General features: G+C 42.9%; 6 protein-coding genes across 12 annotated transcripts; 1 reads left to right on the top strand and 5 right to left on the bottom strand.

Moving 5' to 3' along the window:
- The first annotated feature begins 4,892 nt into the window (after nucleotides 1-4,892).
- On the top strand, nucleotides 4,893-18,278 carry mdka (midkine a). Its single transcript, XM_061032766.1, has 5 exons — nucleotides 4,893-5,029; nucleotides 15,030-15,109; nucleotides 16,205-16,372; nucleotides 17,337-17,498; nucleotides 17,654-18,278. Exons 2-5 carry the CDS (start codon nucleotides 15,031-15,033, stop codon nucleotides 17,680-17,682), a joined length of 438 nt encoding a protein of 145 aa, XP_060888749.1. The 5' UTR covers nucleotides 4,893-5,029; nucleotide 15,030; the 3' UTR covers nucleotides 17,683-18,278.
- Nucleotides 18,279-25,124: 6,846 nt separating this feature from the next.
- chrm4a (cholinergic receptor, muscarinic 4a) lies at nucleotides 25,125-61,795 on the bottom strand. The gene is made up of 7 exons (XM_061032584.1): nucleotides 61,299-61,795; nucleotides 42,133-42,725; nucleotides 41,246-41,400; nucleotides 39,662-39,863; nucleotides 39,497-39,586; nucleotides 38,986-39,255; nucleotides 25,125-37,910 (listed from the first exon to the last, which is right to left on the bottom strand). The coding sequence occupies exons 1-7, from the start codon at nucleotides 61,351-61,353 to the stop codon at nucleotides 37,665-37,667; spliced, it is 1,611 nt and encodes a 536-aa protein (XP_060888567.1). The 5' UTR covers nucleotides 61,354-61,795; the 3' UTR covers nucleotides 25,125-37,664.
- Nucleotides 61,796-64,338: 2,543 nt separating this feature from the next.
- gucy1b2 (guanylate cyclase 1, soluble, beta 2) lies at nucleotides 64,339-71,273 on the bottom strand. The gene is made up of 15 exons (XM_061032988.1): nucleotides 71,090-71,273; nucleotides 70,910-71,004; nucleotides 68,957-69,117; nucleotides 68,782-68,881; nucleotides 68,446-68,664; nucleotides 67,853-67,956; nucleotides 67,645-67,746; nucleotides 67,425-67,512; nucleotides 67,155-67,351; nucleotides 66,766-66,889; nucleotides 66,538-66,686; nucleotides 66,149-66,295; nucleotides 65,903-66,057; nucleotides 65,546-65,727; nucleotides 64,339-65,376 (listed from the first exon to the last, which is right to left on the bottom strand). Exons 1-15 carry the CDS (start codon nucleotides 71,185-71,187, stop codon nucleotides 65,204-65,206), a joined length of 2,094 nt encoding a protein of 697 aa, XP_060888971.1. The 5' UTR covers nucleotides 71,188-71,273; the 3' UTR covers nucleotides 64,339-65,203.
- A 1,055-nt stretch (nucleotides 71,274-72,328) lies between these two features.
- Nucleotides 72,329-84,886, bottom strand: LOC132959490 (protein SON). Of its 2 annotated transcripts, none has more exons than XM_061032527.1 (20): nucleotides 84,775-84,886; nucleotides 82,534-82,737; nucleotides 81,610-81,644; nucleotides 81,107-81,297; nucleotides 80,787-80,983; nucleotides 80,306-80,523; nucleotides 79,582-79,852; nucleotides 79,204-79,397; nucleotides 78,960-79,112; nucleotides 78,551-78,726; nucleotides 78,331-78,465; nucleotides 78,147-78,239; nucleotides 77,710-77,925; nucleotides 77,365-77,475; nucleotides 77,150-77,266; nucleotides 76,664-76,811; nucleotides 76,118-76,186; nucleotides 75,801-75,916; nucleotides 75,600-75,701; nucleotides 72,329-74,851 (listed from the first exon to the last, which is right to left on the bottom strand). In XM_061032527.1, exons 1-20 carry the CDS (start codon nucleotides 84,855-84,857, stop codon nucleotides 74,774-74,776), a joined length of 2,907 nt encoding a protein of 968 aa, XP_060888510.1. In that variant the 5' UTR covers nucleotides 84,858-84,886; the 3' UTR covers nucleotides 72,329-74,773. The 2 variants fall into 2 exon arrangements, with proteins under 2 accessions (XP_060888510.1, XP_060888511.1); XM_061032528.1 differs by having other exon boundaries at nucleotides 81,610-81,641.
- Nucleotides 84,887-86,152: 1,266 nt separating this feature from the next.
- Nucleotides 86,153-104,801, bottom strand: LOC132959493 (voltage-dependent L-type calcium channel subunit beta-4-like). Of its 6 annotated transcripts, none has more exons than XM_061032541.1 (14): nucleotides 104,545-104,801; nucleotides 102,442-102,525; nucleotides 97,935-98,105; nucleotides 97,293-97,415; nucleotides 96,630-96,757; nucleotides 95,009-95,085; nucleotides 94,538-94,557; nucleotides 94,208-94,288; nucleotides 93,512-93,570; nucleotides 92,514-92,623; nucleotides 92,155-92,306; nucleotides 90,773-90,868; nucleotides 90,343-90,528; nucleotides 86,153-90,132 (listed from the first exon to the last, which is right to left on the bottom strand). In XM_061032541.1, exons 1-14 carry the CDS (start codon nucleotides 104,605-104,607, stop codon nucleotides 89,878-89,880), a joined length of 1,605 nt encoding a protein of 534 aa, XP_060888524.1. In that variant the 5' UTR covers nucleotides 104,608-104,801; the 3' UTR covers nucleotides 86,153-89,877. The 6 variants fall into 6 exon arrangements, with proteins under 6 accessions (XP_060888524.1, XP_060888519.1, XP_060888520.1 ...); XM_061032536.1 differs by having other exon boundaries at nucleotides 86,153-90,129; nucleotides 104,545-104,736; XM_061032537.1 differs by lacking the exon at nucleotides 95,009-95,085 and having other exon boundaries at nucleotides 94,538-94,559; nucleotides 96,633-96,757; nucleotides 104,545-104,732.
- A 2,166-nt stretch (nucleotides 104,802-106,967) lies between these two features.
- LOC132959588 (semaphorin-5B-like) lies at nucleotides 106,968-122,556 on the bottom strand. Its single transcript, XM_061032714.1, has 22 exons — nucleotides 122,402-122,556; nucleotides 116,033-116,221; nucleotides 115,821-115,920; nucleotides 115,639-115,684; nucleotides 115,203-115,265; nucleotides 115,013-115,111; nucleotides 114,493-114,706; nucleotides 114,124-114,409; nucleotides 113,906-114,041; nucleotides 113,625-113,832; nucleotides 113,330-113,537; nucleotides 112,743-112,860; nucleotides 111,959-112,143; nucleotides 111,700-111,843; nucleotides 111,380-111,527; nucleotides 111,075-111,300; nucleotides 110,769-110,990; nucleotides 110,510-110,680; nucleotides 110,268-110,417; nucleotides 109,938-109,973; nucleotides 109,413-109,624; nucleotides 106,968-109,326 (listed from the first exon to the last, which is right to left on the bottom strand). Exons 2-22 carry the CDS (start codon nucleotides 116,175-116,177, stop codon nucleotides 109,165-109,167), a joined length of 3,279 nt encoding a protein of 1,092 aa, XP_060888697.1. The 5' UTR covers nucleotides 116,178-116,221; nucleotides 122,402-122,556; the 3' UTR covers nucleotides 106,968-109,164.
- Between the last annotated feature and the right edge of the window lie 5,544 nt (nucleotides 122,557-128,100).

Raw genomic sequence — 128,100 nt, 5'->3', positions numbered from 1 at the left:
CTCTTTCTCTCAGGCCTCCACCAACTGGTTTACTTTTGCATTATATTCATGACTGATTTACATAAGTATGGTATTTGATAGTAAATTAACTTCTTTTAAACCTTGTTTCATGTGTGATACCGTCACGACTCTAAAATGAAGTATGTGATGATGTTACAATTCTCTTAGCAGAATATACATATATTATTTAAATGATCACTTTGTTTACTTCAGAATCTTTGCAGTAAGTAAATTAGTGAATCATAGCTTCAAGCCTATTTGTACAAAGCCTGATCTGCTCATCAATACCTTCGGAATTAAACCCAAATACTTGAATGATAAAAGTAAGACTTGTCACTGAGAGTTAGGGTAAACGAGTTAAGCATAGTGTTGTACTTTGTCAAAGAGGGACGAGGCGATACAAAAGTTAAAAATCTTTTATTGATTACAAGAAGTTTTCAGATCATGTGAGACTTCATAGGATACTTTAGCAGTTAGTTACATGAGATTTAAACACAGCTGAAGTTCAATGAGTCACATGAGGTCTGAGTACCTGATACAGTCTGTTGGATTAGAGCTTCAAAGCTACCAGGAGAGACCTTTCACTGATGCAGCCCCCCCCCCCCCCAACAACACAACTTCTCACATAGCATTTATCTTATAACAGTTCCAGGGACCAAATGTTCCTCTGAGGACAATTTGTAAAGTCAGAATCTGTAAATGTATCCAACTTTCACATTTCACAAAATCACCTCCACAAACAACTGACACCAAAGCTTGAAACTCGACACCGACAGATAAAACTCATCGTTCATGTTCTCACGCCGTACCAGCTGAATGTCGACCACGACCCCAGAGGTCACACTGTCTCAATCACATCAGGACGGAGCGTTCACACCTGTCAACACAAAAAGAAAAACTTACAAGGGTTACAGTCGTATCTCATCCCCAACCAACACAAGACATCTGGAGATCATCACTTCATTCATGATCAGAGGGTGAAAACAGATTTAACAGACACGCCCGCTGTCAGAGAATCAGATCTACACGTCACACAATCATCCCAACGGTCAGAGATAAATGACCATCAGCCGTCGTGCATCACCCTGACATTTCTAAATCCCTCTCAGGACTCAAACATCTCGTCTACATTCACCTGTAGTCGTACAGTTTACACCTGGCTTCAAATAACTTATTTTTTCACAGTAAATCTAAAAATATGGATCAACTCACCGCCAGAAGACATCTCTGTGACGGAGGGAGAGGCGGAGCTACGGAAACCCAGGAGGTACAGAAGCTGCAAAAAACACAGATCATTCTCAGAAAGACACAAATACTCCCCACACTTCAATCATATTCTCACACTACAGAAGAAAGAGACGCTTTGAACTCTGGGACACCAACGTCCTTTTGAACATCAGGTAAAGAGTCACATGCTACACCATCACCGTGTCCTTCACCTGTCGAGCCAGCAAACGCCATCTCTGACCCGGCTCTGCTCTCAGACACCCGGGGGGGGGGGGGACGAAGACGCTCACTGCCTCGGATGAGCCCTGCAGCGAAAAAGAGGGAGAAGCAGAGGTGAGAGGAAGAAACAGGATTTTCTACATGGAGCTTTTACCTGTTACATTGTTTTACTGCAGCCGCACAGTAAATATCTGTAACTCTCTTTAACAGAACAAATGTATTTTCTTGATTGTAACACACCCTTCTATTATTCTCCATTTCTCTTCGTCCGTTTTTTATTCCCATGAAAGTAAATAAAGTTAGTTTGAACATAAACTGAAGTGACCACCTACAGCTCTTTCTTTCCACGGGGATTTGACTTCAAATTAATTATATTCTGTAAAGTGAACTTTTAATAACTGACCAAATGTTGACGTGATTATTTTTGGGACTGTGGATTTTTCCTACACCGATGTGAAACATTAAAAAACGGTTTTATATTTGAAGAAGTGAGAAAAGCTGCAGGAGTTTATGTTTTCTGCAGAGCGGGGCGACGCCAGCGTTCAGACTTCTGCTCTGAACTCGGAGCTCATTTGTGGATTCCTGGATGCTGCTTTGACGGAGACTAAAATATTATTTCAGAGAGTGATTGAATGGGGAAGTTTGTGGAGGTTAAAAACTTTGTTCGGGTCATTATTAGAATATAAACCGGGCGGCACAGCGGCTGCAGAAATAATTGGCAAACAGACAAAACGGTTTGTTCTGTCGCCCTGTGGATTTAAGCTTCAGAGCCGTGTTTTCACTTCTCCATGTGTTTGCATGTTCTGCAGCAGGTTACATCTCGTCTTTCTCAAATGAAGCTCCGGCTGGCTGGATGTTATTTTCTGCTTTTTAAGAAATGTGTCAAAATAATACAACAATTACTGTGATGACATTTTAATTGGCTCAAGACGTAAACTAGCACTTCTCCAGCTTCCAGACTATGTTCCACATTTGGTCCGCTTGTGGGACTTGAACCAGCGACCCTACTGTTACCTAACCAAAGACCCTACACACTGAGCTACTGTGCCCCCAAATATGATCAGGTGAACACAAGCAGCAAAAAAAATGCATCGAGTGTCCACTAGAGGCTGGCTGAAGGAACACTGCAGGTCACAAATAAAGAAGCCGTTTTTACAGCATAAATCAACATGTTTACAGGCTGGTTAGGCGCATAGCTGACATGATTGACAGGTGGGCGGGATGTAACGGTTTCCCGCCTCAGCTTGAGGTTGAATGTGATGTTTGCTTCTTTATTTATCACAAAGTTAAATCACCATTAATTGAGTTGTTGCCTCATGATGAGTCAGTCCCAGCAGAGGAATCAATCAGACCTTTCTGAACAGCGTTAATTTGTCATCATTAATACATAATTATCCAGATTTTAAAGGTTTTTCCTCGCTCATTCTTCCCATAAAGACACAGACCTTTCACCAGCTGTGTTTATAGGGTTAGGGTTTGACTAAACAGGACGACGTTTATTGAGAATCAATCAAAGACAGACCGAGCTTTAGAGTCGACTTATCGTCAGAAAACAGAGCAGGCCTCATTAAAGTCCACGGAAAACACTGATCGATACGTTTGATCTGAAGAGAGACCTTCAAATATCACCCTGTGTGTGTGTGTGTGTGTGTGTGTGTGTGTGTGAGGATACAGCAGCCTGTCAGCGATCAATAAGAAAATCTGTTTCTGTTCTTGGAGAGCGATATTTAAAACGATTCTGCTCAGAGTCTCTCCAAACACGGCTCCTCTCATAGAACAAAACCATCGTCACTAAGGTCGTAGGTATTCACACATTCTTCCTTTAAACACATCCAAACGCTCGCCTTCCTACCAAATAATAGAAAACTATCCAAAGAAACTGCGAGCGTAAAGGAGTCTCCAGTTACATCTGACTGTAGATATGTCCACATTTTACCAAAATACATGCAAACACTCTTTGGCTGCAGTTTCCTCTCAGAGCAGAAAATGTGGATCAATGGAGCTTAATCTCATTCACACTGTGACACTCGGAGATCAACGCACATTTGACACACTTAGCTCATGTGTAATGTGTCTTCAGAGGCCGAGCGAGATGCACAGAAAAGAAAGGAGGAGGAGATTTGATGCACGCCGCCGCCGCTGCTGCTGCTGTGAAACCTGTCTTCATTCTGTCGTTGACGCTGATTCCTCATGAATAATGAAAGCTGCAGATCGGAGGTTGTTTCTGTATCTTTGATCAGGAGGGTGACACCCTGCCACTGCCAGACGCCATTATGCTCATTTATAAAGCTTAATCGAGCTGTTTTATCAACAGAGCAGCAGAAGAACATCTACAGTAACAAATACTAAAGCTGGGAAATATATCGAGTTTTTAAGACATATCGATATATTTTCAAACAAGATATAGGGTAAGACAATATCGTTAATATGGATATAGTTTATGTTGCATTAAAATAACATTATAGAGGTGCCAGGTCACCTTTTTCTCATCTCACTGATAATGTCTGTCCCTCTTCACCCTGCTCCTCCTCTCTCTCTCTTTTATTGTATTTAAGGAACTTTTTTATTTTATAATATTACTTTTTAAATTCACAATCAGGTAGTTTATTTTCCCATGTGTTTTCACTGTAAATAAAATACATATCGAGTATCGCCTTTCAGCTAATCAACATCAAGATATGACTTTTGGTCCATATCGCCCAGCCCTAACAAGTACCACTTCTCCTGATGGCGTGCAGCGAGGTTAAGGTTGAAGCCTGTTGCAGCGTCGGTTTCTGACTCTCTTCCTGACGACGTCATGGTCTCAATCTCTAATTTCAAATCTTCTTTAACCCAGCATGATGTTCATCTATGGTCCCATTTAGAGTCAAACAGACTTTTTGAAGTGTCCTCCTCTGCAGACGAGGATCTCTTCTGTGTCTCTGCGGCCGTTTGAGTTTGAGGACATTTTGGAAATATAGTGCGAGCAGTTGCAGCTCTGACCTCAAAGAAACTCTCCCATCATGCCTCTTGGCCTGTTTTAAATACCATCAAAGCTTCTCTGACACATTACAGCTTCAAAAACTGTTATTCTCTCTGCTGTTTTTCCTGCTGTGTTTTCTGCCTCTGCTCCCCCTTGATGTAGATCGACTTCCAAATTATGGGTATAAGATGAAAGCCGAGGCGTGAATAGATTCAGTCTGCAGCGATAAGACGGAATACACAACGATCAAAGAGACAACAAAAGCTGAAAAGGGGATTCTCCTCGCCGCGGTGCGAGTGTGTTTTTAAGCGTTTGCTGATGTGGATCTTTAAATCGACAGAAAGTGAAGTTGTAGACGGGAGTTTGTGGAAAATGTTACCACTGTCTGACCTGCTGTACATGATTCACTGTGTGTGTGTTGGTGTGTGTGTGTGTGTGTGTGTTTGAGGGCGAGGGGTGAACGGGGCTAATGTGACCAGAATGAACTGGTTTGGGAGACAAAAGCAGGGGGTGAGGGGTGAGGGGAGGTGCATGAGGGAGACACACAGGAAACAAGAGAAACACAGACAGAGAGAGAGAACTTTTCTCCTCAGAGACTCTCTGCAACACACCGGTAAACACGTAAGTAACTTTAAAGTTTCACATACGAGTCTTTGCATGACATTTTCTGAAGTGTGATTTCTGATTAACGACAAAGAAACTCCGTCAACGAGCGAGTTTGTCTTTCTCTACTCTGTGTTTATTATTGTGAAGCATGAAACTACAAGTTCTGCTCGTAGCTTTGAATCGACCCCTGAATGATGAAGAGTCATTAACTCCTCTAAATGTTTTCATTCAGATCCAGAAATTGAGGATTTCTGAGTAAAATCATCAAAACGTGCATCTCTAAAATAAATCTAATTGATCTCTGATAATTCTCTTTTAAAATGCATTTCCACACAAACTTTTTAAACTGTCTTTTTAAATGAATCGATTGTTGCTTGGGAGTTTTTTCAGCTGCACCCGGACCATTAAAGTCTTTTAATTTTAGGTTTATGATGTAAAGACATAAGTTGATTTTGACTTTCTACTGGAGTTCATATTTATCCAACTACTCGTCTTCTTTGAGGAAAACGTTGCCATGTGCAGTACTCTAAAAGTGGAGGATGATCATCATGGGACCAGTGAAGACGCACAGCCTTACTTAAAACGGCCAACGACAAACTCACAGTATAAACTCCGTCATCGGTGACGCACAAGAGGTAGAGAGCGAGCAGGGAGACAGGGAGGCGTGTGATTGGTTCATCAGATTGGTACCTCGTGGCAGACATTGGTGGAAGTGTTTAGAGGCTTACAAACTGATACAGATGATGGATTCTCTTTGTTTTATTTTTTAGAGAACATGAGTTATTAATTTCTGTCAGGACCTAAAGACAATTTACACCAGAATCTTTAAAAAAAGTGGATCTGGAGGAAATGACCAACTCTGCCTTTTAATTTAGAATCAGGTATAAAAACTGCCCGTTAGACCGTTTAAAAAAAAAAGATGCTTCCCTTTCTCTAACTGAAGGATTTCTGTGTTTTTCTCTCTGAGCATGCAGAGTACAGTTCTAAAAATAAACACACGATATTAAAAAAAATAAATCTAATTTCACATTTAAGTCCAACTATATGAGCTGTAAACTCTTCTTCTGCTGTTTCTCTAACCCTTTGTGTTCGCTGCTGATAATCTGCCCACCGGGTTTTATTAGTCTTTATGTAATTGTCCCATTTCCTGTGCCAGAATCGGAGCACTCTCCCCACAACTCTAACTCCAAAATACTGCAGCTAAAGCTCTTTTTTTTACATGATGTATGCTGTGTGTGTGTGTGTGTGTGTGTGTGTGTGTGTGTGTGTGTGTGTGTGTGTGTGTGTGTGTGTGTGTGTTGTGTTTTTACTGTAGAGGAGAGGCGTGGACGTTTATGGATGCAGAGGCAGCAGTTTAGCTACTTTAGCATATTTTTACGGTTAGAAGTGGACGTTTTTGCTTCCTGCTGATAAAAAAAAAAAAGGCTTCGTTGTGTTTTGCTTTTAGTATTTGGGGCATTTCCAGTTTGTGTGTGTGTGTTTGTGTGTTTGTGTGTGTGTGAGAAGGAGAGGGAAAGCCGGAGGTAGAAAGGGCAGACATACAAGCGCACGGTTGGGAGAATTAAAGATAATTATTATTAGCTTAGTTCTGCTGACACAGGCGGGCGAGCTGCAGCTACAAAGTGGAGCAGAGAGGAAGACAGATGCAGCTCAATAAAAGTTAATTGTTCAAACTGTTACGGCTCCCAAAGTGAGTGTTTACGAGCCAAGTCTGCTGTAATTTACGCTCGTGTTCACGGTAATAAATCCTCAGGTAGAGGACTCACCTCAGAGGGATGCATGTCTCGGGGTTACATCTACAGGTTTTTGTTCAAGTAAAAATCAGTTTATTCAGATTTAGGGGAGTAGAATTTATCAAATCTAAAACTTTTCCTACTTAAAACCACTATGTTGTCATCCGTTGGTTTGCGGACTCCTGTTCTGAAGCTTTTGGAGAAAGAGGTGACCATATATGGGCAAGAGGGTAGAACTGGGCGGGATTAGCATCTAATCTGCAGCCGACCTTAACTCTGGTCATTTTTGACTGGAAAAAAACTACAATTTTTTTCATCAAAATCTGGAGAAAGTGAGTCCTCAGAGTGAATCTGAATACAACAAATGAAACACTGAACAAGAATTATTTCTATTGCAACCACTGACTTTAAATATTAATGGACGAAGCCTGAGTGGCGTCCTGCAGGGGGCGCCGGAGGCTCATCGGCAGCCGCCACCATGTTGGAAATGCTGCAGTCAACCTAAAGACAAGCTGAGAGCTGGAGCTGAGGCAGGTTTTAAGTCTCTTGGCTTTGCACCCCAACCACCTGTCAATCACTCCTCCTGGTCTCTGTGACTCTTAACGGGACCATAATCCACTAAAAGAACATCATACTGTGTAGAACCGAGGGAATAAATCAACTGACGAGCAGACTTATTTAAAAATCTAAAAAACACCTTAATGCCACCAGCGGAGTCGCCCTCTGCTGGCCATTAGAAGGAGTGCAGGATAGTTCCACATTAAGACTGATGGTTGAACTTTTAGCCGTGATAACAGACAAATGTTTATCACACAGATGTTTCACATTAATAAAAAACCTTGCAGGAAATCAAAGTACGCAATCCCTCTGTTTACTGGAAGGCTTTCAGTGTGAACCAGCTGCAGGAAGCGTTGAGTCACGGCTGTCTGAGTGGAGAACGATGAAGTCTGAGCTTGTGGTCGGTGAATTCATTAGTTCTGGAAGTGACACAGGACGGTCTGCACACAGTGGGGTTTAAACCTCAGTTAATTTGAACTACTGTGGTCTCACTGTAAACTCTGAGCACCTTTAAGGAGGGCCTGACTAATTCCAGATGTTGATGCTCGCTCTGACTCAGCAGGAAACACACAAAGGGGATGATTCTCTCAACATCGTGTAACAGGTTGGGGAAGGTTGGGTAAATATTCAATCAGAAAATTCAGTCAAACGTCAAAATTAAGCAAAATGTATTGAAGTAGAACCTAGCCTTTTGGTCCTCCGTCCACGTTTTATCTGGTTATGAATTGCTTCAGTTGAGTGGTTAGACATTCTACCAAATGGCATATCGACTCCTGAACTTCATTTTTGTAGCTATAAAATTGTTTAGATGGACACGAGGAAGCTAACTGGAAAACATCCATAAAAGTGATATGACTTAATGATCAGAACGTCATGTCTTCTCTCTGTCTCTGTGGTCTGTCTGCGGCGAAGTTAGTGGGTCAAACAGGGACGTATAAAAAGTCATTTCCGCACGGCTGCTTTCCGAAATCCCTAATTACAGAGTCAACAGCATCACGCACACGCACACAGATTCGCCAGCTCTCCAGCCCTTATCCCCGACCTCCTTTTTAATAATTTTGTCAGAATCCAAACCCCAAACTCTGGTGGCTGTGGATGAAATTAGTCCCTTTCACAGCACACTTATTCAGATCAAAAAAAGAACATGGTGCAGAAATTCTTCCTGTCAGCATTTTCATTATGCCCTGACTGTGCGCGCGCGTGTGTGCGGGTGTGTGTGTGCGGGTGTGTGTGTGTGTGTTTCGACTCTTGGTGGTGTCAGATCAGAGCTCGGTCTGTGCTAAATGTCGGCTCTGCAGACATTAAAATTAAAGGTTATTTGTGTTAATCCTGGCTGTTTGCTGCAGACACCTCTACATTTAATTTGGCGGTATGAAGCTGGACAGGGCTTTAAATTCTCTAACGTTGAGGTCAAAATCAATGGCCTAAAATTCTTTACACAAAACAGACAGGATCAGGCCTTCGTGCTACGCTAACCCTTGAAAATATCGTGCATAACACAAACTTTCCAATGATGCATTCAGACTGAACAGAAAGCTCTTTTTGGCCTTGCTTTCTCTGAAAACTTTCAACGACTGTCGAGGGTTTTATGTCTGATTAATTTGTGGTCAAAAGAGGAAAAAAAAAAAGTTCTGCAGCCAGCCAGCCGGAATTTAAATCACAAAGACAAGAAAACGATGTATTTAATACACAAGGACAGAAAAATGCAAAAGAGAGAAAGCTTCATTCATCAAGTCCCTGGAAGTCTACAGGCTAATCAATGAGAGGTCTTACAAACAAACTTTTATATTTCATGTGAATTCAATTTGATGACAACCTTTCAGTTCAAAGTTGTATTTATATTTTCCTGTTCCCAGTAACTCACATGGGGTTTCCCAGTTTACAGTAAGTATTCAGAGTCACAGAAACGTTTTCCACTGGTTATTTCCTCGTTTAATTTCGGTCACTGAGGAGGAAAGGAAGCACTCATTCGTTCTCTTTCTAAGACAAACTCAGTCCAGCGGAAATAACGTCTCATATCAACCTGACCCCGAAGAAATCTTTCCTTTGTCTGCTTTCATGTTTGTAAGGAAGTCAGAGAGCGTGGTTTCAGGATTGTTTTTACTCTTGTTTTTTTTTCTCTTATGGACCTCTCGGCACTGACAGAGATAATCAGAGCAGAGAGAAGACAGTCACTTCAGGGAGTTTTCAGTTTTCTCTCTCGGTTGACCAGGTTTTTTTTCTCTCTCTCTGTTAGCGCAAAAATTCACATTCCCACAGCGTCTACAATAGATTGTTTTTTTACATCTTTAAAAATCTCTCTCTCATTATATCTTTTATCCTCTGACTATACACAAGATGATTGATATCAAAGCGACTCCAAGTGTTGAGTTTGTCTCTGAGGCGATCAACAAAGTTTGAAAAAAAAAAAAAACATCTTCAAGAATTAAAAAGGAGTTTAAGACTCTAAAACTCTGCAAATGTTTTGCACAGGGGCTTTGTGGGTGTCAACAGATTCTGATTTAAATCTACAGACAACAGTCTGATATGTGAAATGACCAAACTAAGGAAACAGATCAATCAATTAATTGAGTCTTCACGATGCAAGTTTCCTCTGCAGTTTAACTATGACAGGGAAAGCAAAGTCATTCATATTTCAGAATTCCCACCGCTTTAAGGAGGCTTACAAGAAATAAGAAAAAGGACTTCTAAAGAATCCTAAAACTAGGGATGTTCCCAGCCGACTAACTCCATAGTCAGTTAAACGGAAATCTAGTTATTCAAAATTGTCTGGGGGTACCCGATGTAATTTCCAGATGTGGCTAACGTTAGCCGTTTTAGCACCGCCAGCCTTCAGTCCTTCCTGCAGGTAAACGTGCTGATTTTGATCATGCATCACTCAGTTAAACATTCCAGTTTAATGTGACACAACCTACAAAAAACTTTAACTCCATTTTCCAGATCAACATACAGCCAATGTTTACATCTGGGTAGTAGAGCACAGAGAGCAGGCCCATTAACCGGAGCTACAGGCAGTCTATGGCTACAGCCCCCACTAGTGGTAGTTGGCTGAACTAAGATGAGCATAACATTTGACCAGCGCCAAATACACAAATACACAAATACACACACATACCTCCCTAAAACTGCATGAAAAATAACAAAAACCTACAAAAAAAAAACCCAGAAGAAGAAGTCTTTACACTCTATTATCTTAAGGTGGCCCTGGGCTTCATTGTCTTCATGGCTGTCTATATTTAGGTCACAGTCCAAAACGACTCCAATGCTTCTAGCTTGATTTGCAGACTTTCAGCGTGAGGGAATCAAGGTGTGCAAAGTTTTGATTAGCCCGAGCACCTTGCTGCCAAACACAAAGACAAGCACCAGACGCAGGATAAAAACTAAGCCAGAGCTGGCACAACAATATGCAACAATATTTTCAGAGTTAAACCTGTTATACAAGCTAATCCTCTGCAGCAGAGGGTCCTCTGGGAACTCACTAACAAGTCCGGAGAGTGTAGCGAGGGTGGGGGTTGTAACTGGGTTCTAGCCCAGTCCTTTATAAATCATCCCATCAGGTTGTGGACAAACATTTCAGCAATGAGCAATCCTGATTTCTTAAAGGGGGCTTTCACAAAATCAACAATATTTCTCTTTATGTCATGAAAGGTAACCGTTACCACACTGAGAGGTCAGATTAAGACTTCTGTTTTTTAAGGGTGGCTGGGAAAGAACTGATAAATGTTTAAGCAACTACATGTAGAATGTAATTATCTGTAAGGGCGCACAATAAATCACATTCTCATGGTTATTGGATCAGAGCATTCACAGCGAACACGTCGGAAAATTCAGAATTTATGGTAATAAATAAGAAGAACGGATGAAGCGGAAGCGACATATCGGCTAACCTGAGATTCATAAAATGCTTTTCTGACAAATATTGAGGATGGCAGATAAACATATTTTGTGTGCTTTCTTTCATATTTGTCTGTCTCTGAAATCAAAGCTCCAAATCTGATAGATTAGTCGTTTAAGAAAAGTGAGCTACTGGAAGTCGACTATTACCTACAGATAGTAAACACATTTTAAGTTCTTACCTGACGGGGAAGCAGGCGAGGTAGTCGAAGGATTAGTTGTCCACTTTGTGAGGCAGCTGGGGGTAAATCAACGCACGACCTGGATTCACGTCCTGTGTGGAACAAAAAGTCAACCTTCTGTTATTATTTTAACCCTCGTCTTGTTTCCTTAAACTTAACCAATTACTTCTCCTGCCTCGATCTAATGAAGCAGACTGTTTCTCATTAAAGACTTATTAGACAGAGGTGAAAAGGTGCCTTGAAACAGATGCTGAACTGCAGTAACCAACAACCAGGAGACCAGAACCGTTTGGACTCTGATAGAAATGTGTTGAAAAAATCCTGCAAGACATGATAGGAACGCTTTGTTTGAGGATACGTTGATTTTTTTCAGTTCACGGCCTGTGTGGAGTTAGAGACGCTCTTCCTGCTTTTAGGATGCGAGTTATTGAATGAAGCAACATATCCACATGTTCAGAATCTCATTGGCTACCAGAAACCTCAGTCATCGGCACAGTCGCGTTCAATTGGCCTGGTATAGATAACCCAGAACAGGGGAAGGCACCACTCAGGTTCTCATTGGCTATTGCTGGCTGGTCATAATTGATCACATTAGGTGTCAATCATGAGGTCAGAGGGCGGTTCCTGTTTTGAAGTGTTGAAATTGAGAATATTCAAGTATAAAAAGGAATCATTACAGACAATTAGGAGGGACATCGGGAGAAGCGGTGGTACATTTGAATCAATCCGAGGTCAGGGTTACGACCAGGTTTACCAAATGCATAGACACGTTTGTGAAAATAGAAACAAACATTAGCAGGAATAAAATCATGCAGAACGGAGAGATGACCTGCCATCCAACAAGTCTCTTCTCTCTCTCTGCTTTTGTTGAATTGCACAAACACACTTGCACCCACGCACGTTCATACAGAGAAGCCCCGCGGTGTTGCTCGCAGTGTGTGTGTGTTTCTCGGTCACTGACTTCACTGAAAATGAGATTGTGTATTATGGATAAAAGGCTTATGTCAGACTGTTCTTTCTTTCTTTTCTCTGTCTTTACTTTTCATGTGGGCGGCATCTCCATCTCATCAGTCTCATCCAAGTTAGTTTACTTTAAACTTGACTTATAATGAACCTGTGCATCTCTTCTGTTTCTACTTTACATTCTTTCAGACGTTTCTCTCCCTTGTGGGTGTTTAAATCCAGGGTTTGTTGTGTTTTTTGCATCCGAACAAAGTATTGATTTTCGACAGCTCTGCTCGCAGAATGATAAAAACTGTGAGATTTGTGGTGCATTTTCAACTCTTTCCAGCGGCTGACATAAAAAATTCAACATGCACGTAATTGGTCGTATTAATCAGGACGCACTGCCCTCATTGTGCGCTGCTCTCTAACATGGTGTGTGCTCTGTAACATGTTTCCTCTGCTAACGCTGCAGCCCGCAGAGCTAACTATGAGCCACCAGGGACACGGTTATAAAAGGCCCACCAGGAAAATACTGTATATTTAATGAAACGAGGTGCACACATGAAGAAATTGGGTTTTCACAGTTGATGATTTCACAGCTGAATGCACTCTTTGTTGGCCTTCTTTTCCGTTCAGATTTGAGGTAAAACCTGCATTTGTTGTATCAAACTTCCAGCCAAAAACACAATTAGCATAAAGGCAGAAAAGTTTTAATAAGAACAAACCAGCTCAGCTGATTCCGGTAGACACTAAGCCTTAAACTGCTGGCGAGGTGAAAGCAAATGTTCCACTCCAGTCTATGGAAGCTTTACGTTATCTACACTGAAGCAGAGGGAAACTGTGGGGCAGCTTTCAGGTCAGAAATAAATAAAACTGTTCTTTATTATCTGTAGTTATTATTGCATCTCTTGTCCACTTGCTCGTGTCTCTGTTGTGGTTCAGTGGTGAAAAACAGAGCGGCCATGTTGGGTTTAACTTGGGCTACTGAAGTTCCTTCAAGTTTCCGAGTTGCTGTTCCAACTTCAGGCCCACCTGACAAGCAACTCCTAATATCCGACTTCTGGAATCGAATGAAACGCATCATTTGGTGACCTGACACTTCTATCACCTGATGTCGCTGACGCCCAGCCACCACCATCGGCACCATAAGCACATTGAAAAGATAAAAAATTTAATTCTACTATGTACTAGAGGAAACTAAAACACGGGATTTGCATGTATCATTAAAAAAGGGACACCAGGGATGAGGATCATTAATCCCTGTATGTGGTCTCTGGAGACCTGGTTCAGCTGCCCTTCATTCAGCTTCTCACTGAGAGCGACTTCAGCAGGCTGTAATTAACCTCTAACCTGAGAGAGCCTCACTGTTGACTCTTTCCGGACACGACCACGATGACCTCACCTTCCACCCCTGAGGCCTCGGTGGTGGAAACAGAAGCCACATTAGGGAGCTTTAAGTTTCATCATTAGTACCTTCTTCTGCACTTAAAAATAAGTTACAACAGCTCACTTTGCAGACCTAATTTTGTCTAATCAGTTACATCATTGAAAAAACTCCTCCTGAGTATCTGATCTAGACCAAGGTCTCTATAATTTGAGCTTTACAGGCATAAATATATCTCTTCTTTTTTACACCCCGTTGCTGCTTCAGTTGATCCTGGAGAAGCTCGGAGGGGTTCTCTCATGGGAAGCTTTTTCAGCTGAGTCCCTGGACAGGTTATTAGAGCAGCAGTGCATAATTGCGGGCTGGTTGGCGTGTGAAACATTCACTCCAGCAGCTCTGCTCGCTCGTTTATTATGCTTTAAAAAAAAATACTTTTAAGAAAGGCTGATAATGTTTTGAGCTTTATGGTTCTTCTCATATAGTGCGTGTGTTGTTTAGAATTATACTCGAGTTTGGGATTGTGTGGGAAACTATTTTCTTTGAATCACAATTTTTAAGTTGTTGACTTGAGTATCAGTACCTCAGTATCAGATACACTTTTAATTCCTATTTTTTAATCTTAAAAGTTGGTTGAGTCCTGAGTATAAAATGCTGACAAATTGCATGCACCCTGACATGTTGATGGTCTATAATAGGCCTTTCATACTTACAGAAAACTCCTAAATAAGTCCTGATATTTCCCGGAGGAGCTGCATGTGTGGAGACTTCACCCGGAGTTCCTCCTCCAGCCTCCTCGTGTTTATTCTGCAGAAAGTCAGAGAGAGCTGATGTGAGAACACAGCAGGATATAATCAGGAGAATTCACCTGGAGCGTTTATTCCCTGTGATCGCTGCACGACCACAGACTGTCTGCACGCCACCTCTACCATCTCCATGCTCTAATGAACCTGCTGCTGCATGTTTCCTGTTCTCCTGATATAATCTGGATAGTTTCACAAACGACTTTATTTAATTCAATTTTAAACTGTATTTTCTTCTACTTTGTTCCTGAAACGTTCATGCAAATAAATAAACCCTTTGAATTAAAAATGAATGGATGTTTTAACCAAGGTCAGTTTGGTTTGTTCCAATAACGAGATAAACATTTAGAATGATGATGATGTGATTTTATCCACATTTCTGAACTGGATGTCTTTACAGCAGATAATGATTTCCCATTAAATCCCTCATGGTGAGGGTCAACACTTAATGGTTCACTAATTGTGGTCCTGTATGTGCAACACTTTAATGTTGATGTGTGTGTGTGTGTGTTTGTGCAGGATGCGGGCTGCTCTTCTTCTGCCGCTGCTGTTTTTAGTCGCTGTGTCTGTCGCTGCAGCCGGAGGGAAAAACAAGAAAGGTGAGAATTTCTGCTCTCTCCTGTCCGTCACGCTCTCTCACTTTATGAGTTTGACCTGTCGAGTCCTATCGAGTCAACTTCATATATATATCCCCAAATCAAAACAAAGCCGATTTCATCACACACACACATATTTATTTATATATATAAAAGTAAATGAGACCATTTCTCTCTGGTATCAGGGGCGTGTCCAGACTTTTATGACTTGGGGGGGCCCAAACTGGGGGCGCTGACTTATGCCTAAAGTGTGACATTGCCAGTTAGTTCATTGCAAGTAAGACAGAGTGCATCACTCTCCTAACACCTGTCGTATGAAATACACATTGATATGTAAAGAAAAATACTTTCAGCCCCTTTCCCCCTGAAAAACACATCCCAAGTCCTGCTTCTGATAGACCAGACAATGAATAAATGCCAGAATAACTCACTTGTGGTTGCATTAATAAAAACTAGAGCTGATAAATTATATTTTTTTATTAATCGGCATTAATCCTATTTTCAATCAAGTTATTGAAATTCGATCATTTTGCTTTTCAAAACAGTTTTTGTCAGGCTTTTATTTTGAAATGTTGCCCTAGCTTAAGCTTAGATTACTTTACTTGCTGTGTGCTTTTATTTTGAAAAAGAGCCTCTTGTAGATGGAAGGTTAGGACATGAAGTAAAGCACAGAAACAGGAAGTGGTCCTTCCTGTTTCAGCAGTGTCCTTCTTTTACATCACTGAGACTACAGGGAGACACTGAGGACGACTATCTACGGTGAGCCTGAAGGGACAAAATAGCAGGAGAGTAATCGAGTTTAACTAGTTCATGCTGAGAGCCATAATAAAAACATTAAATGATTGATGGTTCATACGGTAACTCACAATGTTTGCACCTGGCCTTTAATAAGTGCAGCTCAGTTGAATATCACTGAACACCCGAGTGGTTAAAAGCGCTTTTTTGACACCCACAGCTCCCAGTAAGCACCTGTCACCTGCAGACTGGTCCAACTGGGCGGCTCAGGCTTCTCTTTGAAAGTGATATTTCATGTCTATAAAATATTGAAACTATGCGTGTCTGAAATAACTGTGAAATAAATATTTATTCCATCCACAGAGAAAAACAAACCCTCCCCGACCGGGTCAGGATGCACCGACTGGCGCTATGGCAACTGTGTCCCTAGCAACGGGGACTGTGGAGCCGGGTTTAGAGAGGGGTCGTGTGACCAGCAGACCAAGAAGATGAAATGTAAAGTGCCGTGCAACTGGAAAAAGGAATTTGGAGGTAACATGCCAGCACACACACCTCTACAGCTCCACTGAACGATAAAATGATAAGATTTAATGAATCTGAAAGTCGACTCTGCGCTCAGTGTAAACCTTTGCTCTTGTTTTCATCACACATCTCACTGACACTGAATGACTCCACAGTCTGAGAGGAGGAGAAAACAACAACAAACACCTGCAATATGTGATGCAACCCTGTGAAGTAGCCCTGCATTAATAATCTCTGCGGAGCTGGAGGGGAGCAAATTATTTTGTCTGGTTTTTGTGGTGGAATTTAAATATTTTATTCCCAAAATTGCAGACTGTACTCAGCTTGCAGCTTGAACTTAAAATAGTCAGTTTTTTAAGCATCACGCTTTGGGGTTTACTTTGGATTTTATCACATTTTTCTCTTTTACCAGAGCATTAAACCCTCTGCAGGTCGAGGTTATCTGTTGGAACTTAAACCGATTCATTCTGCACTACTCTGTGTTTTTTTTTCTTTTACTGTTTGGTGTTTTATGTTAGCGCTATGCAATCATGCAGTAAGCGCCCGTCAATGTCACTTCTCCCTCACCAACAAATCAAAATCAAGAAGGGGCGGGACTTCAGCTGGCGGTGGAAACGCTAGTCTGACTCGTCTTTTCAAAGGAACAGGTGTAAAGCTGACACTCCTGCACACTGTCCAAAGTTGCACAAAAAAAAGGCTGCAAAAGTTTTTTGTGCAATTGAGTCGGCGTGCAGGAGTTTGTCTGCAATTTCTGGTGATTAAAACCAAGAAATGATCCAACATTGTGTGTCTAGGACTTCTATTTTTCTTTAGTGGTATTGAAACAGGTGTCGGTATTGCTCAAAGTTTTAAAATCTGTTATCTTGACAACAATACGTCCTTCACTCTGATCAAAATAAACTGACTTACACAAGTTAAATCCTGATTTTAAAGTTTCTCCTGTTTGTCTCCTCCTCTTCTCTCTCTGGTTTAGCTGACTGTAAGTATCGGTTTGTGAGCTGGGGAGAGTGTGATCAACAGACTGACCTGCGGACCAGAACAGGGACCCTGAAGAAGGCTCTGTTTAACGCCGAGTGTCAGCAGACCATCACCGTCTCCAAGCCGTGCCCTGGAAAAACCAAATCAAAAAACAAAGGTTAGACCGACCATTACTTCCTCTTCATCAGTGGAGAGGAACCATCAGTGATGCGTGCTGCATTTCAGCAGCTGTGTTTTTGGATGTGCTCCTTTTTTAAATCAGATTAATTAATGCAGAGTGATATTCATGCGTCTGTTTTCTCTTCCTTTCAGGAAAGAAGAGAAAAGGCAAGGGGAACTAGAGGAGCGAAGAAGCTCGAGGGACGAACACAACCAGCTGTTCAATGACTGTTCAGCGACCCCGACGTTTACTTTCATAGCATTTCTCTTCATGCATTATTATTCAGGCTTCCTCAACCACAGAGAAATGGATCTGTGCAACAATATCATTCAAAATATTCTCTTTAAGGCTTTCTGTGTCGTATCACTGCCAAATCTTTTGTTGAATAAATGCATCCGGGCATCGCCTCCACCACTTGGAAGGAGCTTTTTTTAAACTCCCAAGATTTCCGTTTGCTTTTGGACTGGATCTTTTAGATAATCTTGGACGTGTCGGGTGCATCCACACACAAATGGTTTCTTTTAAAGTTTGGTTCCTGGTTCGATAACTCCAGCCAAGGATCAACACTTTTACGAGCTCAAACTAACATAGCTTCTTGTAGATCCATTTGCAGTTTGAATTCTAGTTTCATGAATTCACTTTACTTTCTTTTTAAACTGAATATTGTTCAATATTCTCTCACTTTAGACTTTTTTCTTTCACTCTTTAGAAGGTTTTACTGCAAAAGTATTTCTCCTTTTTTTTCTTTTGTTTATCAAAATAAAGGCTTGAGTTGGACTTTGTCTCCTTTTTGTCTCATTTCAGACGTCTCAGCATTCAACATTTTCACTGATATTAAACCCCTCAGGTGTTTTTTATATTAAACTTTCCTGTGACTGAACGAGTTCATCCCAAGCAGGGCTGGGAATCTTTGGGGTTCTCAAGATTAGATTTCGATTCTTGGGGTCACGATGCAATTCAGAATCTATTGATTCAAAATGATTCATGATTTAAATTCTATTTTTGAGTTAGTATGTACTTCAGGATCTACTCCAGTCATCTGTGATGATACATTTCTTGTTGCTCTATTTGGCATCCTACTGGGTGAAAGGGCTAGCGTTAAACCTGCTAAGTGTTTACAGTGACACTGAGGTTATGAATCGATTTAAAATCTCAGAAGATAAGAATCTCGATTTTAACATAAATCGATTTTTTCCCCCACCTCTTATCCCAAGTTCCTGTCAAAGGCAGGGTAGGTAATTTCCTCCAGATCCACTTTTGAAGATTTTGGTTGAAATTGTCTTTAGGTCCTGACAGACATTAATAACTCATGTTCTCTGAATAAGGAACAAAGAGAATCCGTCATCTGTATCAGTTTGTAAACCTGTAAAAACTTCAACCAATGTCTGCCACGAGGTACCAATCTGATGAACCAATCAGACGCCTCCCTGTCTCCCTGCTCGCTCTCACTCTTCTATTGTTTGTTTTCAGATTCAGAACGAACAGATTTCTGACTCCTTGTTCAGCGACTGTCACACCTGACAGGAGAGAGGTGTGTTTAAACTTTGACTGGGTGTGATCTGGTGTCATGTCACTTTGATCTTATTTTAATGACCTGATTTGGCTGTCAGAGTATAACACACACATCACACACACACATTCAGTCAGACTCCCTCTCATTCACACACACCTCGTGTGTCACTCCGCCTTTGATGTGGGTTAGAGAAGAGCGCCTCCATCAATAAATAAACAGCTTACCGCTGCAATGATTTATTTCTGCTATCTTCATTTCATCTCTGACTCACATGCTGCCGAGCTCCCAAACATGAGCCTCATTCTGATGTTTGTGAAGTCTGCTGTTCTATGTGTTTGTATTTGACAAACTTTTAAAAAGCTGTTTTTAGTGCGAGGATTCATCGAGCTCGCTCACAGAAGATGTTTAAATGTCACTGTGTTTGATCGTCTGTCGGCAAGTTGTTGTTTTCTCTTCATATTGAAGCTTTTCTGTCCCAACAGTTATCTTTGATGCATCTTCAAACAACCCATTCTCCGTCTGTCTGGATACGGCCTTCATATAGTTTAGGAATCGATCTATACAGCTGACGTAGTGTTTGCCATAAATACGAGGACATCTTGTCAGAATTGGTGCCATATTTGTTTTTAATGGAGAATAACAATGAACCTTACTTTTCAATATGTAGATATCAAACATTAAGGTGCAGAAACAAGATATTCTTTAGGTTGAGGCAGATAAATCCTTATAAAAATACACATTAGCAGACAGATTCATCGGCCAGTCGATAATATCGACCGATATTAACATATCTAGGGACTATCGGTATCGGCTAATTCTATCGCAGATGTGCGCAGAATTGTGTCATAATTTTGTCTATTTTTCTGAGCAGTAGGAGCATCATCCATCCATCAAAGAAGGACTCTCTGTATTTCTGTATGTATGCACTCTTTGAAGGATTGACTGTACTTTCCATATCTAGAGAGCGGCTCATTCCCTCTCCTTCTCACTTGGCGAGTGTATTGCTGAGGACTCGGGGGAGAAGCAGTGTTGAGTGTGAAGTCGATCAGATGAGCGGTTCTTGAGAACGCCGCAAGTAGGACTCTTGGGGGACGAAAAGTATTCCCTGCAACGGGGTATTAATGAATCCCAAAGAATGCATTTTAAGGCTCGTTTAATTTAAAATTGTCGAGGTTTAAGTTCACTGAATGGTCAACCGGAGCTTTACCAGTAAGCTTATTCCTTTGGCCTTTTTAGGAAGCTGTTTCTAAAGCCTTGGTTTGGAGGTAACCATAGCGACTGACCTCTATCAGAAAACCTACAGGGGAGATGTTGGGCAACACCAGAGATATGACACACAACAACCAAAGCTCCCAAACTCCTAAAATGTTTGGCCAAACACTAAACAGAAATATGGTGTACACCGATAAATTTAATGCAATCCAGTATGGGGTTGCCATGACACCAGATCTTTAAACTTTGATACGATACTGAAACATATTTCAACACTATGGCAACAAAAACTGTGAGTTATTGGTACCCAGTATTGAGAAACCTCAGTATAAACTCTGTCATCGGTGACGCGCTTTGAGTGTGGGGTAAAGAGCGAGCAGGGAGACAGGGAGGCGTCTGATTGGTTCATCAGATTGGTACCTCGTGGCAGACATTGGTGGAAGTTTTTACATTCTTACAAACTGATACAGATGATGGATTTTCTTTGTTTTCTTTTTCAGAGAACATGAGTTATTCATTTCTGTCAGGACCTAAAGACAATTTCAAACAACATCTTAAAAAGTGGATCTGGAGGAAATGACCAACCCTGACTTTAATCAAATAATTCTGCTCCTACATTTTCTGTTCTTGTTGGCCACAGAGGTGATACTTCTACTTTATATTTATCATATGAATCATATCATCTTTGGGGATGTTGGTGTACTAAAGTGAATACTGAAAGGCCTTCCTAATATTTTGCCATATCCATTTTATGGTAGAGCTGTGGAGGGTCATAATGTCATGACTGATCGGTTTATGTTAATTATTCCTTATTAAGATTTCTTACAATATCTTAAAACGTTTTCAAAATTAAAACGAAACGAAGCTCCATTTCCTTGAAGTTATAAACAGAAAGAGTCACTTCATTCTTAGAAGAAAAGTGAAAGTGGCGATGGCCGACAAGAAAACTTAAAGCTCTGATTAAGGAGGAAAACCGCCCTTCAAAGCTGCAGGAAGTAATGATGATGTAAACAGCGCAAGGAAAGATCAAAACCAAAATAAAGGCCTTCGAGGACGCCCACAGGGGAAAAAGAAGGACAGAGAGAAAGCCTGGCAGGGTGTACAGACCCGTACCAAACAGAAACCCAGAGGACAATTTATCTCGCTTACTAATGAGCAGGACGCTGTCAACGGTTTAGAAAGCAATTACCCAAAAAGGGTTTGAGATTGGAGCAAATGGGAGAAACTCAGAGTACAGAAGGCCACTGAAGAATACGCTGCAGTAGATATAAACTGGCGGTGTGTTTAAAGGCGCTACCCCGAGCTGATGCGAGGATCCCCCAGCGAGACCAGCCGTCCAAGTTCAACAGTTTTAGTGCAACATTTAAAAATATCTTCGGAGGGAATTTCACCGGCTCAAACTTTAAGATTTAAACTATGAAGACTAAATTGCATATTTCACTTCACTTCATTATTTGAATTGATGAGAAGATGGTACACGTGGGCGATGATTTAGAGCTCCTTCCGGACCCAGAGTGGTGATTATGTGTTTTTTTTTATCTGGCAGCAGAAGCAGAGTCTACTATTATCACCCAAAACAAGCTGAACTGTTATGCTGATCATTTCTCAGAGCTGGAAAGTGTTACACATCTCTGTGAAGCCTTTTTTTTCTCTCCTCCAAATCTGATAAGCTTTCAAACTGGATGTTTTGCTCAGGGATGATATCCAACGAGGCGCAGCGATCGACTGCCTCAGGGTGCGGACCCTCAGGGGAATCTGAAGCCTCCGTTTTCACTGTGTGTCAGCGCGTTGGCAGTAATGTGATTAATGCAGATAAAACATGCACCATTAAAGCACATCATCAACTGAAGTGATGAGGCCCTAAGTTTTCACTAGAGAGGGAATATTTGAGGCGCCATTTTTCCATCTGGTTGTCCACTCAGTCGGCATTGCAGGGGGGACACACACACACACCAACATTTAAGGCATTTACACTAGAGCTGTGCATCTTCACTGGTCTCACGATTCAATTCAATTCCCTACACGATGCATCACGATTCATCATCAATTTTCTATATTACTGCACATGCTTACTGTTTCAGAAACGGAGACAAACATTCAAAAATATGAACTCCTTTTGTATAATTTAAAAATTGATAAATATCATTATCAATATCTTTACATTGTAAGTCAAAATTCATTATATTATATATTATAGTTCATCTTCATATCACATCATGTAGCTCTAAATAAGACGCCTGCTGCTTTTGAAGTGGATAAAAGAAGTCGTCTCAAATAGTAATTATTGAATCTGTCAACCTCCGCTGTACTTCTTTTCCTGCTTTGTTCTACATTCAACTATTTGAGCCTCTCAGTTTAAGTTGACTGTCGAGTTCTGCAACACGACGCTCCAGTAAAACCAGCGCCAGTGCTCAACATGTCTGGATGATATACAATGAGCGACATATTCTTCTCAGCCGTCCTTGGTCAGAGCCCTAAACCTAGCCGGCTGAGTTTGAGATGTCAGCAATTCAACACTAAAGGCTTTTGATTGCACTCTAACCTTGGAGCCACTGTGGCTAAAAGAGCGCCTTTTGTTGACTGAGTGCTCCTCTTCTGTTCACTTTTCTCTGCGAAGCAAAGACACACTTCACTTTCCTCTTTTTGAAACATCTGAAAGTGCTCTTCTACGGACTGACCTCTCATCAACCTCTCGTGTCAAAGCTACATGTCGACGTTTGTGCTTCTTTCTCGCACATTTCAGAACGACTGCTACAAAGGTCTCAAATCAACAACAACACATTTACGCTGACTTGCTTCAAATTGGATGCAGTTATGAACTTGGCGTTTCCAACTAATGGATGATAGTCGTGCGGGCCAACCAGGCGAGTTCAAGGCTGCCCTGGTATATTTGTACATGATCGCCATCGCAGGCTCGCACAAGTAAAGAGTGTGTGTCTAAGAGAGAGAGGGAGAGATTGGAGGTGCGATACTTCTTTTAGTGTTTATCTGTAGCGTCCTGCACTCTTAGATTAGGATTGACCTTTGCCATACGCGTCATCATCAATATGCCTTCACACACGCGGGTCAGCTGATGTGATCGCCAAGATGAGCTCGGGTTGAGTTTTATCACAATCTACCACCAAACGACCGAGATCACGGAAATTTGGAGATCGGGAAATTTGCCTGACTTTGAAGTACCTTGAAAAGTTGCATAAGGCCCCGTCTCGACATAGCGTTTTCCCGGGCAGAAAAGCACTGGCTGTGCGCCCGGGAGCGTTTGCATAAAGCGTTTGTGCGCTGAACCTGCATTAGAAAGGTCTTTCATTTGAAACGTTTTTTTTTATAAATCGAAGAGTTAATGTTTGCAGCTTCGGGTTCCCTTCATGATGACTCCAAAGAGTTGATAAAAAAATATTTTTATTGAAGTTATGTTGTTACAGTCGTTAAAACGTACAAATGTAAGTAATACCCGTAATCCAATTTAACAAATGAGTTGCTTATTCATACACTGGCGTTAGTTTAATTGGCTTAAGGTCGAATTTAATTGGTTTAAGTGTGTGTCTGTTTTTGTGTGACCACACACACACACACTCTCGGTTTTGTCTCCTTAGTGAGGATTTTTTATCCTCATAACGAGACACAGCGTTTTCAGCTTACTGAGATGATGATAATCACAACTTCACCATGGCAACACACCGCCTCTCTACTTCTGAGTGTGTGTGCGAGTGTGTGTGTGTGTGTGTCTGCTAAATAACAGTGACTTCCATTGTTATGTGTTATATTGCAATCGAGTGTGATACACAGGCATCATGTTTCTCTCAATCTGTTCCTCCCAGACTGAGTTAGAGGTTACAGACAATGAAGAAGTGCTGAAAAACACCATCTGCTGTAAAAACTACACTCAATTTTTATGCAGTGCCTGCAAGTTCAATATGTGACTGCAGGTTTCAAAAAGAACGCTGTGCTGTAAAAATGTATGTAATTAAAGCTGGGTTCTGCAGATTGGATTCATTTCTCCGATTTCTGACTCCTAACGACCTGCTCCTCCCAATCTAGGTCAGCTCTGATCTTCTGATCTCTGCGCTCCGTCTCATTGCAATCGACACTGGAGTAAATGACGACTGGTTGTTTTTTTTTTTTTTTTAAATCTGTGTTTCCATGGCTACGGTGTGACGTTGCGATTACAGTACTGGTCGAGATGGGAGAGGCAATCCCTGACTTTGGTGTTTTAGGTTCCATGTCAAGAAAAATGTGTGCACACTGTGAGCTCACATTTAAAGTCAATTTAATTCAGGTTTTTATTGAAGCTGTGACCTATTTTTTTTTCATATATTCGTTTTTATTCAATGGGTACGATGGGTAAATTTTTTCTGTGTTATTGTATAATTCAAATTAACAAAGTCACACCATTAAAAGGGAACATTTCTGTTTTTTGTCAGTGGAGTCTGGAGACTTCAAAAGCCTCGTTCACTCCAGCACAAATCCCCGAAAAAGTTTGGGTGAGCTGCATGCGAGAACGCAGCAGGATATAATCAGGAGAATTCACCTGGAGCGATTGGGAGGGGGTGGTGACGTTTATTCCCTGTGATCGCTACACGACCATAGACTGTCTGCACGCATGTGTGAAAGCGGCTAAAGAGAGCAATGCAACAAAAACGTCCGCCTTCGGACACTTAGAAAACAATCTGATCCTTTCAGGGACAAAAACAAAAACAAGAAGTTTGACATCAACACCCAAAGAAAGGTTGCAGGACGTGTGAATAAAGCTGCAGAGCGAGGCGGTCTACTGGAGCAAACTACAGCTGAGGTATGTAAACAAAACAAAAAAAAGACCCCAGGTTACAAACATAGGGATTAACCCTTTAACACCTTGATGCACCTGCAGGTACTTCAGGACAACACATACTAAACAAACATTTGTCAGCAGTGTTTTTATTTGCAGTACAGTTTTCTATCAACACAAGTTGTTTCTGATATATCTTTAATACATTTCATTTTAAAAAGTAACACTAGCTTCATTATGCACCCGCTGATGATTTATGTCGTTTCTAAAAATGTTAGTTTTTAACATGACGATGAAGAAGAGGTGGAAGTACAAACAGCCGTAATACAGACCAAACAAATCATCAGAGGGATTTCTCCCACTGGAACCAAAGTGAAGAAGGGAATGATTATGACGGCACTCGATGTTTTAAAGAGTAAATCAACACTTTTAAGCTGCTTTGTGGTCGATGTGGGAGATAAGTCATCACTGGAGGACACTCGGTTTAGTACTCAAGTACGCTTAGAGTTGAGATATTTTCACCAAACTGGAGAGGACTTTCATGTTGTTGTTGTCTTCTTCTACTCCTACATGAAGAGTTTTTTGAATTAATGAATCATGTACTCGCCTCTCTACAAGCTGGGACAATGAATGACCTTCCCCATAAGCATCAGATTCTGAAGCGCAGATTCCACAGGATCCATCTGCGCCGCGCCTGCACCCTCTCTCGCCAATGCTCGGGTATGCCCTTTACGCACTCCACAGTCAGTCTCAGAGTGCGTCAGACAAAGCTGAACAGAGCAGATCGATACAGACAGAAGTAAGACATAGAGCATTCTGTCAATTTCAAAATAAAACACAGACTCCTGATTGTATACGTCAAAACAAATCAATCTCGGAAAGGCAAAGTAACCTGTTGTTTGCACGTTGTGATCTGATGCTAATAGCTGAGCTTCGGAAACCCAGTGGGGTAGAGCGCACACGGATCCTGAGGAATCTGCAGGTTACGACTTTTGTTCGATACAGATTTCATACAATAAATCCCCGCTACATTAAGCATTGATTTACTCCTTAAAAAGTTGCTCTGTCAGTGTCATGAGCACCAAAATAAACCCGGGTATGGCATTGCATCTTTCATTTACAGGACGTAGAGCTCATAGAAGTTGTTGCCAACATAAAGGAAACCTTACTAAGACATTATAAGGGGGCTGTTTCCTTCAGATAAGCTTTTATTTTTACATATTTTCAGCTCCCAATATGAAACATTTGTCATCTTAAAGAGGGGGCGGGGGGATAATGAATGAATCAGCTCCTCTTCACTGGTGTGGAAATGACATGTCACTTATCTGATGTCATGAAGCTGAACTTTTTATAGCAATACTTTGACAAAAATAAATACAATACACAATGTCTTTAGATCACGGTAAAGTACATGCTCTGTACATCAGGAGGTAAATAGACTTTATATACTTTAAAGAACACAAGGAACATGTCTTCTCTCTTTGGAATAGTTCAGTAAGTAAGCTCAAAGATTTAGTTATTTACAGTGAAATGGGAACTAGAAACAAGTTACTACAGGAGTATTTTACACCGACTTGTATGTGTGTACATCTTTACAAAACCAAAATGATTCATCCCGATGAATGTTTCTCCAGGCGTCGGTTTGTTACTCCGCAGTTTTCAACACGTGTCATAAAACAGAAAATGTGAATTTGATGCGATCACGGATGTTTCATCAGATTCTGTTTCATCAGACAAAATACATTCTCTGTGAAGTCTTCAGATTAGAAGTTAAAAAACGTCTCATCAGCTATCGTCGGATCAAACTCAAACAGGGCATTGATGTAGCGCTTACTTTAGCACCATCTGATCATCAGAGACAGCAGCCAAGTCCCAATTTCCCTCACTCTACCAATGAGGGTAGTGGTCATCCAGCTCTCCCAATTGGTCTCAAAATGGAGTGTGTTTGAAATCAGACTTCAAACTAATTGTTGGAGTCACTGACACAGAAGAACAGTTCAGGAAACAAAGCCCAGATCTTTGCAAATACTCTTGCAACAACCTTTTAAAATATCCTATTTTGATGCTCGTGCACAAGAAGATAGAAGTAGATCTGGAAAAATTGCTATTTGAGATGTCAAAGGACGTTCATCATGGCGGAGGAAAAATCAGTTCAATCATTTTTATGAATCTGAATCGATTTTAAAAATCGTACCTCCTATCATCCTTAATAAATACTTAACAGCAGCTGGTTTGAGCACGACAAACGTGCTGCTGGCTGTGTCTGCCGTGCACCTTTTCCACCTTCCTGGGTTCACCTATTATTCATGTTAAAGTACTTTCAAAGTTAAGCAGAAGCTGCATTATTTTGAACACATTTTATTGTACTTTGTAAATGTCAAATAATAATTTTGCAGCTTCTTAGCGCACAGCAGACTGGAGTGGATCCTGAAATAACAAAAAGGTGTCTGTAATCGTTTTTTTAAATCGAGATTTGAATCGATACACACCCCTAGAGACTTCTGAATGACTGTACAGTTACATGACTTGCTTCCTTTACCTTGGCAGATCATCTCAACCCCTCCTATCAGTTCTGATATGAAGGGACATAAACCAGCTCAGGATAACTGAGCCACATTTGGGGGATTGGGATTAGGCCACTGAACGGAGGGCAACAACACTGAGCACTGCATGGCTTATTAGCAACTGCACACACAAATATGAGGCCACAGTACTCTCTTCTCCGTCGGCTGACTTGCAGCGAGTCCTAACAGCATGTGACACAAGCGTGCAATAGTGACAAAATCAGCTTGATTCTCCTGTTTACAACTGAAGTGTGAGATTTTATGTTTGCGAGCTGGCTGTAAGGACCCTCCATTTTATAAACCCGATGACCTGTTTCTATTTTCACATCTGTCACTCGCATAGACACGGATGAGGAACGAGAGAGCTCGATAAGGATTTAGGTGATATTCTTTCGCTTTCCTCTCTCAACCGAGCTCGTTAGTTTGTTTTTGCAAAGATACAGACGGCGGTGCATTAATAGTATCCAAATCTGTGACTGAAATGCAGAGCTTTGACTTTCAATCCAAGGCCGAGGCCAAACTTTCAATCCAAAGAACAACACCTCCGCTTCTCCACCTTCAAAATAAAAGCACTACATACCATACTGTTAACAAAGGTAAATTCACCAAGCAAGGGAGGAAACATTTTATAGATGCAGTGTGGACAGCGAGCGTCTGCTGCTGCTCAAAGTGGCAGATGTCTAACGCTTGCCTGCTGATGGGACGAGCTGTTAAGACTGTAAATCATGTGAATCTTATATAGAGTAGAATTAGATAGAATTCTGCACATGGTCGGTCAAATTGGTGTACGTACAGCCAGGACAAAATGTTTTTAAAGGACTGAAAAATACATTTCATTAAGCTTCTGTTGATACTATTCAGGGCTTCTGCATTTTCAGGACCAAGGACAGCGACCATACCTGCAGTGGTGACTCCGTTTGTTCAATAAAAGTCTGAATGTGCAAAACATTTTCCTCATTTATGAGTTCCTGGTCTCAAGTCTCCTTCGATACAGCAAGATGTTCATTTTTGTACACTATGTTCCCACTTACAGCCAAATATGATGAAGCAGGAGAAGCTTTACCAAAGGGTCACTTCAGGCACACAAAAAACAGCCAATTTAAAACTTTAAGCTTCAAAACTTGAGTCCACAACCAATCAATGTTATAGTAAGTGCATAAACAACTCAGGCTTTTGTTGTTAACAGGAAAAGGAAACCTGGTGTTGTGCTCTTCTTACAGGGTCAACTGATTTCAACACAAAGCTGCAGGATTGCGTCCAGAAATTACACCACAGGGAGTTAAGTTTTTGGGCCACGGGACAAAGAGAGGTCGAGTTATTGAGTCGATGATTACTCAGAAGTCGTTATTTAAACCATTTAGGTTCCCTACACAGACACAGCTACGAGCAAGAACTCCAGCCAGAGGTGCATGATGGGAAACCAATCAATGCAGAGCTGGCGAGTGCTCTCTGGAAGTGGGAGGCAATTTGTCTGTCCCATTTTTTAAAGGTATTGAAGAAACCTCAATCACACTTGTTAGACCTCCTGTACGCCCACCTCCTTAAGGCACGTCACGCCCCCTGTGGGTCAGACTCTTCCCTGATCTGTCTCCGCCTCACTCCTCTGCTCGCTCGCTCGCTCTCCGGGGACTCGCAGAGAGAAACGCTATCAGAGAACTAAAAACTCCTCCACTGAGAAGAATCCAAGTTACAGCAGCAAATCAGAAACACTCCCAGCTTTCTGTGAATGGATTTCAACCTCACACAGAATGAAGAGTGGACATGCAGAAGTTGTTTTTACACACATTAGTGAGTAGAACATTACAATTTGACATATTTTGTGACCTTACTATCTGATCAGACATTAAGGAAACATGCTATGTTGAAGTGCTGGCTTCTCTGACAACAATGCAGCAGCCAGTATGTCCTCCTTCTAACTTTAGATTCTGCTCCTGAATGCTCTGGATTTGTTTGGACCAGAGAAGGTAGGCGCTTTTAAGACACCCCCCCACACGGCTGTTTTGGACGCCCCTCGGTTTGCCAGATATGAGAGCAGTTATCAGGTCAACAGGTGTTGCAGCGATGGAAGCGGGCAAGAGAAGTGGTTCAGATAGAAGTGATTGTACCCGACCTAAAAAGCCTCTGCATGTTTCTAATAAGCTCCACGAGCAGAAACGTGCTCAAACTAGGATCAATATTGGAGATGCTTTTTGAAAAATGGAGAGAGGTTAGAACACAGAAAGGTTTACAGACCCATGCAGAGCTGGATAAACACTGAAGCTTCAGAGTCCACCACATGGTGACCTGTGTGAGCATCCACTCTAGAGAGGAGGGGGCGGGGGGGGGGGGGGGGGGAGAGACAGCTCTCTACAATGGTTTTTGACTGCAGTACCCATTTTAAACACTAGGTGTCAGAGTTACATATTGCTCGCCTGCAGTTGTACTTGCTGCAGCGTCTTTCACTCATTCTAAACGCAGCTTGTCCAATTTCATTTTTCATGTTCAGTGAAGCCTTTAATGCTGTCAGCATGTAAAGCAGTCAGGCACTCCGTCCAGTTTCACTAAATCTGCTGTCAGACGTTTATCCCGCACATCCTGTCACTTTAATCTGTCAAGTTACCGACCAATCATCTTCACTGTCAATCACTTCCTGCAGCTTGTGGGCGACATTTGTCTTTCCCTTTTCTTCCACCCTATTCTCCGGATTGTGTTTTTGTCCGTCTCGTCTCGATGAAAGCTTCATTGTTGAACGTGAGAACACAAACAAAGAGCTTTAAGAGAAATACTGTCGCAAACTGAAGCCTCAAGGATTGAATCACGAGTCTATGGCGGAGCAAAACTTTTTAAAAGGTTTTAAAAGTTTGAACACAAAAGAAAGAGAGGTCAGGCAGAGACTTAGAAATGTGAGCGGGCTTTTATGGAGAGCAGTGATAGAGACTGCTTTTTATTCCGCCTTTCTTTGTGGTATTTTTTAAACAGTTATGAAGTCAAAGATCAGGGCCTGACGTTATCATTCAGACGCTGAAGATGTGAACATTTCGGCAAAGTTGAACCTTGAGCTGCCCCGCTGATATACAACTTTCATTATCTCAAAACGTACTCTTTTTTTTCGACACATAATTCAAATTGTTATGAAATTTCAAAGGTACAAATCTGCACTGGGTTAGGTAATCCTAACTGTGTATTTTGAAAAGGCTCGATAATAATGTTCCATACATCACAAAGAGATGAACTTATCAGGGGAAATAAAAACACAGAAGTGAAAATGAGCTGAGGAGGGATAAAGCCGAGGACAATAATGACTAAACGAAGAGAAACTGCAGGGGAGAGAGAACACGCTGAATTATCAGAAGCTGTTTAAATGTTCCTGCAGAGTCTCCGCCGAGAACAGCCAGAGACAATAAAGAGAAATGTTTTCACTTCATTATGTCTCTTTGGAATTCATTTTGTACATGTTGTGACAGTCATGCAATTATATTCTAAATTACAGTCATTTGTCAAAGTCATGCGCCGTTGTTTTCAAACTTAGGCTGAATAAAAGGAGTCGGATTTAACCCTGACAGTAAGAAGTATATTACAGATCAAATAAAGACAAGTAGGATAAATGTCTCTCAAATCTTTTTCTTGAAGGTCACATATGATACAAAACACACTTCACCATGTTCCTCTAACTCTAACACGTGTCTCTAATCTGTCTACAAACCCCCCAATGATGAGAAAAGTCCATCCTCTCCGTCTTCTGCCTGCTCCACTTTTCAGAAAATGTGTGCTCAAACAGGCCGTTTGGAGATTATCCCTTCATGACATCACAAAGGGCAGTAACCCCTCCCCCAGGTGGGTGACACTCCCACAGCTGCTCCCGGATTCTGCCTTCTCACCATAAACAATAGGGCATGGAGCGAGAAAGCCGATTGCTCACTATGACCCCAAAATAAAATTTAAACAACACAACAAAGACCCCTTTAACCTTAGACGTCTGACAGACGAGGAATCTAGATGAAGAGTCCCAAAGAGTAAACTAAAAGAGACCTGAGACCTAATGTAAGATAAGCCTGAACATTTTAACAACATAAATGAGTCAGAGATGATGCCCCAAACATTTAGGGACTGACCTCGAGAACTACAGCCTGGCTTTAGTTACAAATTCAATAAAACAGGTCGAGATTTCTAGCTGGAAACTGTTGAAATATTTTCTTGAACTTTCACTCCCTCACGCTGAGTAAGCATTGCCAGACTTCAAAGAAGGATGACTATGAACTGGGCCAAGTCAGACTTATTGCACTAATTACTGTAGCATGTGCACACTCACTGAGGGCTGCTGCAGCCGGAGTCCTACATTTTAGTCACTCCTCCTCTGTCCCGATGTGGAAGAACATGATGTCACCGTTTCCTTTTCCCCCTCTCTCAAGCAGTAGGTGCTTGACTGAGTTTTGACGAGCTGCTGAGCCTCACTAAGCCGACGCGGTGACATTATAAGCAGACAGGAACCCAGCCCGAGTGCTGCTGAGCCACCAGAGATATTTCGGCACTTTGGCCGACTGGGAGACGTTTCACTCCTCAGACAGGCCCGGTTAGTCCTGTCCTGAAAATGTAAAATTATGACCTGATATTCCCTCATCATTTACACAAACGACAGAGTAACTACCAGCAGACATTAATCGAACCGATTCTGCTACGAGGGTACAAAAACCATCTAATGAATCATTGTTAAATATGAGAAAGAGAACCGAACACACTGAATCTTTCAGCTAATAAGATTCTTTTTTAGCCTTTCTGTCTAAATCTGTCAGACTAAACCTCCAGCTCCAGCATTAGGGATGGAAGAACAGCACTAAATGAAGAATTCTCCTCCCACCATGGCCGACTTTTCATCCACAAGCTCATTATATCTTTTCCTTAATTCCCTTTTCTGCATGCCGTCTCCCCTCTCCGTCTGCGATTTCCTCCCATCCAGATGTTGTGCACTCCCTCTACCTGTTCTCCGTCCTCTCTCTCTCTCTCTCTCCTCCTCTGAACATGCATGTTGTTAAATCGTACAGCTGTTAAACAGGTGCGGTTTCCAGGACAGACACATTAACAGTGTGAGGCACGGGTGGAGCAGGGATTTTAAAAGAGCGGGTGTTCTAATACTAGTATATTACCACCCTCTATCAAATCAGACATGACTCATAGATGGCTCTATTTTAATCCAAAATGTTGTGCTTTGTAAATTGTACTGTGTCTCTCTTTTTATTTCCTCCTTTGAAAAGGACGTTTTTAATCTCAATGGGACCAACCTGGTCAAATAAAAAAATAATAATAAAAAAAAAATGAACACATTCTGTTTCATTTAATGTCCAATAACTAATGTTAGCTGACACATCACACAACAAGACAAAGTTACAAAAGATAATTAGACACTAATTTTATGAACATCCATTGTGAGTAACCCAGTTAGCTCTAAAAACCAGATTCAAAACTGCTCTTTGTGATGCTTTTATTTTGCTCTCCTCAGAGTCTTTATTTCAGGTCTTCAAATATAATGTGCTTTTACTTTGAAAAACTGCAAAAGGGGACTTCCGCTACATCGTAAAGTTACAGTTAAAATAACAACCAAGAGGAGAAAATGTTACACTTACGTTATTTTGTGAGATGGATTTATCTTAAAAACATCTTTTTGCCTAACAGCTGAGTAATTTAAGCACATAGAAGCAGATTGTTTTCAGCTAACTTACAGTATCAAAGCAGCTCTCTTCTTCACGGCCCTCCTCGTCGTCGTAATTAGCCGCCATGTTTGTTCGTCCTCGTCAACTTTCCTTTTTTATTTTTCACTTCTAACCGACAACAAAATGTAACACTCCTCAACAGCCGACGGATAACCACGAATGTCACTGTCGTATTTCACTAAACTTTTAGACATTTCTAGCCTAAAAACTACAACAGTGACAGTATTTACTTTGTCCGTCCAAAGCGAAGTTCACGTCCTCAACGGTTGCGTCATCAGAACGTCATCACGCAAATAAAAAAAAAAAAAAAAAAAAAAAAAAATTAAAACATTTTTACTTTTTATTTTTATGAATGTATAATTTCAGACAAATCACTGCCTTTATATGTTTACATAAAAAATGTTATAAACTAATTTTATCAACCAATAATTACTGGCTGTAAGGGTTCTTCATTGTATATATTTTTATTATATTATATAACATTTAATTATATTACACTATATTGTTCATATTGCACTATATTATATTATATTATATAACTGCACTCTGCATTACTGCCTCTCTTCTCTGCTGTTTACATTACTTGCTGCTATTTATCATACCAAGTCACTTTAATCATCACTTGTCACTTTATCTTGTCATTCTCTGCAAATACTGTCTCAATTCTCAATTCCCTGCATAGTTAACTTAATCATTCATTTTGTACTTGTTTATACCCCCTATTTTTATTTTTATTTATCTTATCTATTCTGTTTAATGTGTATTTTGTATTTCGAGCTACTTGTCTGTGCTGCTGCAACGCCCGAATTTCCCCTCTGGAGATCAATAAAGTATTATCCTATCCTGTCCTATCTTGGGGGAATTCAGCCGTTTTGATGATTTCAGTTGAACTGAAAAGTTAGGCTGAGAGCATTTCCAGCATGGAGACCACCATCGATGGGACTCCAGCGCCCCCCTGCAGGAACAGATGGGGGACGACACTCAGGCTTCAAACATTCTTATTTACAGGCTATGAGTAAAACGAACTGTTTTTTAAGGCCTCTTGCTGTGACCCCACCCCACTTTACAGACTCCAAGAACAAATTAAATTAGATTCATGCATTAAAAGTTTATTTTCAAAGATAACAAAGCATCTCAATGTTTTATTCCTTAATCTCAACGTGACAAACTGTACAAAGACAACTCATTTAATTTCATTCATCATCCTTCACCTGACAAAGATCAGTCATCCTAACGTGTTTTGTCCTTGAGCTGGTCCTTCAAAAAGGCCTTCCCTCTTTTAGTTTCACTCAGAATTGTTACATCATCGTGGTGTTTATTGTTTGAGCTGTTTGAGCATGAAGGTTGTAGTAATTTTCTTAGGACTGCTATGGGGATAAACCTTTAATATCTTTTGAATATGGAAATAAAAACTTGAGAATAAACAAAACTTTAAGTTCACAAACCAACGGCAGCAAATGTAAAGTATCGTTGACTCAGGCCTATATCAACCCTGAATCTGAACTTATCGTTTGTGTAATACGCCGGAACTCAGCGATACGTTTGTAAATCTTATTTAAAGAGTTTGGGCGTTTAGCTTTAAATCACGACATCACCTTTATCTGCCTGTTTTCTTTATTGGGTACACATCATATTTTGTACATTATGATTTCTTTCTTATATTTTTTTCTATATATAAAATGTTTAAATATTTCTTACTTACATCTTAAAGTTTAAAAGTTGTTCTTTATATTTATATTCTGTAAAGTATTTCTGATTCTGATCGACGACAAAGAGCTTAAAAGTGAAATGATATTTCATTTTGTCATTTTGTTGCATGCAAATGGTTTAAAAAAAGCAGCAACGCACGACACTAACACACCTGATTATTAACTTAAAGTGATCACAAGCGAATGCAAGGTATCTAAATTATTCTTCTACGGTGTTCCTCAGGGTGTCTTACCTCTGAGGCCCCGTGTCCACCTCGTGCTTTTTCTGCTTTCATTTGAAAATGAAATAAAACTGTATCAAGATTTCCAAAACCCTGTCGAGTTATCGATCCCTTTCGAGATGCCGTACACCTAAATGGAAATGTTCCGGCTGCAGGTTTTTCCTCGAGCTCCCAAAAGGTCAGTCGTTTTTTTTTTTTTTAAACTACTTTAAAGTTCACCTGCATCAAGTTTTGTGGTTCTTTGAAATGAATTCTCTATGATCCATTAAGCAAGACTGGGCTCCATGGTGGCATGCAGTTATTATGATGTGCATTGATATGATGTTTAAGGTTTGATGGCCTGCTGTGACGCTCAGCTGTAAGTCGTCTGCTCTTATCTTGAAATTAAAGTGAAAGTTTGTTGTAAAGTTTTCTATACAGTCTCACATGAGGAAGTTGTAGACATGGCTGCAGAAACACAACACATGCCTTTAACAAGTAGAGACACCGGTTTCCAAGGTTACGGTAAGGTTAGACGTAAACTTTCTGCACTAATAAAAGAGAATTCTCCGATGTTGATTTCTCTCCTCTTTAGAGAGAATCTTTCCACCTCAATCTGTCACCATTTTCTCATCTTCAGCGCCATCATCCCACGATCACTCACTTGTCAAAATAATATTCTGTCTCTTCCCTCCTCAGAGTTCTGATTTTGCCCGTTTCAACCCGTTGCCTCCCTCGCTTTCCTCCCTCTCTTTGTGACTGTATTTCCACACTGGCACGAGAGCAGTTTCTCGGACTGTCTTTTGAAATGTGGCGTTGTCCAGGACACGACGAGCTGTTAACATAACACAGCGAGGAGCCGTTAGCCCACACAGTGTCAGGGACACAGGACTGTTAGAAGGTGGAGAACAACACCGTTATTATACATCATGTCTTTATGAGGATGAAAGCCAGCCAGCCAACGGACAAACACACTCTCATCCCGACTTTGCCAATGGTCATACAATATGAGATAGAAGAGGATAATAAGTGACTCCATACACCGGGTTGTAGCTATTGTCTTTGAATAAACACCTTTCTGGGTGGAATTGATTGCATTTTGTTTGCAAATTTTGGGGTTGGTCCAAGTTCTGTCTGCCTTTGGAGAATAATCAAGCTTTCACCGATCAACAGGTGTTTCTTTCTATCCATCTGGTATCTCATTTATAGATCCATTCCTGAAAACAAATCCAAAAGTTGGTTCCAAAGTGTTGCACATGGGCTGATCGGGACGCCCAACTGGTGTTAACGGGTGTAGGTGAATTCATTACGAGCCCAAAGATGGAGACTTTGGACCCATCAAGTATCCATAAATGGTTAACCACTTCCTAGCCCATGTTTACTGTATGTTTCTAATATGCCAATGTGGGCCCCAAAAGCAGCCCACTCTGAGCCCAGTTGCAGCCCACCTAACCCAGGTAAGCCCAAGTGGGTGCCACTCTGGCCGTGATATATTATAATGACCACGCCTTCCAATCGACCATCCAACCATGACGCCTGAGCTCAAAAAACCAATGCCAATACGTGCATCGATGTGGATTTTATAGAATCCAGTTGGGTGCAAATGCTGTGAGGGCAGTTTTGAAAGACACATTGCCCATGACGCAGTTCACAATAAAGCCAATAGGCGGCAGTAAAAGCCAAACTACGTGATGCAAGGCACGTTCCAAATCGAATTAAAAAACATTTAAGAGAAACTCCCCCATCGCCAGCAAAACTGACGGCAACAACTAAAGGAACATTTTGGATTTCTGCAAACGATTTCTGCAAACGATTTCTGCAAACGTTGAAACGAAGACGTTGGACACGAGTCGTGGAATGTGCAAGCTTTGGAAAAACAAGTTAAGCTGCTGCAGCAACAAGACCAGCCTCCGTCTACACATGACAAGTCGCTAACAACAACAGCTGGATTGAGCTGATGCACCCGTCCAGTGAACCATCCATCCATCCAATCATCCATTGGCCACCAATATTCATCCATTTATCTATCAAATAAGACGACCTCTTAAGCCTTGCATGCTGCAGTGTTGTCACCCTGTTTTAGATGTTGCCATCAGCTCTGTCACCCCATCAATCCATACCTTCACATTTCTGTTGATTCCCTTCATTTCTCCTTTATCTACTATTACTACCAACCTCAGTTTCCATTAATCTCATTTCAAACCCCTTTAGGTATTTCCCCCCATTCCTGTGAAGCCGTGTTTCCGCTCAGTTTGTGATTTTTTTTTCAGTTTTAGGGCAGGTTAAGGAATCCCTGGTTCACATTTCCATGTCTCTCTGAGTGTATCTGTACCGACAGGGCGTTCATTTGTTTCAGATGTCTCTTCTCTTTACAAAGGAATCCTTCGACTTGATTTATCCGTCATCCGTTTTTCTCCTCCAGCTCATTTTCTCTTCCTCCGTCCCACATGTTGTGTAGTGGTTCGCCCCGTCCCCTTCCATCCCACCCTCATTCCTCTTCCTCCTCCTCCTCCATCTCATCTGGTTCCTATGTTCTTATACTGGCACAGCAGCAGGTTCTTGAATGTCTTTTTGAACGTGGCGTTGCACAGTGCGTAGCAGGCAGGGTTGATGGTAGAGTTGACGTAACACAGCCAGTATCCGATGGCCCACACGGTGTCGGGGACGCAGGACTGGCAGAAGGTGGAGATCAGCACCATGACGTTGTACGGCGTCCAGGTGATGATGAAGGCCAGCAGGATGGCGAAGATTGTCTTGGTCACCTGTAGAGAAGGACAAAAAGAGAGGAAGAGTGAACAGAACAAAAGAAAATTGATGCGCTGATAATCTTCTACTCTCCAGGTGGATGTAGATCGTTTTAAATTCTTTTCACTGTGGTATAAAAATCAATTTGCTGCGACAGACCAAAACATGTTATTGATGCAACATGTTGTGTACGAGCAGATTGATGGGAAAAGACTGAAGCAAACACAATGTTCACTCTTACCATTGTTTCAGACGTTTTCAGGCTGATTCTGACATCAACCAAAAAAAAAAAAAAAACGCAGAGCCTACAAAGGGATTAAGAAAGCCTTAAAGGAAATGAGAACATGCATCCTAACACCCCCTCAAAAGTATCCGTATTCACTGGAATAACTGGGACACAAGAAGCACGCGAACTGGAAGCGCGCTGGATCGATGTGGAAATCCATCAGGCTCTCTTAAACCCGAGTCTGGAGTTCTCCCATTGCAATCAGAAAATACAGGATGAATTCCTGAATTCTACTTTTCCAAACAAAAAACCCTTCAAACTTCACATTTCCTCCCTCGCTGAGGATGTTTTTGGATGTTGAGTCCGCCTTGTTGTGAATTTTGAAGAGTGACGGACCCAAATTAGACTCATGTCTGTCATGTTAAAAAGCTCAGAGGAACGTTTCCAAATACCATCTGTCACTCTCAACGATAATTAAGTGAAGTGACTGCAGCACAAAAGCCACTCATCTCTGAAAAAACAGCTGCTGCGTATCGTTCACACGCTGCTGGAACTGAGTGATCCCACCTGCACGCCAGCAACATATGCTGCCACGCAAAAACAATCATTTAATGTACACCAAAAACTAAATTACAAACTTTAAACGAAGATAAAAAACCAGGATAAATCATCATTTCACCCCCTTATTTAAAGAGCCTTTGTGCTCCTCTACGGCTAAACAAACAGCTTTTATTTCAAGTCATGTACGTCCGCCCATCAGCAGCGTGTGTGTGTGTGTGTGTGTGTGTGTGTGTGTGTGTGTGTGTGTGTGTGTGTGTGTGTGTGTGTGTGTGTGTGTGTGTGTGTGGCAGTGTTACATAACATACTTTCTTCTCTCTGGCAGCCATTTGTCTTTTCCTCTTCACTTGGCTCCTGGCGATGCTCGCAAACTTCCTCGCCACAGTCCGAGGGCGGCTGATGGGGATGGAATGGCGCTCGATGCCGTCCACAGGCGGTACGATCTCTATGGCGGTGATGCACTCGTCCCCGCTGTGCTTGGTTACGATCTTTATCTTTGACCACCTCGAGCCGGGGCCCATCTTTGCGTCAGCAGAGATGGAGGCTGAGGATGGATCCGGGTTTGGATTTATTGCCGCCTGAAATGAAAAGCCAGAGCGTTTTAGAAGTTGAACTTTTACCGCCACTTTGACCAGTTCAAGGCCGAGAGCGGACCGTTATTTAACAAATGTATTTCAGTGAAGTCGGTAATTGTGACCACAGAGAGAGGATTTTTGAGCACAGTTTTTGCAAAAAGGCTTGAGATTTTTAAACATTAGCGCCGATTACTTCAACGATGGATAAACAACACAGAACAACTTCTTTATCATGAACTCTGACCTCAGAGATGACCTCGTTGTTCGGGTTCTCCTTTGGTTCTGTCGGGGCGATGAAAGCTGTGGACGAATCGTTGGAGCTCTCCTTCTCCTCCTGGATCGATAAACAGATTTAACATGAAGAAACAATATGATAACAAACAGCTGCTGTCTCTGGATGAGTCAGTACCTGTGTGAGTCCAGGACTGGGCTGAGCAGGCGCCTGGTTCTGCTCCGGTTTGGGTTCCTCCACTCGGCCGTTCTTCACGGCGTCGAGCGCGGTGGTGGTGGAGTCCAGGCTGAGCTTGGGGGTGGAGCGAGGGCTGGCCTGAGGACTGGTCTCGTTGTTGTTGTTCTGCTTCAACAGGTGACTCTTAAGCAGACTGGGAGTTCTGGGAGGAAAAAACCATTATAATTATTTTTGGACTTTTTGCATTTATTAGAGAGGACAGGAAATGTTTGGAGAAGAGAGAGAGGGGATGTATTATTATTTTGTCATATTTAAAGATACGTCTGAAGTTTTCTGTCAATTTATTTCTGACATTTTCTTCTTCTGTTGTTGATTTTGGGGTCTTACTTCTCTGGTTTCATTTGATTATATTCGCTTAATTAATCTTGTTATCATAAATCTGTATTGAGGCAATTAAAAAAAAAAATCAGCATCGACTTTTAAGTCACAATCCTGTTGATTTTAAGTGTAATATATAAATAAATTACATTTATGAATCATTTATTGCTCACATTATGGAAATGAATTGTGCTGCAAATTGAGTACATGCATAATTCATGGGTGACATGCTATTTAAAGACCCTGTTACTAAAGGAGCAATATGTAACTCTGACACCTAGTGGTTAAAATATGTATGTCAAAATTCTAAACATTATAGAGAGCTGTCCCCCCCCCCTCCTCTCTAGAGTGGATGCTCACACATGTCACCATGTGGTGGACTCTGAAGCTTCAGTGTTTATCCAGCTCTGCATGGGTCTGTAAACCTTTCTGTGTTCTAACCTCTCTCCATTTTTCAAAAAGCATCTCCAATATTGATCCTAGTTTGAGCACGTTTCTGCTCGTGGAGCTTATTAGAAACATGCAGAGGCTTTTTAGGTCGGGTACAATCACTTCTATCTGAACCACTTCTCTTGACCCGCTTCCATCACTGCAACACCTGTTGACCTGATAACTGCTCTCATATCTGGAAAACCGAGGGGCGTCCAAAAAGGCCGTGTGGGGGTGTCTTAAAAGCGCCTACCTTCTCTGGTCCAAACAAATCCAGAGCATTCAGGAGCAGAATCTAAAGTTAGAAGGAGGACATACTGGCTGCTGCATTGTTGTCAGAGAAGCCAGCACTTCAGCATGTTTCCTTAATGTCTGATCAGATAGTAAGATACCTTTATCATTTCACTCACTACACATCCTACTGACATAGCAAAATATTTATCTGTCATTTTTCAGAAGACAGACAGCAGAGAAGTCTAATATTCTGTAGAAGAGCTTTAAGGAAGTTTAATATTTTCTGCTGTCATGAAACTGGGTCATCTCTGTAATCCTTCATAACGAACCAAACTCAGGCTTCGCACGGCTGTTGTTCCCTGTCAGGGACATTTTCTGTTTTTAACATTCAGGAGGCCGTAAAAAGAGACATGACTGAATCATAATGACAAGAATAAAAAACGACATCTTAAATTATTAAGTTGGGTCGTTCTTATTCTTTGTCTCATTTGTATATTCCTAAAATGTCTTAATCTATAAGTCTGAGTCCTGTGCTGCTCTTACTTGATGCCCTTCTTCTTCTCCTTCTCCGGTTTGTGTTTGGAGACTCTGCTCCTGGAGGCCAGGGAGATGTGGATGTACAGGACGGTCATGATGATGACGGGAAGGTAAAACGCAGCGATGGCCGTCCCGAATGTCACCGCGGGGTTAGAGAGGAACTGGAGAAAGAAGCAGAGAGACAGACGCTTTGACATCATCCACAGAGATGGTTTACAGAAATATGATTCTCAGTTTAAGGATTTTTTTTGTGTGCAGTCGGATGCAAAACACCTGACATCAAACCTGTGTTTGTAAAGTTTGTATTTTTTTATTCTTTATTGTTTAGCCGAGGTTAGTAGTGTTGTTGTGTTGCACAACGTTATACTACGGAAGCCCAAAGTGGACATGCATGCATACATTTGATTTACTGTTTCCTCGTGATGGGAGAGTGATTTTTATAGTTGTTTTCTCGAGAGCTGGACTTACTTCTCTCACGAGATAACAAATCTTGCTTCCTCGTGATAACAGGATATCATTCTCCTGATCTGGAAACAACTGTGATAGGTCAGGCCTCGACATGCCATGCTGTCATTGGCCGACTAATGAGGTCAAGCCAAGACTATTTCTACGGGTCTGTGCTTTTTCTCCTCTGAGGTCATGAGATAAACAATTGGATTTTTATCAGGAAGTTTTCCTGCCAGCTCCCGGGTGACATTTCTGCAAGAAGTCGGGGGGGGGAGCCGATGTGTGAACACTGCGGTGTTTACATTTACATCCTCCGACCCGTGCGACCTTCATGCGCGTGATAAAGCTGCTTCACACTCTCCACAGCTTATCTTTACCTTTTCAGGAGTGCCCGTGTGAAACCCGCTCTACACAGAATCAGGAAAGACAGAGAGACGATACTGTACCTGAATGTAACACTCTCCAGGTGGCACCGTCCGCTCCCCAACGATGAACTGCCAGAACAAGATGGCGGGCGCCCACAGGATGAAGGACAGGATCCACGCAGCTGCGATCATCAAACCCGCCATCTTCGTCGTCCTCCTCGCCGGGTACGTCAGCGGTTTTGTGACGCAGAAATACCGATCGAAGCTGATGATCAATAAATTCATAACCGAGGCGTTGGAGACCACGTAATCCAACGCTAACCACAGGTCGCAGACCACGGGGCCGAGCGGCCAGTACCCCACGATGATGTAGACGGTGTACAGGTTCATGCTGAAAGCGCCGATGATCAGATCCGCACACGCCAACGAAAACAAAAAGTAATTGTTGACAGTCTGAAGGTGGCGGTTCACTTTGATCGACAGCATGACCAAAATGTTTCCTGTCACTGTCACAAAGCTCAGGGACCCCGTCACCAAGGCGATAAAAAACATCTCCAGAGCCTTATAAGGACTTCCTGCACCGGCGCCATCGTTAGCGGAGCAGGATGTCTCGTTGGTGGAGACGTTGCAGGTCGTGTTGGAGAACAGGTCAGCTGATTGGTTCACCGATGACCCTGAAGGAAAAAAAAGAGAAATTAATGTTAAGTTGAAGCTCCGGTTTCAATTTGGAGAGGCTGTTTGGAGATTTTCCCTTCATGACATCACAAAGGGCAGTAGCCCCTCCCCCAGGTGGGTGACACTCCCACAGCTAGGTGTTTGTTCTGCCCTCTGAGTCTGCCTTCTCACCGTAAACAATAGGACATGGAGCGAGAAAGCACCGAGTACACCCGAGCCCTTCCAGAGAGGGGGCGTGGTCAGACACAGCTCATTTACATATTTAAAGGTACAGACACAGAAACAGCCTGTTCTGAGCAGGGCTGAAATAGAGGGGTTTATAGGCATGATCAAATACAGGATCAGAGTGGATTTAGAACAAGAAACTTCACACACATGTTTTGAGGAGCTCTGAGACTTATTTAAACTGAAGAAGAGGAGGAGGATATGTGACCTTTGAGTCTGTTGCCATAGTTGTCAAGATGCTAATTTGCTCCGGGTGTTGACACTTCTGATCTTTGTTGGTTTATTGTCATGGTAACAAGTTCAAGAGTATGCAGCTAAAAAAAGCTTTACTTTTGTTTTTCAACATCTGCTGTAAAAATATAAAAACCTTCTTCTCACGCCAGCACAGATTTATTCTCCCTGCAGCGGTTCTTAGAAATGTTATATATTAAAAAACATGTTTCATACCTAAAAAGACGAAACAAAGTCGAGTGCCAGAGTGCATCAGTGAACTTTAACTCCCACCTTTCCAATGATGCCTCTTTGATCTGCATGTTTCAGCCTGTTAGCTGCTTCAGAGTCTGAATAAAGGTCAAACGCTGCTCGAGTGACACCAGATTATTATTTTTTTTTAAGATTTATTTTTGGGCTTTTTGTGACTTTAATGGAGAGATAGGACAGTGGATAGAGTCAGAGATCAGGGAATGACATGCAGGAAAGAGGCCACAGGTGGGATGTGAACCCGGGCCGCCCGCTTGAGACGACAGCCTCCATACATGGGGCGTGCGCACTAACCACTGCGCCACCAGCTCCTCTTTCTCCTCTTTTTCTTTAGTTCCTCTTTAAAACTTCTGCTCCCCCTCTGGAACCACCTGTAGGATCTCAGTCTACAGTATGATCCCCATGAGGTGCAGACGTGTGTGTGTGTGTGCGTGTGTGTGTGTGTGTGTTTGATTGACAGCAGCTGGCAGGCCGGGCTTCGTGTGGGAACAGGAGACAAAGTAAACAAGCGTGTAGCGTAGTTAGAGAGCGGTGTGCAGACAGCAGCTTGTTAGCAGACGTGTTGAAGAGTTTGGACGACAGCAGAAGAGAAAGCTGCAGGAGAGTTTGTGTGCAGCTTCATGCAAACTGAACAAATGATGGAGTTATTTATACTAATACACCACCATGTCTGCCTGAGTTAAATGACTGTAGAAACTATTTACAGAAATCAGACGTGGCAGGGAGATATTTTTTTTTCATTTGGTTTTGCAAAATAAACACACTGATCATAAACAACTTTTTAAATATTGATCCAAAGTTTCTTCTAAAAGATCAAATCTGAAAATCCGCTGCATGAAGTCTGGAACAATTTCCCAGAAAGCTCGGCTTGTGCTCTTTTATTACATTTATTCTAAACGCAGTCAGCTCGCCTTTAAAACATGATCTCCTCCTAAATATTATGAAAAATGAAATTGAATCTCCAAAGCGTCCCGATGCGGAGTTAATCAAACACATCAGGATGTGCCTTTATTTCTGGCTCCGCTTCAAAGCTTCATGAATATTCTCAAACTAAAGCATGCCCTCCAACCAATCTGTGGATGCATTCAGGCCGCGCTCTGAATATACGGCTTATTGTTTGTTTGTTTTCTACGACATGCTGAGTCAACACGCTTTCTCCGTTCATGTTCAGACTCATTTAGCAGAGACACCGGACGCCTCTGATAACGCTGAAGTTAGATTAAAAAAGCAGGAGCGCTGCAGGATGGAGAGCGGGAGAGGAGGGGGGGATTATGGGAGGTTCATTTTTTAAACATTAAAGCACAACTCCAATCATTCTCGACCTTTGCACATTATTTCTTTTACACGTCTTCTCTCCGTACGCTGATGAGCTTTCTGGGAAATTGTTCAGGGCTTCGTGCAGATTGTTTGATCTTTTAGAGTTTTTGCTGCATCAGAGCAAAGTTTAACTCAACTAAGATTCAAAGTGCAACGGGTTGAGTCCGTGCATCGTGGTTAACGGTGTTCTGAATAGCGTTGGAGACAGGTAGCTCGCCAGAAGTGTCCAACCATACGTGTCTGGAGTTACCGCAAAGCTCGCAGTTTATTATGGACTACCTTCGACCTTACAGAGCCCGTGTGTGCGGCAAAAAGAGAGTAGGAGCTCAGTTACAGACGTAAAACAAGGCGCCGTCTAGTGACGTCGCTCTCCTAGTAACTTAGCAACACAGGAGCCCTCTCCAGGCTGACGTTTCATGCCGCAATATCAAATGTTGAAATCAAGTTCAGACTGGACATGAGGCCGAATGAACACCAGAAACAGAATCTCAAGTCTGCAAACTCCAGACCAGACCCACTCGCAGCAACCAGCTGGAGAAGGTCAAAGGTCACGGGGAGAGAGTCAGAAGAAGACAGATGGAAGATCGGGAGAGGGAGTCACACCTGACACCTCGGAGAGCATCTCTCCCTCACACACAAACATGTGAAATCAACATCTATTCATGCCGAAATATCTGAAAATACTTTTTTTTAGTACGACTAAACTCAGAGTTTTGATAACAGCCGCTGTGCAAAGTAAACGAGCTGAAGTTTACATGCCAGAACGTGCACGATACTTTCAGTGTGATTGATTAATTAGACAACAAGAGGACCAAGCTGCTAATGAACACAACTCAGTTACAGCTTAAACGTTACTGATGATGAACGCAGCAGCCATGTTGGAGTTTAACTCGGGCTACTGAAGGTTCTCCGAGTTTCAGAGACTTCAGGCGGGCGCTCCTGATGACAAATCAGACCGGCAACTTGGAATTTCTGACTTCCAAGATCGAATGGAAACGCACCATTATATCCACTGCAGCACAGTAGGTGTTGTTACTGCACCTTAACGCTGGTCGCCATGGCGATTAAAATACAAAAGAAGTAGAAGAAGACTAAAAGTTCATTTTTATGCTGCCAAACACAATTAAGACAAACGTGGGAACAAAAAGAGATACAGTGTGCAGTGAAGTTCTGGTACATTAAAGCATGAAGTCAACAACAGTGAAACTCAATTAAAAATCTAATCAACGTCTTTCAGAAGACTTTTGTTGCTGTTGAAACACTGAGATGCTTTGTTCCCTCTCAGGGCCAAATGACACCACTTAGACTTTAATTAACTTGGTAAATTGAACAATTTCATAACTCTGTGTTGTGAATTGTCACTGAACAGGTGGAGATGCAGGTAGACGAGGTCGAAAACAACAGATTTAAGATGATTCATGTGAACTTTTTTGAGCTGCAAACATTTTGTTAAAGGATGAAACTTGAAGAACAGGAAGGTAAAGCTCCTGAATTAAGATTAGGGAGGTATTGTGGTCTTAAATTAAAGACACCAACCTTGAATGTCAGTAGGAAATAGATAATCAGGAGAGATATCACCCGTAAGCTCCAGAGTTCACCTCAACTTCCTCCTTAACTGGATTTATGAAAGTAGGTCATCGTGTTACTTCCTCGTCTTTTTATTGAACCTTTTCATAACAAAACAAAACAGAAAACGCGTCCTCAAAAATAATGTTTGTCAAATCTTAACATCAAATCTCCTTAAAGGTCCAGTCAGTGAGATGTAGTACACATTTTAAACACTAGGTGTCAGTTACATATTGCTCCTTTCAGACCTGACAATGTGACTAACAACAGATTTCCAGCATGCTACTTCTTATATGATCTTTAATTTATGCTTACACGCTACACAGAATACATACACGCTCTAAATACTGCAGCATTCTAGTTGCATGCACATGCATTTTATTTCAAGTAGACGCTGACGAGTACACGGTCTTAAAAACATGATGCAAACACACACACATCTCTCCTGCATTAATTAAGAACTGCTGAAGCATCGAGAGAGCGAGAGGAGAGGAGTGTGTTTAAACATGTATGTAATGTGCATGGTCTGAATCATGTATGTGGATCCTGCCTGTGCTCTGTGACTATGATATATACGGTGGCCTGCACCTGATAACTGCTCTCATATCTGGCAAACTGAGGGGCGTCCAAAACGGCCGTGTGTGGAGGAAGCCAGCACTTCAACACAGCATGTTTTATAATGATGTTGTTCAGATTTGAGGGATGTTAAATATTTAAAAATACTTCAAGAAATGAGCTGAATTACTCCATGTAGTGAGTGGTAAACCATTTCTTTTACAAAGTTATGAGTTCAAAGTTGAAAGATTAATTTGAACAAGCTCTAATAAGGTATAAAATATTCTCTTTCTATGCTTCCTGATCGTCTGTGACATGTTGAACATTTTCGAACGATTTTCTGGGTCTTTCCAAAAATAAAAGCGATTTTAAAAGAAGATTCTTTCTGGAGGACACACCCCGAAGAATCAGCTTTGATCTTTCTATGAAATATACAACAGAGGCAGATGAGACGCACATTACGGCTGATTGCATCACCATCAGCTCGGATTCACACAAACACACTGCTGCAACATTTATACGACTCTCACATGCCCAACGTACGCTCACACCATCAACACACACGCTACTGAAATATTCATCTCCAACACACTTTAGATGTAATCATACAGACGCACTCTCATCTTTCTGTCCTGATATACATAAAGAATCTGAATCTACTCTGAATAATGCAGCATGACGCGCTCTCAAAGTGAAGGTGTCAAAGAAGAAACTAAAGAACAGAGTGATGCATTCAAAGCATCCTGTAAAACACAGCGTCAGGTTTAATACGTTTTTTTTTTTTAATCCAGAAAAATAAAAGAGATTTGATTTATTTTGAGAAGAGTTTGGGGGAATTTGCTGCACACTGAACTTTTTCTTACTGGATTGAAACGTTAATGCATTTAAAATATTCTTCTATTATTCATATTGATTTCATTTAAAGCTCCTGTGAGGAGATGTTTACTGGTTGTGAAGTCATGTGATCAGTCCCATTAAATACAACTGGTCGATGCCTCTAGACGTATTTTCTGACTTTTAGAAGAGGAACTACCCACTAGGGAGAACTACACACTATTTGTGTAAAACCTACTAAATATATACGAGGTCTTCCTTTGATACCTGGATGCTTTTATATAAAATATACATGACATCTGTTGAGTTATTTTTAATATGCATGCTCTATAATTTGTCTTTTTCTCGTTTGTTTCTTTATCTCTTCCCCAGAGGAGGAATAGGCGGACATCATGACGACCTTCCTCTTTTACCTCAGAGCTTAAGACAAAGTCTACATTATTTATATATTTTTTTTAAACGTGGCTTAAGACGAGAAAGAAATACAAAGTGGTCCCCAGGGGGAGGAAGCAGGTCCTGCAGCTTTCCAGCAAACAAGCCCCAGTGGGGCCGCTGCTGCAGAGCGAGGCCACATTAAACCCACAGGTCCTGTCGCCCGCAGCATCATCCTAATGATCGGCCTGTGTGGGTTTGTTTAAGGTTTCACAAAGGTAGAAAAAACCTCCAAGAATCAAAAACACATTATAATTCTGTAAGAGGAATAATAACAGATAATTTACACCAAGAGAGCAAAAAAACAAAAGTATACAGCTACAAAGAATGGTGGAAGAAGAAAAACACGGCTTCTTTGGACTGTATTTCTTTAATTTTTCTAGCAATGGTCTTTCATAAGAACAAGAGATCTGATAATGCTGCAGCAAAGTCAGACGGAGCAGGAAACACGAGCGTCTGACCTTCAGACAACAACAAGCAAACACCTCACCGGATTATTCAAAGCTGCAGAGAAAGCTGCAACATGAATGTGATTATAAGAGAAGCATGACGCAGAAAAGCAAAACCTCACTGAACAGCTCTAATAAAATGAGTCTGTCATGATGTTTGAAGCGGCACAGCGAGGGGTCGACTTAAAACGAGCAGTTGATTGTCAGGTGCCAAAACGTGCTATTATATGTTTGAGGGTGTTCTTTCAGGGGTGCAAAAGGAATACAAGTTTAACAAATGACAAGTGACACTGATTCATTATTGCTGATTGACATTTGCAGACCTGAAACTGTGGACACTTTTTTAATTCTGGATGACGCAGGTGTAAAAAACAGAGGAAAAGGAAGACATTTAATTTAAATTGAATATATGAGAAGAGTGTCATCTGCATAGAAAAAATCGACTTCCAATAAAAGATTAACCTGATGTGACACAAACACTTGACTCAGCCAAATGAGGGAGGGAAGATGACCGCAAGCTAGTCAATCATGTTGTACCGAAACAATACACCAATGTACCAAATGATGCCGGTGTTGTGACAATTTACGCTACCTTTCCAAAAGGGCTCCCAACAATAATTCCCTAACAGTCTGTGATGCACGCATAGCTTCTGTTTTCATACAATAAAACCCAGACATACAGGGAACCATAATAAATGTCCATTTGAGGTCAGAACTCCTTATTTAGACATTTCAAAGGAAGCTTAATTATCCAACAAAGGATCGATGTCTGGCTGCAACACTGGGTGGGAAAAAATACTCATGAGAACAGAAATGAAAGATGATCAGATGGTTTGAAGTCATCTGCAGTTCTCCGTATGAAATATTCAGATGTGACATGCTGACTTGCACAAAATTCCGTGTGAGTGTATTTGCACCTTTGCATGAATCTCCATGTTTTCTATGATATTTTAATCTTGCTTTTTGGGTATTCATGTTTCCAGCTGCAGTTTTGGACTCCTCATGTGTGTTTTTTTTTAGAGCGCCCTTGACTGTTTTGACACCTATAATCCCTAAAAGTGCTGCTGCAACCAGCGCTCAGCACTGCAGACTCTCTGACACCAAGGAGTCAGAGCCAGTGCAGAATCACACCGAGGGTTTAAGTCGAGTCATTTATGGTCACTGTATCCCCCAAGGAGCCAATTTAGTAAAAACCAGAAAACAAAGAGGAAGCTGACCCCCCTGTGCATTCACATCATGTTACTGCATGTTGCTATCTTTAAATCTTAGTAACTCCTGAGCTGTTGCTAGGGTTAGGGTTATTTGTTTTATGATTAACCTCCTATAAAGCATCATCATGTGATCATCTGCATCCTGGTGAATACAAATTGTGCAAAACATCAGAGAAAAATCTGCCCAAGAGAGACGAGTGGAGACTCTAATAAAAAACTTTGAAGAGCCGCCCTGCTCGATCAACCTCTATTTATAGATTCTATAAAAATAAAGACTCCGTTCTCAGGGGGGGAGGGGGTCTGAGTTTTCTGCATGTGAAGTGTTTCTATTTGTAGTGCGAGTTGTGTCAACCAATCACGTATCAGCAGGAAAAACAGGCGGAACTCAACCCACGAGACATCGAGGCTCCGATCAGCGGGAATCTGGCGGCGATTTGTTTCTCTCTATGAAAAGATGTCTGCATGCAAGAGCAGCTAACGATCAGCTCCACATTTCAGTCTGTGTCACGATCAGCGATTACATTTCCTGACTTCTTTGAATGCATCAGAAATGAGCGAACCGACTTCCGCTCAACAACAAACATTTTAAAAGTCGTGCAAACTTCAGACCCGTTGATGAGAGTAAATCAAACGAAAATCTGTTTCAGTTTCAGGTTCATACCGATGTAATCCATGGAGAAGCTTCCATGTGATTTATATTCTAGTGTTTAACTGAAACTCTGCAGATAAACGCTGCAAATCCAGTTATTGCACAAAATGCACCGCCGTTGTTTGTGTCTTTTTGGACTTTTGCACCTGTTTTTGATTTCGTATTTTTGCACATTTCTCCTCATTCAAATGGTTTTGGATGTTGATGATCAGCTGTTCCTGTTGGTCACTGTCGTTACTTGTGCTTTGACGGATGCTTATCCTCCGAGGGGGGGGGGGGGTGGGGGATTTCATGGACCAAGCAACGGCAGCATGTACGTCTGCAACGCAAACACCGCCTGGAAAAGGAAGTCGTTTTACGTTAATTAAATTAGGAAGAAATTGGCATCTGTTCCTGACGACGATGATAGAAAATGATTGCCGATGATTGCCGATGGGCTCCAAGATAGCTAGTTGCTAAACTTCATTAGAAGATGAACAAGTTAAAAAAACATCATGAGACTAACAGGTTACAGATTTCAGAGCGACTTCCAGCGACGCTCTCTTCAGATCTTTAAATATGAATTCACACTTGAATCTTCTCTCGTTTGGATAACCTCTCTCTAAACACGCCTCAGCCAATCATCGGGAAACCCTATAAAGTTAGTCCAAAATGCAGCTGACTAGAACCAGCCGTCATTCCCACATCTCCCCCGTTCTTCTTTATCTTCCATTTAAATTCAGAATCAACTTCAAAGTCCTGTCACTCACAAACAAATCACAGCATGACCTCGCGCCCAGCTACATCTCTGACCTCCTCGTTCCATATTCCCCCACCTTCTCCTCTCAACAGATCGCGCTCTAACTCTAAAGCTAGCGGTTGGCCCCCGACTCTCTGGAATTAGCTCCCACAGTCCATCAGATCTGCAGGATCTTTGGGTCCATTTGAAATGGAACCTGTACAGACGAGCCTTGGTGTTACTACCGAACCCTTCCCTGTGCTTTGTTTGTTTTTGTGTTTGCCTGATCTGAACTTTGCCCTGCTTCACACGCGTTTTTATTCCTCTCCTTTTTACTCAAGAAGATGTGTTCAGAGTCTGCAATACTTTTGTTGCCTCTGATAAAAGCGCTGACCTCAGTTTGCCCTGTGGACACACACTGCTTCTTAAACGTCCGCACGAGTCAAGTGTGGATGTCAGACTTCTTTATACACCTTAACTTTTGCTCTTTTCTTTCATCCGTCCACCTAGAGCGCTGATTCAAGATTTATTATCAGCCATTACAAGCGGACGTTCCGATAAAAGAAAAAGATTGGCGTTTCATCTTCTGTTCTGGCCCTTCTTTTGCTCGCTTGTTGTTTCACATTTTGTATTTTAAAAGAGTGTGTGTTTGTGTTTTTCCCGTGTGTGCGTGTGTGTGTGTAAAAGAGAGAGAGAGATAGATAGGGGGGAGAGCACATCACAGCGTTACAAATCCATACTTCACAGAGCAGAGCCAGCAGCACAGTGTGTGTGTGTGTGTGTGTGTGTGTGTGTGTGTGTGTGTGTGTGTGTGCGCATGCAGAGTGTGTGTGTGCATGCAGAGTGTGTGTGTGTGTGTGTGCATGCAGTGTGTGTGTGTGTGTGTGTGTGTGTGTGTGTGTGCAGCAACATTAGTTATTCTTTTTGACACATGGGCTGTAATGGAGCTCCTCTCTCTTTCTAACATCGCTCTGTTTCTGCAGCTTCACACATCTGTCCTAACATCTTTCTCTCGCTCCTTTTTTTTAAGTCCAGATCCATTAGAGGGCATCACACAAAACATTTTGGCGCCTTCGCTTTAAAGCAGCGACACACAAAACACAAAACAAAATCCCTCGAGCGATGGGTTTCCCCTCCATGTCTGAACGCTGATTTGAATACAGTATACAGGCTCCATCGCAGGCTTTGCTTTGGGCTCCGTTGGGAGACAAAACAAAGGATCTGCAGAAGCCTTTTGCAATCTATCCAAGAGTTGTTGCAACATCTCAGAGTCTCAGCACAGACGGACCAACAAACTGATGCTGAACGCGCTTATTTGCAAGTTCTAGTTGGTAGACAACAGAGATGGTACGGGCCCGACAGCACCTCCTCTCCTGTGTGCGACTGACCTCGGTTTTGGAGCGTCTGTGTGAGCGCGTCATGGTGAACGTATTCTCCAGGTCAGATACCGTTCACCTGTGCTGCCTGCTGCTACACAGCTGCAGTGAAGTAATTAACCAATCGGAGGGCAGCCCCTGCCGACACACTCCTTTTGAAGAAGTTTGGACAGCCAGCAGTCGGGGCTTTTCAGCTTGCCACTGTGCCTCTCGCTGTCTTTCGTCCTGATGACTTCTGTGTCTTCACTCGTTTAATTCAGGTCAGGTATTAGTTTGGTTTAGTAAACTCTGGGTTAGGGGTGCTGCTCCTTTCATTTGGTTTGCGTTAGTAACTGTTTTTTTTTTTTGGTAATTCCTTTTCACTAAGTAGAAAGTCGGTTTTTAAGACACCTACTTCGAGTCCTTCTGTGTAACAGCGTTTCCTAACAGCACGCTGCATTGTGCATGATCAAGAACAAAAACCACCTGCTCAGACTTGAGAAATCACAGGTCAAGCAGGAAATAATCCCAAGAAATGGAGAAAGGTGGAATTGAATTAAAAAAGTATCATGAAATGAATAATAAAGGATTAAAACAGCTAAAAGGTTGGAGCTAAAAAGGTCAAGGGGTTTAAAAAAGAAAAAAAGAACTCCAGAGGCTGACGCTGCAAAATGTTTTAAGATAACAGATTTAATATTCCAAAATAAAAGCATGCAAAATCCTGCAAACTGGGGCAGAGATAATGTTCACTTTAACAGCTTGGAGAAAGAGAGACATCCTCCTTTTTGTTTGGATACCAGCGGAAACTTGGACCGCTGATATCATCCACGGTATATTGTCCTTTTTAAAAACAGCAGTTACAGCCTGCAGACTTTTTCCTCCACTCCATCTTTGTCACTTTTTCAGTCAATTACAAACAGTTCAGTTGCATTCCTCCTTTGTTCCCTCTTTGTTTATTTATTAGTTTATTTTCTGGTCCGCCTCTGACCTCACATTGTCGTCACATTGTGCCTCCTGATGGAGATGGTTTGGGTCGTTGCAGGTCGATTGCCGTGGTCAGCCACAAAGGGAGTGACACACACTGGAATCAGCGTGTTTTATCAGCAATGTCAACAGTGAAGGCCCAACCTTTATCATCAACAGACAGCGTCATTATTAATCAAACAATCAGGCCTGGACTCATCTCACATGATCACAGGTCAAACCCATTCTGCAACAGCTTTCTTTGTCGCTCACCTGAATCACTTTGACATTCCTTCACACCTGCATGCACCTTGATTTCCTGTTAAACCGGCTGCATGATAAGGAACAGCGACTCCACAAACAAAGGAAACCACTTCAACAAGAATCAAGATCTGCAGCTGAGTTTCCTGCATGCAGCAGGGAAGGACGAACCTATTCATATTCATCCATTGGAACCATGAAACAATCGTTTATTGTTCCACCTTCTTCTTAAACACATCAACAATCAGATAACCAACGATTCTATTAAGCGGCGGCGACATACAGCCCATTGTCACAAAAGAAACCTTAAGAAACCTTCTGGTGTGCTTTCTGCAGATGTCTCAAAGCTCCACCACACCGTCTGAGATCAATGCTCCTGCACGGAGGAGAACTTGGCTCGCATGTTCGGGTACACACAAATTGGTGCTGACAGAGCACGCACACAAACGCAGAGGAGATCACAAGCTGGACAACGCACACGCAGAGGATGCTGCAGCTGAAAGTCTCTGCTGGCAAGAGCCAGAGAGACACATTTCTTCTTCTGCTGCCAGGTTTCATATCACAGCCTTTGTTCGTGCTCGACCCGCCTGCCTGCGCCTGATGACCTTTAGCTTGTTTTGTGTTTCTGCCTGCTTGTCTGAACCAGCTTTTTGTCTCATGTCACCTTCACAACTGGCTTCTCTTTGCCTCCCAGGTGAGTCTGGTGACTGATAATGGAGGCCAGTTTCTCCAGCATCTCTTAACCAAAACCAGCCTGAAAGCCTCAACATACACTCGAGAGATCTTTTCAACATAATCATGTTTAAACTGATCTGAGATCAAAACTCTAAAAGTTAAAGCATTCATTCTTTCTGCGGCGGCAAGTTCAGTGAAGATGCACGAGCTGCAAACTAGGGATGCAATAATTCTCAATATGATATTGAAACGTTCAGTACAGCATCCACAGTTCAGTCTGCGCTCATGAATTGGTTCTGTTTGTGAGCGTGTGTGTCCAACCCTAAAGTTGGGGAACACTACACGCATGACGAGCGGTTGGAGATCAGTGAACAAAAAGCCGAGGTACGTATCGAGCCGGCCGACCGTGTTGTCTTGTCCCGATACCAAACACATTTCAAAAGAGAAAAACAGTTTAACCTTAGCGTAGAAAAAATAACCTTCTGCCTTGTAGTCTTTAAAATGGGCTTTTGGATCGATGAAATGTTAACCCTCGTGTCCAGCGGGTAAAGGAAATATTGTGTGTTTCAGAGAGTCGACCGTAGTGACTGTTTGGAGAGTTTGTTGTGTTCTTATTCTTCCTCACTGTCCTGTTTAAAATGTATAACTGTACGAGGGTTATTTCTGCAGGATCCCTGTTTAATAAAAGTCTGTTGTTTAATCTTTTAAAGATCCCTCCTCCTCTGTATTAAATCTGCTAACAAGCCCCCGTGTTTCTAAATTAATCATGTGCAAAGAGTTAATAAAATATTAGCCATGTTAGCACAATCACACTCCTCTTCCTCTTGCTCCTCGGCTTCGGCTTAAATCCTCGTCTGCCTCTGAAACCCCCCCTTAAATCCTCGCTCGCCCCTCTGCAACCCCCACCTCTCTCCCTCACTCTCCGTCTTTACACCCCGCTCTGATGCCAGCTCACAGCCAACGCCAGCAGCAACATCTGGGCCGACACACACACACACACACACACATTAACACACACATTAAAGCGCACAGTAAATACAACATGGCAACAGTGGTACCCTGAAAAAGTAGGCCATGAGAGGAGGGGATGGACGTAGAGGAAGACGGCAGAACTACAGGTTGTTAAAGACGATGGTGGATCATCAACATGATATCCTGGAATATAAATGACCATTATTCTGCTTTATTTCTGTATTTCTGTACGATTTTCACTGAAATACGAAGTTACCCTCACAATGTTTCTACAAGCGTGGAGTTCTGATCCAGAAGCAAAACTTCTGGGAGGTTTAGTACTCATGCAGCAGTTTTATCCTACACTCTGTCCTCTGACTGGGTTTTACTGTTCTGGTTTGTTTTGGTTGACTCTGGACGTTTCTGGGCGGAGAAGTGGTGAGTTTCCTGTTGGACAGGCAGGAGACAAACACCGGCGGTTAGCTTGTGTTAGCGTGCGGTAGCTTGTAGTGTAGGTACAAGCAGTAAACGTACACACTACGTCCTGCAGGGGGCGGAGCTTCTGATTGTTGTGTTTACAGGCTGCAGTGAAAAAAGCTACTGACTATTTTCTTATAATTTCTCTGAGGATATTTTTTCACTCTAATGAATGAATACATGTGTGTTTCTTGTAAATTAACAGTAATAGGTGCTAATTAAAGATAATCTCTGTCTTTGTTTTTCAACTCGACCGTACCTTCTGGTTTTTCAGAGATATTTTTGAGCCCCCACGCTGCAAGAAAAAAAATGTGTTTTTGAACTCACAAAATTGAATTTGCAACACAAACAGCTAAGTCTTTCCCAGACTGTCTCCATTATGTCCTTCTCTTTGTTCTTTAAGAAGCTTCTGTCCTCACAGGAATTTATTTACTGCAGAAATAGTCATTTCACTTTCAACACAGCAACAAATCCCCGCTGATGCCGCAGCTAGAAACGTCTAGAGAAGTCTGCCTGTAGCACAAAAAGCTGAAGATAAACGGTGTTCATTTTTAACTAAACGTCCCATTTATTTATATTTGTCTGTGTCTGAGGAGTAACGGAAACTTGCTGAAACATACGTTTTATAAATTGTTTTAATTTCCAGTTTTTCTCGTTCTTTCTTTCAGCTCGCTCAAAGCAGCACAACAGTTTTCTTTGGACTATTCCTTTGCTTCAATCGGTTGAGTCGCCCCCTGCTGGACATTAGAAATAACGCAGGTTGGGGCGCAGGTGGCCGAGGGGTTAGTTTGCTTTCCCCATGTACAGACGCTTTAGTCCTTGAAGCCGGCAGCCCGGGTTCAAATCTGACCTGTGGCTACTTCCCCCTGTCACTCTCTCTCCTCGATTTCCGACTCTATCCACTTTCCTATCTCTCCAATAAAGACCCAAAAATAAACCTTCAAAATAAAACGCAGGTTTAGCAACAAACATGAGGTCTGCAGAAATCTAAAGAGACACCAAACCAACCAAAGCGTTAGTTTGGTTTCTTCGTCAAAGTTTCTTTATCATGTCAGTCATTTCTTTCCAAAAGAGGAGAACTAACAAACAACATTCAGCAAGCACTGCAAAACAATCCATTTTTTCTCATTGTGTTTCTCCTTTTCCGGAACAAAAGACGAAAGATTTGTGCCAAGAGATTTTCCTTTTTGGAGCCAGAAACTCTGTCTGTAATTATCATCCAGCCGGCTGCAGACTGATAACAGTGATCTGTACCGCTCCGTCTCCAGCGTGTTGAACTCTACGCGGATATTCTGCTGCTGACCGCCCTGCACGACTGTAGGAGTCTGAACCTCTGGGAATAGGAAGGAAAACAAACTCCTGGTTGCCTTTGGCCTTTTCTCACTGCTGCATAACGAGGAGGGCAAGTACAGGACAACGTGACGAGAAACTGAACGCTCCATTCTGCGCTGGGTGACGACTGTCTGCAGAGAGAGCGGAGCAGGAACGACTAACTCAGAGCGCTGACAGATACACAATTCAGGATTTAAGCTGAAATTGTAACAAGAACAGAGAGCGACAGAGAGAGAGAGAGAGAGAGAGAGAGAGAGACATCAAACACCTGGGACTTATTTCAGTCCTCCTGCATGGACATTTAACATAATCCTCTGTGTTGATGTCAGACGTCTCAGAGACACTCAGAGGTGTTTCAGAATCAAAGCCAGGAGTTTCTGATGTAAATAGTAGAATGCATGATGTATCAAAGTCTAGAGTTTCCTCAAGCATCAGTAGAGTCTTTAAACGTTCAGAGCTGTTAGAAAACCTCGTTAAGAAACATCAGAAGCCTGAAACAGTTTGTTTGAGTCACAATGAGAGGAAATCATCTGATTTACTTTCTTCAGTTAATCAATTCAATCCACAACATCAGACGCTTCTTTAATCAGGAACATCAGATTCTAAGAAACTCGGACGTGAAATTTAAACCGGGGGGGCGGGCAGAGAGAGCAGGACAAGGAGAAGTCCCCCACCATGTCTCCTGTTATTTTTCATACACAGCAGAGAAAACCGAGGCAAGCGGCGACGAGTTTAAAGTTGAGAAACTCGGTTCAACGTGGAGAGCGTCATCGCCCCCGCCCACTCAACTCACTCGACTCAGCACGACTTCATGACGACGTTTTATAAAGAGGGCTCCTCAGTCACATATGAAGACCGCCCCGATGACGTCGGGACATTTTCAGGAGTGCAGAGCACGGGTGAAGGAGCCATAACGCCTGATTACAGATTGTAGTTTTAGAACAGCGTCGTTCTGCTAGCAGTATGCCTTTGTTGTTACACACTACATCTGGGTTGGACGGCTTTGCCCCCTCATTCTGGCTCTGTGACAAACACACTTCACAAGAGGCGTAGCGTGATCGACACAGGCCATGTTTGCTAACGTCTGTCAGACAAAACAAAGGAGACCTGGCTGAAACACCTGTGGCGGTAAAAACTACAAAAATAATTAATCCAAACACAGCAAAGCCAAAATAAAACCCAATATCATGAAACTTTGATCACAATATTTAAATGTAGATGGAGCTTTTAGATACTTCCTGTTCTGTACACAAGATGCATAAATGTGTGTGTGTGTGTGTGTGTGTGTGTGTGTGTGTGTGTGTGTGTGTGTGTGTATGACCTCTTCATTTGTACTTCTGAACCGAAGCCCTCCGCCCTGTACATGAAAAACTGACCCTACCCGAGCCAAGAAGCTGTTTTCACAAGTTGTTCAAGAAAGAACAGACATTACATACATTCATTTAATCTACACACACACACACACACACGCACACACACACACACACACACACACACACACACACACTCTTACACGTGCCAACTCATCCGGTAGATACATAAGAAATGAGCTCCACACACACTGCTGCCTCCTGATATGCAAAAACACACATTTTCCTTCTTACAGTATTTGCATGTCATCATGTGTACACCCCCCCATATAAAAGTCTTTATCCACTACAGTATGCACCCCCCCCCCTCCCCATATAAAACTCTTTATCCACTACAGTATGCACACACACAGAAACAAACCCGCCTCCCCTCCACAGGAATCTGCTCCCTGCAGGAGCGAGGATGTAAATAGGATAGAATTAGAGAGTGAGCGGGAGGACGAGAGGAAACACGAGAGATGAAGAGGGGAACAGAAGAGCCGCTGATGGAGGGGAGGAGACGGGGGAGGAATCAGGGAACAGGGAGAACGAGGGGGGATGTTACATCAACCCCCTGATGTTTTATGTAGAGCTGCCAATCATCTCATCACACGGAGGGCTGCTCTTTTTCCTTCCCGACAAACACAAAAAAAATACATCCGTTTAATTCACAGCCGAGTAAAACCTCAATCACTCAATTTCTGTACACTGAAGTCAATCTGTAAAATAAACTCTGAAGCAAACACGGGCAGGAAGGACGTGCAAAATGCACCTTTTTAAAAGGTACACTCTGCTACGTCCATATATGGTCGAAGGAGGTAAACGCCCCGGGCAGCACTTAGCCTGGCGCCAAATGTGGGCCAACTATTCATGAACAAAATCGCCACTAGCCGCGGGCTCGCTAAGCTACACAATCTATAAGCACAAAGAACCTCTGAAGGAAGTGTCAATCAAGCATCACCTGCAGCAGAGTCCCGCCCTCCAGCTCTCATCGGCCAATGGCAGTGAGGAACTCTTTTGACAGGTGCAGGGTCAGACTTTACAAGCTCAAGTCCATAGGTTTCCAATATGATGACCGCCATCAATTGGCTTCATAACTCCTCTTCAGAAACCAATGATGACATCAGTAAGACAACGTCCATGTTATATACGGTCTACAGTTGTCAACAGGAGGGACCTTATTTAGTGAATACACATTCATCTCTCTATCTTAGATGATCGCAGTGGTAGCTGTCAATCACAAGTAGCTCCGCCCTAACTCCTCCCTCTCTCTCTGACTCTAAATGGGACCATCATTTACTAAATAATCACGCTGTGTTGAAGAAGACTTGAAACTACAGATTGGAACAATAAACTTGTTAGGAAAATGTTTATTGATGGAATAAATCAACTGAGAAGAAGAAGGAACATTTTCTAGTCAAACTATTCTGTCTTTGTAGCCCCCTGCTGGTCAGAAGGCAGAATGCAGGTATGAAGCATCCCCACATTAATTCACATCCACTTCTTCTTCTCCTCCTCAGTCTATGTTTGGCCCTGACTGTGACATAATCCATACAGCAGCCAATCAATACGACCTCTGACAAACTTTGAACTGCAGAGGTGTGACACGGGTTCCTTCAGTTTACAGGAGGTTGTTTTGTTTCCCCCTCTCTCTCTCTCTCTCTCTCTCTCTGCTCGGAGGCAGATTTAGGATTTGCACACAGTCCAGATTATTCATTCAAAATGAGAATGTAAACACTTGTGTCTCTCGTGTTTTCCCCTTTTTCCCCAGCCTTGTCGCTCTGATACTCCATGAAAAGATGAGAGGGAGAAGAGATGAAAAGCGTGAGGAGAAAAGAGCAGGCTTTAGACGGGGAGGAGTTCATTCTGCATTTTTTTTAACTCTCTGAAAACCTAATTTGTCTTTTGTCCTTCTGCTTTTTTTGGTCATCTCCTCCTTCAGCACCTCCTGAGTCTCTTCCTTTCTTTATTTCTTTTTCTCTCTGTCTCCTCATCCTCATTTTTCCAGCTCCTGCCCCAAGCTAAAAGCTGCTGCTGCTCTCCTTGTTTGGAGACATTCCCGTACATCGAGAAAAATAAGGCAAATTCTGACTGATCTTTGCTTCAATAATTCACCTTTTTAACGTCAAATTAAGATTTATCTGCTGATGTGAGGACCCTTCATGTCTTATAAAGGTGTAGGAAAAGACAGTTTTCATTAAGGTAAAGATTATATATGAACTACAGCTGCCTGTGTTTAATTAAACACTTTAAAGCAACAACATCTGCAGCCTGTGTGTTTTGATCTGCTGTGGAAATGTTAAATCATTTGGTTAAAATTCTCTAATTTTAGATGTTTTTTGTGCCTTTTAGTAAAAGAAATTTGCAGAAACGTTTATATGTATGACATATACTGATTCATATCAGTATATTGTATATTTAACCTTTCTTCACATTAATCAAATAAATGTTGGAGATATTGTTGATTTGCTGAAATGTTACAAGAGAGCGTTTTGATGCCTTTAGGTGTATTGAATGAAATTCTCTCTATGGCGACATTTTTATGATAAATCTTATGGATATTAAATAATTACAACAAACATATCTCACAAGAGAACAATCTGAAGTCATCAGGACAGTTTTTTTGTGTTTTTGTACAAGGAAAAATCCAAATCATCATTTTTTTTTAACGTCTATTACGCGTCCGTCACTCTCCGCGTTAATTGCAGATTCTTAATAATGAGATTAAGTTTTCTTCTCATTTAACGACATGAACATTTATCTTTGGACTCACCGTTGAAGTTCCAGAGGGGCTGCAGCCCCCCGGCTCCGTTACTGTCGTTACTCATGTTGCATGGCGGAGGACTCTTCTCCTTTATTTCCAAGTTTTCCTCCAGCTGTCGCGCCAAAAGAAAATCCCCTCCTGTCGTCTTCTTCTTTTTAACTTCTTCTTTTTAACTTCTTCTTTATCCCCTTTAATGTTTCTTTATGTGTTCGTTTATGATCCGCGGAGCTCCGGAGGATCTCACTCTGCTCCTCTGCGCCTCAGTCGGACTGATGGATCGTCTTTGCGCTCAGGGTTTGTTTGATTTCCGTCTCTGCGTTTGGATGTTTGTTTCAGTCAGCACGCGACTCTGTCATTTAAAAAAAAACAACAACAAACAAACAAAGAGCATCAATTAACTGAAACTGATCGGTTCTTAATTAGGCATCAAATCAAAGCGACTAATCGGCTCGCTCGGATCACATCGCGCGCGGTTTCTCCGGAGCGCGTTCATTCAGAGAGAGAGAGAGAGAGAGAGAGAGAGAGAGAGAGAGAGAGAGAGAGGACATGTGATGTCATTTTCTTCAGCCAATCCCTAATGACTTAATCTTTTACTTTTAACAGACTACATGTCATTAAAACAGTAAATTAACACTTTATTTATACCATGTACAATATTCTGCTCCGGCTTAAAATCACAAAATGACTAATCAGTGAGATGTGTAGAGAGTGAAATGATAAAGGTATCTTACTATCTGATCAGACATTAAGGAAACATGTTGAAGTGCTGGCTTCTCTGACAACAATGCAGCAGCCAGTATGTCCTCCTTCTAACTTTAGATTCTGCTCCTGAATGCTCTGGATTTGTTTGGAGCAGAGAAGGTAGGCGCTTTTAAGACACACCCCCCACACGGCCGTTTTGGACACCCCTCGGTTTGCCAGATATGAGAGCAGTTATCAGGTCAACAGGTGTTGCAGCGATGGAAGCGGGCAAGAGAAGTGGTTCAGATAGAAGTGATTGTACCCGACCTAAAAAGCCTCTGCATGTTTCTAATAAGCTCCACGAGCAGAAACGTGCTCAAACTAGGATCAATATTGGAGATGCTTTTGAAAAATGGAGAGAGGTTAGAACACAGAAAGGTTTACAGACCCATGCAGAGCTGGCTAAACACTGACTAACAAACAACCTGTCCTTTTATTTATTCTCACGCTTTCTACTTCTTGCTCTGCCCCGTGATGACATGTTGCCATTTTACAAAGACACATAAAGTAGACTCTTGTGTACTGTTCCCGTCACTTCAAAGCCGAGTGTTAATTAATCCAATTAGAGGAGGAGGGGGAGAGAGAAGGAGTGCAGAGCGGCAGAGGAGAGGAACGGTGGGAGACGAGGTTTTCACATCGCTTCATGTTCATAAATACTTTTAAAGCAGAGCCGGACACAAGTTTAAAGCCGGACATTCAAATATTAAAGCGAAAGCACTCTACTTACGCCGAGGTAAACAAAGCGAGAGCCTGAAAAGTGCTCTGTGCAGAGTGTGAACTGTAGTAGTGTTATGAAGCAGCTTTGTGTGTGTGTGTGTGTGTGTGTGTGGGTTTGGATTGTGTAAACGTTTCAGAGACCTGAAAGATAGAAGGAGCAGAGGGCGTTTTGGTGAGTAAACCCTGAAGGTAAAAATAACTTTTGGTGTGTTTACAAGGAAACGTAACATCGAACCTTCACAGGGTAGAGCCCGGTTTATATAAATCTGGTTTCTGTTTTTACATGTTTTAGGAAATAGATGAAAAAAAGGGACTTCAGCTCAGCCTGCAGCAGTGAATCAGGCTGTCAAGGCTGCAGTATACTCCTCCACTTTTTGTCCCTGACAGGCTCAGATTGTTATTTTAGTGTCTGATAACATAACAGGAAGTAGTTTCACCTCTCAGAACAGGGAGGTTGTTGCTCAACTGCTCTTCAAGATTTTGTTCTTTTAAGATGTATTTTTGGTGCTTCATGGTGTGCATGCATGTTCTCCCCGTGCATGTGTGGGTTCTCCTCTTCTTCCTCCCACAGTCCAGAGACATGCTCCTTAGGTTCATTACTGACTCTAAAATTGCCTGTGATTGCATGTGAGTCTCTGTCTCTAAATGTCAGCCCTGTGATTGAACAGTCCATGGTGTAACCCCGCCTCTTTCCCGATGACAGCTGGGAGCAGCTCCAGCCCCCTGCGACCCCGAACGGGATAAATAATGGATGTATGATTTTTTGGTCTTTATTGCCTTTATTAGATCGGAGAGAGGATAGAGGAGGGAGGGAGAGAGAGAGAGAGAGAGAGAGTGGGGAATGAAATGCAGGAAGTAAGCCGCAGGTCAGACTTGAACCTGGGTCTTACATGGGGCACGATCTAACCACTAGGCCATCTGCACCCCCATTACAAGTTTTTTTTAGAACAAAGTAACACAAAAAACAAAAAACTAACCAAGGCAGCTGTAGAGCAGCAACTCCTGTGTTCCCCTGCGTCCCAGATATGAATAAAGACAATGCGCTGGTTACCTCACACAGGAATCGATCAGAAGGTTGGGATAAAAGCCGTAACTGTTCCCAAAATCCTCTTCACACTTTTAGTAAAAAATCGTCATGACGCTCGTGGTGCCACCCAGGGAAATCTACAGAGACAAACATCAGACGGAGAAGAAGAAAAGGTCACTTACAAACCATTTTAACGTGTTTTTTCTGAACATTTTCTGGCTTTGGGCTCAAATTGAAGTTGTAAATATACTCAAAAATCTTTTTATTTCTTACTGGTTATCATCCATGGAGTTTTATTTACAACCTTTATTGCATCCCCTTTTATAACGTTTTACATGATACGAATAAAACAAGTACAAGCTTTATGGGATTACAGCGAGGTATTGACTTGTGTTGTGCCATAAAGGAGTCATAATGTGTGTTAGCGAGAGTGTTTGAGCCGACAACCTTACATAAGAAACTCTCCGCTCTGCTCACCTCACCTCTGACACACACACACACACACACACACACACACACACACACACACACACACACACACACACACACACACACACACACACACACACAGCAGCAGCAGCATGTGTCATTATGGGCTGAAGTGGGCTGATTTTGGCTCGGCCATTATCTTCTTACACAACCCACTACAGTGAAGAGAGTCTGTGTGTGTGTGTGTGTGTGTGTGTGTGTGTGTGTGTGTGTGTGTGTGCGTGCTCACATTACTCATGTGCTTATGTGCCATTTGAAGTCATTTCTAAAATTGCACGCTAATAAAGCAGCGCGCTCTCTCCCCGTCAGGCCTCTGCCCTCTCTTTGTCAGCAGCTTTATCGTGAAGTGTGGAAGTCTGAAAACGCACAACTGATGCAATTAGGATCGCTTTGAAACACAACACACACACACACACACACACCGACACTAAACATCTAACAAACCTCGACGTCAGGCTGATGTGATCTCTTATTGTCTTTATGTAAACGTGGATTAAAACGTCTGCATTTGTTCAAAGTCATGTGAGGACAAAATTATTCTGAGGATAAAATAGCCACAAAATCAATTTTCATATTACAGTCGAGTCTTTGGTGGTTTGTAGTGCAACCGAACCACCACAAGGGGGCGCTACAACCTCATAAATCTATTAACTGGAATAGAAAACACTGGCAGGCTGCAGAGTCAAAGTTGAACATTTCAAATTATCGTCTTAAAAGAAGATTTTATCACATTTATATTTATTTATTGATGTGAATCTGGACTTTTTTGTGTCTTTATTTTGATGGGACACTACAGCAGGAAACCAGAAAGAGAGAGAGAGAGAGTGTGTGGAAAGGAGCCACAGATTGAGTTGCCCCTGTTTTTAATCACATTTCTCAGTTTTCTCACTTTTTGTCTTCTTCTCTCGCTCGTGTCTCTGCAGGCCGAGTTGTTCCGCAGTCAGAGTAACATACACAGTTTGATGCTGGAGTTGTGTGCAGGTGTTTTGCGGCTTTGCTCGATGTGCTCGTGGGTCTGATACGGAGGGGTGATGTCCCAGGAGAAGCGGTCCGGGGTGACGACTCCACCTGAGGCTGCGTGTTTCTGCTCGCTCTCAGAGCTCACGTCGAGCTCTAAAGGAAGGAGACATGTTAGAGAGTTATGATTTAATAAACCAATGTGCCTGCACTTTCAATTCTCTCATCTATCGGCTTTCAAACTTTGATTTATTTTAGTTTAACTTTGGCTTTATCATGACAAGTTATAAGTTCTACTTCCTGTTACTTGAGGTGTCTTCTTTACCTTGGTCGATCTGTCCGAGGTTCTCCTCCCGGTACAAACATGTCTCTCCACCCTCTCTTCCCATGATGCTCTCCTCTGACATCAGCAGGTTCCCCAACAGAAAGTAGGTGGTCATCTTGCCTTTACCTTTGACCTCGATGTGCCCGCGCTCCTTTATGTCGAACCCTGCGTCCTGTAACTCGCTGAGGAGCGGAAACAGAACAGAAATGTTGTAATTCATTATAATACCCGTGTGTCTCCCAGTCTAATCTCCGGGAGTGATTCCAACACTTGTTTCAGGTTTAAGTTATTCAGACCTCTGAATATGTAAAAGCAGAGCCATGATGTGCACGTTTCAGACTGTTTTAAATGCGTCACCTGTAAGTTGTGGAGCTCAGGTGGATGTGATCGGGGAGTCCATGACTCTCCATCCTGGACGCGGTGTTGACGGTGTCTCCAAACAGGCAGTAACGAGGCATCTTCTCCCCCACCACCCCCGCCAACACGGGCCCGGTGTGCAGACCCACACGGATCTGAAACACACACACACACACACACACACACTGTCAGCACACACAGGATTTAATGTGCTAAATAAGTATCCAGACTAAGAAGGCGTCTCACCTGTATGGGTCTTCCTGTCACAGGGTTGGTGACCTCTCTGGCTGAGATCCTCATTCCCAGAGCAAAGTTAGCCACTCTGTGAGCGTGGGTCACAGTGGGAACGGGGACGCCTCCCACCACCATGTACGCATCACCGATAGTCTCCACCTTCAGGAAACAAACGGGAACCATCAGAGGGTTCAGTCACTTCTGTTTGGGATCTGACACCCGGACTTTCTCGGACAAGAAGAGGAGCTAAAGAATCCCACATCAGGGTCGCCGGATCGCCATGCATTTGTGGAAAAAGTAAACAAAAGCAAGAGGTGCAACATTTTCCACAACAACAGAGCATCCCCTGAAACCCCTCGTCTTCTTTTCATCCTGCAGAGGTGTCACACGGGGAAGAATACCTTGTAGATGTCGTGAACGTTGGTGAGTCGGTCGAACTTGGAGTACATGCAGTTGAGCATGTGGACGATGTGGATCGGCTCGCAGGCGGCGCAGATGTTTGTGAAGGTCACAACGTCACTGAAGAGGATTGTGCACACCTCAAACTCCCCTGAAAGAGACGGAGACGTGAATAAAGCTGAAGACAGGTAGAGTGTGTGTGTGTGTAGAGAGAGAACAAACAGACCGACCCGCCTTCACGCTCTTCCCGTCTTTCAGCTGATTGGCGATGTGTCGAGGCAGCATGGCGTACAGCAGAGTCTCCGTCTTCTCTTTCTCGGCCTCCAGGTGACGAGACAGAATCCTCAGCTCCTCCTGCAGTCAAACAAACGATGCGTTCATTTTCCTGAAATGCTTCCAGTGAAAAGACTGCTTTACCACTCTTAGATCTTCGAGTTGTCGAGCTAAACAAAATGCCACTCTTTGACTCTTTGCAGCGAGACCTGGTACTGGAGTGTTCCCTTTTCAGATAGCTTAGCAGATATTTAGTAAGTAAATGTTGATTAAATCAAATGCAATCATGTCCATTGAGCTGTTTTTTTTTTTTTATTTTGCGCCGGATCAAGGCTTCTTTTCCTACTTTCTTCCTCTCCAGCTGGTTGCTGAGCTCCATCTCAGCCAGGCGCTGCTGGTTCAGGAGGACCAGGTCTCTGGTGACGTCGTGCTGGGCGAGGTCGGACAGGTGGAGACCCACGTCCTGAAGCTCCTGGAGGCTCCGCAGCTTCGGAGAACAGAGGTAGAGCATGCAGCCGAGAGACTCCATCCACACCATCTGACCTGAAGATGAAGTGAGCGCAGGTTAATGACGGAGTTCAGATGATTTAAAGATGTGTCGTTAAGCAGCACCCACCTCTGAGTTTGAGCATGGTGTGTTTGAGGCTCTTTAACACAAACTGACTGTTGATGAACTTCCTGATGCTCTCGATGGTAAAAGTCACCTGGAGGACAGACACAGGCGCTGCTTTAAGATTCATGTTTTCTCACCTGTGTTTCCCCGCCGTTACACTTTACTCGGTATCACAAGAGCGACTGAATATCTTTGATCTGTGGCTCTGTGCTCGTGTTTTTACCTGTGGGTGTATCAGGGTGAAATACAGATCCAGCGTAGCATCTCTCGCCTGGAGACCTGGAACAAACTTCTGGATGTTCACACCTGTCTGCCTCACCTTCAGCTGGTACACAGACGAGCACAGAGAAGAGACAGGGAAAGACAATGAGGTGTAGCGGAAACAAAGGCAAAAGAAAATTTGAATTTTATGCCAAAAATGTTTGAAGTACATGTCGATCAAAGACGATGTGAAAGGGGAAAGCATCGCAGAAAGCTTTTTCCTCCATCCACAGTTTGTTCGGGTAACACGGACGGAAGGTGCACTGGAGACTACCTGTGAAGGAAATCAAACACACGCACACACACTCTGTAAGTGTAACAGAGGCTACACATTTAAGGTCACATATTCTCCTCCTCTTCAACCAGTTTAAATAAGTCTCAGAACTCATGGACTCTTATCATCATTGAGGGGTTTGTAGACAGACTAGAGACACATATTAGAGTTAGAGGAACATGGTGAAGAGGATTTTATACAATTTGTGACCTTTAAAAACATTTATGATATTTCATTTGTGCTTTGGCTTCAGATTAGCTTACGTTTAAATAAAAAGTAAAACACTTTAAAAAGGGAATACTGATATTTTACATATTTTGAAATCCTCCAGTAGATTTCTTCAGCTTGTAGCCGCAAACAGTTTTCTGCAGTGGTGGACAAACTACACGACTCCATGACTTGAATCAAAGTATAGATCCTCCTGGGCAAATATGGCCAGGAAGATCTGTACTTTTGACACCGCTTATGGCTGCCATTCAGTGTGCTTACCATCAGTTATCTCTCTACAGCTGTTCTTATTCGTCGTGATGCACGCTGTCGTTTCTGCGCTGGATTCAGAGCGACTTAAACACAAGGGATTGATTTCCTGGTTGACCAGAAACACGACGTGCTCCTTCTTCCCCGTCCGCTCGTCTTCCTCCGACTGGTTGAGAATCTCCATGGTCACTTTGGTGTGGAAAAAGTCTCTGGCCACCGCCTCTATGATACCTGGAATGGGAAAAAAGTTATACCTATACTGACTTCTTAGTTTGCAACATACAAAATCAGGATTGATGCAGTGGATTGGTGAGGTATTTAAGGCGATCATTACACTTGTTTTTTCACCTGGTACAATATGGTAGAGGCCCTTTCTGTCGGAGTAGTAGTGAAGCAGCATCTTCCCATCGTCCCTCATCTCCACTCTGAAAGACGGTGCGTTCATTTCCTTAAAAAAAAAACAGGAGGGGAGGTTGAGATTTTGTAAAACAGTTCAAAGACATACAGACACACGTGATCACACCTGATAGGACAGAGCCAGGTAACTGTGCAGAGCGTCCAGATTCCCAATGAACTCAACCAGGTTCCCTCCCAGAGTCCTCAGCATGGTGTCATAGCCCGCTTGTTTACAGAACAGGAAGAAATGTCCTCCAAAAAGCTTCAGGAACACGTCGGCAGAAACGTCTGGAACATCAAAAACACACAGAGGAAAAAAATCAGTCAGAGAACTTTAAAGACATTATATCTAAACATTAAAGAGTCTGTGTCGCAGCTGGTGATGAAGTCAAGACCACAGTGACCCAGACCGAGACATACCTGAGACCAGAGTGATCCAAGACTAAGACAAGACCCAGACATTTAGGGATCAAGAGGCAAGAACAAGACCAAGACCAAGACCAAGACCAAGACCATGACCATGACAGAGACAAGACCAAGACAAAGGTGGGGCAAGACCGAGTCAAGACCAAGACCAAGACATTTAAGGATGGAGACCGAGTCATGACGACGTGCTGACGAGACATGGCAAGACAGAGACAAGACCAAGACCAAGGCAGGGCGAGACCGGGTCAAGACCAAGACTAAGGCAGGACGAGACCAGGACAAGACCAAGACCAAGACCAAGACCAAGGCATGGCGAGACCAAGTCAAGATCAAGATCAAGACCAAGGCAGGACGAGACCAGGACAAGACCAAGACCAAGACATTTAGGGATCAAGACAGAGTCAAGATCAAGATCAAGACCAAGACCAAGACCAAGACCAAGACATGGCGAGACCGAGTCAAGATCAAGATCAAGACCAAGGCAGGACGAGACCGGGTCAAGATCAAGACCAAGACCAAGGCAGGGCGAGACCGAGACAAGACCAAGACCAAGACCAAGACCAAGACCAAGACCAAGACCAAGACATGGCGAGACCGAGTCAAGATCAAGATCAAGACCAAGGCATGGCGAGACCGAGTCAAGATCAAGATCAAGACCAAGACAAGACCAAGACCAAGACCAAGACCAAGACCAAGATCAAGACCAAGGCAGGGCGAGACCGGGTCAAGACCAAGACTAAGGCAGGACGAGACCAGGACAAGACCAAGACCAAGACCAAGACCAAGACCAAGACATGGCGAGACCGAGTCAAGATCAAGATCAAGACCAAGGCAGGACGATACCGGGTCAAGACCAAGACCAAGGCAGGGCGAGACCGGGTCAAGACCAAGACCAAGACCAAGACCAAGAAGATTGAAGTTATTTGTTCTTTTAGAAAGAGGCGTTTTCTTTCTAATCACAGTCATGACTTGGAAAAATAGCCGATCAGTGGTGGTCTTGATTTTTAGGATTCCTAATTATTGAACATAAAACCCCGGTTTAAAAACACCTGAATCCTCCTGTAACACATCGCTCGTAATGCAGTTCTCCAGCCGCCCTGTGCTCACGTGTTTGTTTCCTGCAGCTTCTGCAAACATTCAATTGCAGTTTATCCCCAAAGGTGAGAACAGAATAGATAATCAGGCCTTTGGGAACCCCTCTGCACCCTATCGACCCACGCTGAATAAACAGTCCCTGTTATGTTTTATACATGTGTGCCCCGGGGCCCCAGAGTCTATATGTGTTTGGGTGTTTGCCAGCACAGAACATGTTTTAGTAAATAATTAACACCTTGTTTACAAAGCTTGTTGTAGCCCCTGCTCGGTTAAATGTTCAACCTGTGCATTCTGATCATACTGAGTTTCTTAAACACGGCGTCCACAGGCTGTAAGAAATAAATGTTTATATTTTATAATAAATAAATAACTAAACTAAAACCATTAACCCGAGCAGGAAAGGCCCCTCCCCTCCTGCTCAGACATGACCCCATATCCATCGTGCTACGCTGGATAACTCACAAAAGATAACTCACAATGAATTATTCAAAGTAGCATGAAATGTGCTCAGAGAATGTGAGGTTTCATACGTTAAGACGGAGAAATCCTGAACTCTTACCGAGCAGCGAACAGGCCTCCTGCACCAGGCTGACCGTCAGCACGTCGTCATAAACCGTGTACGTCATGAAGGCGTCCTGGACTCCTGGTAGAGAGCTGTGTTAAGAAACGATGACGTAAAGAGTAAGTACACAAAGGTCATCAACACCTTCTTATTGTTTATCTGTACAAGTCCAGGAACCTCAGTTTGTCCCACGTGTCCTGTCCAAACTTCTCCATCACCAGAGACTGGAGGCAGCTGTTGATGAACCCGTACTGAAAACAAAACAACAAGGACATTTCTTTTTTTTTTAAGATTTATTTTTTGGGCTTTTTGTGCCTGTAATTGAGAGTTTACAGTGGATAGAGTTGGAAATCAGAAAGAGAGAGAGAGAGTAGGGAATGACATGCAGGAAAGGTGCCACAGGTTGGATTTGATCCTGGAGAAGCTGGAGTCTTTAACTGTTTTTAAATCTAAAAATGAAAGACCTGGAAGCAGATTCTACAGGACGTCGATGTTTATAATTCGACTGCTTGAACGACACTCTCAAATTTGACTCTTAGGTTTGTAACTTTGTGTTTATGCTGCGGACTCCTCGGATGAAGAGGTTCTCAATCTCACTCAAACCAACCTGATTAGATAAATAAATTAAGCAACCTCCTGGAACAATCCAAAGATTTTTGTGTTTTTATTGTTCATTTAAACCGGTGCTTCTCAACTGGTTGCAGAGCTCTTTTAATTGAGCGTCTAGAAACAAAAAATGTAAAAAAAAAGTTTCTGATACGCTTTAAAAAATGTGTTCTGTCACATGAGGTCCAAACTGCACGCTTTGTCTTTAAATAAATCAGACCGGTTGAACATTTTCCCCCCCAAAAAAGTGTCCTGATTTCTCGTTAATGAGGCGGTGGTGAGTCCTCAAGTTAGACCAGTTTAGAACCAGCGATTTAAACCCATAAAATGTTATGTAAGAAAAAAGGTTTCAGGCTCAAATTGCAGCTTTTTTTTTTATCTTTAGTAGAAATAAAAAGAGGGGTAAGAGTAATTAGTCATCTCTGGGTTCCTTAGTTTCTGGCTGAATATGAAGTTCACTCACCATGTCTGTGTTCGATCTTCTCCCGCCGTCTTCTTCTCCAACGCTGATGCAAATAAATGAAAGACTTTATACTGCCTCCTCTGCACTCTTCATTTCTACAGAGAATCAAATTCCCGAGCTGTCTCACACCTCTGTCCACCTGCCTCTAACACCTCACTGCTGCTAGAAGAGGACACACACATCAGAGATACGTACACACACGTCCTGTGAGAGTTAACACACTCAGTTTATTAAACCAGAGATTCTCTTCATAGTGTTGTGTGTGAGCTCAAAGATCCGTCAAACCTGCGGACGCACATGAAAAACTCCTGATCAGGTTCAGTTTCTTGTTTGCTTTGAGTCTTGGATTCGTTGAAAATAATCAAAAAAGAACATTTTATTCATGAAGGGAATCTGCTGCGAGGTCAGATTGACAGGTTTATGTTCTTAGATAAGGAATGATCGCAGTAACAGCCTCATATATCATCACAATATCAAATAATCACTTTAAAAACAGGGCTTCAGTACATCATTTCTGCAGGATTTTTACAAAACGACTGGAAAAACCTGCAGTATCTTTTCCAATACTGAACATTTTCATACTAAGTGACGATCAATTCCATTTTCCTTCAACACAGGCGAGTAAATGAAGAGTGAGTGAAGTACTTGCCAACCACAGCAGACACCGTGCTTCACTGCTCGGCTGTTTCAAACACATCTGGCGGTATTTGCAGAGGGGAGGGCGGTGGGTTCATTGCAACAGCGACTCCTGTAGGCTGCTTTGGGTACTTGTTTTCTGAGGCCCGGTGAAGCAGCTGCAGCTACTCTTCTTCTGCACTAGAGGGCAGTAATGGCTGGCGGGTCTCATAAAGGGAGGGGACACTTCCAGAAAGCTTAAAGAGGGAATCTCACATATTTTAGGTCTGAAGGAATTAAGAGGACAGCAGCTAATCAAGGCGTGATATCTGCAAATTAATTCTTCAGAGAAAAGGCAACTCGTCAATTTATGTCCACTATAAGTTGTTGTTTTTGCAACTGACCGGCTCAGAATGTTATTCTAAAGGGGTCTGACAACATTACAGAAGTAACCCAACAGAGACGGAATAAAATGCATTTTTTTTAGAACAGAGAACAGTCGATAAATCAATCTCTTTAAAGCCGACAAACTCGTTTGAAAAAACAGATTTTACATCGCAGAACACGGCCCTGCTGGTCCACAGCTGCCTCAACCAATTGGTTTTATGTGTTTGTGTGTTGGGACAAGCTGGCTTAGAACAAACACTTTAATACAACTAAACAACGGCAGCGGGTAGACCAGAAACTCCCGTGTTCTGCACGCCGTAAAAACACTGTTTTCTAAGGGCCGTTTTCTCTGAATTAAAATCAATTTTTTTTAGGTTTATTTTCTGGCTTTTTATGCCTTTAAGTAGAGTTAGGACTGTGGATAGATTCAGATATCAGAGTGAGAGAGCTGGAAGGGAGTTACAGGTCGGATTCAAACCCTGGGCTGCACATTTGGAGGACTACAGCCTCCGTTCATGGGGTGCACACTACGCTACCGGAGCCTGAAGTCTGGTCACTTTGCAGAAAGACTTTTACTCTGGGTTTAAAAGCTTTATCTCTACTTTTTAAAGATTTATTCTCTGGGGCGTTATTTGACAGGACAGGGACTAGAGAAGGAAATCAGGTGGAGAGAGAGAGAGAGAGGGAGGGAGAGAGAGAGGGAGGAAGGGAGGGAGAGAGAGAGAGAGAGAGAGGGAGAAAGGGGGAGAGAGAGAGAGGGAGAGAGAGAGGGAGAAAGGGGGAGAGAGAGAGAGGGAGAGAGAGAGAGGGAGAGAGAGAGAGAGGGAGGGAGGGAGGGAGAGAGAGACAGAGAGAGAGAGAGAGGAAGGGAGGGAGAGAGAGAGAGGGAGGGAGAGAGAGAGAGAGGGGGCGAGAGAGGAGGAGAGGGAGGGAGAGAGAGAGGGAGAGCGAGAGAGAGAGAGAGAGAGAGTAGGGAAAGGAGACACAAGTTGGATTTGAAGATTTGAACCCGGGCCGCCTGCTTTGAGGATTAAAGCCTCCGTACACGGGGCGCGATCTAACCACAAAGCCGTCTGCGCCCCAGAAAAAGCTTGACCTCTTTTGCAAAATGTTGGCGACCATGAATAGAATTTAAAAAGTCGTTCATTCCACACATTCGCACCTTCAACATTTCTGAGCCTGGTCGTGCTTTTGACACATTTCAGGTAATGTATGTAAATATTACATCGAGGTTTGTGCACCTTTCAGTCATTTGGACCCTTAAATAACGCCACGTTTTAAAGATAACAACATTCCCCTTTGAGTCACATTCACGAGGCATTATCACAGAGAAACATAACGTGTGTTTTTCTATTTTACATAACATAAATAAAATCTTTATTTCTGTGTACACATGTTAATGAGGTTAGTTCCATAAAGTCGAGCGGCCTCTTTTTACGAGAAACACTTTGTTAAAACGAGGCCACAAATGTAACGTCAGAATAAACACATCCAGCGCAGAGACACTGATAGAGCTCAGAATAAATGCTACCATATCTTACATACATACATACTTACAAACATGCCATCAAGCGTTCACATGGTGGAGACTCTTTCCCAGTCACCACAACCCACACGACCTGTCATGGAGGTAAAAACTCAACGTGATTCTGTGAGTATAAAATCTGTACTTTCAGGATACTGCGTGTAAACTTGACTGCTTATTGAACTCGTTTCTGTCAAGAGTCTTCAGTGAGAAAATGTCAAACAGCTGAACTCGTGTTCAGAGAATCCGTCAGTCACTCGGTGGTTTATGTAGAAAATAAAGGTCCAGTAGAAGCAGCAGTGAAAACAGGGCCCGTGTAAAGTCCGGGTCCATCGACAGGAACCTGAAAACAACACAACAAGCTGTAAAATATGTTTTTTCACACTGCACCCGTTCAATATTTAATCCTCTGCTCATTGAATTTCAGTTTCTTCTTGCAAACAGTTTGACATCTGGTGCTTTTATTTTGAAATTGGACAAAAGGATGTGTGGTGCTTTGTATGACGAGCTGCTGACTCTAATCCCAACACTCAGAAGCTCGTCAATAAACGGCTCGCGGTGAGCGGGAAATGTTTTTTTACTCCTGTGTTGACACAAAGCTCAAAAGCTCATCTGGCTCCTTTTCGATGCGAACTAGTATCAGCTCTACTCTGCTCCCCTGAATGTCTGAGCTCCTCATCTTATCTCTAAGGCCGAGCCCAGACACCCTCTGGAGGAAACTCATTTTGGCCGCTTAGGTCTGCAATCTGGTTCTTTCAGTCGCTACCTAAAGCTCACGACCACAGGTGAAGGTTGAACAAAAATGGAGAGCTTTTCCTTCAGGCAGGTACAAGCAGTCCATCAATTCTCAAATAATCTCGCTCACATGTCGATGGCTGCGTCTGCATATGGTAACTTGGGGTCCAGTATGTTGCAGCATTATATACTGGTATAATGGTTGCACCGGTATGCAGGACGCAGCCAATTCTTTAGATGATGAAATGTTTAAATTTGACTTCTTGGATTAAAAAAAGTTGACCTGACCTTGACCCTGATATTGATGATAATTAAGGATTCCTTCTGTGTTGCATGTGTTATTTTTCTAATGGTACCTCTCCAAGAGCCTGCAGGGCGACGGTAGCAGCCATGGCCTTGGCGTGTTTCTTGTTGGGACTGGCTGTCTGAGGCTGATAGTCCACGCCGTTCACCGTGACCTGGAGACAGCAGGACACGCAGATGAACGCTTTAAATCACATCAAACAGAGAGAGAGAATAAAGATCTCCTCCAGACACACAGACTCAAACGGACTCACCTTGAAGAGGAAGTTTTTGCGGTGATCCGGTCCGCTGTGATGAACCATGACGAAGTCCGGCTGCATGATCCGCCTCTTGTTACACAACTCGATGAGGGCGGACACCGGGTGCTTCCCTGTGCACAGATTAAAGGGGCAGACTCTGGTGACGGTTCACATGGCTCATAAACTTTAGGAATCAGGATTCAGACACAATCTCTAGTTTTTACTCTGACATCGTATGACGCCTCATTATCTCCAACCCCGAGGATTTCTGTTCTTACATTCTGGCTTCATTAAGGAGTGATAGTGACTTTGTGTGCGGTTGTATTTGTTACCCATTAGATCCTTGGTCACCACCAGTCCTCCCGTCTGCTTCTGAGGCTTCTCCCCTTCAGCAACCAGTCCTGAAACACAGAAACATCACTCATTATTCTGCAGCTGTGGTGGTTTTTCTGTCTCCTTGATCTCTTGACAAAAACCTGAAATTGAGTTTCTTTACTGGACATCTTAGAGAACATCTATGATGAACTGGACCACTGGACCCGACCTGACTCGGTGCATTCAGTGCTTGGTTCTGTGTGTGATTAAATGAAATGCTTTTCTGTTGGTGTCCTGTAAGCCTGATGGAGTCAGACACCTTGGTCAGAGTTATTTTTAAAAACCAGCAGGTCCAAAATATTCACAGCAAGGATCAAAGAGATCAATTTAAAATCCATATTTCTCACAGTGAGAGGATGAAAGATTAGATTTGCTTTAACTCTAAAACTATCCCGTTCATGAATGATTCCTGAGTTAGCCTTCACTCTCCTCTCTGTTTTCATCACATCTTCTAAAGCCTCATTTTAACATCTCTGTTGATTCAACGCCGTGCGGTTACACACCTTTGCGGTCGACCTTGAAGTCGATGATGATCGGCTCTACGGTGCCTTCCCGGTTCCTCCCGAGACCTTCTCCGGTCCTCCAGCCCATCTTCCTCATCAGGAACTCCCCGACTCCTCCGGATACTGGAGCAGCTCTGAGGAACTGATCCTGACGGAGACACAAACACGGTTTGTTTACATTCACAGTCCAGTGGAACTACGGTTACAGCTCGATAAAGACATTTCATTGGCTCTCCTTGTCCTTGTCCCAGTATGGATTATTTTGAGTCATGTTAGTCAGATACAGCCAGAACTCAATACTAAAGGCTGTCAGCGCTGTGTACCTGTGCATGAACTGTACCGTGCACTCCCACTACTCAAAGGAACTGGACTTTGAGGGGTCACTCCTAAACGATAAATCAACTTTTTCTATCTGCATGTAAAAATACTGACTGACATAAACACTGTATGTTTACTTTTATTGTTAATGTTTGTTGTGTGTGTTACCTTCTTGAGCCAGGCCTGAGGCCCGCTGTTGGACAGCTCCTCTGAGGTGAGGACCTGAGCTCCAGTGGAACCCGTGAAGAGACCGGGAACAGTGTTGGACTGAGCCCACGCGTCCACCTGCAGGAACGAGACAGAAAAGACACTCAAGTCTGTCAATCAACAGTCTGGAAACATGTGGCCTTTAAATATCAATCTTAATAATCAATGTATCTTACCTGCTCCTGGGCTCGGCTGAGCATGCAGATGGCGTTGACGTCATACGGGTTCTCAGCCAATCGTCTCTGGGCTTTGATCCTCTCAGTTACAGCCTGAGAAATATCCACCGGCTGCAGAAATAAAGAGAAAGAAGGAGAGAGAGAGAGAGAGAGAGAGAGAGAGAGAGAGAGAGAGAGAGAGAGAGAGAGAGAGAGGACCGAGGTGACGAGAGGATCAGGATAGCGAGGAGAAATCCCTCTCTACGGGGATAAATAAAAGTAAACAAACTTTCCAAAACGAGTTTAGGTTTCGTTAAAGAGCTCACATATTTAGTCTAAATTTAGTTTTAAACACGTTGTACTGACCTGCACTTGCGGGTCGGGGAAAACGCTGTCGTTGTCAGACACAGGCGCCGGCTGCTGCTCCTCAACCTCTGGTAACCCTGTCCCCGTTTCTCCCGGTGATGAAGTGGCCGTTGCTATGGAAACAGCGGTCATCGCCTTCCTGGAGGCCGCAGCAGCTTTCTCTGCAGTTTTATCCACAGGAACCCACTCGCCGTACGCACCCAGTGTCTCCCCCTCCTGGACAGAAGGACACACTGCAGTCAGTAAATATTCTCAAAGCAAAAAAAAAAACTGAAATGGGGGAGCTCAGTTGGTTCAAGTCCTAGCTTGACAGATGCCAGATCACTTTCTGAGCACTGCCAACTTTCTTAACATCCCCTGATAGAAACTAAAGAAATCCACTACGAAGGCAGAACATATGTATCGATGCATCAAGTTAAACATTTAGAGGCTCTGACCTTTTTCCGATGTTGGCATCCCGACGACACAGGAAACTCTTTAGCCATCCCGGCATCACTTCTCGCTCCAGCGGCCGGACGAACTGTCGTGTTCTGGAGGGAAAAAGAGGATTTGATTGTTCTTAAACGAGTTGTAGAAGTAACAAACAACAAGCTGCTTATGTAAAGTGTGAGTAGTCGTTACATTGATGCTGAAGCTGATAGCTTTTTGTTCCCGTAGAGCCGATGCTCCAAAGGGTTTCCCGTCATCCTCTTCGTCTGAGACATGAGGCAACGCCACCGGGAGCTCTCCTTTGCTGTCCACGATCATCTTACATTTCTACAAACACACAAAAGAACATGAAGTGTTCAAGTCAAACAACACTGATGACTTCACATCACGACTTTAACGACTGAACTCTTACATCAGTGAACTCCTTGATGCTGATGCTGTTGGCCTGCTTGGCCACTTTGCGTTTGACTTCCTCCAGAGCGGACATGTTGGTCTGGGACGGGGCGGGGGGAGGTTTGTTGGTGATGGAGGGCAGCGGGAGGAGGGAGGACAGAGCGCCCATGTTAGACAAAGCAGCTGTCATGGTGGCTGAAGGGAAGATGGAGACAGGACACAGAATAAACTCAAAAGTTAAAGAAAGAAAGTGTAGGTTTGAGCGGCTCTATGCGTCAGCAACAAAATCAGCTTGATTCTGTTGTTTCCTGTTGGAGTGCCGTTTCTATTTTCCTCTCATCTCGCGTAGATGGACGAGGAACAATAAAGTAAGAATCTGAGCTGAAAAAGTTCTTTTTAAAGAAAGGGAATAAGAGTTAACGTCCTACCAGCGGTCATGCTGGCCATCGCAGCGTTCATGGCCATGTTGGGCAGAGCCAGAGGCAGCATGCTGGACCTCAGACTGGCGGGGATCGGCATGCCTGCTTTGGCACACATGGCGGCCGCGTTGGCTTTGGCAATTTCCAACAACTGCTCCTTATCTGAAGAAATCAGAAAGAACGAGCAGGATTATTAAACAAACAGATTCACAGTCAGAGTGAAACATGTAAAAGTGATTTGATATCTTCTCACCGAGATCGCTGACGCGGTGCGGGCTGTCGCTCGTGCTGCAGTGTTTCCTGTTGGGGGATCTATTTTTTCTGAGGATGAGTACAGGGGAGTGACTCGGCTCTCGTTTCCAGCGGTCCCTCTGGCTGTACGCCGTCCTCCTCTGACCTCGAGACGCCGACCGAGAGCGAGATCTCCGAGACCTCCGACCCCCCGACCTGAAAACACAATGTTCAGTTTAATGAATTTACCTAAAACCTAATCTGTAATAAAGTCAAATCAATGAGCGAATCTATCGGTGTGTTTGGTAGATGTGCGCTCTCTTTCACATCATGACCTCTATTTAACCTCTATGTGTAAAAACCACCTGTAGTGGTTAATTAATCACATGGGGGTCTCTACCTGGACCGTGATCTCCTCTTCTTTGACGGACTCCTCGATCTGGATCCTCTCCTGTGGCTCCGACTCGGCGACTTGGATTTTTTCTGCTTCTTTGACGACTTTGATTCCTTTTTCTTCTGAGGGGACTTTGACGGTTTCCTCTTCTTCTTCTCTGGTGATTTAGCCGCAGCTCTGCATTCAGGTGTTTTGTTCTGAGGGGAGCGGGACTCGGCGGTGTGCTCAGGTTCAGTCGATACGGTCTGGGTCAGCGTGGACTGGGATGCAGCAGAGCCTGGAGATTGAGCATTAGACAAACAACTAAAAACACCAGCTTTGAGTTTGACATGGACACAATCAGCTGACTCTTTCTGCACGGGATAGAAATCTTCAGATTCTCAAAACCTCTAAGAGCAAACAGTCTCCCTGTAGATCATCCTCGTCAGTGTCTCCCTGTAGTCTCAGTGATGTAAAAGAACGACCTCACTGCATCTTTGAATGTCTCATTTCACTTTAACAAACTCTCAGACAGCTCAGTAATATCCACCTTATGACATCACACATTGACCTTTGTTACCGCTCCTTTGAGCTGTTTGATGTCACTTTGGGATCACTAACCACTTCCTGTTTCTGTGCTTTACTTCCTGTCCTAACCTTCCCTCTACTAGAAGCTCTTTATTAAATTTCAAAATAAAAGCAGGGATACAATAAAACATTTCTTAAGCCATTAAACTAGTGAAACACTCACCTTGTTCTTGTGTTGTGCCGTCCTCTCTCTCTTCTTTTTCCTCCGCAGCCGGCTGACTCTGTAACGAGCTCAGCAGCTCGGTGCTCGACTCCGCCCCCTCCTCTGGTTTGATGTTTCCTCGAGGAGAGCTGCAGGTCGCCTGAGGCAGCTCGAGGTCTTTTGTAGGATCGTGTGTGGACTGTTTGGATTCATCTAAAGCTTCCTTCTTCAGAGGGGACCTGACAGCAGGAACATGGTCAAAACATTTTTTAAAATACAATGAGAAGAGGCAGGTTGCCGTGCCAACACTCGTTTGAGTAATCTGCACACTACATCAAAGTGTGAGTGATTGGAAGGATGTTTTCTACACAGTATTATTATTATTTTGAAGGGTTATAAGTATAGTTTCACCTTCCAGAAATCGACCAAAGCATCAAAAAATAATTACAACTTGCGTTCCTTTGAAGAATAAATCGACCATTAGTAAGTTTTTCCGTCGTACCTGGATCGTGATCTGTGTCGCTTTGAGCTCGATAAAGAGCGAGAGCGAGATCTTCGTCGGTTCAGTCCGGAGGGAGAACGAGACTTCCTCCTCTCTGAGCGGGAATGTGAGTGAGAACGGGAATGTGACCGGGAACGAGAACGACGACGACGACTACTCCTCCTCTCCTCATCTCCTCGTCCTTTACTGGAGCTGTCCTGTTTGGACACGAGAAGAAGAAGGAAACGACTGATTTGTGACTCATCTGAGGACGATAAAGAAATGTTTACATATTCCAAACAACACGTGTTGACTTTTCCCCGTGTTGTTGGTGTTCTGACCTGTTTAGGGATGATATCAGGCAGCTCCTCTCTTCTCCGAGGTGATGCTTTTTGACCACGTTTACTCTCCCTCTGCTTCGACTCCGAGTCTGAATCAGACGAGTTCTCTTCATCTTTCCGCCTCCTCTTCTTCTTCTTCCTCTTTCCTGAGTGACGTTTGTGGCTCCTGGACTTCCTCTCGCTCTCCTCACCTGAACAGAGACATCTTTTATTTTTTTAACAACTTAAATTCTGTCACAAAGGTTAGACGACCCCGTCATGAGGATGTGGGTACAAGACACGATCTTTAGGAGGCAGAAATACGGGGAATATCATTGGCTAGTTGAAAAGTGATGTCAACAGCGGCCTTCTGAAAAGTTGAAAGATTTTCAAGTAGAAGCACTCGGACAAAGGATACTGGGCGCCTCGGGCAGCTGCCTGATGCTCCAAACGTTCTCTCTTCAATTGGAATAATTTAAAAAAGAATCTGACACACACCCTTACAAAATAACTGACAGGCTTACCTCGCTCCTTACCGCCATCTGTTGGAGTTCCTCTTCTATGAGCAAACACAAAACCTGAGTTAGGCACATTTAGAATCGGACAAAAAAGACAGAAAGATTTTAAAATAATCCTAATCATCAAATTGAGCCTATGAACAGTACAGGGCAAGACAATTTAAGAAGTTACAGCATTATGTTAAGAGTGTGCACAGGCTCGTGTTCTGCTTTAGGGTGTGTGTGTGTGTGTGTGTGTGTGTGTGTGTGTGTGTGTGTGTGTGGTCTTCAGCTGCTGTGTGGTGTGTAAATATCGCTTACCTCTATGTGCACTGTGACTCGGTGATGCTTTATTCAACCTGCTGCAGTGTCTTTGTGCTCTGCTGGTTTATGGCAGGAAGGCAATGCTGTTGTATGCACCTTCTGTAAAAGGGGAATTCAGGATAGAGACCTTTTTGTTGAAAAGTAAGACGTGTTTTTGAAACAAGAAGCAGTCGTTACAGCCCTACGCTCCTGTAAAAGTCACCACACTCCATAGACAGAAACGGTTTCTATGTTTGGGTATTGTCGTCTGCTGCTTCCTCGTTCACTCTCGAGGTGCGTGCTTCACGAGCAGCCTGGTTCTGCGAGGTAAAATTACCGTTTTTGTCGGTGGAGTTTGGTCCTTTAAGAGACGGGTGTAACAGCTGTGTCTGGTTTCAAAAAATCATCTCACTTTCAGCAATCTACTCAAGAATTTCCAAAAACGTCTGAAACTATTGGCTGTTTTTAAAAAGTCGGGGTCTTAGGTTTTAACATACCCATATTCCCCTCTGATAGAAAATGCATTCAACAGCATTCATCCATACAGCCTTACTACCATCAACCATTAATAGGCATTAATTATTAGGACGTGTAACAAAAGCATGATGATAAAGTTATGAGAGCATTTTATTGAATACTGAGTGTCACCTCGTTTTGTTGTCCCTCTCTGCGCCCGACTCGGAGCTGCTCTCCTTCTCTCTGTTCCTCTTCTTCTTCTTGCTTTTGTGCTTTTTGTGCTTCTTGTGTTTTTTGTGTGAACTGCTGCATCTTAGTTCATCCTCTTTGTCTCCCTCTGACGTCGCTTTCTCTGCTGCGACTGTTTCACTGCCGTCGACCGCTCCTTCAGCAGCCCTGACAGGAAAAAACAGAGAGAAAAGAGAAGCGATATGATGATTTATCACCGGTGTCCTGTCCACTGACACAGTCCTGTCCTGAGAAGGGGAATATTATTTCAACAAATCAACTGGATTTAACCAGAAACACATTCTGGTGCATTGCCCAGAGAGTCATTGGCAGTGCTTAGGAAGTGAACTGGCACCTCTCCAGATACCAGAACAATTTCCAGATTTGCATGCCAGCAGGACTTGAATCTGCGACCCCAGAGTCCCTACATACTCAGCTACTGTCGCCCCTATATATGGATCCTTTACTCTATATTTCTGGAGAAGAGGGTATCAATAAATGATTATCTCCCATGATCCCAGTGCAGACCTTTACACCCTGATGTCACAGGGAGTATGTTTTTAATGTGTGTAGCAAAATGTTATCCATGTTTGATCAGACTGTTGTGGCAAGTGCCATTTTCTTTGCAGCCGTCTGTTGGGCTTGTGACTCTAAAAAGCTTAACAAGCTGATTAGGAGCCCTCCTAATCAGCTTGTTAAGCTGATTAGGAGGTGGAGATGGGGAGAAGGATGGTGATGGGGAGAAGGATGATACAGAAACTGTTGAACATTATGGACAATAACATGCATCCCTTACACAATCTCGTGTGTGAACAAAAGAGTGTTTTTAGTGGGAGGCTACGGCAGGAGGACAGATTTAAAAATACTTTTTTACCTACTGCAATTGCACTTTATAAGGACTCCCCTTTCAGTAAGGACAGAAGACATTTAAACTTTTAAACTTTAGCCTGAGCTGCATATATCATATATCAAACTGTATTTTGCACACTTGACTGCTTTTTATTTTATTTATCATAATTATTTATTTATCTATCATACTATGCACTGGCAGAGCTAGTATTTTGTACTGTTATCTATGAGTAACAGCTACTTATGCACATGGACCATCCATACCACTTTTTTATCCTAGCTATGTATAGTGGGCTCATGTTTTTTGTATGGGTGGGATATGTATGTATATATGTGTTGTGTTGTGTGTATGTATATATGTGTTGTGTTGTTTGTATGTATATATGTGTTGTGTTGTGTGTATGTATATATGTGTTGTGTTGTTTGTATGTATATATGTGTTGTGTTGTGTTGTGTTGTTTGTATGCTGGCTGCTGCAACACCTAAATTTCCCTGCTGGGATGAATAAAATTATCTTATCTTATCTTATCATTTATTATCTGATAGGAGACATTCACCTGTCGAGACTTGCTACCCTCACATTATATTTCTTTGTCATCCATAGAAATATTTTACACGAGTGTGATAAATTAATTAGTTAATAATAATAATAATAATAATGACAATGATAATAATAATAATAATGATAATAATAATAATGATAATAATGATAATAATAATTATGATAATAATAATAATAATAATGATAATAATAATAAAATGATAATAATAATAACAATAATAATGATGATAATAATAATAATAATGATAATAATGATGATAATAATAATAATAATGATAATAATAATAATGATAATAATACATGAGACTCTTTTCTGAACACTCAAATACTCTTATTATAGAATAAAGAAAGACAGAAAGTTAATATCTTGTGCGCACAATTAACTTTTTGGGACTTCAGGGGCTCCGTAATAAACATAATAAACAGAAAACATTTATTATACTGCTGGAAAAATAAATAAATCTTATGTACAGACTGTGTGGAGAGAGGGGGTGGACCTGGCTCCCGTACTATTAGAGACGGTTTATGAACACTTTAATGACATTTTAAGAGATTTAACGGACTTCAAACAATATAACCTTTATTTTCAACACCCATGACGTCATTAAAATAACCTTTAGAGCAGATTTAAATCGTTAAATGTTAAAACGCTAACGTTAGCTTCGGTGTTAGCCGGAGCGAACACCGGCAGATAAAGCTTTAAAAAACTACACTATTTAATATGTTTTAAACACTAACTGCATCGTTATGTTTCACTAACACTAAAACGGAGCAAATACAAAACATTCACGTACGTTTTGTCTTCATTCTGGTCCTCAATTTCTCTTATTTTATTCAAAATAAAATCTTGGAAAATTTGCTCCAAGTTGGCCGCCATATTTCTGTGTGCACTCAGTAATTGGTCCGTGTAGGAACTGTTTCGCGCCGGTGATTCGTTCCAGGTCGATAAACGTGCCTCTGTTTTCAGACCTTCAGACACGGAGGTTAAGTAGGGAATTATTTTTATTATGTGTCATAAATATGTAAGGAAGGTACGGAGCCCCTAAAGTCCGAAAAACAACACATCGCGACAAATATGGCTACTAATTGGAACAATATCCATCTACAATAAAACACACCTGGAATCTATAAAGAACTAATTAACAAAATAACAAAAACTTTAAGTTATGGTTTGATTTATCATCACATCGTTTTGACTTCAATAAAGAAGAAGCAGCAGTTCCAGGTTGTATAATTCCTTACAACTATTTAATTCAGATCATGCTCATAATATGGAGCAGGAAACATGAAATAATTAAATAAATAGTGGAATAAATAGATGTGTTTTTAGATAGAATGAATGAACATTTTAAATAATTATTTAAACATTTATTTAATTATTTATGTATTTCATAAATTATTTATTTATTTATTTATATATTACCAATTTTAAATAATTAATGACACATTTAAATAATTATTTAATAACACATGCATTTAATTAATTAAATAATTATATATTTATTTATATATTTGTTGATTTATTTCCAATATTAAATAATTGATGACACATTTAATGATTTAATTAATTATATATTTATATATTTCATTTTGGCACTTTTAGTCCACTATACATAACGCTTTGGAGCTTCAAATTCTGTAGAACAGTGACCCCTGGTGGTTCAGGTTGGAACTGCTCCTCAATACTGCAACAGAAGCTCTAAAAACTCCTCAATGATTTCAGTGTTTTTATCTTTTATGTGCACAAAAAGAAGCTCAAAAAGCCTGCATGTTATATGTTAAGTATTTAATGATCATAATGCTTCAGTAAAGGGACACATTCAAGTGCAATGACACAAATAATGTGGAAAATATAAACGATTAAAGGGACGTATACATGAATAATTTAAATGATTTGTCGGCATGTCCTCTGTGTTTTACGTCATCAGTATTTTTGTTGCAGAAATGTTGTGACACATTATTGATGATAAATATTAAATTAAAAAAAAAAGCAGTCTGTTGTAACGGCTGTGTACCAAATTAAATACTACATCTGTTAATTACATTTCTACGTATTGATAACAAATCAGAGAATCAAAACACCCCAAAAATAAACCTAAATGTTCAAAATGTAAGTGTTTTTATGCACATATTTTCCTGTAAACCAAAAAGAAGAACACGGCTGTAGACACCTTTAGAACGGCTCTTTTATTCTGAAAAAGAAAAGATTTAAGTCACTTGTAGCTCTGCCTTAAACACAATCACTTCCAGTTTTGTGTATTTTTCCTTTATTTCCTTCTTATGAATTAGAATGGTATATTACGCATGCAATACCGCATTAACCGCTTAGGTTTTCATCGTCCACAGGAGAGAAAAATAAGAACACAAAAATCCTTTAAAAGTCCGCATGGAGCTGCTTGGAAAAGGGCGGATGTCGAAGCCACAGCAATGAAGCGATGTACACAGTTTGCGGTTGCATAGTACAGTACGTGAAGAAGTTCCTCATTTTGAAACAGCATGCCGTTTTTTGTATTGCACATTACTGAAACTCTGGATGCTGGACCTCGCAGTCGCTCCCACGTGGGTCGTCTCATTTTAGCAACATGTTTACAGCAAAGAGCATCTCTCAAAGACAATATGTACAGATATTTGTTATAAAAATAATCGCCAGCAAATCATCTATCACTTCTCTACAGGAATAAATATGTTGTTTTGCTTCTTTTTGTTTTACATCTAAACAAATCAAAATGCTCCCTAGAAGTTCTGTTTTTTTTTTTTGTGGGTTTTAACTCGTGGTAAATAAAATGAGGAGGAACAAACGTGAAAGAAAGCAGGACGTTTTTTAGAGTCTGTGAGTGAGCGAGTGTGGACTTGTTTTGTTTGTTTTTGTATCCACAGCTCTGGAAATCCCGTCTGATTGTCTCAAGCAGCCCAGCTCAACATCGGTTGGCTTGATTTTGAATGGAAAAAATGGCTCCCTGTTCAATCAACCAATGGGATTCATGCTATATGGGGGGGCGGGATGAGACGCATGAGCGTGCTTGTAAACAGTAACATCATGCCCTTTAACACTTCATCTGTTAAACTTTGCAGTCTTAAAGTTACAGTCCATGAAACAACAGATCAAAACAAAGAGAGAAAGCGGGAATAAATCAGATTCTTCTGGATAATCTGTGCACGTTCACATCGATTCACATTAAAGGAACATTTCCTCAAACACACACAAAGTTTGAGCTTCTTCTTTTGTGCTGTACGACTTTTTCTTCACCATTTATCCCCCTTTACGTCTGCACAAAAACAAAGTGATCGCCTCTTTATTTTCTACGCAGTTCATCAGAAGCTGCTTTGAAAAACATTTGCTTGGAGTTTGAAGTCAGGTCTGCGTTTAGATGTCGTCACAGGATGGTTATAGTTTGGTCTTTTAACAAATGTAGGTCAATTTAAGACGTTTTGAAAGCGTGTCAGGCTGTGAAACTCTCTGGGACGGTCAGATATTTATGTCTACTCCCGACAGATTCAAACACATAATCTGAAACACAGCGTGAAGTTTAAGATGGTCCAGTTTAAAAAGCTCCTCCTGACCGCTTGTTGCTTCTTCTTTAACGTTAATTTGTGTGATTTTTATTTAGAGACAGGACATCAGATAGATTCAGAAACCAGGGAGAGGAGCAGCAGGTTGGATTCAAACCAAGGCCGCCACTTTGAGGACTACAGCCTCCGTACACGGGGCGCACGCACTAACCGCTAGGCCACCGGCGCCCCCTAGTTGTTCCTTCAAAGCAGCAGCTCTCAACTTCTTTAGCTCCAGTTTTGATTCACAAGTTTGTTATTAAAATCCTCGATATTTAGAAAGCCTGCTGCAGAGCGTCTAAAGAAATGGATCCTCTATTGAACCCGCAGCAGTCACCGTCGTTTTTTTTACACAATTTTTGCTGTTAGGATGGAAGAAGAGGAAGAAGAAGAAGGGTTTAAACGTTATCCACATGTCTGACATCAGGAAGACAATCACTCGAGGACATTTCCCCCCCTGCAGCGTGTTCTCTGTGTTATAAGATCACGACTTCAATCTTTGAGTTTTGAGACAACTTGCAGAACGCTCGACTAAAAAAAGATTTCTGTCAACTATATCAGAGTTTAAAAAGTTGAACATGTCAGGCTAAAACAAGTCGGGTTCAGAGTTTATGTTTAGAAAAAGGGAGTGAACAAAGACCTCTAATCTGAGCTGTGACGCGTGGAAGACCGCTATCATCGACGATTTGAGAAGAAATCAGTGATCGCTCTTTTCCAATAAATGTTCTAATAACCTTTTTTTAAATCCAGCTCATAGGACGGAACTGTTTGTACTCTGGAGATTATTAAGTTTAATCACGACATGAAAGAATGTGCCTTTCCTGTACTTGAAGGCTGCATCACATTTAAAGTCAGAGCCTATCTAAATAACGAGCCGTTCAAAAATATTTAAAAACCAAGCAGCTTCCTGTTTCCATTAAGAAGCTCTGTTTGGGTTGGTTGAGCTTGATTGGTGAGGGGGCGTGGCCTTTAGTCCTGTTAGACAGACGCTTCTTTGAACCTTCTGACATCAATCTGAATTTAAAAAGCGCTAATCATCCACTTTCCACTCATGCAATCGACTGGCTTCAGAGCGTTGAGTTACAAACCTCAGGGAACCGTCTGTCGTTCAGGCCGTCGTTTCCTTCTCTCTCTTTTTCTTTTTTTTTTAAACAAAGACGCCCTACAGCTCTACCAACATCCACTCGGGTACAGTTTTCATTTAAACGTTCGGAGGGAGCATGCTCTGCAGTCAGGACAACATGCCGGCAGCTACACAGAGGATGAACGACGTGATGCAACCGATGCTGCCATGTCACATTTTGAATGCTTTAAAAAACACGGGAAGGAACTCTGATTAGGCATGACCCATACGCATCGACGTCTTAACCTTTGTTTTAACGCTGTACAACCTTCATTTCAAAGCTAATAAACACGCAGCTGTGTGGTTTTCTTTTTTTTTTTTTTTTAGTCTAACAAACTAAAAATCTGTTCACGCTGGCAGGGCAGAGAAATCAGGACACACGCCATCTCAGAATGTAGTCGTCTAGTTTATCTCCTCCTCCAGACTCTCTAAGTGCCAGCTGTCCACAACAGAAGCAGTATTGCCTTCTCCGATCCCAGCGCCATCGCGTTCAGCTCACGTTCATGACGGCGAGGGTCAAATTAAATCCTAAAGCGATGCTACAGAAAAGCTGGCCGTGCTCAAAAAGAAGTGACTTTAAAAATAAAGTAAGAGATTTGGGGAATGTGAAGCACCAGTTTTCAAATCTAGCAGCCGGATTTCTTCTGCACACAAACCCTTTTCACGACCTCTCCGTATCTACACCTCGTCGTCGGAGAATCCAGGATGCTAGGTACAAAATATCAATGATGCAGATTGATCATCTATCAGCATGCAATAAGCTAAATGGTGAGAGGATTTGTACATGGCCCGGGCAGCCTGCAGCAGTCTGTGTGCAGTGGATTTCCCTCTGAACATGGTGCGATGCTCCAGGCGCAAAAAAAGCCCGTCGTGCATCATCACCGTCTGTATGCTAGCCAGAATTAGCTCTAGCAGCTAGCACAGTCTGCACTGCATGTCTGCTGAACCGTCAACGCTTTACATCCCAAAAGGTCCCAGAAACAAAAACTAGAGGATCAGCGTTAGTAAGTGTTGGCATCCTGAACTTTTTCGAATACTCACGCTGTTGTTTGGTGGATTCCTGGTGGCTTAATTCAAACTAAAACATGATTTTCTTTGACCTTTAAAGATAAAAACAGCAACAAATCAGAAACAGGTACAATTTGGGACCTTCTTGGCTCTGTTGCAGCGTTTATTCAGGGTGGAATCGGGGCCCGTTTTAGCCCCGGTGGTGACAGAGTCGGGCTCAGAGCCGGTGCCGGGAGTCATGGCTGTAGCTGCCCGGTGAGCTGCGGTTGCGATGTGGCTTGTATGAATCCTGATAGGGGTCCTGGTAGGGGTCCTGCTGCTCTCGGCTGTGCTGCGAGCCAGAAGACATGCGGTTGCGTCCCTTGTGCGCCCGCTCGTTGTGGTAGTTCTCGTCTGAAGTCATCAGATTGCGGCGTTCGTTGGGAGTGGAGTGGTCCCCCGTGTGGTTGCTCTGTCGCATTCTTTGGCTCTGCTAAACACAAACAAAAGCAACAATGAGCGTGAGAAAGGACTTCCTGTCCACTCATTGATTATTCTGCCATGTTGAATTAAACCTTCTCGTTCTTACCCTCATTACGCCCTAAAACACGGTGAAACCACACTCAGGGATAAACAGGAGTTATAACATTTCATCTATACACTGAAAGGTCAAAAATAGATTGTGGAAAAGGCGGCCGTGTACCTGCAGTCCAGAGATGCTGGTGGGGTACGGGGTGAGTGTGGTGGGGCCCAGGTTGCGTCCCAGCAGGGGGTTTAGGGGCGTGGCCATCGAGGTGTGAGTCGCCTTCCAGTAGGCCTCGAGGTATTCGGCGAGATGCTCGCAGGCGTCCTCCAGCTGGTTCTCGTCCAGGATGATGTCGAACATTTCCTGTTAGCAGATGGTCGAGGGAGGAGAGCGAGAGAGGAGAAGAAATGAGCGTTTCAATCACACGGCGTGTCAGGACGAGGAAAGATGTTATCCTGGATTTTACTGACGGTGCAAATATATAATATGAAAACTACAGAAGCCCTAAGCGGACAAACATCCATACATTTCATTTCTAAGATTTTCCAGTGAAACAAGGAGCTTCACTAACAGTCACTCAAACCAGTTTATAATGAAGAAGACTTACTGGAGGACACTGGGCCAGTTTGTCAGCCGCCACCAGCTGCACATTCAGGTGTTTGCTCTGAGACTTCCCTCTGGACTTCACTAACCTCTGCAGCACCTGGAGGACATGATGGGAACAGAAACGATGATGAGAGTTCATAAAGAGAAACGGGAGACATTCATTTCTTAGTGACAGAACCGAGAACATTATTGTGTCTCGTCAGATTTTGTAAAGAAAGAAATCATAATTTATCATTTACAGCTTTGCAAACTGAAGTGAAATGTGCTTTTTGTTGCAAACAAGTCAAACTAGTCTCCATGGTTACGATCCACCTGTAGCTGCCAATGAGACGCTGAGTCTTACACATTAATCAGGATCAAGATGTGTCTCTAGTCTGTCTACAAACCCCCCAATGATGAGAAAAGTCCATCCTCTCCGTCTTCTGCCTGCTCCACTTTTCAGAAAATGTGTGCTCAAACAGGCCGTTTGGAGATTTTCCCTTCATGACATCACAAAGGGCAGTAGCCCCTCCCCCAGGTGGGTGACACTCCCACAGCTAGGTGTTTGTTCTGCCCTCTGAGTCTGCCTTCTCACCGTAAACAATAGGACATGGAGCGAGAAAGCACCGAGTACACCCAAGCCCCTTCCAGAGAGGGGGCGTGGTCAGACACAGCTCATTTACATATTTAAAGGTACAGACACAGAAACAGCCTGTTCTGAGCAGGGCTGGAATAGAGGGGTTTATAGGCATGATCAAATACAGGATCAGAGTGGACTGCCCCCCCTTGCCTGAACCAAATTGAGTATTATTAGAAGATGTTGAAATCCCGTCTCACAGGATTCCCTTTTTGGGAGTATGCTTAGTCTTCTTGATGCATGCTCAGGGGGTTTGGTATAAAACAAGTGTGAAAGCCACCTAACGAGGGAAGTGACTGACTTCAGACCGATCTTGTTTTGTTTATCAATCTGCAGCGGCAATAAGGAAGTCTTTAGTTCAAGCCCTCGGGCCTCCACTCTCAGTCTGATGCTCGCTGTGTTCTCAGTGTAAAGAGAAGAAGTGCAGCATCCATTCTCTTCCATGCAAAGGTGCCATCGTGAACTCCAGATCGACTCTTAATTATAAACACTTTGCATGATCGTGGGTGGCTTTAAGGTTCTGTATTTCATGCTGGTTTTGTTATTGTGGTAAATATGAAGAAACCTTGCACAGACACACAGTTACCTTTAACATGTCTTGGTGTTTGTTTGTCTCCTCCAAGCTGTGGACATTACATCCCAGGATTATAAATTAAAAAAGGTTTAAACAACAACACGCCACAGATCTTTAAAGAGAATGAGCTGCTTTCTCCAGGCTCTCGTCACTCAGAGAATATCTTTGTCATTTCCCTTCAAACTTTGAGTACCTTTGGCGAGGAGACTTTGACGTGAACGATGATGGGGGCCAGGGAGGTTTTGAGGAGCTGGGCCGGGTGGTTGATGGTGTCGGCGTCCAGGACCACGAGCTGCAGGGAGCGGGCCAACTCGAAGATCCTCTCGATCTCACTCTGCACCTCAGCTAACGAGACACAAAACAAGATAAGAAGATAATTAAGACAAACAATCAAATCAGAAATTATTATTTAAAGCAGCCTCTTCAATCTTTCTCATGCAGTCGTTTCCGGTCATTCAAAGAGATTTGTTCAACCAAATCCTGATCCAGGACTAGTATTTTAGGTATCATATGCACACATTGCACATGTACAAATAATAGATTTCTTCTCACCTAAGCTGGAGCGAGTGTTGGACCTCTCGATGATGGCTCTCTTACTCGGGTTGTTGAGAACAGACCTCTTTGCTAAAGAAATATCTGCGGTGACTCGTGTGATCGATATCCTGCAAAATGACGAGAAAATAATAAACATTTCTTAATTTAACGGATGAGTTCGATCACCTGTGAAGTGCAGAGATCATCTGTTTGGATCAGGATAATAACAACTCTATAAAGCAGGCTTCTGCCTTTGAGGATTTATTGGAAATGTATCTTGTCCTTCTGCTGCAGTCAAACCACTTTTCTTGATTAATAAATAAGAAGTGTGAACTGAGGAGACACAGTCCTTACTCAGAATCAGAAAAAAACATGTGAGATGCGTTCATTCTCCCCAAACATGCAGCATCCAGAATCTTAATTCCTTCTGATTTAAAGGTCACATGTGATGCTAAATCCTCTTCACCATGTTCCTCTAACTCTAATATGTGTCTCTAGTCTGTCTACAAACCCCTCAATGATGAGAAAAGTCCATAGTATCCGTCTTTTGCCTGCTCCACTTTTCAGAAAATGTGTGCTCAAACAGGCCGTTTGGAGATTTTCCCTTCATGACATCACAAAGGGCAGTAGCCCCTCCCCCAGGTGGGTGACACTCCCACAGCTAGGTGTTTGTTCTGCCCTCTGAGTCTGCCTTCTCACCGTAAACAATAGGACATGGAGCGCGAAAGACAGAGTACACCCAAGCACCTTCCAGAGAGGGGGCATGGTCAGATACAGCTCATTTACATATTTAAAGGTACAGACACAGAAACAGCCTGTTCTGAGCAGGGCTGAAATAGAGGGGTTTATAGACATGATCAAATACAGGATCAGAGTGGATTTAGAACAAGAAACTTCACACACATGTTTTGAGGAGCTCTGAGACTTATTTAAACTGAAGAAGAGGAGGATATGTGACCTTTAATAATGACACCATTTCCAAACAATCTATGAATGGAGGCCGTATCGTGTCTTACCTGCCATCAAATCTGTGCTTGAGGAAGTCAAACAGAGCTTTCTGCATCATGTCTGTAACCTGTAGAGAAGAAAACATTTTTTACAAAAGGTGATTATTTTGCTGTTTTACTCAATAATTGAATTTTTCTTCTTTATATAGAAGAAGAAAATATCGTGGAGATGTTGCTCTTGCAGTCAACATCTTTATACTCTTTTCTTTAACCTTAATTTAACCAGGGTCGTCTCATCAAGGTCAGATCATCTTTCTGTAAAAGGAGGCCGGGTGTAGCACCACAGTTAGCGATCATTCTCGAGCCGTTTTCACACCTGAACTCACAAGTATTTATTAAGGATTAAAGGAGGACTGCCTCTGAAATCCTCCTGACCTGGTTGTTCACACATGCACCTCACAGCGGGAGACTATCCCTGTCAGATGGGAAGGGAGATCGTAGAGGTCGTGTAATCATTCATAGTAATTCATGGGAATTAAAGAGACTGTGAAGAAGAGGAAAAGCACAAATCTGCAAATCACACAACAATTTTTACTGGAACCCGTGGAGGCTAAATAAGAAGGAATGGCTCAGGTCGTCACATCCTGTCTCCAAGGCCCAGCTTCCCCGAGACTCCTCAGCCCCAGCAGCCAGTGTCTCACGTTTTAGCCCTTTAACGGGTAATAATCTCTGTTTTTTATCCTGATCATTTTCTTGTCAGCTCACCTCGTATCCCTTGAGCGAGGGTCCGACCAGCACTACGGGCCTCATGGAGGGAACCACGTCATACGGGGGGATGTGCTCCGTCTGTTCACACAAACATAATCAATCAACGGCGGGAAACTCGTCACCATAGTACCTCCACAAACACACAAAACAGTCAGAATGTTCTAAATATTCTGTGGTTAAATGAGAAACATGATTCAATGAGAATTTTAAAGGGTGACTAAACCCCAGAGTTTTGGCTGAAGTGGGGGCTCGCTTGTTGTTTTCTGAAGGTAGCACTGAAGTTTGATGGATGTTCAATGTGTGAGTTTTTTACCGTCACCAACTTACCACTTTCTGTTTCTGTTTTCCTGCAGGAGAGAGAGAACACAGTGAGAGAGCCGTCAGAAGCTGCTGCCAGAGGCAACGTCACCAAAACATCTTAAAGACACTCAAACATGCTTCATAAGAAAAACAAAACACATCAGAAACGTCAGAAAATGAAACCTATCAGGATAACCGAGATATAAAAAGAAAAGTGCTTCTATTGTCCTAAAGTTATATTCACAAAGTCACATGAGTGCAGTTCAGGGGGGGGGGTCATAGTCTTCACTGTTGTAAGCCCCAGTCTCAGAGCGCCTGCAGTCCTCAACTGGAGGAAGAGGAGGATCATGGGAAAATGTACCAACAACTCTACGCAGTAAACTTAAGCTCTAAGCAGAGACATGGGAAGGTTTGAGAGGCTTATTCTGTCTACGTTAGTCGGCTCTCTAAGCTGACAGCTGGACACGAGAAGCCCCGCCCCCTGTCCGATGCGCTCACCTGCGGAGGAAATGAGCGGGCGGATAGAGGCCGAGACCTCATCCTCTACACTGGAAGAAGAGTTCCCTCCAGACTTACTGAAAGAGACAAGAGGGGATAAAGAAAGACACAAACACACCTGGGTATTAATGTGGAAAAACAACGGAAAAAGATTCAAACTGACAAACTTAAAAATCATTTCTCTCTGTGGGGGAAGAAGATGCAAAAGGTCGGAGAACAACACAGATTCAAAATTCTTCTAAATCATGAAAGAGCATCAGAAAAGACAAGAATACAAATACAATCAAAGAAGGGATACTTATTTTTTATTTTGCATTTAGAGGATGAAGTAAAAATGACAAAAATAATGGTTTGCATGTAGGAATTGGGTTAGGTGCACTTTGGCGCCCCCTGAAGGTTTGTGAGTGCAACTGCAGCGTTGTAAAGCAGGGGGAGGAGTTAGTGCTGTTAACTCCTCCCCCGACACATCGACAATATGCATTTAGTTGACAATCAGAGGCTGGAGAAGCCGGCTGAGACGTTAGCATGTGGAGTACTCTGAGAGCGTGAATCTCTTCAGTGAGAGCGTGAATCTCGTCTCCTGGTACAGTATAGATGCAGTCCTCGTTAACAGGGTTTAAATGTCGCTCCTTGTTTGTGAGTCTGGGTGACAAAAAGTCGAAGAAGCCAAGACAGTAAGCGGAGCTCGGAGACTCCTGTCTGCTCAGATTAGTATTAAACTTTACACTGAGGCTGGAGGACGAGCATGTGAGCTACTGTACAAACTCTGCATGGCTGAACCTTCAGGACACGTTACAACCACAACGAGGATCCAGTACGAGGAGGAGAGGAGGGATAACTACGGCCACTGGAAGCGTTTGACTGGAACAGACGACGAGCACAGTCAGAAGCAGATTCTGGTCCAAATATTAGCCCTTTTAAAAACGGAATAAATGCTGCTTTATGTAGCGTGTCTGATTTATGATCTTATTTCTAATTAGGAGCTGTGAGGAGGGACGCCAGCTGTGTTTTTGGCCACATAATTGAGCCTTCACAGAGCGTGTCCAACTTAAAATGTGTAAGCGTGTGAAGTTGACTGATGAATACACAAACTGGAGAAGGCAGAAACACCTGACGGTACTCTGATCTTTATAGAAGCTGCACTCATGACTGCAAAGTAGCAAAGGGAAAATCCTGATCAAGGCAGGGTGGTTTAAATGCTTGATTGTTTTACTGCACAATAAATAAAATATCTGATCTGTTAGCTGTCAGAGAATAGTGGAAATGTCACAAATTAATGATTCTTGCTTTAGATTTTCTTCAGCTTGCACCTCTAATGTCTAACTTTAGCTTGCTAACACAACAATGCAGGACACAGGTGATAGCAGCTCGAGCCAAGGATGATAATTTCCGATGTCATGTTATTCTTCAATGACATGCACTCGGTACATAGCTTGCTTTTATCGCTATTTCTGCTGCTATATTGTGCACAGTTGTCAGTTTACCACAGCCCCAGTTATTTTAAAGAATAATGTACGGGCTTGTCTGGGGAAGGTTACTTAGTTTGAAATGAAACCATATGGATGTGGATGCTGTCTTAGTTTAGGAGAGAAAGTGTTGGATGTGCTTTTCCGGGACTTACCCTTGGACTCGTCCTCTTTTCTGCTCCTGCTGGAGCCGGATGTTCTCGAGCTTCAGAGGACTCGGGATGAAGCCGATTTCACAGCCCTCCTTCACTAACCGACCTATCCACCAGTCGTTGTTGAACTTCTGCAGGTCAGATCATAAAGAATGCGCAAAAACACAAAAAAAGGGAAATACTGTCATCAGTAGGTTCACAGATTTGATTAAAAACATTTGCAGACCTACAGCAGGAAATCATTGTTACACAATCCTGTTAAAATGCATCTAAAATAAAACCATAAAGGCAAGAGCATTTATTCTTTTTCAACACCTTCTATGTGTCTTAAAGGTCACATAATATTCAAAATCCACTTCACCATGTTTCTCTAACTCTAATATGTGACCCTAGTCTGTCTACAAACCCCCCAATGATGAGGAAAGTCCATCCTCTCCCTCTTTTGCCTGCTCCACTTTTCAGAAAATGTGTACTCAAACAGGCCGTTTGGAGGATCAGAGTGGATTTAGAACAAGAAACTTCCCAGACATGTTTTGGGGAGCTCTGAGACTTATTTAAACTGGTGTTTGAAGAGGAGGAGGATATGTGACCTTAGATAGATTGATAAAATAGGTTTTGAAGAACATTTCGATTGCAATTTTCTTTTGCAGAAAAATGCACATATACCTCTTTAATGTGGAGGAAATCCTTGGCGTCGAAGGAGATGGCTGTAGCTGGAACTGGAACATCCTCATCCAGAGCGCCGCAGTAGCTGACGTTTGTCCTCACAGCGAAGGCCACAGGTTTAGTCTGCAGGACATAAACACAAACCACATAAGAAAAAGAGATTACGCATCTTTTTAAAATACCTATCTTCTCATTCTTTAATCTACGTTTTTAGCCCTCCGAGAATTGTCTCATATGTTGCTCTGTGTTCACTTAAGAATCTCGTTACTTTCCTTATTTATTTAGAAACGTTTCAACCGATATATTCACCACCCACACAGGTAGTACAAGTGGACTTGGGCCAAATGGTAAAACAGAATCCTAAAATTGAGTATCATCAGCGTAAAAAGACTGACTAGGTTAAGTGCATTCAAATATCAAATAGGTATAATTTGAAAATAAAAATGGGCCAAGAATGCTTCCCTGAGGGACTCCACCTTCCCATCTATATCTGTATAAAAGTCTCTGATACACAAGTACTCAGGCATAATGGGAAAAAAAACTTTCTTGTAGTGAAATATGACAGAAAATCAGTACAGTCATCATAACAGTGTTTGTGTCTATAAATGTAGCCACAGTTTCATTTGGCTCAGTAGCGGCTACCTTGGCTCTCTCCAGTTGAATGGTGGCCTGCTGCTCCCTCTCCTGGCGGCTCTGTCCCGGTCCTTGGCTCTGGCTTGGGCTCTGGCTCTGGACCTGCGCCTGCACGTCCCGCTCCTCCTCCAGAGAGACATCTGAGTCTGATGGTCTGCTAGTGTAGGAATCAGCTGAGCCCTGCAAACAGAAAAAAAACACACACAGCAAGTCACTGGAGCTGTCTAGACTGGATTCAAACTCACAATGTCAAGTTGACTATTTAGAGATCTTGTGGGGACAATTTGGTCATCACTGAAGTCTGACATAAATGTTTTAAGCGCTTCAGCTCTGATAGGATTTTTAAGATGCCGCTGTAAAACAAAGTAGATGCAGCTGAAGGAGAAATACTGTTAAATACGTGATACCTAAATTCCTTTCCCTGCATAAATCGACACCATTTTTCGCCAATTAAGAGGGAAAGTGGATCCTGAAAATATTTTTTGCTGTCATGTGTTTTCTTTGTGGGGATAAGCCATCCAGTTTTCTTGGATTGTATCCACAGCAGCACCTCCAACATGCTGGACTTGCACATTTAAAATTCCAGTAATTCACCATTTTTTTCTGCAGAGACATGACTGGACAAAGCGCTTTCTTCTGCTACCGTCGTAATGATGATTCAATTAAAGGAGACCATTAAGTCTCAAGAAGATCAATCAGGACAGTCATCAGAGCTAAGCACTTTTTTTTTTTACAAGCTAGCAGAGAGTGAGGCCTGACTTCAGCAAACTCCTCGGCTGTTCATTTAATCAGGAAGTGCAACATTTGGGAGAATTAAAAGGATTCCTACTTTGAGGAAATATAAGCTTGTAGGATTTCCAAAAATCAACAGACAAACAGTGTGACTGATCACTCTCCCTCTCTCTCTTCTGGGTATTTCTAAATCTGGCCCCAGTTTTTACATATTTTAGGTTCTGAGTTTCTTCAGTAGATTGCTTCAGACTGTAGCAGAGAACAGGCTGTTATAGCTGCAACGTAATCCTGAAATATATCAAAGTTCATCCACTAAAAGTTCATGTTTTAGTCACACACAGCCTCAGGTTGTTATTCTAAGTGAGACGGGATCTTTTTTAAGTTTAAGAATAGAAGAAGAAGAAGAATCAAAACCGCCAGACTCCCCTGATGAAAACACAAATTTGACCTCATGAAACAAAAGAGGTGCGGGTCAGCTGTTGTCCTGATTCGATTGTTTTTCCTGTGATTTTGGTGTTTTTAAAGACAACACAAAGCCAAAACAGTATTACTGAATCACACAATAACATTAACAATCTAACGGTTCAAGGCAGCGGTGGAGAAGCATCTCCTGTGTTCGTCAAAGTCAAACCACTGATTTTGTCCGTGGAGTCTGCTGGCTTTGAAGGGAGTCGATTTAACGGCTGCTTCTGATAAAAAAAAAAAGGATCTTGTAAAAGAAATACAACAAATGTTGCTTGCATTTGTCGTTTGAATCCATTGGTAAGTTTATTTGAATTACCCTGTGACTTAAATAATGCTTTTAAAAAGAGGGATGTAACTGATGTGTCTGGTTAAAAAAAACAACAAGGACCTCTCATTAGAAATTCCCCAAATTAGTGTTTGAAAATGTCAATTTGAGCCCACCGAACTCCAATTACAAAAACACTATTTACCGCTCAAAGTAAAGGAGTTGCTGGTCTACTGCTGCCCTGATTTGTTTGTTTTTTCCGTGACTGTGAGGGTTATTAAGTATATTTAGGCCGTTACATCAAACTGTTCGATGGGGTGGTCGACCAGCATCTTGTGGAGTTTGGTGGCTTTGAAGAGAGCGATATAGGAAGGATTTTAAATGAGTAATTCACAAACTTTTGGACCCTTATAAATCCAAATAAGGCCAAGATTAAAATATACTGATATTCTCCTTTGAAGGTGCTTTCAGTCAATTTCACAAGAAGATGTTTCAGTGTGAAAACTGTTGTATAATGTCTCATCTGGAGAGCTTTGACAAGTCCTGAAAAATAAGCCCTGATGATGTCACAGTGATGTCATCAGCATCATCTCAGCAATAAGAGTGGATGATTCATTTTTGACCGAAAGCCTGCATTGCAATGTAGAAAGGTTCTGATTGGATACGCTCCAGAGTTACATTTTGGGGATTGTAGTTTTTTTCTTCCTCATATTGGGGTAAAAATTAGGAGATTTTTGCCTCTCACGATTCGTTTGTGACACATTTTTGTTTAAAATGTCGCCTGCAGGTCCAACCAACTTTGTGTAAAAGCGAAGCTTGAGAGCTGGACTATCTTCACAGAGGGGATTTTAAACTTAATACACTAATTTAAATGCAAACCAACAAAGTGTAGAAGCAAAACACTCCACTGCACTGACTGATTTTTTTGCCTTAAGAGACCATTTTTAAAATCCAACACTTATGAGTCATCCCGGCTACATTCGGTGTCTCTGTGTGGATGCTTGATACTGTACTGTAGCATCCCGGCTATTAACCAATGGAGTAGCTTCAGCATGTGACTCATCAACATCAGAATCCACTTAATGACATCATGATGCATGTTTCTGGACACGCAGACACGAAATAGCCAATTTTGTGGAAGTGATAAATGTGAGGAGAGTGGCCGCGTTACGGGCCTTGAGGTAGAAACGGATGATTAAAATCTTTCCTCGTTCCTCTTTGAGTCACGGCTCGGCTCCCTCCTGGAGGTGAGGAGTGTGAGAAATGGCTCCTCTTAGCTCTGGTTGTTGTGATTTAATCAGAATATACTGAAACAAATGAAGGTTTATATTTAGAGAAAGTGTGTGAATGTCACACGGCAGGAGCCATCTGCTTAATGTGCACCCCCGCCTTCACACACACACACACACACACACACACACACCAACACCCACCCACCCACCCAACCCCCTTTCAGCCAAGCATAGCCCACGATCACGCTACGCTGTACCGCTGGCTAACCCATCAAAAAGGCCTCCAAAACGTGTGTGAGTGCAGCTGAGATTCACACACAGAAAACACTCACCGCCTCCGAGTCTTCAAATCCATGCAGGTACAAATTGTCATACATGGAGGTTTGATAATCCAACGAGCACCTCTAGAAGAACGAGGGGGAATAAAAAAAACGAGAGTGGAGGAGGCGGAGGAGGAGGAGGAAGGTGGGGGCTCCGCTGAGAAAAAAAAAAGGATGGATGGGGGAGATGACGACAATCCCGTCTCTCCACAGCAGAGATGAATAATCTTAAAATAAAAAAAGATCTCTCCTCTCCTCCCGTTGGATCACGCCTGGTCCTCCGGAGGCCTGATGGATGCAGCTTCTCCCTGATCGCACAGCGCTGCTGCTGGCTCACATTATAGGACGAGGAGGCTCTCCCTGGAGGTAACCCAACGCTGGCATTTCATTTCATCACACACACACACAAATAAAGGTACACACACACACAATAAAGCAGCAGAGGCAGCAGCAGCAGCAGCAGAGGCAGCAGATCCTTCCTCAATATCCAAGCCTGATGACAGAGCCAATGTGCAGCGAGCTGATTGGCTGGCTCGCCGTCCACTCAGCTTGGATGAGTGTGAGGAGGCAGCGGGGAAACGGGGGAGGGGGATGGAGGAGTAAAAGAGGGGAGCAGCATCCTCCATTTGCCTCACTCTGCCTTTTTTTTATCCTCTAAAGGTGCAGAGAGAGTGCGGGCGGAAAAACGATGATAAAAGATTATACATGAGGTCCATGTGCGATGATTTTATTCCTAAAAGAGAATCCACTTGACAATGATTAAACTGAAGCTGCACAATTAAGTAAAAAAAAAAAAATCAATTAAAACAGGCGTCACATGCTTCGGTCTCAGGGTTTGTAGATCTTTGTCTTTAAAACGACACCCGGAGCAGGAATTGAAAAGAATAGATTTTTTTGATTTTAGTGAGTTAAGAACGAGAAATGACCTCATTTTGAGTGCCAAGGATTTATATTTTTGTTGCCGAGGTTATCAGGTGTCGAAGTTTAAAATTCTGGTATTGGGATAACCAGCATTTCATCATTGTGTTTCTTTAATGAATTAGCCAACTTATCTATTTTTCTGCCAGTTTTACCTTCAGACATTAAAGGAGCAGTATGTAACTCTGACACCTAGTGGTTAAAATGGGTACTGCAGTCTAAATTCTACACATTGTAGAGAGCTGTCCCCCCCCCCCCCCCCCACGTTTCTGCTCGTGGAGCTTATTAGAAACATGCAGAGGCTTTTTAGGTCGGGTACAATCACTTCTATCTGAACCACTTCTCTTGCCCGCTTCCATCGCTGCAACACCTGTTGACCTGATAACTGCTCTCATATCTGGCAAACAGAGGGGTGTCCAAAACGGCCGTGTGGGGGGTCTTAAAACCGCCTACCTTCTCTGGTCCAAACAAATCCAGACCACTTTATCGATTTGTTGTTGCAGTCTTAACATGTTTGAATATTTGGCTCCTCCGTCTTTATCATCATTTTCACAGGTGTGTTTTACATCTTTGTGTGTTCGTACCTGTCTGAGGATGAAGCTGGTCGAGGTGGTGCTGCCATCAGACCTCTTCAGTCTGCTCCTCCTGGAATAAGTCCCTCGATTCACCTGAGAGCGAGAGAAAAAACACACAAGCTCCAAACCAGCAGAATCACTTTTTATCTACAGTATATTTCTGCAGGCTTTTCTTTTAACTAAATGTGTCTCATGCTGTTTGTCTTCTCTCGATCCTGACAGACTTTCTCTCTCTTTCCTCTCCAAAAGAGTCCAAATATAACCGCAGAGTTCATCTCCAGGGAGCTGAATTAATTATCTGCCAGTGATTTGGCCCATTTCTGTTCCGAGCCTCCAGAGTTAATGACAATGTCACCGACAAAGAGTCAGAGCCCACTTCCCTGAATTTTATGAAACAGGGCCATTAATCTGGGTCGCCATCTCTCTTTCTGTCTCTCAATCGAAGCAGAGAGGAGCTTTGATGGGTAAAGTTAGCCGAGTGTGCTATTTATGTCAGAATGGACCCTTCGATTATCTGTGGAAAAGAGGAGAACGAAGCTTTCCGTACACAGAGACCTTCACAGATAGTTACAGTGTACTTTTTGAAAACATCAAGAACAAGCAGATGCTGCTATTTTGTTGTATTTAATGGCTGAATTAAAAGTATTTTGGAACATTTATTTGCTCAGAGGACAATAAAAGAAACACGCAGGCTTATACAACCTTCTGTGTGCACGTTAAATCCTTTAAAAAAAAGACCAATCGTGTCTTCAGAAAAGTAACTTTATCTTAAAAGTGAATCTTAATTAATCAAATTTAAATCGCATGTTTGAAATTCCCTTAGTTTGGGTTTAAAAATAAAAACAGTTAAGCTTTTATTTTGAATGTTTGTACTGTCTTTAAGTGAGAGTACTTTACTTGCTTTGGCTTTTATTTTGAAATGCAGTTAGGAGCTTCTGGTAGATGGAAGGTTAGGACATGAACTAATGGTGCGTTCAATTGACCTCGGATCTCGGAGCTGGGAATGTTGGATTTTAAGTCGGGCTTCTGAAGGTTCTACAAGTTTCCGAGTCAGAATTCCGACTTCAGGGCGGCGTTCCTGATGACGTATCAGACCAGCAACTTGGAATTTCCGACTTCCGATAAAAATGGAACGCAGCATAAAGCACGGAAACAGGAAGTGGTTAGGGATCCCAAAGTGATCCCACAGCTCAGCGGTAACAAAGGGTCAATGTGTGATGTCATAAGGTCAATGTGTGATGTCATAAGGTGAATATTACTTGGGACTCGTCAGCTGAGCTGTCTGAGAGTTTGTTAAAGTGAAATGAGACATTCAAAGATGCAGCAGTGTCCTTCTTTTACATCACTGAGACTACAGGGAGACACTGAGGAGGATGATCTACGGAGAGAATATTTGCTCTTAGAGGTTTTGAGAATCTGAAGATTTCTATCCCGTGCAGAAAGAGTCAGCTGATTGTGTTTATGTCAAACTCAAAGCTGGTGTTTTTAGTTGTTTGTCTAATGCTTAATCTTCAGGCTCTGCTGCAGGGACAAAGGGACAAAATAGCAGGAGAGTAATCAGGATATTGATTTACACTAGGTTTTTATAATGGTGTATTTTAATACAAAGTTCATTCCTGCTGTCCAATGAGAGTTCCCCACCTGTTAAACTTTATAAATGTTTAGTTTCATTTGTTGAAAGGAAAGTCAGACAGAGAAAAAGATGAATAAAAATAAATCACATGTGAAGGTGAGGCGGGTTTATCTGAAAACCCTCAACTGAAGAGATACAAGAAAATAAATGAAATCGTAAAAATGCATGTTTAAATGTCCCTGATTTTAAGAGAAGGTAACTTTTGTCTATTTCCAAACAAAAAGCAAAGATGTTCTGACTGTTTTTTTAACAGTTTGTATTATAAAAATGTCTGCAGTATTTCCTGTTTTTAACTAAATGTGTTTAAATTAGAAAGATGTAGCTGCTGCTTAGACATTTTTAATTAATAAAGGGTGCCTACATTTCAAAATAAAACTCTTACAGTGTGATAAATTAAAGTTGTATTAATGGTATGTTGTGTAAGAGAAAATAAACTTTACTATTTGGACACAAAGCAGCTTGTTTGAGAAGTTTCCTACCTGAAAAATGGGCGCCTGGATGCCCTCTCCGATCTTGTTCCTGATGTAGATGTGTCGGGACATTTCTGCCAGCACATCGGTCCAGAGGGCGGGCTGCTCCGGTCCAGCCCAGCGGAGGGGCTGCGGGTTCCGGGCTGCTTGCTCCAGCTTCAAACTACTGCTGCTGCTGCTTCTCTCTCTCTCTCTTCCCTCCTCGAGACAAGGTGTTCCCGCGTCGCGCGCCGGGAGGGAGCATGCACACTGCTGCCGCTCAACAGCAGCTGCGCCTGAGTGATGGACGGAACTATTTTAGAAAGCAGAGGTGGGGGCATGAGGGGCCAGGCGGGAGGGGGGGGGCTTAATTTATCCTGACAGGTAGGGCGTCTTAAAGAGGCACAAAGGAACTATTTCAGACAGACAGAGGAACTATTTCAGGCAACATGGATTAAAAATAAAACACTATAAAGCATCATGTTATTAAAAAATGCTGAATGGACTTGAGCTTGTAGATTTATTTTCTCGTCTCCATCAGAGTTAACTCATCCATTCATACACCGCCGACGAAGCAGCGGGAGCAACTTGGGGTTTATGCTGCATTCATGTGGTGTCGGACACATCGGAAAAACGAGTTTCCGAGTTGTAAAACGCACATGAACACCTGCTAAAGTCGCAACAGCAACTCAGAAACCCGGAAAATAATTAGGCCAACCCCTGCAGAGGCTCTATGAATCAGCCTCCGATATGTTCATGTTGAGGCTGGCTTACAGCGTCGTCTCCGACCTTAACCACGCCCTGAACAGTGAATATGGACTATAACCATCACACCTGAGATACAGGGTCCCGCATCTTAATGAGGTCAAACCATAGACTGCAAAATCCTGGGTCAGGCCTCAGAACTCTTTCGTTCACCAGCCGATCCTCAAATTAAAAGTGGAGCTGAATCAAAGCGCGTTGAAGGCCTCTGACAACAGAGTCCTATCCATCAATTAATCAATCAATACTTTTCATCCACATCAGAAACAGTGGATGGAGCAATCCATCAATCTTAGTGATATGCTGCAGCTATTTAGAATTTAAAAAATCGATGTTGTTCCTCCTTTAGTCCAGCAGATGGCAGCATTATCACATAAAAGCAGCTGATGATGTTACCAGTGCAGGTGTGTTTTTACCACTGCAGGTCTGGAGGGAGATCCTCCACAAATACCTGAAATTACGCACTAAAGCTCTGCCTTTATAGATTAATCAATACTTAGGGATTCGGTCTGTTATTAGGATAACTTTTTAGACTTTTTGAAAGCAACAAATCTTATCCTTATCCTCTCAAAAATTAGTATTTTCCTCTTGGAGTTTACAAGCTCATTAAGAAGCTCACCTCTGTGACGGGCTGCATGCTGTACTCTCACTCTATCCATTATGGATCATCCTGACCTCCCTCTGCAGCACCCCCTGCTGGACAGACAGCTGAGCAGCATCATCGCTGTCACAAGGACAGATACAGGAAATCTTTCCAACCTGAAAGCAACATCCCTTTAGAAGAAGAGAACTGTCACCCTGATGTGATTATTTTGTGTTTTTTGACCACAGCGCAGCCGACACAAGTCATAAAACGATAATGATGAAGTCACCATGTACTCATGGCAACGGGGGGAGACATTTTATAGACTTAATATTTGGATTTAGGGAGAATAATTACCATTAAGAGATACCTTACGTTTTTTAATTTAACTTAAATTTCCTAACAAACACACAAAGTAGCAGTAAATTATTTCACAGATAAGATATTACGGTTCACTGCTGCAATGTTTGCAAAAGTTACAGAAGAGCAACGAGAATGAGGACAGCAAAAAATGACAGCAAAATGCAAAATTAAATCATCTCTTTTATAATTTGTTTCCCTAATGCCTGGTTTTCAAACTCGACGGCTATAAAACGAGAACTAAATGGTCTTAAATGTGTAAATGAAGAATGTATGCATCCCCAGATTGAGTCACAGGTGTGAGCACATCATGATACCTGCCTTCAGGTGATCAGGATTTTGCACATTCAGGCCCCTCAGCTGTGGATCTGCTCGCTGAGGTTGTGAGGCTGAATCACCTGCTGTTCTTCAGGTATCGTCTCATAACCTGCCCACATGAGAAAGCAGAAATATAAGCATGATGTAAAGGAGGAAATGGAGGACCGAGTCGTAGTATTTGGTGGCTTTCCTCCCGGCCATCTTCCCGTGGGACCGTCAGGATGATCGTCTTCCCCTCCTCGGGTCAGAGGACCACATCAGGCCTCAGGGACGTGGAGCTTTCTCCCCAGGTCCACCCTCACCTGCCTATCTTTGGCTATCTGCAGGAGGCTCTTCAGTTTATAACAGTGACTTTACTAAAAACATTTTTCAAAAAGAAAAAAGAAAGAGCTAAACAACAGTCTATCACTCTTTAAATATGTATCAGAGGTTTTTCTTGGCATGCTTATTCCGGCTTTAGCAGCTGTGACCAAAATCCTGGCACCAAACTGGATTTATTCATCGTTTTTCTTTTCACATTTTACATTATACAAAAATATAGAGTACCAAAAGTGTCCAAAAGGCCGAGTTCAGCCACAACATATTCAGCAGAAGTGTCTCCTCGGAGGACAACTGATAAATCGATGTCCTTTCAGCAATCTGGGGGAAAATACATACAAACATTTTTGCACATTTTCTGCAAACTTGTGCAGAATATTCCTACAAGATTGGCCCTCAAACGGAGCTGTTTGCTTCCTGCTACATTACATTTGATAAGGTGGGAAACACCTGACTTCATTTCTTTGTATTTACAGTTTAAAAACACAAAATTTGCAACAAACAATTTACAGCACAGGACTTACACATTTAAAGGTTACATATTCTCCTCCTGGGCCTGTATGTAGAATTTATACAAATATTGACAGTTTAAGTATCTAGGTCACTTAAGGTGCTTCATTTGAGGAGGAGGAAACTGGAGCATGTGGAGGGAATCCAAGCAATTGTTTTAAAAGCCTAAACTATCACTTTGTTTTCAGAAATATCAAAGAAAATAAAGTCACAGTCGTCCTTTCTTTCCTTAACTGACAAAAAGAGTGTTAACAGAAGAAGAACTGGTCAACGTTATGAATGATTCCCCTGCAGCTGAACATTTTTTATACTTTAAGCAGCTGTTCCATATTTTCTTTCACAGTGTAAAAAAAAGTAAAAAGACTTGAAGCACAGTTAAAGGAGAGTTTAGTTCTTTTTAAAAATGAGCCCCTTTTTTACACGTTTTCATAAAAACATTTAGAATTGCGGCTGTAGATGTAGAAAGTAAACAGGCGACCATGCTGCGACAGGAAGTGTGTAAAAGTTGTTGTTTTTGTCCCTCACAGGCTCAGGTTCTCTTAAACTTTGTGTATGCGTGAAAACGTGGAAACATAAGGCCAAATTTAAAAAAAAAAACTTTAAAAGCATCACAGTGACACATTTCTTTATAACACACAGCGCTCTGTTCTGGTGAGTGAATCGGATATTTACAAGTTAAGCTGCAGTATATTTGGTGATTCTTGAACAGGAACGTTTGTGCTTCAACATCCAGAGAAGAGAAGAGCGGCTGCAGAAGACAAAATGCCCGATATCCCGACTAAATCAACGACTTTGATTTAGCAGGTGCAGATAAAAAACACAAACATTTAACAGTGTACAGTACAAAGTGAGGTGAGTCAAGTGTCCTCTTCAGTGTTGTGGTCCGATGTGGATTCAGCTAAACAATAAAAATTAAAGCACAAAAAAGTCTCTCCATGTCTTCACTTGTCCTTTTTTTTTTTTAAATCATGGGATTATTCTTCTTATTCATCTTTAACACCCACCTGTTCACCTGCGACAACAGATCAACAACCAGGGGATGAGTCTCATCTCTGTCCAGGGGAACAGGAAGTACACACACACAAGCTCCTCCCCCTGGGTCCTCACCCTGCTTTCAGTGTCCTGAGCAAAAACCCAGCACCTCAGGGTGGGTGTGGTGAAAGAAAACAGGAAAACAAGGGTCCCATCTGGGGATAAAAAAGGCGTCTTTGTACCTCTTACGTTGGTCTATGTTGGCTAGTTTATGGTGCTGCAATCGTGTCGCTGTGTCAGGGATAGATCCTGAAAATCTGACCTGACGACATGACGCTCGTTGTTCATGTTTGTCCCCTCGCCTCAATCTAAAGATATATTTAAGAATGAAAGGAGACGAGTGAGTTTAACATGAGTGTCTCCAGAACAAAGGGGATGCTCACTTTCTGTGCTAACTCTGCACCAGGTAACATGAATGAAGAGAATCTGATGATTGTGCAAACGATGTATTTTCACATGACGCTGTGTTGAGATTCTGCTGATGTTCTGAGGATTCTAAATTTGAAAAACTTAAGACATGCTGGACATCCAACCGATCTTTACAGCATATTTATGTCTCTTGACGGCTGAGCTTAGTTGCACCACTTTTTTGGGGGGCCAAAGATAAATGAGCTGTAAAGATCTTCAGATATGACTGGAACGTGATTCTGGTGTTTAATTTCAAACTTTCTTTACCGACTTTTAAAGGAGGAAACAATCGCAGATCGTGTGTGTGTGTGTGTGTGCGTGCGTGTGAGGTGAATGGTTCATGTTTGTGTGGCCTCCTTTCAGCTGTGCATGTAGGTCCTGCACGGGGAGTCCGGGTGGAAGTCGTACTTGCTCAGGCTGGGCGGGTAGTAGGTGGTGGTGAACATGTTGGTGGGGGGCAGCGGGGACGGGAGGTAGTTGCACGTCTCTTCATTCACACGGAGGTTGTTCTTGTTGAGCGTCTGGACGGTGGAGACAAAAAGGAAAGTGTCTTAAAAAAAAAATGTGACAGGAGATTACATCTAAAGAATCAAATAAATCCGCCCACCTTGAACTCCATGGGGATGTACTTCTCGTTCTTTGGCGTGGCGTTGCCCTGCTTGTTGTAGGTCAGGTGGTTCGGGGTGCTCGGGTGGATGACGGCCGACTCCGCTGACGGGCGGTTCAGGTGGTGGCAGTACGAGTAGCCGAGCGCCGACAGTAACGCTGCTGCAAAGAAACTGGCCAAACCCACGGCGACCAGCTGGAACAAAGTGAAGGCTGCAAACACAGAGAGGAGGAGGTCGACTTTCAGAGCCTCTGACGGCTGCAAACATCGGACAACACGCAATTATTTTGATCTGTATAACAAACAACAGGTTTAGAAAAATAGCCAATAGCTTTTTTAGTTTGCAACAGTAACTTGGGGATGATACCCAGCTGGAGACGGCAGTCACGCCTCTGTGAGAAAGATTTACTCGAGGAGCTAACAGGAGAGATTTTCTGTTAGCAGATGAGAAAGTACAAAGACACAGAAAGTCTGTGTGTGTTTGAAATCATAATTAGTGTGCAGAGATAATTAGTTTCCACTCACTTCCACAGCTCTGGCTCTCCAGTCCCGGTAAAATAACTTAAAAAAAAGAAAGAGACAGAGACAGAAATCAAACAAAGAAAGTGGTGAAGTGAAATCACTGCAGCGCTGAAAGATCAAACAGAAATGAGGAGACGAGTTATTTTCTAAAAAGGCTTCATTGTCCCGCTGCCGACGCCTCCATTAATTCCTCTTTTGAATTTCTGCAGAGGAAGAAGAGTCAGCGTTTCCTTGCCTCTGATTCAACCTTTGAGCGACTCTGAATCTGCAGAAAGTTTAGAACACGCAGCAAAACCTGCTCCAGAAAATGAACTGAAAGAAAAGCTTGCGTACCCGGCACCTCGTGAGGCTGACAGGGACGAGACTGAGTGATGTTTCCCTGACACAGACCAGGCTCCGCCTCCTGCTCGTCTCCACAGTGACGAGTGCGATGCTGCAGACCCTCATCGTCACAGTCCCCCCAACCTGTCCATTCACCCCAACCTGAGGAGCAGAAACAAAGAGGGTTTGTTCTGCCTGCTTTTACTACTTTCAATCATTCAAATCAGATTTCCCTTAAAGATCTGTCTTCGTACCTTCACATGTGTGTGTGTTACAGAGCGCCTCCTCGGTGTGCAGCCCGATACAGATGTCTCCTCCACTGGCGGGCAGCGGGTTACTACAAGTCCGAGTCCGCTGGTAGTGACCTCCCCCACAGCTGGAGGAGCATGGAGACCAGGAAGACCAGCAGGACCAGGCTCCATTCACTGAGAAAACACACACACACTTTATTAAAGTATAGTTAATATGATGTCACTGCAGCGATGTCACTGACAGTCAGGTACTCTCTGTTACCTGGGCACGGCTGAGTGTTGCAGTCCTGATACTCCACAGGTGATCCCACACACGCGCTCGGGTTGGTCCGACCCTCTGCCGTCGAGCAGCTTCGTTTCCTCGTCCTGAAGCCTCGGGCGCACGGCAGAGAACAGGTGGACCACGTTTCCCACAATCCCCAGCGCACACCCTGAGGCTGGGACAGAGTGTGACCGCTCGTCTTCATCAAACCTTCGACCAGAGCTGCAAGGCACGAAGGGAAACTAAGCTTTTCTTGACTTCAGAATTCATCTTTTAATTTCGGAATACTTTGTTTCCTGAGCTCACCGTCGGTCTGACAGGCTCCTGACCCGTCATTGGGGCAGAACCGGGTCTCCAGCTTCTTCTTGCCGAGCTGGAGCTGCTGAGGGTCGGGGAGCAGAGCCCGGCACGTGTACCTGAACCTCTGCTCCTGCCGCGAGCCATCATGGCTGACGTTGAAAGGTATCCAGGGCGTCCAGGGGGTGTTACGACGCACCTCGGGACAGGCCTCCAGGTTACAGGCTTTATACTCCTGGAGAACAGGGGGGGAAGTTAAACGACGGCCTGACAGTCCTCTTTAAGCGTTCTTATAAATATAGACTCTAAAGTACCATCGAACATCCAGGACACGTGTTTCCGTTCTCACAGGTTCTGGTCCTGGAGTGAACCCCTCCACCACACTCAGCACTGCAGTGAGCCCAGGGACCCCACGCTGTCCACAGCACGGGCAGGGGACACGGCTTTTTATCATTACACAGCCTGAAAACACACACACACACACACACACACACACACACACACACACACACACACACACACACACACACACACACACACACACGTCAGTCCTGTCCAAAGTGATCTTATATGTGTCATATCTTGCTTTATTTTATTGTCTTTATGTCGTTTCTGTAAACATATCCCTCCTCACCTCTCCTCTCGACCCTGGCCGACACAGATCCGACCGCCGTGGCGAGGCGATGGGTTGTTGCAGGAACGCTGCCTCACTTCAAATCCGATGCCACAGCTGCTGCTGCATGAACCCCATGAAGACCACGGAGTCCAGCCGCCATTCCTGAGGAACCAAACACAGGACTAAAGACTCAGGGCCTGTGTCACAAAGGGATTGCGCCTCCTTTGCGACCACTAAATGGCGTGCAATCCACACGCTAGCCACGATATGACTGTACCTGGAGCAGTTGGCCACCTGGATAGTGGATCCCTTACATTCCACTCCCCCACACCGAGCCACGGGTCCGTCACACGAGCGAGACCGACACATACAGCTGCTGACGGAGCCCTCGCCGTCATTGTGGTTGCACGGGGTCCACGGCGCCCAGGGACCAAAACCGCCATCCTGTGTTAGGTTCCTCATCTGCAGAGGATTCAAAGGAGGAGGGGAGACGAGGTCAGATTTCTCCATATGCACCACATTTGAGGAGCTGGAGCTGAGGCGGGTTTTAAACCTCCTGACAAACCGTTACACCGCGCCCACCTGTCAATCAGGTCAGCTACACGCCTTATTGTGAATAACTCTTATCCTTCATCAAATCAAAACTGATGAGTCATCAAAACATTCACCCCCCGTACAGTGTGTGTCCATCGAGACATGAGCTAATCACACCTATTTGGTTTTTTGAACCAGGCTGTAAACATGTTAATCTCTGCTGTAAAAACAGGCTTTTTAGAATGGGTGTGTATGTGACTTCCTGTGCTTCTGCAGCCAGCCTCTAGTGGACACTCCAGGAACTGCAGGATTTAGCACTTCAGCATCAGCTTCATTTTTCAACACTGGAGGTTGCTGCTTTGTTTTACTACATAGTAGATTAGTAGTGGGCATCTGCCTCTTGTGGCCAAAGTGGGTATTACAACAACAAACAAATTAAAGTAAGCAGGAAAATGTGTGTGTGTGTGTGTGTGTGTGTGTGTGTGTGTGTGTGTGTGTGTGTGTGTGTGTGTGTGAGTGTGTCTTACCGGGCACTCGGTGATGTTCTGGATCCACTGGTTCATGTTGGAGCTCTCCTCGATCCTCGTGCAGCGTCTCTGTTTCAGATCCCAGCCGCAGTACGGATCCCGAGCCTCCAAACACTGACTGATGGAGAGAAAACACTCCGTCAGTCACTGATGCAGCTGCAGAATTATAAAAACCACCTGACACACGATCATGCTCGCTTTGAAACACGATTTAAAAATGACACAAAAAGCTTTATTTATCTGCACATAGTAGTCAGTAAGATCATTGATTCCATAATGTTTGTCTCCGTGTTAATGTGGTTCAAGTACGAGGCTGCCAGAGGAACTCATAAAACAAACTGATGCACTTTGTTGTACAATATTTAGCAAGATCATCAACATTTTCTGGAAGCACTAAGAATAACAATCTCAGCCTGTCAGTGACAAACACAACAGTTTTTAGTTTTCTTCTACAAAGTATTCAGAAGAGTTTCAAATACTGAAATTACCCCGAACTGAGACATCAAGTGTGTAAATCTGCTAGTTAGTTCCTGAACACTCCTCTCATTTACAGACAAACAAACACTCTGCACTGGGAGGTGTTCTACCTTTCCGTTGGATAACTGGAGCAGCGCTCTAACGGGATCTTCACCAGCCTGTCGTCGAGCCCCACAAACAGAGATCTGTCACCCTGGAGGATTTTCAGGCTCTTGATTGGAGCGATTTTCCCTTCAGGGAGGATCCTCAGCTCCTCTAGGTAGCAGCCGTGAAGGCTCTTATTGGTGGTGGAGAGAGCCTTCATGATGGTGCCGTATTCTGATTGGACGGGATGAAAATGGATCTATTACTCTTATTGTTCCTCGTCAGGTAAAGTCTGCAGCTTCTCTCTGGTGTCTCGCTCACCTGTTCCGATGTACATGACGTGGTAGAGTCTGTCTCTGCCCTGCACGAGGTCCACCACCAGCTTGGAGAAGCGCAGGTTGTCCTGGGTGAACAGCGGGTTGGTGGTGAGCGGCTGGACCACGTCGTTCATGAGGAAGAGTCTCTGTGCGTCCTGGAGGCTCCGCTCGGTCAGGTTCCCCCCGGGGCCCCCCTCCTCTAAAGTCCCACACTGAGTGAATGAAACGGGAGTTTACGACTCCATCCAAAGTCTTATCTTAAAATAAATACAAAACGTGAAGTACCTGGAAGTTGGGTATGGGGTTCGGCGTGGAGAGCCAGGCGGTGCGAGGGTTCTCCTGGTACCTAAAGGGTCCGTTAAAGGCCTGAGTGATGGAGCTGAGGTTGAAGGCACAGATGGCAGACGCTGAGATACTGTTCCTGAAAGAGAGGACGGAGACACGTTTAGACATCAGCAGGTCAATGAGCGGTCTCTGATGTGTGGCCGTGTTTCACCACTCACACGTTGGTGGTGAAGATCCCGTAGATCAGCTCCTGCTCGGGGAGGTAGAACGTGCTCTGCAGCTCGTTGAAGTAAAACGGGATTTCTCCGGAGCGCGAGCAGTTCAGTCGAGCCTTCATGAAGGTCGTCCAGGTGTCCTCCAACAGGAAGCGTCCGCCCATGTCGTTCTTGCAGACCCGGGCCACGCGGGACACCACCATCTTCCCGCAGTCGTTCTCCACGGCGGTCTCTCTCAGGAAGAAGTAGGCGAAGCGACCGATCTCGTAGACGGACACAAAATGAGGCTCTATAGGACAGAGAAGACGCAGGAAACGTGAGAATCGGACGCCAGGAGGGCAGACGGTTTAAACGAGCGTCGCGTTTATTCACCGTTGAGCCATTTGGAGTTGTACTGAGCCGTGCGCAGTGGCGGCATGTTCCCCAGGCTCCTGTAAATGACGGGGTCGCGTCCGGAGAAGTCGATCACCGTGGCTGCGTACAGCTCGCCGCGCTCCGTCACCATGGCGGTGGAGTTATGGCGAGGGTCGTAGGGACATCGAGCCACGCCGTTCACGGTGTCCAACACCTGACTCATGTTTCCGATCTGGAAGAGACAAAAAAAAAGCCCGGAAACTAAATAAATAATCAAATGTGGACAGACTCTGAGGCTTCTGTTTACATTCTATTAAGGCTAACAGTGATGTAGAATTAGGGGGCGTGGCCTCTTTGAGTGACAGGTGGGAGCTGCTAGCTGTCTAGTAGGTGCCACCTCAGCTAATCCTGTCTCTGACCTTTAACCTCTGGACCTTGTTTGTGATATTTTTGCCCTAATTGATCTGTCTTTGTGTGATTTTATAACTACTTAATTCACATGTTAACATTAACACCAATTCTCAGGTTCTGTACTCACCTGTCTGGTTACGCAGACCGGGGTGAAAGCGTTTGTCCCGCACGTGAACAGCGTCGTCCCACTCATCAACAACACCCGGATGTAGTTTTGACACTCCTCCTGCAGGCAAACAAAACACAACTCTGTTTATTAAAGTCGGAGGAGAAGCCGTCATAAATGTGTATTTCAGTTTGTTAAAGCAGAACGCCACCTCAGTCTTCCCTTTGCTCTGACACGAGCGCCTGGTTTCTTCATCAGGCGACCATTCTGTCGCCTGGAGAGGAAAAATAATAATGTTTGTTTGTTTACAGGCAGATAAACAATTTGAGATCCTTAAACTGAAAACAACCTCATGATAAGTTAAAGATTCAATACCTACAGACTAATGAGGAACCCTGAGATGTTCTAACTATCACTTTTCATTTAAAGACACTTAAGGACACTTATAAGTGATATTTTGATATCAAATTAATTGATTTTGTCAACATATTTATTATTGATTTATCATCAGACTCTGAGGAATTTAAACATTTGTACATTTTTCTAAATAAGTCTTACAGCTGAGGCTACATGGTTTTCTTCATTCTTTCTTTTTTGCTTGTTTCAAAAAACAAATAAACAAATCATGAAGCTGAAAGTCGGCTTACCTGTATCAGCGACGCGTTGCTCAAACTCAGTCTGAAGAGAAAGTTTCTGTCAAAGAGATTTTTCACGTTAGACAATCAATGATCTGATGATTAAAATCTTTCTTTTACAGGATGTTTGAGTTTCTCTTCTGATCTAATCTCATTATAGCGACACTAAAGAGGCTTTGTTTGAACTGTGTCACCTCGCTCCCACAACGATCTGCCGTCGGCTCAGGTCGATGGCCAGCTGAGAGAAATCCTTCGCTCCTCGATGAGAGAACTCGGACACCCACGGCCTCAACGCTGGACAGAGAGAACGAGAGGAACAGAGGAAAACAGAAGCAGAACAGGATGCTTTGATTCTGACTTGTATCACATCAAAGATTTAAAATGTTGATATCTCAACGCCACTCACCTTGGTACGAGACGACGGGATGCTCCTTTCTGCTGCAGTCTGCAGGTTTGACGTGCGTCTCCTCGGACAGACACACAGACGAGAAGACGATCAGCACGAGGCCACAGGGGGAGAGAGGCCACGCCCCCAGACCTGACGTTACCATAGCTACAACCTCATCCAGTCTTCTGTTAAGTCCTCAGAAAACACCTGTAGGGAAAAGAGAAGAGTTTGACCTCCTTGTAAAGAAAGTTTTAAATGTTTATGGACGCCTCTTTTTGCTCCCCGTCCATCATTCTTAAATCAGCTCTGCTCGCTCTGTCTGCCCGCTCTCGGTCGTGTCAGCACGACTCGGTCACGGCTAATTCACCTCAAAGGGCCCTGAGCCGCCGAGCTCTCTGAGGGCCGACTATGAAACCCGAGGGTGCCATCAACAGGAATCTTTATGACTGAGGAGATCCTTTCAGAGACGAGGCCCGGGCCGGCAGCCAAACACGGGGGTGTGAACTCTGAGCTGTGAGGCTCATGAGGGGTCTTTGTGTCAACATCGGGATCAGTTTGTGTTCATCAGATCGGCTCAGGGTCGGTGATATGAGGACGATTAGCGCAGGAGCACGGGGCATGCAGAGGAGAGCCGGCTGCAAGTGGAACAAAATGCAGCAAAAATAAAAACACACAACAATCAGTGACTGGAATATTGTTTCCTTTTCTAGATTAGAGAAGTCGGCAAACACATGCACATCACTTAGTCCTAAAAAAACACCAGATATGATGCAGAAAGACTTTGGGTTAGGGTCCCAAATATATACATATTTATTTGCTATATGCATTAAAGAACAAATGCATAAAGCAAAAAAAATAAGTAGATATCTGGGAGCTTAATTCAATGAGCTAAACAAAATTAAGGCCAATTTAAGCAATTTTTTCAACGCAATTAACAGACTATTCACTGTCATTTAATAATTTTTCATCACAGCCAATTATGACTGGTTATTTCCTGCACATTGTTGCTCTGAGATCATTGTAGAAATATTTAAATTTTTCCTGTTGTGCATGGTGTTGCATCGACAGCTAAAGGTGTTGTCCTGTTTTCTTCATATTTACAAGTTATTGTGAGCCTTGGCTTATTGCTTCCATTCATAATAAAGGCATATCAATCACCACCCAACCATTGTATCAGTCACGCTCTAGTTTGAAGCCCTGTTGGATTAAAGAAGTTGAACAAACAGCTCAGAGAGGCTTACATTTCTGTCCGATCTCAAGCCGTCAAAGTGATTAAACTGTCAAAAAAAGTCTCAAGAGAACAGCTACGGCAACTCGTTCACACCTTTGAGCCATTTAGCAGATTACAAATGACCAAAAAAAAAAAAAAAGACAGAGATTGATTCAACTTCTTCTGTCGCCATCTAACTTTGTCTTTCCTCTGGTTTCCCTGCAGCTGCTCGTCGCCCCTGCAGAGAGGCTTCAGTGAATGTGAGCCTGTCTGCTGCTCACCAGGAGGACTGAATGTGTGTGCAGCAGAGGTTTTTGCTGCCTAATGAAGCGACAGGAGCCGAGCCCGCACCGCTGGCCCTCGCTTTTGTTCTGTGCCAATGCTCCTCTCACCGTGCAGAGGCGGGCCGGTGAGAGGCCTTGTGTTCTGGGTTTTTTTTTTTTTTTGTCTTTTCAGAGCGCTGCAGCAGACGTCAGTCAGATTCTTCAAGGGGCGGGAGGAAATGTGGAACTGTACGGGTGCAGATTCTCCCTCTGGGATCAGCCTGAAGACAACCAACTCAAAGACGACTGACATGAGCATTTTCAGCGTTGACACCTTGGTTACAGTTTTGTACGTCTGAACATCCTCCTACACATTCTTCTTTGGAGGTTTTGCAGAACTTTTACCAAAAAAAATTGTCTTTCTTTCTTTTTGTACCAGGCTGTAAACGTATTTACGTCTGCCTGTAATGTGTATTTTCAATATGGGACCTAATGGGGACTCTTTGGTTTATGGAAAAAGCCTCAAGTGGACACTCAAGGAGCTGCAGCTGATTACACTTCCACATTGGCTTCATTTTCAAATCCCAGCCCAACTCAGTGTTGGTTTCTTTAAAGTGATGTGGGTATCATGACTTTGATCACATCTGTAATATTCCTAATGACTAACTTTGACCCCACTCACCAAACTGTGACCGCACAGTTCACCCACATCACCCACGTGTTGCTGGGTATACTGGTCTGGAATCAAAGGCATTAAAAAGTCAGATGTGGTTTACAGATTTAAGATTGGGGAGTTGGTGTTGACAGAAACGTAGGGAGCTTTTCAAACGTCCAGGCGTGTTTTTCTTGCGGTGCCAGGAGTGAGTAGGAACATTCATTGACTCGTGGAGCTGCATGTGTTGGAAAAACAGAGTAAAGCTCGAACAATCTGAGCGGAGATTAGAAACAGAGTCTCTGATTCATGTGACCTGAGAGTGTTGGGACTGTGGGAGAGAAACACGACGGGAACATGTGACCCCCACAGAGAGGAACCCTGCTCTGATTTTCACCCTGCTGCTGTGGATTTACCACCGAGTGAGAACTTTAAAGCCTGGTTTTCTGTGCGTCCATAAACCAAAACATGACAGGTGTATTTCTGCCTGTCGGTTGCAAAATCAAGACGCCGTTAAAAAACTTTGGGCTGTCAAACAATTAAAGTTGTCAGTTGCATAAACAAGAACTTTGAGTGGACACACTTGGATCAGAGGGATTTTAGTTGCAGCCGTTACAGCCTGTTTCATTGCTGCAGGCTGAAGCAACTCCAAAACTTCCCCTCAACATTAAGATCCAAAAATATGTAAAAAGGGGGCTTTGTCATAAAAACAAAGGAATTCCCCTTTAGGTACGCTTCATTAAATCAAGAGAAACCCTTATCACTGAGGTGATATATGACAGCGAAATTAATTGCAAGTAATTATTCCCTCATTGAGAAGCTCCGTAATTTGTTCATCCATGGCATCAGGGATAAAAGGAGCGAGTAGAGCGTCTGACCTGTGTGTATCAGCCTCTTGTCTGAACTCTCTTGTTCTTGGACTTTATCCAAATATCATTAAAAGAAACACTGACCCCCCCCCCCTTCCCTCTCGAAACCCCCACCTCCCCAGACTGAAAAAACCTCCGATTCTGAACTCTGAATTCCTCCGATTCACAAAACAACACAAAGAAAATCCCTGAAATGTCTCTCATGCTCCAACAGAAGAGCTTCAAACGGAGTCTGTACCTGTAAAGAGCAGTAATATGAAATTCAGATGCAGAGCGCTGGAGGAGCGAATGTGCTCTCAGAGGGCGTCCAGAGTCCCTCCATCAAAATATTCAGAGAGGACCATTTCCGAGGCAGTGTTCTCAGCTCCTTCCTACCGGGGTGAATGGCCTCTCTGTGCGACCTGCCAACTATCTGCCAATGGCTGCTCTCTTTTACAAGTGAATGGACTGAGTTTAGCCACAGTTAAAAAGACACACTAACGTGCCATGGCCGCGCCACAATGGCCGCTCGGGTAATTTGCCAAACCTAATGATGCCGGTTTGGCCCCGGAGAGAGGAGGTAGAGAGCGAGAATCCTAAAGAGGCTCACAGCTGCACCCATCTCTCTCTGTCTGCCTCCTCCTCTCTCCCTCAACCTCTGCTCGCCCATCAGCGACTCTGCTCCTTCTGGAAAACAACACAACTAGGGAGTATAGCCGAAAACAAACCCTCTGCATTCTCTCATCGAGCTTCACAAACAAGCCAGCTCACAGGAAGCTCTTTATCTGCAGCTTTTCCTGCAGCATGAAGCATCGACCTGCTCAACAAGAAACAGCAGTCAAAACAACGAGCAGCATTTAGAGGGCAGATATTTATCTCAGGAGTCAGTTTAGTTCAACAACAAGAGAGGGAATATTAGATCTACGTTCATCAGGTGGTCGGAGACGTCTCTCTTAATGATGCTAACGCTGCACTCACATGAACTCACAACAACAACAACAACAACAACACAAAAGAGGTCTGATAACGAGTTGTACTGCGAATGCAAAACAATGATGCAATAAGACGCTATACTGGGGATGCTCGAAGCAACAAAATGCAGCTTCTTTGTAAAATTGCACACTTGAAATAAAGCTGAAATTCTCTCCAAAGTAGAAGAACTGATCTTGTTGTTTCAGTGTTTGAGGACGCTCTGTTAAATCTGGCTGTACATTCTGTGATGCAAAAACTTGAAGCATTTTACTTTTTGATTGCAATGTTGTCGACCGTCTCACATTATGTCCCCGTCCTGTTCTCGCTCACTTTACCGTGCAGCCATTATCAAGTTAAAGTTTGTTAAAGCATGATCAACTTTACCAAACCAGAAGATGAGGCGTAGGATAAAAGAGGTTATTAAATCTTACACAAACTTTGAAGCCCTCTGATTTTGTGTAATGTGAATAAAACATACACTGACATTATTTCGGAGAGGGACGGCTGATATAGATGAGCTAACAGGGCTCAGCTGTTCCTATATTATCAAATACAAATTTGAAAATCATTCTCTAAATAACTGACAACTTGGTGGAACCGAGAGTGGAAACTGAACGTAATGATTACAAGAAAAACACACAATATCTTCAACCGGCTGATTATTGACAGCCCCAGTCCTGCAGCATCCTCTTCCATTAATTCTGAAGTGTAAATGATTGACAGGTGTCATGATCCCGCCTTAAATCATTCGGCCTTCAGGCCCCAGACTTCTGACCGATGACACAACTGTTACAAGCGTTACAGACTCTACAGATGCTAAGAGGCAGAAATCGGGGAGAGAGAGCCACAGGGTCGGATTCAAACCCAGGCCGCCCACTTGGAGGACTACAGCCTCTGTATATGAGGCGTGTGCACTAACCGCTGCATTATGCAGTTTGAAAAAAATGTGCTATAAAAACTGATTGCATGGTTAATAATGTATAAAGTGATGCATCATCCCCTCACAAACATCTGCAGACAAACAGCTGCACTCTAACTTCAACTGAACCAACTATCTCCAACCTGTATCCACTTCAGTCGGACCTCCTGCTGTCACGAGACTGGTAACAACTGAGCACACTCGGACTGTGGGATCTGGGTCACAGCTCCTGGAAAAAAAAAAATCCAGTGGGTCTGAGATTGTTCCCCCAAGGTCGAGAACGAAGTCACGGGTTTCTCTTTGAACATCCAGAGTCCTCATGGAGGATTTTATAACGAGGAAGACGAGGAGGAAGAATGCACAAAATAAGATCTCCTCTTCTTCAACCAGTTTAAATAAGTCTAAAAGATGCACATGCAGTATGAAGTAATATAAGAATGTACAATCCAAACTTTCACAGTGATGAGTCGACCAGATGAAAATCGAGTCCTTAAATCAGCCTGAAGAATATTTTGCATGATTACTATGAAGCTAGGAACTGTTATCGTCCTGTAATAACGAATAGTCAAAATACTGTAAACATGATTCATCTGCAAACCTCTGTCAGTCAATCTTCATCCTATTACTCCCAGCAATCATTTTGGAGAACAAGGCAGAAAATAATTGCGACTTTTATTGCAAATTCTGAGGTAGCAGCTGCTTCAAAACAAAAATATTTCATATTAAAAAGAGATACAAACATGAAGCAACATGTGGCTCTTACTTGACAAAAGTTAATTTGCTTGTTTACTGGTCACGATGCAACCTAGTGCAGGAGTTCGACTGCATTGTTTGGTAATTAAAACCAAGACATTTCTCGATATTTGATTCTTAAAACTTAGATTTTTCTTGCTGTGGTGTAAAAAAAAAAGTCTGGCTATCGTTTGATCTTCGCTAGAATTGAATGAAAGTTTAAAACTCTGGTGTTGTGACAACCTTACTGGAAACACACAGACAGAAAATGCTGCACTGAAAGCTACGAAATGTTCAAACATAGGACAGAGAACCTCACCAGGACTGAAGATACTGTGAGAAAAAGTGAGAAAAACTCGTCCAAGTTGAAGAAATATTCAACATTAAAATCCAGAGAAAAGTAAGAAAGAGAAAACTTTCACTAAGACGTGATTTTAGGATGCATAAAGGAGGTTTTTGATGCAGATCAGGGGGTCTTTTCTCCTGTCTCCACCTCTGAATCTCTCTCCCAAATCCCCCCACATCCTATCTCAGCTCTTACTACACATTAAATTAACCCTTCACATGTCCATTCACGCTACATGTAGGCTCGGGAGTTCGTCAAAGAGCTGATGATGGGCTTAAAAAGGGGAGGAGGGAGAGGTTTAAGGTCATGTTATAGATCATTAAATAAGAAAAGAGGCTTCAGAGAGGAGATTCAGTGCATAGAGGCAGAAGCAGGCATCAGAAACAGATAAGAAACAACATTAAAACAAGCAGAACTCAGCGTTAAATCAGGAGGATAAACGTACTTTTCCACCATCACCAAAGAGACGATCCAGGATTCAAAGCAGCCGCACAGGTCCCCGACGCTTCACATGGTGGGAGAGAGAGAAGAGAGAGAAGTTGTTACACATCGGCACCCAGTGGCACGCTGACCGGAGTGTGTGCAGGACGGACGGTGGGGGGTGTGAGGCGGGACGGAGGAAAGGAGTGTGTGTGTGTGTGTGATGGGGGAGACAGAGGGGGGAGCAAAGCATTCCTGTTTGTGCAGAGCAAACTTTACTCTGTGAATAGCCGGGATGTCGGCGCTGTGTGAGAGTAAGTGTGTGTGACTGTATTGTTATTTTTTGGGGGACACATTTTTTTAAATTGGTCACCAGGTCGTGTTTTTGCCCTCTGGATGGTCTTACAGGCACGTCGTGGGATCGGCATGTTCACTACTCACAGAAGAAAATGCTCCTACTTCTCAGATGATAAAACATTTTTACAAGTCTTCTTCAACACAGCACGATGTTCATTTAGTAAATTAGGGTCCCATTTAGAGTCAGAGAGACCAGAGAGAGGGGGAGGAGTCAGGGCGGGGCCACCTGTGATTGACAGGTAGCCGTGAGTGAGAGTCTCGGTCACGGTGGTCGATCTCAGCAGCAGTATCATCGATGTGCAAATTAACGAGAAGCAAGAGTCAACAAGAAATGTCATTAACTCTGACAAACATTTTGTTTACCTAAACAAAGAAATCACATCGGGCCTCCAAAGTCACCAGAAAGTCTCGGTTTGGTTTAACGTAACGCATCAGTGATGTGACATTCACTTAATCCTGACAGTTTCAAGTTACACCAACAAAACAGAGAGAATCCGTGCAGCCCAGTGCGACATAAATAAACAAAGAATCACTTCTATCTGAACCACTTCTCGTGCCCGCTTCCATCGCTGCAACACCTGTTGACCTGATAACTGCTCTCATATCTGGCAAACCGAGGGGCGTCCAAAACGGCCGTGTGGGGGGTCGCCTTAAAACCGCCTACCTTCTCTGGTCCAAACAAATCCAGAGCATTCAGGAGCAGAATCTAAAGTTAGAAGGAGGACATACTGGCTGCTGCATTGTTGTCAGAGAAGCCAGCACTTCAACATGTTTCCTTAATGATCAGATAGTAAGGTCAATATAAGGCGCCTTTAACTTCTGTTTTTGTTGCCGTGGTGAGAAACAGGTAACAATATCTTCAGATTTTTTCTAGTATTGCATCAAAGTTCAACATTCTGTTTTTTTAACCCTCGGACTGAATGTGTATATCTCCAAGGACTTCCATTAATCAATGACCGGCTGTAGAGGAGGCCTGCAGTGGTTTCCAGCAGCTCTTAACCCCCCAAACCAGCAGCGACCCTGAGCCCGAGCCCGGGCGTCACGACCCTGAATGGACGCCTTGTCCCGCACACAGAGCTCCACTGTGAGGCGAGCGGCGTGTCACGGAGAAATATTGACTTTTAATGCTTCAAAACATTCAGCTCGCTCCGGTTTAAACAAGGCGGGATGTGTTGACGTTTGAAACCCCACGAGTCCCTGAGGTTTACCTTTTACTGGGGCAATAAAACTGAGCACACACACACACACACACACACACACACACACACACACACACACACACACACACAGGCAGACACAGGGGGACGCTGCAGAGGTTAGACAAGTATCTCAGTGAGGACTCCTCTTATGAATCTCTGTTGAATGGCTAATTGGAAATATGCTCAGTATGAGATATTAAAACTGAGAGGTCGGAGCAAAGAGAAGCTGCTCGCCTCTGACAGCTCCCAACGTGTCTTATTTGCTCTTTATATTCTGTTGATTTACCTGTATACATATAGAAATGTAAAAGCGGTTTCAGGTGCCAGTTTATTGAGCTATTTCTCGACCGACGTTCAGGTTATAATTTCACCTAGCATCTCTCCTCACCAAAGTGTCACTCACTCGTGATTGAAAGGGCGCGAGATTAAATAAGATCATTTCGGGGTCTAAATCACGAAAAGAGACTGAATTGCTCCAGTAGTTTGCTTCAGAGGGAAGCCGTCACACAGGCTGTGACTGATGCAGCGTAAACTTTCAGGAGAGTTTTCATTAGGGCTGCACGATTCTTGCAAAAATGTGAATAACGTTTTTTCTAAAGATGAGACTAGAGATCAAGATTCTCTCTCTTATTTTTTCAACCAAAAATGTTATTGCACTCAAATAAAAACATGTGCTGATCGACTGATATAGCAACTGGGATTGTTGTGAAGCAAACATGTGAACAGGAATCTTGTTCTGAAAGCAAGTGAATCGCTGTGGTATCATTTCCAGAAAAGGAAGGTTCAAGGTCCCGAGGTGCTTAACGACGCAGATGTTGGCTTGCTACCGACTTTTCCAATAAACTTTCCTTTGAATAAATAAAGATGAAGCCCACTCACTCACACGTACACAGTGTCAGAGTGTGAATTCTGGTCTGTGTGAGTGGAGAAAAACCTGACCGCCCCCCCCTCCTCCTCTGCCGCATGTCCATCAGACCCTCAACACTAAACAAGTCCTCTCTCCTCTCATCCATCTTTCTGTCCTTTTCCACTTCAGCCTGACCTCATGGGAGACTGTGGAGGTCTGCGGGTAACACAGTCAGGTCTCCACTTTAATGATTTAAGGCCACTTCCATTTAGGGGGTTGTGTGTGTTCGCAGCAGTAAGTCCTTGTTTGTCTTAGCAGCTCTGTTTCCATTCAGCTCAGACGCTGATGTTTAAAAATCTACAGCACAGAAAAAGTCTTTGAGACATTTGATATTTCCTACATGATTTATCCCTCGGAGGTTTACATTTCTGACTGTGCCTTTTATCGTCCGCCTTTAGATCCTGTTGTTCTTATGACACAGGAAAGGAAACATGGAGGATTCTTAAACGTGGTTTCTTTAAATTTTGGATTAAGAAATCAGAATTCAGAATCATAAACATGAGACAACAGGCCGGTTTGTGGGGCTGTCATGAAATGTGGATTATTTTAGGACAGTTCAGGGGCGGCTGTGGCTCGGTTGGTAGAGTCGGTCATCTCTCAACAGGAAGGTCGAGGGTGAATGTGTATGAATGGATGAGTTACTTCTGATGGTCACTTTACGCAGCAGCCTCTACCACCAGTGTGTGAATGTGTTGGTGTGACCTGCGGTGTAAAAGCACTTTGAGGAGTCAGAAGACGAGAAAAGAAATATACAAGCTCAAGTCCATTTACCATTTACTAATTCAGCAACAATAACAACATCATTTCAGAACAGATGGAAGACAAAAACACTCAGTTTCAGCGCCTTACACACAAAAGAAAGGTAACACAACTTCATTAACCTCCAGCTTACCGCTCGCTGTGGATCCATGTCGGCGTTCCTGCTGTTTATTGAAGCTGTGAGTATTCAGAGACAGACGGAGCAGGTTCACAGGAGTTCGTTATCCACAGATCTGCAGCTCTGTGAATGGTAAAAAAAAGACAGCTGTAGGTGAAGTACAGACCACTAGGGGCGCTGTCAAGTTTTATGGAAACAAAGTAGGTTTTAGCATGGAGAACAGAAAGTTAATAGGATGTTTCAAACACTCATTTTGAACTGAATGTGAATGAGTGCAGCTCACAGCGTTTGAGGTTTGGTCTTATTTCTTGAACATGTTCCTAAATTAAATAAAAGTACCTCTTATTAATGGAGGCCTTCATATAATCAATAAGGGTTAAACTTAAATTAAGAGAGTAGTGAAAGAACAATCCCCCTCCCTCATTCTATTTACAGTTTTATTTTAATTGTATTATTATTATTTTTTTTTCTTTCTAAATCTTATTTTAATTATATTTTTCTCTTCATAAATTTTGTTTGGATTTTTCTTTATTTTTATTTCATTTCATGTTGTATGTGTTCTTGTATGTTTAAAAAATAATACATAAAAATGTGCCAGGATGAACAAAATTTGTGATGAAATATGACAACTTGTAATGTAGTAAAACAGCCTGCAATAAAGTAATAAAAAAATAAAATAAGGGTTAAACTGTGCATGTAGCCACCAGTCTCAGTGGGATCGATACACCATGGAAGGATATTAGAAATAAAGACTTAAATTTACACAACTTTTACTTAATTTAAAGTCACTATAAGTCAAACAAGCATCCTTCCTATAGCTTGAAGATTTATTAAATTAGCCTGTCTGAGGTACAAACAGAAAGAGGCTCATGTTAACAGGTGTTTGATGAAGAAAAATGCACTTTAAATTATTTTTAAAGCTTTGCTGCCATCTAGTGGGTTATGTGCAGCATAGCATGTAACTAGACTGTAAACACAAATTGTTTTCATCATCATACAGTTTTTTAAATGGATGCAAGTATTTCAGCAATGGGATTTTATTTCTATGTTTCTTGTTTAATCACCGACCCACAGACGCAGCGGCAAAGAAGTGAAAATATAATCACAGTGAGGTGAAGCACCAAGCGGGTAAAGCTCTTTCCAAAATGAATTGTGTTAGCTTTTACTCGCTTTCAGCACTTAAGGATGGATGGTAAATGGACCTAAGCTTGTATAGTGATTTTCTAGTCTTCCGACTACTCAAAGCACTTTTACATCGCAGGTCATTCACACACTGATGTTAGATGCCGCTATGTAAAGTGTCTATCAGTGTATTAACTGATCCCGCTCATACGTCATGAGCATTTGGGGTTAGGTGTCTTGACCAAGGACACACCGAACATGTGGCTGCAGGAGCTGGGGATCGAACCCTCGACCTTCCAGTTGAGAGTTGACCAACTCTACCAGTGAGTCACAACCGCCTGATAAAAGTGACACAGAGTTAGCTTGCTATCTGTTGGACAGGCAGGTGCCAAACAGCGGTGGTTAGCTTGCTAAATTATTGGATTTTCCTTTACAAAGAATGAAATATTGTCAGGAAGCTTGCAGTGTATTTACTAAGCACTAAATGTAGGTGTGGGCGTGTGCTTCTGGTGGCACTGAGCCCAGGAGGAGGGGCCTAATTTGAACAAGCTGCAAAAAACATTACTACTCACTCGACCTTTAACGATATGGTTTTAAAATCCTTCTCCTCACACATAAAGCCCTTAACCACCAGGCCCCCTCCTACCTCACGGCTCTCCTTCACCCTCACACTCCTGCACGCAGCCTCCGCTCTTCAAAACCTCCTATCTCCCCCACTTAGAACCAAGCACCAAACCTGGGGGGACAGAGCCTTCTGCATAGCTGCCCCCCCCCCCCCCCCCCCTGGAACTTACTCCCTACACACATTCAACACTGCACCGACCCTCCTACTTTCAAATCACTGATCAAAACTCACCTCTTCAAACAAGCTTTTAACATGATTGTGATGTATTTTCTGTTTTCTTTTTTTTATTGTGATAAGGTGAACGAGTACAACAAAAATGTGCACATAAACATGACAATTAAAGTGACAGCAAATAAACAAAAACAGGCAAAACAGAAATAAACAAAACTAAATCAAAATACACAAACATTAGCAAAGACAAATACAATTGAAGTAGATATAATAAAAGTCAAGTAGTAAGTTGAAGTAGTGTGTAAGAAACGTGTGAATGTGTGTGTGGCAGTGTGATACATTAAAGTGAGTGGCTGAATGGGAAGTAGCAAGAAAAATAAATAGCAACAAAATTGAAGATAATTGAGAGGAAGAGAAAAGAGGGGAGAAAAAAATATATATATGTGTCAACATTAAAGGAAAGAAG

Source organism: Labrus mixtus, chromosome 24 (genome assembly GCF_963584025.1).
Source record: "Labrus mixtus chromosome 24, fLabMix1.1, whole genome shotgun sequence".
Taxonomy (NCBI): Eukaryota; Metazoa; Chordata; class Actinopteri; order Labriformes; family Labridae; genus Labrus; species Labrus mixtus.
Note: the sequence above shows the minus strand (reverse complement) of the source record. Positions and strands in the feature narration are given on the sequence as shown.

Excerpts from the sequence above, each read along its gene's own strand:
- LOC132959588 (XM_061032714.1), bottom strand. The coding sequence starts at position 116,177 with ATGGTAACGTCAGGTCTGGGGGCGTGGCCTCTCTCCCCCTGTGGCCTC. Across the intron at positions 113,833-113,905 it reads ACCCCATACCCAACTTCCAG|TGTGGGACTTTAGAGGAGGG; the intron begins GTACTTCACGTT and ends TCATTCACTCAG. Across the intron at positions 110,681-110,768 it reads CAACACTCAGCCGTGCCCAG|TGAATGGAGCCTGGTCCTGC; the intron begins GTAACAGAGAGT and ends GTGTTTTCTCAG.
- gucy1b2 (XM_061032988.1), bottom strand. The coding sequence starts at position 71,187 with ATGTCCTTGTTGTTTTGTTTTCAGTACGGGTTCATCAACAGCTGCCTC. Across the intron at positions 68,665-68,781 it reads CCTCTACCATATTGTACCAG|GTATCATAGAGGCGGTGGCC; the intron begins GTGAAAAAACAA and ends TTCCCATTCCAG. Across the intron at positions 67,352-67,424 it reads CACCATGCTCAAACTCAGAG|GTCAGATGGTGTGGATGGAG; the intron begins GTGGGTGCTGCT and ends CTTCATCTTCAG.
- LOC132959490 (XM_061032527.1), bottom strand. The coding sequence starts at position 84,857 with ATGGCGGCCAACTTGGAGCAAATTTTCCAAGATTTTATTTTGAATAAA. Across the intron at positions 79,113-79,203 it reads GCACCGCGTCAGCGATCTCG|ATAAGGAGCAGTTGTTGGAA; the intron begins GTGAGAAGATAT and ends TGATTTCTTCAG. Across the intron at positions 78,240-78,330 it reads CTATCAGCTTCAGCATCAAT|AACACGACAGTTCGTCCGGC; the intron begins GTAACGACTACT and ends TTTTCCCTCCAG.
- LOC132959493 (XM_061032541.1), bottom strand. The coding sequence starts at position 104,607 with ATGTCCCGACACATCTACATCAGGAACAAGATCGGAGAGGGCATCCAG. Across the intron at positions 93,571-94,207 it reads CCTCGCTCAAGGGATACGAG|GTTACAGACATGATGCAGAA; the intron begins GTGAGCTGACAA and ends TCTTCTCTACAG. Across the intron at positions 90,869-92,154 it reads TCAAAGTCTCCTCGCCAAAG|GTGCTGCAGAGGTTAGTGAA; the intron begins GTACTCAAAGTT and ends CATGTCCTCCAG.
- mdka (XM_061032766.1), top strand. The coding sequence starts at position 15,031 with ATGCGGGCTGCTCTTCTTCTGCCGCTGCTGTTTTTAGTCGCTGTGTCT. Across the intron at positions 15,110-16,204 it reads CGGAGGGAAAAACAAGAAAG|AGAAAAACAAACCCTCCCCG; the intron begins GTGAGAATTTCT and ends TTCCATCCACAG. Across the intron at positions 16,373-17,336 it reads CTGGAAAAAGGAATTTGGAG|CTGACTGTAAGTATCGGTTT; the intron begins GTAACATGCCAG and ends TCTCTGGTTTAG.
- chrm4a (XM_061032584.1), bottom strand. The coding sequence starts at position 61,353 with ATGAGTAACGACAGTAACGGAGCCGGGGGGCTGCAGCCCCTCTGGAAC. Across the intron at positions 42,726-61,298 it reads GCCCCTCTGGAACTTCAACG|GGTCATCGGTGAACCAATCA; the intron begins GTGAGTCCAAAG and ends TTTTTCCTTCAG. Across the intron at positions 41,401-42,132 it reads CTGGAGAGTGTTACATTCAG|TTCCTCTCTAACCCCGCGGT; the intron begins GTACAGTATCGT and ends TTCTTTCTCCAG.